This window comes from Rhea pennata, chromosome 5 (genome assembly GCF_028389875.1).
Source record: "Rhea pennata isolate bPtePen1 chromosome 5, bPtePen1.pri, whole genome shotgun sequence".
NCBI classification, from domain to species: domain Eukaryota; kingdom Metazoa; phylum Chordata; class Aves; order Rheiformes; family Rheidae; genus Rhea; species Rhea pennata.
In genome coordinates this window covers 24,978,578-25,122,756 of record NC_084667.1, presented here as the reverse complement: position 1 = coordinate 25,122,756, position 144,179 = coordinate 24,978,578, and the positions used below count along the sequence as shown (strand labels likewise).

General features: G+C 40.1%; 2 protein-coding genes across 3 annotated transcripts; both read left to right on the top strand.

Moving 5' to 3' along the window:
• Window positions 1-39,793: 39,793 nt before the first annotated feature.
• On the top strand, window positions 39,794-129,994 carry ANO1 (anoctamin 1). 2 transcript variants are annotated; one of them, XM_062577129.1, is made up of 25 exons: window positions 39,794-39,979; window positions 77,486-77,664; window positions 81,772-82,098; window positions 84,364-84,462; window positions 86,111-86,262; window positions 87,552-87,606; window positions 90,493-90,544; window positions 93,777-93,832; window positions 95,402-95,443; window positions 100,586-100,650; window positions 101,620-101,754; window positions 103,247-103,407; window positions 107,023-107,105; window positions 109,806-109,877; window positions 113,407-113,481; window positions 115,105-115,306; window positions 116,030-116,141; window positions 116,851-116,908; window positions 117,014-117,114; window positions 117,589-117,734; window positions 119,665-119,817; window positions 122,252-122,304; window positions 124,276-124,460; window positions 126,283-126,388; window positions 127,413-129,994. In XM_062577129.1, exons 1-25 carry the CDS (start codon window positions 39,922-39,924, stop codon window positions 127,671-127,673), a joined length of 2,988 nt encoding a protein of 995 aa, XP_062433113.1. In that variant the 5' UTR covers window positions 39,794-39,921; the 3' UTR covers window positions 127,674-129,994. The 2 variants fall into 2 exon arrangements, with proteins under 2 accessions (XP_062433113.1, XP_062433114.1); XM_062577130.1 differs by having other exon boundaries at window positions 39,837-39,877.
• An 11,718-nt stretch (window positions 129,995-141,712) lies between these two features.
• FADD (Fas associated via death domain) lies at window positions 141,713-143,263 on the top strand. Its single transcript, XM_062577338.1, has 2 exons — window positions 141,713-142,077; window positions 142,523-143,263. The coding sequence occupies exons 1-2, from the start codon at window positions 141,780-141,782 to the stop codon at window positions 142,807-142,809; spliced, it is 585 nt and encodes a 194-aa protein (XP_062433322.1). The 5' UTR covers window positions 141,713-141,779; the 3' UTR covers window positions 142,810-143,263.
• Window positions 143,264-144,179: the final 916 nt, after the last annotated feature.

The following is a 144,179-nucleotide window of genomic DNA, read 5'->3' as shown; positions in this document are numbered from 1 at the left end:
ATCTTGCTAGTGTTTAGCTTTTGCTATTACAGAGCAGAAAGTGTGTGAAGGACTCCTGGACTTGGGCATGAGAGTCTCTCCACAGCAGGAATGCGACATTGCTCGGTGAAGGAAGAAAGTGGCTGTGGAAAGACTGAATATTCAGAGGTGGGCAAATGTCTGAACAGAATGTGCAGCGTCCGAGTTTCCAAGGAAGTGACTGAAATTAATGACATTCTTCCTGATATTTTTAGAAATTTTATAACTCCTTACTCTTAAGGACCAAATGATGAGTATAGTGGAAATGATTGTAATGGGAGAAATGCCAACAATCAAAGTTGGCTGACACTAACATTGGTAGCATTGAAACAGTGATGATTGGTGCCACATTTTAAAGGATTTTAAATTTTTGGATGAATGTATCGAAAGTATGACACACTGAAATGAAAGCAAGTGATTTTATTTACTGGTTCCACTCAAATGACACAATTGTGTAAAATATCATTCTTGAAACCAACAAAAGGCCCATTTCTACTATACTCATGGAACTACAGTGTAAATGATACAAAAATCAGTACCAAAGATTAATTTGTACAGAGGATGTTTTGGATAAAAAAATTACAGTCAGGCCTTGTACAGAGTGGGGTTTGCAGTAAAGTGCCTCAATGTCATTGTCAGAGGGACAGGTCAAGAGACACATAAAAGGTTATGACACTACATACTACCCTGAGTTAGTGTTCAGGAAACATTAAAGAAAGATTAAAAAGAATCTGACGTTCGAATACAAACAAAATACACGTGAACTGATATTTTCCATGAAGCAAAGTCATAGCATTAGCAGAGGCTGCCAGGACTTGCCAATAGGTTGTGAATGCTGGTTGTATCTACAAACTCTTTAACAATAAAGACAAAACTTGCTTGCTGTGCTCTGGCTGTGGGAGTTGCATGCTGTTTCACACCCTGACTGTTGCTCACTGGAAAAGGGAGCAAGAATTTAACCATTCCGTGTTGTCTCATGGTTTGACCGTGACAAACTGTCCAGCTTAATGAAAGTCGTTCTTTGGAGATACTTACTCCAGGACTACAAGCAGTCCTTCATTGATTTTGACGTACTCAGCCACTTCAGCCACGCTGAAATCAGTGAAGAAAAGGAAAACGAGGCAACTGCCTGCAGCTGAGCAGAGTGCATTTCAGAGCCAGCTCCTGCAGCCCCTGACTGCCTCCCTTGCTACTGGCAGATGACTTGCTCCTTCCTGTGGTGCTCCTTTCCTGGTCTCCTGCTGCGGAGAGAGAGGCTTGCATCTTGGCTTAGGCAGTTCAGCGGACTGGATAGGTTTTCCTTGATGTTGAAACTGTCACGATGAAGCACCAGCAAGACTATATCTGAAGGTGGCTTCTTTTCCAATGAAATGATAGAAAACTTGCTATTTGAATGTGAGGTAGGTCATTTTAAAGTTCATTTCTTTTAGTTTCTGTGAGATTATTCAGGATTTATGAAGTAATAGGTAACAAAAATATGCAGCCTGGCCATAGCATCTGTTTCACATAGTTAAATAAGAGTTAGCCTTTTTTCAGGAATCCTTGCTTGCTCCAAATCAGCAAAAACTTTTTAAACATAAGCTATGCTCTGTTAAGAGAAGAGAGCAAAAATGAAGAAGGTGGAAGGAATCAGGTGATTTATTTGTAGAAGTCAAATTAATTCGTTAAGGGAGAGGTTGATTTCTACAAGTACTGAAAATGTGTAAAGGATGGTCATAAAAATGAAGGTAGAAAATTAAGACTAGCCTGGGAGATCAAACTTGGAGATTTTATGGCAGTAGTAAACACAGTAATTAGTAAACACTAATTTGCCAAGTAAGGTCATGAAAGAAAAGAGAGTTTAATTACTTGTGTAGAAGGCAAACCTTTTTTTTAATTGAGAGAGTGGATTTAAGGATTTAGTAGCACAGCAGGAATATGGAGAAGAGATAAACAAAAAAGGCTTGTTGGACTCTACAACCTTTTCCTGCTTGTTGTTTCTGTATGCTTTCTTAATATCTCCCCCCAATCTGTTGTTGCAAACAAAGCTGATGAAAGGCCATGGGAAGACAGTTGAATTGGGTAAGAGAACCGCAGCCAAATAAGCTCCCAGTGTAAACTTACTGAAACTTAGAGAAGTGAATAAATTATGTCAGGGAGGAGTCTGACCTTATTTTTCTTCTCCTTGGAGGTAGATAGCACCCTATCCAGATGAAGCGAGAAGCATATGAAAAACTGTCAGTCTGGTGGCTTTTACCCCGTTGTGGTGTTGCCTGAACAACACACAATAGTGAGATGAAGGTATCCTCCTTAGTGACGTTAAACTCCAGAGCTCCAGGCTGGAAGGACGCTTCCTCTTTGAAGCTACGGATTTGCCAGGGCCCCTCAGAAACCACAGCCCTGTGCAGCCCTGGGCTGTGCTGGGGGTGCCCAGCTCCTGGAAGCACTGTGGAAGCAGAGACTTTACACGCAGAGGAAGAGAGAGATGATAGCTAAGGCAGATGTGGGTGCAGGGGTGGGGTTTGTTTGTTTTCTTTTGTTTTACAGAAACTCTTGTATGTAGTGGTTGTAGGAAAGGGAAACTTGGAGGTTCTAGAGTCCATCTTCACTACCTAACTTGGCACTTGTTTGTTTTGGAGTACTGAAAGATCATTGCCTCACTTTTGGATCCTTAGCACTCATCTATTCTTAGTTTCCTCCTTCCACTATTTGAAGCTTTGAAAAGGCTATCAGTATTGTCCCAAAACTACAAATTCAATCTCTTTCAGTTATCAGTCACTTCACTATAATTTTTTGTGCCTGCTGCTCTGGAGTACAAGAATCTCTGAGCAAGCCTTGAACACTCAGCCATTTCCATGTAGCCCAAAGCTGATGTTTGACAATAACTTTTGCTCAAAGCTATTTCTTCTTCACAAAGTTTCTTTTCCTTACAAAGAAAACAGCCATATCTTCTGATTCCCCTACCACACATATTCCTCCTGCTCTCTTTTGGCCCAGGCCAGTGCCCATTTTCAGCTTCCTTTTCTCCTATTTCATTGTTTTCAGGGAGTCAACACAACTTTCAGTACTGGTTGCCTTGAGCCACACCTGAGTAGGAAGACTGGACTTGCATCTGCCTCTAGTTATGAGAAGTGGTTTCTCTGTGACCTCTTTTTTAACTTGTCCTATTCTTACTACAGCCTTCTACCTGACACATGAAAATGAAGCTGTAAAAAATGAAAGAATCATGCAAGATACCAATTTTCATGCTTTCCTTTTAATTTTACCCTCATGGATTGGAAAATCAGGGCTGTAGTCCTGGTGTTTTTTAGGCTGTTCTTTTTCTATATCAAAGTTGTCAGCATCAAGACTTAGCAGACAACACGTGAAATGCCCTCCTGTCCCCTCCAGCTTATTGGTGACATTCACCTTGCAACACTATCTTTTCCAAGACTACCTTCCTATTCACTTTCTCATTCATCCCTAATACTATGATAAGAAACATCATAATTTTTTGCTGTTTTCAGTTTTTGATTTGGATTCTTCTTCTGATTTCTCAGCTCTCACAAATCAATTTTAATTTTTAGGACTCCAACTCAAAGGACTAATAAATCTACTATTTCATGATTCTGGCTCTCATTTCTCATGAGCTTTCTTGCTATTTTTGCTCCATTTTAAAATTCCTATCAAACTCATTCCCATTCTTTTCTCCCTATTGTAAGCATGCCTTTCCTCTTGGTTTCTCTCTTCATTCCATGCTCACTTAAAAAAAAAAAAAAAAAAAAAAAAAGGAAAGAAAAGAAATCTGTTAAACACAATTCTAATGAAACTTTCGATGGTGTAATCCCACTCAAATACAAATCCCAGCCAGAGTCATCATGAGACTGGTCTGTAACTAGTTATCAAGCAAGTTATCTGCAGCAAGCCTGATCTGTGACCTGAAGAGCAGATCAGACTCGAGGAGTGGTACACTGGCCCTCCCACTTTGTGTAGCCACACAATCCTTTCTTTCTTTCTTTTTTCTTTTTTTTCTTTTTTTTTTTTTTTGAAAACCACTTTTAATAAAGTGAAAGCTATAGTATACTCTAAGCAAGCCTTGAAGACTCAGACATTTCCATGTAACCCTGTAGTCAGCAGCTTACTGAATTCACAGCCTTCTTAGCCAAGCGTGTTGAGAGAGGCTGCAGGCATTGCCCACACCTGCAGAAGCAGAGGCTGTTGGCAGTGATTTGTTTGCTTAGGGCTGATGAGTTGCTTGATTTGTATTACATATCTATTCTCAAGGAGCCTAGAAAGAAGTAATATTGGTGCTAAATTATTTTAGGAATTCACAGCTAATTGCATCCCCTTGCACTTCAAATCACTTGTAAATAAATGAATTGGCAAAGAAGCTGCTACAGCTGTGAGTTAGTTCATACTACTGTTTCTTGCTGCTTTCAAGACTGGTAAATGATTTGCAATGGAGTCTGTAATATCTTTTTGCAAGCTAGAAATCAGGAAGCATAATCCGATAACAGTGATAAGGCCTTAATCAAAGCCTGTTGAAGACTGCTGGAAGGCTAAAATGGATTTTGAATTAGTCACTAAATGTGGTAGTCCCTATGGCTGCCTTGCATTATAGTTTGCAGTACAGACTTCAGGAAGATTTAGTGGATCCAAGTTAGCTGCTTCCTGGAAACTAAATTTTTGGTATGTTTAAAGTACACTAGTTATTTTATTCAATGTAGCTAGATGTATTTGTAAATTTAATCTGAAAAGGAATAAATCTTGGATAATCTTCAAACCCAAAGATTGCCTAAATAAGGAAAGGATTGAAAAGAAAGGAAAACACCAGGAAAGTAATGGACTGAGAGCTTCCTGGAGACAAGAAGCAGGTATAGCCAAATGCTGGAGTCAAGGATTATTTAAAATTCCTTTGACCAGTGTACTACTTCGTGAGATGGATCAAATACTGTTTCTATTAGATGACAGAGGTTCATTTCCTTTCCTTAGATAAACACTTTAAGGTGCCAGACTCCTCTGTGAAATGATAAATGACTTCCTAGACGTCATCATAAAGGAAGTTGTTCCTTATAACTGTTCTAAATCTGTTACATATCAAATTTCCTGTGCATGGCTGCCACTCTGCAATGCTTTCTAGACTGTATTTCACAAATTCTCACTGTGTCTTATAACATCAAGACACCCATTTTCCAGCTCCATCTTTGGCACAGCTCTCGAAACACAGGAGGTCATGGATTGGATGTGTAAGTTAGTGTAACACATCCTGCCTACCTTGAATTACAAAACCACGCAATTTGGAAAAGTGATTTATGAATTTATAATTAGAGGTGGGACTGTTCTATTTCAGTTCAGCCTGGTGAAGCTGAGAACATCTGAAATCTGCTTGTTTCAGTGATAGGAAATTCAAGAAGAGGGTTATTGCCATCCTTGTTCTGGAAAAATTGGGTTGTGGTTTATATGTTGCGCTGGAATAACAGTAGAATCTGAGGTTGTGCTTGTACTTGTGTACTTTCAGATTGCCTTGTAAACTACTAAATATCATGCCAGGCTTTTGAGGTTTACACCCATTTCCTTTGCAACTAAATTGTTAAAACAAGGCTTTCTGTGCTTTTTATGGCACCTGGTGTTTGAGAAGTGTTCATTGCTAGAGCACTTGTTGCAGTCCAATTAGTCTGCACATTATCAAATTTATGTCCTCATTGACATAAGAGAAAGTTGCAGAGTCATAGAAAAGTAAAGAAATTTTTGCAAGATCACAAGCTTTTCCTGTGGTGATTCTATAAACAGAAAGCAGAAGGAGAGATGTCTAACTCTACGATTTTTCATCACTGGATCCTGCTGCTGCTTTATATTGAGATTTCAGGCCTGTTTCTCTGAAAATAACTATTTAAAATTACATTTCTTTTATGAATTCAGGGTGTTGAGGTACATGAGAGAATCTTGCTTCCTGTGAGTCCCTCTTTTTTCCTGTCCCAGAAGCTGTGTGTGCCTGACAATGTTCTCCAGTGTTCCTTGGGCTCAATTTCATGTGAGGCTTCAGGACTTTTAAATTTCTTTAATCAAAAAGTCCTTAAGAAGAATAAATTATTTGAAAAAAAAAACAGATCACATAGAAATGTTCATCTAGCAAATTATTCTGTTTTTCAAATGACACAAACTTTTAGAGTAGTTTTCTTGATCAAAGTGTTCACATGCATTTAATTCAAACCTCTGAGATAAGCATGTGGTAACCTGAGGCACAGGTGCAGTCGCATCCAAGTCAGAAACCATAATTACCTGATTTGTGTAAATGTTAGGAAAATGTTACAGAGGAGTGCAGTTGGGATGTAAGAAATGTGTGTAGGGGAAGGGTAAAGGAATGATTAAACCCACAACTTCTTGATATGTATTTGTGTCATTATTTTTGTTTTAGCTTTAAACTGCTTAGTACATGGTCATGCTGCTACTACATCTTTTTTTCATTTTTGTTCATCTTTGTTCATTAAGCAATCTTTCCTTCAAAGCGTATGTGACCTTATTCAATAAAAAGAAATGTAGCCGTTTTGCTAGTAAGTGGCATGAAGTTGGACGTTGTGCTGTGCGTTTGGACAGCTGAAAGCTCTAGCTGAGCGGGAGCTGTGCAGCCACAACTACCGCTTCCGAGACTCACGCAGGAGCGCCGTGCCCAACAACGTCGGTGTGGAGGCAGCAGCCTCTGCTCTGCCTCCATCCCAGTACGGAGGAAGCCATCTCCAGCACACACTCCCATATACTTTCCACCTTGAAGGTTCCTTTTTTTGTACACGTTACACTACAGGGGAAAAGAAAAACTTATGATTAGTGTTCTGAAGAGTCTTTATCAACCAGGGAACTTTTTTTGAGGGGTAAATTGCAAGGAAAACCCTATACAAATGTTGATCTACTTGTGAACTAGGCTATTTCTGTGACTTTGGTTTCCTTAGTAGAAGAATGAAAATGATTGCCACGGTTATGCCCAGTTCACATGTGAAAATGAATGGTCTCTAAAAAGATTTCTTTAGTTGGAATTCAATTCCCCTGGAAATATTATAAGCTATTAATGTAGAGAAATTATAAACCATTAATGTGCTATCACGGGCTCTGTTTGTGTGGGTTGCTTATGACACTGATTCAGCAAAGCTGTTCCATCAAATGCGAAACTTTATTAGAGGGAATAAAATATCCGTTGTTGAAAATTAGATGATTAGGTGGATGGCATTTTCTAGTGAGTTCGTGATTCATCTGTCACCCTGATGTCTCTAACTCTGAGTCTCCAGCATGCTGGCAGGACATTCCCAGTGCACCCCACTCTCTGCTGTATGCAGGGCTTAAAAGACACTGAGACTTGAGGGTCCCAAGTCCTGGAGTCAGGTAATTGTGTCACTCTAAGTCTTATCAGAGAATAATTCTTTTTTTTATTATTCCATTTCTTCTCCTGTGTCTCCAGTCGCTCTTTTGGTGTGTCCCCTGGAAGATCTGAATTTCCCCATCCCTGCAGCATTTATTGGCAAGGCTTCCTGGCTTCCACTGGTCCTGGCACCACAACCATCCTTAATGACAATTTGTTGTCCCTCCTTGTCACATTACTTGCAAAGCTTAACTACAGATTGGTGCCCAAGAGTTGGGATCGGGAGACAACGACTGATACTGGCTCTTATTTATTCCATTTTCTTATTGAATGGTCTCTATTTGAGTGTTGTGCTTTCCTTCATGCTGAGACAATAAGCCCCTTGAGCCAGTGGTCGCCTTCCTTTCCTCTGTGGTCCAATGGGCTGGTGACTCCAGGCTGTAGCTCTTGAGTCCTGTGGTTACAAAAATGATACCTGAGAATGTAAACAGCAGCAGTGGTCATGTCTCTAGCAGATTTTTCTTAAAAAAAGGGAGATATGTGTGCCCCTGTACCTCCTCAAAAGTAATGACAGGAAGGAGCTAGGAAAAATCTTAGTGCTTTTTGTGAGGATGATGAAGGGATCTGTGCTGTTGCTGTCCTTTTTCTCTGGTAGAGAACAACCTCCCAGCACCGCTCCTCATACAGGAAAATGAGATGAGTGCATGGGCTCATGCTGTAGTGTGCCCAGAGATACAAATTTATTTTTATGTGCATGCTAGAGTTCCCACTGAAGACTCTGATAATCAGGAATTGTAGTTCTGGTCTCTGAGTACTGAAAACACAGAAAAATGTAATCCTTTCCCCCAAGAAACTATCAGAAAAATCTATCCTTCGTGTGACCTCGCTTGTGAGACTGGATATATTCCAGCACAGGAGAGACCTTTGAATCTAAAATGTATATAAACAGAAGTACACAAACCCAGTTGTAATATAGATCTTAAAAACCATCAGGACATTGTCTTTACAAGAGCAGTTCAAGCGTGGGACAGTTTGCCACGGCTGCCCTGCCTAATATGGGAAGCGGCGAGCAAGAGCAACCCTTGGTAGGAGGCAGCACGACTCGCTGGAGCCGCGTGATGGAGAGCAGGGTGACTGCCACTTTGTGCATCCTATCTGACAGAGCTTGTTTGCAAATATATTTACTTTACAGCGGGAGATACGGTCTCTTACTTGTGATAGTGAAAGCTTCTCTAGCCGTAAGAAACACACTGCCACTGCCTCCACCCTGAGAGGCGTCAAGTAAGGTATTCTCAATGCCTTGAGTTGGATTAAATATAAACATCTTCTGACACATCTGCCACCGTGAGGGCTCCAATCTGTCTTATATCTGGAGTTCTTGTATGCCCCAAAAGAAAAGCTTCCTCAGCCTTAAGCAAGGCATTTGTGCGATATCAAATGGGAGGTTAAAAAAAAAACTTAAAATTGAAAATACTTCCTATGTTTTTAGCTGAGCTTATTAATTGATGTATCTCCTGGATTGTAAAATGCATCAAAGATTCCCCATTTGAAAAATGGTGTAGATTGTGGGTGAACACTAGCACTGAACAACCTTGTTATGTTTGAGGAAAACCCAGGAATTGCTAAAAGGACAGTCAAGAAAAGACCGGGAACATGACTACCACAACTGATGTAGTGATATAATAAGGCATATATAAAACTCTCTATTTGCAACCCATTACAGTTTTGATTTGTTGCCAAAATGAGATAAAGACATAACTAAGGAAATACAAAAGCAATTAATAGTTTAATTTATCTCCTTTATGATCATTTTTCTGAAAATAAAATCAAATAGTAATTTTAAAAATAAAATTGTATATTGATTTGAATATTACTGCATGGAGAGAAAGGAAAGGGAAAAACTTTTTTCATACATGTTAGTGTTATCAATTACATAATTCAAAATTGATTAAAATCATATAATTAAAAATGGTTACAAAATTTGAGACTAGGGACTTGAAAACAAGTATATTAAAGGAAAATGATTTATTTTACAATGGCATAGATGGATGACCCTTGGAATTCTAGCTTAATTTCTTGGCTACTCAGTTTCACCTTTTTCAACATGCACTTAGTTTTCCCAAAAGTAAATTTGATTTTTTTATTTATCTGGATGGGATTGTTCTATCCTTTGGTGGAGAATGTCCTTTTGCTAGAATATAGTTAGTGCTTTTATGCTTGTTAGTTAATGTCCTTGCAAACAGAGAAGAAATGATGGTATTCCTGGAAATAATTTTGTGAAATTCATTTTCTGCTACCTGAACTACTATCTACTACTATTTCTAATACATATTTATCTGTTATCTTTTGCTACTTATTACACTAGACACTAGACTCTCACAGTAGGTCCTGCTCCTGTTGCCTGATGTCTAGATCTGTTACTGGAATACAACTAATATCAGACTGTAAGGTTGGTAGACTGCCTGCCAGCAGTCTTGCTTTGCAGTACTCCTGAAGATATTTTCCAGGTGGTCTTTCAGTATGCACAGAATTTAGAAACATAGGTATTGGTAAATCAGATTATTCTTTGCTGCAAAATAAGTTCAAATGGTGTTTGAAGTCTTTGACCTAAGCCCGGAGAGTGGTTAACTGCAGTAAGGGGCAGGAGAGAAGGTCAGTTGTATTTCTGATGTCTGCTGAGGAATAGGAGAGCACTCAGGTTCAAGTTTAGCCCTGAATCAAGGCAGCTGGCCTTCAGGTCATGGGGTACTTGCTGAGGAACTGTACCCAGCGTGATGCCTCCAGGCCAAGGGATTTTAAGAGCACAGGGACCACGTGCTGCAACCCACGTGGAAGCTTAGTGCATGCTCATGTGAAGGAGCTCTACCTGGATATTTGTGTCATGTGTGAGGGAGATGCACTTCTCCCTCACACAAAGGCATTTCAAAGGAAAATTGAAGGTGGGGTTTTCAGAAATGTTCATAATTTCACTCAATGAAATCTTTATCTAAAATTTCCATATTTGCATTTCGAAAAATGGCATCAGACATTGTATATGTATGAGAGAAAATTAAATAGTATCTGGAAAAGGAAGATTGTCCTCTCTTCCTCTTCTGAAGACCTCCTTTGATTTACTACCTCCTGTAGTTCTGAATGTAAATAGTGTCACAGCAAATAAGTGTTTAGTGTCTGTGGAGTTTATTCTATTGGTCTATTTAGGCTCTTAACTCTGAGTTATAATGCATATAAATTAGTGGCCAGTGAGTGTTGTTTAATTATCTAGAAGCCTTGTCATTGACAAGGTGACCTGTGCTGGCTTTCTTGCCAGGAAGAGTTGAAGCTGTTATACTAAACTCTGGACAATTTGATGTAAATATTTACCCACCCAATAAAGAGGTGCTAAAACTAATTCAGCCTCAAGATGTTAACTCTTGAAGATCACACGGTTTCTCATAGGAAGCCAAGCTCATGTTACACAGGGAAACATCAGATCTCGCTATAGTAAATGAACAGTTGCTCTGACAAAGTGGTGATAAAGAGAAGTTTGGACTTGATCATAACCACGCCTGAGGAAAAATTATAAACACGCAGAGAGAGATCCTCCTTTCTTTCTGTGCTCCCATATGGTGCCCGTCACTGTGTGCTGTCTGCTGCGGTGCATTGTTTTCAGTTGGAAAGAGAAAGTCAATGCAAAGACGGATCTTAATGCAGTCATCTAGTGCTGTCTGAGATGCCCTCAAGCACCCTGGCCTCCACCTGGAGCTCCAGAAGAGGTCATGCAAGTTTTCTACACTGTGGATGTCTGTATAGACTAGGGTTTGTCAAATGGCAAAAGATACTTACGTGTTAGCAACTAAATCAAGCCCACAGCTTCAGTATGTCAGAACTATAATCTGTGCTCAAAGCCTGGTGCTTTTGTCACCGTTTCTGTCAAAATTGATGCAGTGCTTATCTGGTGATTTTTGTGTTAGTGTTTTTTCTGTATTTCTTCTGTGAGAGACAAACTGCTACAGTACTTCATCAGATAAGTGACTTGTTGCATCTTTTTCTACAAAAACCTGGATAAGGTTTGCTGCTCAGAACAGTATCAGCTTCAGTGGCTTCACATTGGTTTGGGCACTCTGACAGCAACCTTTTACACTGTTTTCACCGCTCGTGATCACTGAGGCAACTAAGCTGTCTCTCAGAGTAGTGTTGCCAACCATTGGGCAGCGAATTTTTGCATAGGAAAGGCTAACTTCATGGCCTTCGGACAGTAGGACATCTATTTCTTGGCTCCCACTCCTTCCTGACCCAGGAGTGACTAGGCTTTGCCCTCTGAAAGCTGCCCGGATCCAGTTCCTGCAGCTCTGCAGCATGCAGCAGCTGAGCACTTGCAAGCCCACGGGGGCTGCTGTTGGACAAGGCTCTTTGAACTTGCACACCATGCGCTTGACTCCCAGGGCCACCGGCTGTGATGTTCCAGACGACGCTGCTCCATTCAAGGCAGGAGCCCTACAAAGTTGGAGTCATCCTTATCCCTCAGGGGGAGGAAACAATTACTACATTTGGTTTCCATCTGCTCCTTGGCCCCTCTGGTCAGTGAACTCCGCAGAGATGTGGCTGTTGCATGTGGTCTTTCCAAAATTGTTTTCCCACAAACACAGTGTAAAGGATTCCTCCTTGTTCCGCATTGTCGCTCCCCCTGCTGCTTCCGAGGGCAGGCTGCACGCTGCTGACTCATGTTTATGAAAATCGTATTACAAATAAAAGGACTACAGAAAGATGGGAGCGGATGCCACCCATGCTCTGGCATAGCATCACAGGACCATAGGATAACTCAGGTTGGAAGAGACCTCAGGAGGTCACCGGTTCAAGCTTGTGCTCACAACGGGGTCAGCTGTGAGGTCAGACCACGTTGCTCAGGGCTTATCCTTTAGAGTCTTAAAATCCTCTCTGGGCAATATGTTCATCTTCACTTCCACTCGTTATCATCCATGTTTGACAGATTAAAGCCAGTGTGGCTACACCTGTCTGCTAAACTTACTCTGGTTTGTCCTGGAAGCTCTCATTTTTTAGTTATAAACTGATGAATAGAGAATTTTTCTTGGCCTCCAATAAGTTGCAAAACTTCTCTGTAAATTTGCTGCCTACTATGAGTCAAGATTTTAGTGAAAGAACATTTTTCTCTTCTTTTTTGGGGGAAAAATGTAGACAGAACTAAGCCAGATCTGCCGGTCTTAATCTGCTTCTGATCTTTTCCAAGAGGGTAAGTTTCTACTTCAGTTTCCAGTTTTATCCAAAATAGTGATCGTTGCAGAGACTTACAGCCAGAGTGTTTCTAGATTCTTGTCAGAAGCCAGTACCGATGTGAAAAAGAAATGCTCTCACAATGAATATACACATGCGTATTCACAACTGTGAGAATCTGTTGGCATATATTTAAAAGCACTAAGACAAGATGATTACCCCAGAACTGCTGTTTGCTGGTCACAGAGTGTATGGGTGTCTCCTCTAATGTCTAATAAATAAACAGTAATAAAGGAGCAAAGGATGAAGTTTTTTTTATTACAGTTAATATATGTTAGGAAAATATACTCGCGCTATTCTAGATCTATTTTTTTGCTGGTTCTGCAGTGGAAGTGAAAGTTAAGGATGAAGCATGTACTCAAAGGTAATTTGCTTTTAAGGATTAACTCTGTTCCTTCATTTTTCACAACATACTACCTACTTTTAAGTGACATCAAAATCATCAGCTGGCATCGCTAGAGACAAGTCAATTTATATCTCCTGAGAATCTGGCTCCACATGTCTCTGAGTGAAGCTCCCATTCTGCAGTGCCCTCCCCGATTTTCTTTGCTGTTATCTCCCTTGCTGTCTCTTGTCTGCTGCAGGAGAGAAACCAAAGGCTCCGACCACCCACAGTGCATGCTTAGCAGCCGTAAAACCTAGGTGCCAAGATCCAAAGTGTTTTTTCTCCAGTAGTGGCATCTCCTGCGGCTGGCGTTAGAAACAAGGTCTGACGGCAGCCAGGAAACTTCCTTTAAAATGCAGAAGGAAAATATCTTTTTAACATTTTCGTTGGTCTGAGTATTTCCCCAGGGGAGTTTGCTACTCTGTGTATGAAGAGAGGATCTTATCAGGGCAAGGGGGCATGTTCCCTGTTCAAGGCCCTAATGGCTGGGGTTGAGCGTTCTCAGCACTTTATGGGAAAACAGCCGTGGCCCACCTTGGCTTTTATGGGAGAAGAGGAATGTGAATCAAAAATTAAATTCACATAACTTTGTGGGTGGCCTTCCGTGCTATGCAGAGTATCTTTGTGTATGCTCATGTCTGCCATGACTTTGAGAAAAGAGCCTTTTACTTGTATGGCAACAAACCGTCACAAGTCCAAGTGTTTACGTTCCTAAGTACTATATCATATTTCCTGACTAAGTTAATGAAACAAGTTAGACAAAACTCCGCACAGAATCCTGTATTCAGAGAAAACTTTGCAAAATTCTTACAGATTCAGGTTATAGTAGCAGCTAAATATGCTATACTTTATTTTTTATTTGCTAGAAAACGTAAGCTGGCCTGCCTGCTCTTCACTTTTATATCGCAAAGAAGAGAGGACTAGTTTATAACATTCTTTACAACTACCTCCTTTGTTTTTTTCACTTGTTCAAAAGTTACGATTTTCAAGGTGATGTAATAGATCACTCAAATTCACTGGGACCTGACCCACATTTAAAGTTAAGAATATAATCGATTACAGAGTATTTCCTGACTTGGTCATTAAGCAAATGAATAATTCTGTTCGTTAACAGAGAAAGCTGTAAAAGACTAAATATAAAAATGTTTGCTATTCTGGATTCTTAATATGATGTTCTCCACGGAGGAGAGAGATAATCAGCTCTTGGGAGTACTCCAGTTATATTAGCAAAACGTGTGCCAGAGAGCTCACTCGGAGTGCAATGGTCCTGCACTTCTGCACTGATATCTTATTTCCCTGATCAGTTTGATGAAATACCCCCATCTGCATCCAAACTAAAGTGCTCCACGAAATACAGATCGATCTTGAATTCTAAACTGGTTTTGCATATCCATTTAATGTAACCAGTTTTGAGCTTGACTTTTTAAGTTACGTGTTCGCTTTTTGTGGCAAGGTGTTGTGGAAGACGCTTCAGCATGTAAATGAATGAATATTCAGGAAAAACGCACTTACCTTCCCCAGCCTCTTCAGTAGATGCTTCTGAGAAGGGCCCTAAGGAAGTTCTTCACCCGTACAGTTCCTTTGACTCTGACGGAGTAGGTCATACAAGTAATCAACCCCTGAGCGTAAAGGTAGTTCAGAAGCTGGCCTTTTGCTATCATACTTGTTCGGTTAATTATTTAAGAGTTTCAAGCTCATTCAGATTTTCTACTGTTAGCAAACTTTAAATCTGTATATAAATTAAGAATATACGATGTATAGTGTATATAGACTATGAATTAATAAGGGTTGTTCTTAAATTCTTAAACACTTTTTTGGATAAATTAGAATTTTGATATTTGCATATTAAAATAAGGACTTCAATCTTTAACAGTCAGCTTTATGCTTGCTTTTTGTTGGTTTTCAATTTTGTAGATATTCAAGACTTAATTTACTTAGTAAAAGTTAAACTCTGCCATGTTACTAGTTTTTTGCTAACCCTGCTAATCTTTCTCTAACAAATACAATATTGCTGAAAATGTATTGAAAATGTTAACCAATATATAAATGATAGTCACAGTCCTATCTAATATCTTAAAAATGTTCTTCCACAATCAGCACTGTATCTAACATAAAAAAGAATTGGTTTTCAAACTATGCATACTTTCAAGAGCTTACTCTTGGTATCCATTTTTAGAAATACAGAACAATTCCTCCAGCTTTCTAAATAGCTGAGACTTAATGTGCCATAAAAATATATTGTAAATATTTCTGTTGCTGTAATGGTGTCTCAGTTACCACAAAGAGTTGCTAGGATATTATCTTTGTCAGGAAGTTTGTTGTGCCTTAATGAAGAAAAACCAACAGTCATTTTGATACATTATGCAAATAATATCCTGTTTTCTCAACAGATTCCTTTGGAGCAATCAAAAAAAAAAAAAAAAAAAAAAAACCTCCCATCTCTGAGCATCTGAATTATTATACTCTGCTGTTAGTATCCTTGGAAGTAACACTCTCCTCTTTTGCAATGATTGCAATAGTAAATAAATTTCTAATTAATTAAATTTAGTGCTAGAGGTCATAGTGCAAACATATCTGTAGGGAGCATTTTCCATTTTAGAAACAGGAAAAATAGTTAAAATGTTATAAGTCATATTTATCATCAAGATAATATTTTGAAAGAGAATTGTTAAACTGCAATGTCTCTATTTTTTACCAGATGGTTATCAAGTATGATATATTTGATGAATATGAGGATATGTAGTAAGGTGCTGAAGTTAATAACTGTGACAGAAAAATGTTGCTGTAAAACTTCTGCTGATCTCTAGGTATATGACAGCTAAAAAGAATCCGTGATAGAATTTAATATTTTTAGAGTACTTACAATAAAAAGAGTAAATTCATTTGTCTTTATACACAACATTTCCTCCCATGTTGTGCTTTATATATCCAAGTTTTTTTACTGGATATCTTTAATTTAGACCACTGCGGAGGAGCTGTGAGGGCTCTCCCCGTCCTTGAGCCACAGCTCCTCTTGGCTTCAATAAAACCGGTAGCAGGTCATGAAGAAAGCACCCTTCCTGCAGGAGCCTTGAGACTTGATCCAATGGGGGGTGATGTTTGGGTCAAGCTGGGGAAAGGGCTACGTCAAAGCCAGGTTGTAGACGTGGCACCACACAGGTAGAAGAACCAAGCATAGTCCCCTACCACCTCCTCCCTCTAGGTCAACATATGAAAAACTGAGTATGAAGTATTTACTTGAAAGAATGCATAGGATAAACAGAGAGCTGTAATGTACCCAAATACATGCAAGCATATTCCTTGTCTATTCACATTGTGTCTGAACTAGTGTGGGGGGGGGGGGGTAGCAGGATGGGATAAACTATATGTATTGCTGTCTTTACAGAAGAGGAATCTAACATAGAAACTTTGTATTATAATGCAGATGTAGAAGTTCATGTTTTTAAAGAAGCTTGAATAATATAAAAGACAGTGTGTATTGTTATTGTAGCATAATTAATACAGTATAATACTTGAGTCAAGAATATACAGAACAATGATTTTCTAAACTTAAAACATTTTTAATAAAATCATTTAATTAGAAAAATTGTCATCCCTGTCATCTTCAGTGAACCAAGATTGGTGTGAATATAGGTGCATTTCAGCTGTGTACCATTTATCTGCTCCCAGCTATTACCATGTGCCAGCCTCCTGCTCTCTTTCCACAGTAACAGCTTTGTTTACCCAATAGCCCACCTTGTATCAGTAAAATTCTTGCTTACTTTAATGGGGTCAAGGTTTCATTAAATATTTGTATTTGGCATGGGGTCCTAGTTTTTGCCAAGATCAGTTCCCATTAAAATCGATGGCAGCTGAGCTGCCATCCCAGTGGCAGGAGAACTGGAGCAAACCCTTCTGCAGTGGAAGCTGTGCTGGTCCTTTTGGAAAACGGTCTGGTCAGGTGGAAGAGGAAATATTTACATTGTCATGTTAGAATAACTTCATTCTTATAGAAAGACTCTTCCATTTTAATGGCAGACTTAATTAAACAAGGTAAGACAGGATGTTAGGCTGGGTTTAGAAAGGTCTATCTAAAAACTCAAATTCAGACCTTTTAACTCAATGCCTTTTGAAATGGCTACTCAATGTGAAGAGTGAAAATGATAGTGTAGGGCTATTCATATGTGAGAAAAGGAAAGCAAAAATTTGCCCTTCTGCCAGCCCCCAGGCACCCAGCATTGCTGCTTGTGGAACTTCAGAAGTTACTGGGATTCTCAAAGCAGTAAATGAGCTGCTTATGTGAGGGAAAGGAGTTAGATATAGCAGGGCAAGCTTATCCCTGGTGTGACTCAGCTGAAATCTGTCTTACACCAAAGATGTCTGTAGCATCTGTTTATACCTTCTGCGTTAGTGCATTAGCCCTCTAACGTGTGCAAATTTACTTGGAGAGCAAAGAGTGTTACCAAATACTTTGTTTGTTTTGGTATAGTGTCTGCAGCTTAGTGAGGAGGACTGCAGCTCATCATCAGATTAAAAAAATTCCAAAACACAGCTATGTCAGTCTTTTAAAACTAAGTAGATGCACATTCTTACTTCCTTAGGGAAATGCATTTAAAAAGAGGTCACTTTGTAGTGGGAGGTGAAAAGTAATTTCTAAAGCACAGTAAATACATAAAAGAGGGGAAAAATATGACACCTAAACTTTTAACTTAATATTCCTATACAGAAGTTCTCTGAGATTTGCTGAATCTCAAGGTCTGCTTCTGAGCAATAGGATCAGCTATGGGGTAAATATTTTTGTATTTACGGGATGAGTTTTTTAAAAGACACAATGTCAGCATCTCCTTCCGGCTAAAGTGGCACACGTGTAACAGTGATGATGTGAACTTAAATTAAGACTGAACAACAAGGATCAAATACAAAAATCTATACTTGGGCAAAAGCCCTGCCAGCACTAATACTTTTCAAGTTCAGTAAGGATTTCAGGTTTGGGCTTTCGAAATTATTGACCTTGAATAGAAGCATGTTTTATCTGTAATTGATATAAAGTGAAAATCTGAGCTGTGTGAGGTTCTGGTATCAAAACATGAAAACAGATTCAGCTCATCTAGTTTTAGATTTTGTCACAAGCTAAAAAGGCAGACTTACCAAAAAGTTTGAGTCAGTGAACCTCACAAGTAATCTGAATTCTGTTTCAGACTTAACAGCTGATTCATCTCCCAGGCTTGGGAAACAGTGTGAATCATTGTAGTGTGTATAGTAGCTCTTCAACACTGGACAAGTTTGGTCTGAACCCGTAGACATAGTACTAATTAGACTAGCTCATAAAGAAATATCCATTGTGCTAGGTGCTGTACGTAGATATGTTCTGAGACATGTTCATGCACTCCAGAATCTAAAATCCAGGTAGGCAAAACAAAGAAAGGAAGAAAAGCTACTTTGTTTTACAGATAGGGAATGGAAGCATAGGGAAAGTACAAAAATTGCTTAAATTCATCTCATAACTGCAAAGGAACTAAGAAATGGGCTCAGTTTTACTGAGTTGTGGTCCAAAGCTCTTAGTTCCCCAGCTCTTTAATTTTATTTTTTTTTTTTTAGTTTTTCAATTTTATTAAAATATTGTAATAATAATATTCAAATATGATGAGGGTTTCTAATAAGGTACAATCTAGGCAGACCAAGAATGGAAAAGGAAATAGGCTCAGAGAGATGCCAAAGGTCACTCATTACGTGAATAACAGAAACTGGGTCCTTTGAGTACCATCCTTCTCTCCCTGTTCCCACAAATTTTGCTGTGCTTCTGGATCCTTTGAGACTCGAGATACAGAAACTCCCATGGACTAGCACTAAGAGACAAGCACAAGAATCTTGAGTGCTTTGTGAACCAAAAAAGTTGAGTTTCTTACACTTTCATTCAGATATGATCGTGTTTTAAAACTACTTCATAGAAATTCATTTTTTAAATTTAGATCTAATTATCCCATAGTGTTGTTTCCTGCACTGTGAAGGTTTTCAAAGCACAAACTACCTTATATTGATAAAACATAGGTTTTTAATGCCCTTGGTAAAAAGTCTCATAAGTCAGTCAAGTCAAGTACCTTGGACTGACTTAAAACATGCTCCTGGACTCTCAAGAGTAGCTCTTACATAGCAGCAGCTCTAAATGACATGCAATAACATCTTTGGCTTGAATGAACCTAGTGGTCCACCCCTGTGTGATGGAGTTTTCTATAGTGAGGCTGAAGCTTGCTTGCTCATCAGCCCAAGTTGCTGAAATGGTTTCCCACAGAGCTGGTGACTATCCTAAATGTCACAGTCTTCCAAGTAAAGCATGAGGAACGTGTCTTGGATGGTGATCTCTCTCTAACTTACATGCACAGCTGTGTGCCTCTGTACACATGCATGTGAACATATTCATGTATATGTTATGAAACTAAATGCCACTGTACTCCTTCCACTGGGAAGATGATGAAAGAACAAATGTGTGGCACTCAGACAGAGCAGGAATGAATGAATAGGGTTAAAAAAAAAAAAAAAAAAAAAAAAAAAGTAGAATAGAAGAGTTTCTGTGTGCTAGATAAGAGTCCAGGAGGGGTTGAATCCACCATCGCCACCAACTCTCACTCCCAGGCAGAAGCTCTCCAGAAGGAAAATGAGAAAGAAGAGACCTCAGAAAGAAATGTCAGCATAGTCATTTTCTCATAGGACTCTTCTTGGCAGCTGGAGACGGTGACTCTGTTATAGCATGTTAAAGTTTTGAAGGGGGATTCCTCTGGAACGGAAATGTCCTTAGAAGGACCATTTCCCTAACTATATTCAAGTCTGTGGGAAACTATTACCCTATGACGAGTTCTTCTAAACTAGATAGGATTTATATTTATTCTTAAATTATGGTTTATTTTTGGCAGCTCCCCCACTGTGACTTGACATCCCAGAAACAAGACCCTTTGGGTTCTCAGAAACCAGAAAACATTGCTAACAAAATTTATTCAGAATTGTCTTTGTCAGTTTACTCACTTAATTTTTTCTTTCCATTCAGCTATTCCTCTCTATACTAATTCTGGAACTGTTGGGATGTATATCAATATGTTAATAACTACCTTTTCAGAGATACATAATCCAAATCGAGAGAAGCAAGAAAAGGCACCCTCTATCTGCTTAATCTGGTTGTATTTCTATTTTATGAGGTTTAGATTTTGTAGACTGAGACTTAGAGTTATAGGCAGGTGCTGAGCAAATAGTTGTCTCAGAAAATATCCCCAAAGCTTTCCATTTGTCGGTGTAAATCTGAGTGTATGATATGAGTTTTGTGGTTCCTGAGTTTTGTGTTTAGAAGGTCTTATTCACTCCCCTAAATTCCAATTGTAATTTTTCACAGCTACTGGGACTGAAAGTTTTTTTCCTTTCTCTGCAAACCTTACAATCTTAATCTGGGATCTAAGAATAAGACTGGATTATTTCCTAATTACACATCCTCACAAGAAGAAATAGATTTGCCCATTTGCCACATTATGCCTTTAGAGACATTTCTTGAACTCATTAACCCCTGGAGCTCTATTAATATGAAGCATACTCATGTAATAAACCATTCTGCTGATTATGTGCAAGGTAAGAACAGATTCTGGTTCTATATTTTAGTGGTATTAGTTGGTCAGAATTGGCAGTAAAAATGAATGGTGAAAGCTGCTGCTATCAGATGATGAATGACTCCGAGCACAGGCAGAGAGAAGCTGATGCTTTTCCAGCCTTTCAGAGCAGGATAACAATTTAATGTGTTGCTCAGTACTTTCCCAATTAACTCTTCCAATTTTCACACAAGGGTAAGAATTTGGTGCCTTCTGATGTTACATTTCTCATTAGATTCTTTTGCTGCATACACTAACAGCTCTTTTCACAGAGTGGGTAAGGTTGGAAGGGACCTCTCGAGATCATCTACTCCAATCTCCCTGCTCAAGAAGGGTCACCTAGAGCATGTTAGACAGCGTTGCATCCAGGTGGGCCTTGAGGATCTCCACAGAAGGAGACTCCACAACCTCTCTGGGCAACCTGGTCCAGTGCTCCGTCACTCTCACAGGGAAGAAATTCCCCCTCACAGTCAGGCAGAACTTCCTGTGCTTCAATTTCTGCCCGTTGCCTCTTGTCCTGTCACATGGGACAACTGAAAAGAGTTTGTCCCCATCCCCTTGACACCCTCCCTTCAGGTACTTATACACATTGATAAGATCCCCCATCAGCCTTCTCTTCCGCAGGCTAGAGAGGCCCAGCTCTCGCAGCCGTTCCTCATAGGGCAGGTGCTCCAGCCCTCTGATCATCCTTGTAGCCCTACGCTGGACTCTCTCCAGTAGCTCCATGTCTCTCTTGTACTGGGGAGCCCAGAACTGGATGCAGTACTTGAGATGAGGCCTCAGCAGGGCTGAGTAGAGGGGCACGATCACCTCCCTCGACCTGCTGGCAATATTCTTCCTAATGCACCCCAGGATACCTCTGGCTTTCTTGGCCACAAGGGCACATTGCTGGCTCATGGTCAGCTTTTTGTCCACCAGCACTCCCAGGTCCTTCTCTGCAGAGCTGCTATCCAGCAGGTCAGCCCCCAGCTTGTACTGATGCATGCAGTTACTCCTCCCCAGGTGCAGGACCTTCCACTCGCCCTTATTGAACCTCAGGAGGTTCCTCTCTGCCCAACTCTCCAGCCTGTCCAGGTCTCTCTGAATGGCAGCACAGCTCTCAGGTGTATCAGCCACTCCTCCCAGCTTGGTATCATCAGCAAACTTGCTGAGGATGCACTTTGTCCCTTCATCAAGGTTATTGATGAGTAAGTTGAACAAGATGGGACCCAGTACTGAGCCCTGGGGGATGCCACCAGCCACAGGCCTCCAGCTGGACTCCACGCCACTGATGACGACCCTCTGAACTCTACCTTTCAGTCAGTTCTCAATCCACCTCACAGTCCATTCATCTAGCCCATGCTTCCTGAGGTTGCCTCTGAGGCTGTTATGGGAGGCAGTGTCAAAAGCCTTGCTGAAGTCAAGGTACACAACATCCATTGCTCTTCCCTCATCTACCCAGCCAGTCATGCCATCATAGAAGACTATCAGGCTGGTTAAGCATGATTTTCCCTTGGTGAATCCCTGCTGACTACTCCTGATCACCTCTTCCTCTGTATGCTTGGAGATGATGTCCAGAATGAGCTGTTCCATCACCTTTCCAGGGATGGAGCTGACTCGTCTGTAGTTGCCTGGGTCCTCCTTCTTACCCTTTTTGAAGACAGAAGTCGCACTGACTTTCTTTCAGTCCTCAGGCACCTCTCCAGTTCTCCACAACCTTTTAAAGATGATGCAGAGTGACCTAGCTCCCTCAGCACTCGTGAGTGCATCCCATCAGGGCACAGGGATTTGTGGATGTCAAGTTTGACGTCTTTCAAAAGTGAGTTGAAAAACTGACAACAGTTCAGGAGCCCTTTTAACTGATGAAGTGAAACCCTCTCCCAAGCAAGCGACCACACTGTGTTAGGCACCACTGTGCCTCTCCGAGGGCTAAGGAGCACCAGCAGTGAGCTCTTTGGCCAACTCCTCTGTGGAGTGGCAGGAAATGCTCCCATCACTACTCCATGGATGATGTGCTCCGATACCTGCTCTGGAACAAGCAAGCCAGAGGCTGCAACAGCTTTAGATAAGCAGTTTGGATTGAACCTTGTATGTAATGGGCACAAACAAATCCAGAAGAAAATGCTTCCACATTTCAGGTTTTTTTCCACTAAAATATTCCTGCTGTTACTAAAGTTATTTAGATTGACATCAGCTAGGTTAGCAAAGGCAGAATTAGCTCTTGTACTATATGTAGTCTCATCAAGTAATTGCATTTCAGTGACCATAATTTTCAGTAACAAAATGGAAAATCTGTCTTAAATGATGCCAAACCAAAAGCTTTAGTGCCTATGTTTAGCTCAGAATTTAGAGTTCAAATTTATTCTAATAACTAGGCAAGCTGGAGGTTTATGTTAGTACGGGCAGGTTGTTGCATGGCAGTAAGTAGGCAAGAAGAATTCAAGCAAATTAAAATCAGTGAACTCCCTTTCTTGTTGGAACTGAATTTGGAAAAACAATGTTGAAATTTAAAATTTTATAAAGGTAAAGAGTATTTCTATTTCACTTTTAGGTGTGCTGCTGTTTCTCTCAACCATCTTGATGGACTCGATAAGAACATGGGCACTTATGGAGCCAGGTAATGTCAAGTATTCACAATCCCTTGGCAGACTTGCGCCCATACCCAAAAAGGTAAAATACCCTTGAGTTTCGGGGGAAGAGAACCGGAGGCTTTCAGTCAGAGCACACCACAACGGCTATGCTCTATATGTTATTTGCAAGATCCCACATCTCCTGTGAGAACAGAGGGAGTAAAGCTCAGATGTGAGCGCTTTAGTGCAGGAGTCTGAAGAGGGTGAACTTTCTCCTTTGGTAGTGTGTTTGTATGGGTAGAGGCCCCAGTTTTGAATAAGATGATACCGCACTGCACTATAAAACTCCAGGGAACATTTTGCTGGTGGATTTTTACCACCAGCACCTCCAACACTTGTGGTTTGTATGAACCTTGGCTGGGCGATGGCTTATTGAATGAATTTTGTCTCCTCAAGCTTCTGCAATTGTTTCTTTCACTCCATTTTTACATTACAAATGCTATCTATATATAAAGTTATCCATACATGCGTGATTTAACAGCTTGAGAATCCAGACCTGCCACCCAGCACAGGGGCAAGCACTGACGTGTGTCTTGTGAGATCGGCTCCTTCCTCCTGTATAACTGCCATCAGGGCGCTGGGAAACTATGTGGTGATTCACGTCTGAACACTGTACAGCAGGGCAAAGCTCTTAAACGCTGCATATATGCTTAGCCATCGATTGCACCAGATAACTAACCTAGAAAATGAGATGCAGAGCAACGTGAAAACTCTTACACAGGCTAGATGTCCAGTCACTGAATGTTGTGTAATCAAAGATAAATAGAAATCTTGATTACAAAGCTAAAAAAACCTCAGAGATGGAATGCTTGTTGAGCATAATACTGTCTAGCTAATTCATCCTTTTTCAGCTGTAAAATTCATCTCCTCATTAACAAAGAAGGTCAAATACACTGAAGTTTATGAAATGTATGTTTGTATTTAAAACTGTTTTGCTGTTCGTTTTCAGATGACTTTGGAGACATGGCCTGTGTTATAATACCACTTCCATTAAACATTGGAAGCGCGACTTTTTACAAAAAAATTCACACAAACATTCTGCTCTTAATCCAAACATAGAGGTTATGAACTGAACCTTCAAACAGAAATTTTCAATATTTGGCTTCTCAGCTCAGTAGCACCGATATGCTATGCCAACTATCATGTACTGTAATTAATAATTGTTGTAAAAAAAAAAATCTTTAAGGCAGAATACCCACTGCATATAGCCTGTCTGCTTTTTTAACCAAATAAGGCAATAGGGCATTACACTGTTTATAATAGCAACATGAAATACGATGTTTCAAACTGTTAAAGAAAACACATTTAAACTTTTCCTGCCCATTTCCAAGTTTCTCTAACTTCTGAAAAACTGGCTGTGAGTCTCTGGCAGATTTATAGAAACCTCCATTTTTCACTTTTCAAAACACTTTAACAAAACTTCAGAGATGAACAACATATCACCCAAGTTCTGGCATTTATATAAGGATTGCACACACAGTTCAGAAAGAGTAAACATGCAAAAATCAATTCCAGGGACTGACAGAAAGCGGAACTAATTAAAGAGGCCTAAGCAACAGAGGTCATTTTGTAAGACAAACGTGCCAATGTTTGTCACATAAATAAGGCTGGTGCTATAGTGAATCTGGTGATATTTATAAATATACATTTCACCCCATAACATTTTGATAATTAGAAAATGAATGCTATAAAATGAGTGTAAATACTTAAGCCCTGCACTAGATGACTCCCAAACTACTGCTTTAGACTCTTACCAAACCTTAAACATTACACTGCCTGACATCACTGCAAAGCCCTTTAACGACCCAGCGTGTATTGCTGTCACCGTTGTAACTTTATTCACCTAGCTGGAGTCGCTTTTGATTACACCAGCACAAGATGGATTCAGACCATGTAGTTCTCATTAAACATTTTCATTCCTATACTTTCCTTACCCTGCAAATCTGGTGGCTGTTTAAGACAGGGGCCCTCGGCTCTCCTGGTTGTGATGCCAGCCTGACGCAGTGCTGATTGCCCCCATGTCTCGCTGGAGGGCTTCCTGGCATCAGACCCAGGACAAACCAGACGAGCGTGTTTTATCCATGCTGCTAGTTGGCATTATGTGTCGGAGCACAAAATTTAAGTCAGCGGGTTTCCACTTTCCAGAAGGGAGAATGAAGTGTGTTTGGGATGGAATGGTTATCTTCCTCAATCCATGCAAAAATCAGAAGAATTACAATCATTTTAAAAGTCTTTCACTCCTGAAGGTGATGTTGGTACAATCTATGATTCCAGATAGTTCTCCTTAGTTAAGTGCTTGCTGTTCAATACTAACAAAGTGATGCTCCACCAGAAACTGTCACTGGCGCCTTCTTTTTTTTTCTCACGTCCAGAGTTGTTCTTTTAAGGCAAAGAGTACAAGTATTTTACTGTTTCATTTTATTTCTAGCATGGTGTGCCACTGAACTGGAACCACTTGAAGAGGTGGCATCTGCTACATCTGCCACCAGAGAATGGACTTCTCCACACTGGTCCCAAACACGAAAGGTGGGAAAAGCTGGGGGGTGAGTGTATGTATATGTACAGGTATGTGAGCTTTCAAGGCTTTGTGCATTTCTCTGTTCAATTACATTATCTCTTCTAGAGACTTTTAATTGCTTCTGAGTTTTGCACTTATCATATGTATTCAGGAAATACTTTGATTAGTATTAAACTACCGCTCTAGAACTCATGAAGAGTGCAATAAAATTCTGCTCTGCAGATCAAAGTTCCTTTTGTAATCAGTACAAATTCAGCATGCAAAACACATGGGAAATCTGCAGCAGACCTGCACAACACAGATGATAAAGGACATTGTGGCTGGAGAGCTTCCCTTTTCAGTGCGAGTTTTCAGGTTTGGCAAGGTTAAGGCCATTGTAGGTACTGTGGCAGCATTGCCTTGTTATGACGGAGAGCCTCTTTCTATTCTTTCCATTGTCTCAGGTAGAAATTAAAATATAGCAGCAAGAAAGCCAGGTTGTACTCATCATTTGACTTTATTTCTACTTGGCTAGTTACTAATATAATTTCCTGTCTGCAGGGAAGTTCCGTGTTTTGGAAAGAATGCTGTATTTCAGGTTGATTGAAACAATATATGGCACAGCTGACATTTTAATTTATATTATAAATCAAGTGAATAAAATAAAGTTTAGAGAGTTTGTATTTTTGTCTCAAATTAAGTTTTATCAAACTTGACATCCTTAATGCTGGAAGTTTCAGTATTCACATCTTCTAACTTTTCTGTGCTGCTTTCATTTTGGGCTCTAGTTCCACAATGGATGGATGGTTATTTTGGGTGTCACAAGTAGCCTCCTGCTCTTCCCCCTTTTCAGAGTTGCCTCCTACTCTGGACCATCACCAGCATGTGCACTGCCATGTTGTGATTCAAGGAATGGATTCAGCTGAAAACAAAATGAAACAACATTTTTTTTTCTTTCAGTTGGTTCAGTTTCCTGACTAGTTTCTCAAAGGCTTGTGGAGCCATAATGTAGAGGGAAAGCCCAGCACAGAGAGACACGATGGCTTAAGCCAGCATTGCCTGAAAGCTATTCCTGTGGAACCGTAGTGGCTGTACACTCTCATTTTCGGCTACCTCGCTTCCTTAGGACAATGTGTCCCAATCCCTGGAGAGTCGATTCATATGTCAGAGGGAGATATATTAAGTGCCATGCATGGATGAGAAACAGATGTTTTATGTGAATGTTAAAAATTCCAGGACAGTTTTTGCGATGATAGAGATTGCTCTGGTGTCCTTGGCTAGTTTCCTTGGTGTTGTCACTACTATTGCATATTGTTTGGATACACTGCAGAGATGGATGCTTCAGTCATGTTTAATGTAAGGCATCTATCAGAGGCATCTCAGGAGTCTAGGGTACACATGTAAACTATCTGTAGATAAAAGAGAGAAAGAACATAAATGAAAGGAAAGCAGAAAGATTCAAATATTTTTAACTAAGAGAAAAGAGCAGGTAAATATAAAAACAACTGTAAGAATAATATGTAATGACCTAAGTGAAAAACAAGCAAAACATGCAAATGTGAGTGAATACCAATTCCTGAGGCCCTGAGCAAAAGCACCAGGTGATGTCTTGTACCTGCTGTAATCCTTTCCACTTATTCAGCTGGAAACCGAGGTGAATGAGCCCTTCCTGTAAATGAGCTGACTGCGGTACAGACCAGCAGCATAAGACACAGACAGTTTTGCTCGAAGGGCTTCTGCACTGGGCAGTTGAGCACAAGCGAAAAACAAGCTTTTGCAAGTACGGGAATTAACACTGTCACCAGCATTCACAAGGAAATGTCTGTATCATAAACACAATTGGAGACATGCGGCAAAATGGAAGCAAACACACTACTATTTTGGGAATTAAGTAAAAAGAAAGAGAGAAAGATTTGGCTTAGACAACAGTTGGACACTTCCAAACTGACCTGCTCCTCACCTTGTCTCCATCCTACCAACTATTTCAGGTTAAAAAAGTGAAGTAAAAGCCCCCGTCACACACCTACAAGCTTTGTTAAGCAAGAGACTTCCCTGATTTAAGGGGCTGATAAGTGCAGTTGGAGGCCACTGTTTTTAAGGTTGGAAAAGCAAGGCTTAGGTCTCAGGTTTGCAGGAGTGAATGCCTTTTATTCTGGCAACTGGGCCTGTTGTCAGTAACGTTTGAGGTGAACAACTCTAGATGAGAACTATGGCACAGACAAATTAGCTGACTCGTATTCGCAAATGAAAAGGAATTGGATCTCTCAACTCTCGCTCGTGTGTTTTATCCACAAAATCATTCTTAAGTAACAAGATACTTTTGATTATACGATGAATATAAAGAATACATTACATATTCTCTTTAACACAGGCATATTTACAAGACCAAAATAGTTTTCTCGATATGAAAAACAAATGATCTATTCTACCTACATGAAGGAAATCAAAGGCTAACAAGAAGCAATATTTTCACATCTCCAAGTTGGAGGTTATCTGGACAAAGAAACACAACACTTGTGATACCATCACAGCCAAGGTTATATCTGCATGCAAGTAATGTGGGGGGAACTCTAGCACCAAGCCCCTTTTCCCACAGCAGTGCTCCTGCCCTGATCTCCGTGACCTGCCCATCTGTCCCAAAGCCTTTTGTTCTGTGTTGCCATCCCCATCTCCGCTGTTGTGCAGATAGTCAGAAAGTACAGGTTATCCCATCTGCAAGTTTCACGAGTGGACATTCACCAGTAAGTCCTTCCTAAGCTTGACAGACAGATGAGCATGACAGTGAATAGACATTTCATAAGCTACGTGGAGGCCCAAACATGGTAAATTATTAGGAAAATCTTAACTGTGAAATCTGTGTCATTGTAAAATGATTTTCCCAAGCAGAATAATAGATGCTTGAAACTGTCATACTTGGATCATCACCATATGAATGGTATGATTGTCCAATGTATGGTATGACTACATTGCTAACCCATTTTAACTCTATACAGGAGGCAGGGCTATTGGCAGGGCTCAGCTGCCAATTAAAAGGAGCAAAGATAGTCTGCCACTTGCAAAAGCTGTATTTCCTCCTTGTAACTGTTAACTCCTGAACTGGGATTTCCATTTAAATGAGCCCTCAGTTAGGGGAGTCTGTCTGGAGACCTAAAGTTCACCTGCAAAGGATTAATTCCCTTGCAAACTAGTTCAAACAGTGTTTGTGTAGGCTTGAAAGAGGGAAAGGCCAGGCAGATAATTACCTTGAGAACTACAAGAACAGACAAAATCTGGGAGGAATGAGAGTGCGCCCAATAAGGCAGGAAATGCCCAAGGAGGAAACCCCCAGTGCCTGAAGTCAAAAAGAAAAACGTAAAAGTTAGAACCAAAAGCCATTCACTGAAGTCCCAAAGGTGACTTGTTTTCACTCATGACGCTACAATGTCGTATTTCTTTGAAAACGGCTATCTTTTATGAGCCACAGTGGGAATACAAAATGAATAGTGACCGAACTTTCGCATACATAACCTTAAAACCTGACAGGGATTCTTGCAGTGGGACTAGAAAAGCAAAGCAGAAGTTCAGCAGTTAAAAACCTGAGTATTCAGATCTTCCATTGCCCTTTTGTAGCGACAGATCTCAGAGCATCGTAGCCCTGCTCTCAGGACTGAAGTGCTGCATGAGCCTTGCTACTCACTCTCCACGTTGGGACGAGTTCCACTTGCTCGTATATGTACGTGAACTTATTTTAATAGATCAGATTGCACAAAATTAAGAACGTTTAGATCTTAATTTGTGTTTCGAGACCTCCCTTTCAGTCAACCTCATTAAGGAAATACAAAGAAATTGAAAAGACACTGCAAATTTGATTAATACAAACACCACAAACATTTTTATATTAAAAAATGCTAATGATCAAAAATGGTAATGGATTGACCTTTATATTTTTCGTGGGTTTCAGTGATTTTTCTTAGAAGCTCTCTTGCCTCTCTGCAACACAAAGGATTCCACCTTCTGAGAGAACCGGTGGTAATCACAAAGAATCCCAATTCTAGCTAGTAAAAGGAATGAGGTGGCATAATACAGCTATGCCAGAGATTTACTTTCCAAATCATATCAGATAAAGAAATGGTAAAGCATTATACTGTTTCATTCCTTTATTTTCCAAGTCTTTCTCATCTGAGAAGGCTACCAACATTTGTAACAGTTTCCTAACTCCCTGTAGCTGAATAGCTTATGTCCTGCTCCACTAGCTTTTTGGTGCCCCCTTGTGTTTAAAAGAACATAATAAATATCAATTGTGCCTGTAAATCTTTTAAGTCATGAGATGCATGAGGAAGAACTTAAATAGCTATGGCTGATCAAGACATGAAAATTAAGGCAAATAAAAAGTATTTCAAAAGCTTTTTTGAAGAAATAAAAACATTTTAGCTTCTAATTTTTCAAAAATGTTTCTAAATATTTTCAGATGTGACCAAAACCACTAATAAATTAAAGATGTTAATATCCTTACAGTACACAGATTTTAAGTGAAAAAGAACAAAAAAATCTGCGAAAAAGAATCTTGGGATTTATTCTCTTTATTCTATTCTGTTCGGGTTTATATTATCCTCCAACCTTACCATTCTATGATTCTCATGCATATAATCAATGAATTAATTTTTTTTTTAAAAAAAAATCCCCCAAATCCAGCAAACAGACCAAAACTAAATCAGAAACAAACATAAAATTTCCCAGGGCAATCCCTGTGCTTCAGCAACACTGTGCTCATGTCTGTACGCAGGTAACATACAGCCCCTTCTTCTGCAGCCCTCCTGTCTCAGTCTCTCTGCTTCTTCCACTATGCTGTTTATTATTGGAGAGTGACAGATATCTGAGGACTTGTTTTCAGGTACCGTTGTTTTGAGGTGTGTGGGTTGTCAGGTATGCATGTTTTCCACGTGAAAAAAAGGGGTTGTGGCAGAATCAGTCACTGCAAGCTCTATTGCTGTGTCACTAATTTCTGTTCAGACCTTGTGCTGTGCACATTGCTTAATTTCTATAGCTGTCAGTATCTTTAGCTTCAAAATATGTGCTGGTACCTTTCCATAGGAGCTCAACCTGCTGTTAAGACATTGCAAAAAAATTGAATACAAGTCTCTCATCTTTGTTTATCATTGAGAAATGTGATGTAATAGCTCATAGAGAAAAAGGTATGTCCGCAGCAATTGGTGACAAGATCTCCTCCATATTCTTGTGGACAAGGAAACAAGGACAAGGAAAAAAATGCTTTTCATTCCTAGCATGAACACAGATGGATTTGGATCAGCAGGCATGCTGCCAAGCACATATTTCATGGGAATCCTGGTTTATGACAGAAAATTGCATCCATCACGTCTGTTTTAAGTTGGGATCGTAGGACAAAGGATGTCAGTAATGGAGCAGCTGAAAGAGCCGCCAGACTGTGGCATCAAGTTATGAGATGAGCAGTGACCAGCCACAGGTTGGGTGGGTGGCAGCCATCCAAGCACAACACAAGAATCCAGAATCCAGCAAGTTTAAGAGCAGCCTTATGTTTTGAAAGGGAATGTGCAAAGGCTGATCTTGAAAAGCATATGAATCACCAGAAATCTGTGTGAACAGCTGTTTCCCACCACGATCCACATAAGCAACACATACAGAACTTCCTAAAACCCCTCAAGTTTAGTTTTTACCTGTGGTCAGCAGGAGGCTGCTGTGATTGAGTTCCTCTGGAAGGCAGCGTGCCTCCTCAAAGGAAAGTCCTTCCTCTGGCGCCTCTCGGATTGCAATCCTGGCAAAAGTAACAGTGAAACACCCTTCCTTCTTTTCCTGTGGGTAGATAACTGTTTGACAGTCTCCAGGGTGGCTTACATAAAGTTAAGTCCCAAGCGGTGCCATTAAGGGGATTTGCTAAGGCTAGACAGAGAAGGTGAGATGAAAGCTAAAGAAATGGCCTGCGTGTTACACCTACGCTGACGTGCGAGAAGTGCTACTCAGTCCAGGCACAGGGAGTAAAAGCTTTGTAAAGGAGTTCACAGAGGTTCCTTGTTCTCCCCTCTTGTCCAGCCCCCTCCTCTGATCCCTCAGCCAAGCCCAGTTTTGTGTCACCCCTTCCCGCTCTGCCTGACTTCTCACCCCGTCTAACCAGGGACACATGGGACCTGTTATCACCCTCCTGTTTTTAACTTGTCGCTATGCAAGTGACATACTTTGCTGGTGTATTAGTACGCCATGATGTATTACACGGGTTTGTTACTCCTAATTACGCAGCTGGGGAGAGCCAAGCTAGCTGTATTTGCAGATATATTGCTGCAAAATGTGTGCTGTGTTCACTCTGACCAGGAAACAATCACTGCCGTGTTATTTTATTTATATAAATTCAAAGCATAATGTAAAAATGTCCATATACTTTCTTGGATCCGTTTGATATTCAAAAATATGTGCATGAGCATGAACAAGCTAGTTACCTCTCCAGGATCAACTGAAATGAGTACTGACAACATAGACAACTATGCCTAATGACTAAGGCTAGCACTCACCAATTACAGGTGATTTTCTGTCCTGCTCTGTATCCTGCCCTGGATAAATGAGTGCATATTAAAACATTCTTTTCCAGTTCTTTTTTATACTTATTTCTCTCGGTACCTGTTCTGCAGAGACTCTCAGGCTGGAAGCTGGAAAAGCCAACACAACTGTTTCTTTAATCAGCTCATCATCCTCAAATATTCTCATGCAGGTCCTTGGATATTTATACTTTGGAAAATACTGCTGAATCCATCTGAACTTCCTATTGACTTACAGGCTGGAACCGGATCCTGGGTACTTCATTCCCTCCTCTCCAGGGAACCTTCACGGAGTCCTGACTGAATTCATGCTTTATGTATCTAAACCTCAAACTCTTTGGAGATAATTTATGAATATTGAAATAGATAATGCAATCAGTTAAAAGGAAAATAACTAGTAAACATCTGCTACCAGCAGTTGTAACTATTTTTAAGTATGGAATTTAAACCTATCATTCAGTGATAGTCACATGTGTAATTTCACTCTAATTTTTGATGTCCATAAAAGTGCCTTGTAATACTTGAATGTTAAATACCTGGGATATAATTGCTGTATGTAGACCAGTGAGACTTGTGCTATTGTTACCTAAATTCCCCCTCAAAACATTCCCCCCAGCCATACGGTAATACCTAACACTGCCCAAGTGTTAGTGCAGCAGCTTCTCTGCTGTTACGCAAGGATCTGGTACTGTCATCACTTCAGTTGTTCACTTGTTCCCGCAAGCCCTGACTTACTTCTCCTTGTGAACTGCTGCTACTGTGAAATTATGGTCTTAAATCATCAGCCACCACTGCACAAAATAATACACCTGTGAGAGGATGCCAGCAGCCTGGGCAGCGTTGATAAAGTCCCCCACATCTCCCTGGCCGTGGTCAAGCTCCCACGTGGCAGCACCTGGGAGGGACGGGGCTGCCCAATGGCCGCTATCCTGGGGGGGAGAGAGCCTACCAGCATGGTGGGGCAGGAAAAAGGCTTTTTGCCTCTTCATCTGTCCATTCATTAGAAGCATTGCAGTGGAAATCAGTGCAGGACTCTCTGGGTGTAATCTCTGTTTTTCGTGCTGAGTAAGTGCCAAATTTAGTGGGGTGAGAAAAGTCCTGGGTAGTCATGTGAGGGGCTGGAAGCATCAGCATGTCCTTCTGGAGGTGCCATCAAATTTCTGAGTGTTTCTCTAGTGGCCAACAAATCTCTAGTGCCAGTTAAACTTCTGGCTGTTTCAGTGGAATATCAATTGATAAGCAGTGAGGGTATGTGAGTATTTAGGTCCTGGAATGTAAATGTGCAAAAACTGTTGATGTTCATAGCAAAACTCTCATTAGTGTTAATGAAGTATTGAAAAGTTCCTCTCTTGGTGGCCTTTCAGTCTGCACAGGCTGCCACAATGCTGTTCCTGATGCCTCGCTGCCCTGTAGATGTCGGGAATAGCACATGGGCTACAGCCTTCCTGTGCCCAAGCCACTTAAAGGATATGAGCTTGAATCACTATTAGTGCTTCTTTGTAAGAAAGAAGCCTTCTTTGCTGTTTCCTGTATGAATGGTGCAATAATTTCAGGTTAAAAAGTGAAGTCATAGTGGAACACCTCTACTAAAGGTGTGCCTAGGGAGGCGCTGGCTTCTGTAACTGTAAAGAACGACACACCAAGTCACAGACAAATCCCTTTCTTCCCTGTATCATTCAAACGATAGTGGAGCTATAAAAGTCACTTCTAGTAAGTATTTTTGTTTTAACTTCATTGCTTAAGACCTAAGATACAGAGGCAGGCCACAGCAAGCTGCAGCTGCAGCTTGCAGGCATACGTGCTGGGGACTGATCTGGGCTTTAGAGTGTACACCACAAAGTTATATCAAGGAATATTTAGATATATCAAGGTATATCTAAATTCTTATTATTTTTTCAACCTTAGTAACCTGAAGCTTTGGTTAAAGAAGATAGTAGTCAATAGCTGCTGCTAAGTTTTAGCCAAATAGATTGAAGGGAAGGGAACATACATTTTCACATCTACTGCACACAGCCATGGACTGATGGACATGCACGAAAGGAAGGACTGAGATTTAGAGGTTAGGACTGAGTTAGACTGGACTCAAAGATGGAGAGCGAAAGCAGCTGGAGAGGGCTCTGTGTCACTTCTCCATGGCTCTGCCAGTGCAGCTGGGCGAGCACCACGGCTGTCATAGTTTCCTTGAACCAGGAGCAAGGGAAGCACAGGAGACTAACCGTGACTCGGATGAGTCTGAGTCAGAACTTCTCTCTTGCCATTCCCGTGAAAGCTTACAGCATCTTCTAATTTAATTCCAAAGTCCCTGCCGGGCTCTTGGGTGGTGTTATTTTCAACGGTAAACTGCAGAAAGGAAGAAGTGGGAGGTTCCCCTAACTTCTGTAAGATGACGCATGGAAACTCTTCACTAGCACTAGTGGGAAAACCCTGTGCATATCCACAATGGCTAATAGTAGCTAGTAAAAGCATTCCACGGGGAAATTAAGAAAGGGAGTCGTTTTCACATAGGTGGAAGCAGAGTGTTTTGTTGTCTTACTCTTTTTGCTCTCATGCAGAGCTGTGTCTTTCATTACTCTTACGTGTCTGAAGTCGTGAAAATTAGGCATCCTACTTCTTTAATTTAGGGAACATGTGGTGACCCGCAGCTTGCTTCTGTTGTTGTCACAGGTGAAGATCTGCAAAGTCGAGGATTTTTTTTTCAGTATGGACATTGTTTGATTCAGTCTTTAAACTGCATTCAGCTCTGAGTGTGTGTTTGGCATACTGGACATTACTGCTTACAAACTTTCATATTTTCCTCATGTAACTTTAGAACATTTTGAAGCATAAAGAAATTAGCAGGGAGAGTTCACAGAAGCAATATTAAATATAAGCATGCAAGGCATTTGCAAGGTTGGGGTATTGAGAAAATAATAAAATTACATTTTTAGCAGTATTCACGTACTAATTTCAACACAGAACTATGCTTAAATTAAATGAGGTCTCATAGTAAATAAAATATTTCATGCTCTAGGTACATCAGCACTTTATAAATGCTGAGTATTACATAGCCAGAAGACTTGCCATACTCTGTCAGTCCAGGTCTGAGGTCCATCCAGCGCAGGATCCAGTCTCTGTCAGTGGTAAGTAGCAAGGAAAGGAGACGAGAAACAGAACATCCTTCCCCACAAATGCCTTTCTAACAGCCAGAGGCTTAAGAGCTTACTGAGCTGAAAATTATATCCAGACTACTCTGTACCATACACACCACTGGACCTACTTTTCATAAATGTTTCGTATCTCTCTTAAAAAAAATCCTATGCCTCTGATTCCAGTGGTGTTGCATGAAAATGTAATGATGCTGTGTATCCACAGTTTTATTATATTTGAGAATATATAATAATTATATAATAATATAATATATTCAGCACAGTGCACGGAAAATATACGACTTCTTGGTTGTCTTAATACTGCCACCTGCTAATTTCTCTGAGTATGCCTTAGTCTTCACTTTGTGACTAAATGCCTCCTGTTCTCTCTCTTCCGCAGTGGGTGTGATTTTACGGACCTCCTGTATCTGACCTTCTGCCTCATATATAACGTATCCACTAATTTCGTGTGCGCGCGTGCGTGCGCGGCTGGGAGCGCCTTGCTTCCCGTGCCAAGCGAGGGGAGGCAGGGGACCGCAGCGGGCCGCGCCGCGGCCAGGCCTTGCTTCACCCTCATGTGACGGCGTCCCAGGAGCGCGCGGCGGCTGCCAGGGATGTGAGCTCTTATCTCCGCGCGCCCCTGGCCGCCGGCCCGGCGAACGGGACCGTTCCCCCGGTTCCCCCGCCCGCGGCCGCGGCGCGAGAGCCCGCGCTCGGAAGAGCAGCCCCGGGGCGGCCGGCCGGCTGGGACGCCCTGGCGCTCGCCGCAGCGCGAGCTGGTCTGCTGCCCGTCGCGGGCGAGGAGCGCGCCGCGTTATTATTGTTACGGCGGTACGCGGTACATTTTGCAGGAGCAAACTGTAAATATTTCCAGCAAATGCACTTACTATAGGTGCGGAGGCCAAGTAGCACTGTCTCCTTCCTAATTGTTAAGAAAGTATTTTTGTTTTATTGCACAGACGGGTAGGTTCTCCGTCCCTTCACAATCCTTCTGGGCAAGTATGTGCTGAGATGGCACCCTGGGTTTATCACACGCTAAGGAAGAGCTCTGTAGTTGGTGTCTCTGTTTCCTATCAGCGCAGCAGCCTATTTTAGCCCACAGGGCTCTTGAAAAGACAAATCGCGCTTCCTTGGCTTGGGTGCTCAGTCGCAGCGTGACCGGCCCTGCCGCTCAGCGCCATGGCTTCAGGCACAGAGGTGGTCCAAGGCTTTGACACTCGTTGAGCTCTGAAGCCCATGAGCTGCCCAGGAGCAGCCCAGTTAGTCTCCACGGGCAAAGGCAAAACTGCGTGGAAGCAGCATAGCGATGGAGGCAGGGCAGGCTCCGTTTCAGTCGTGCTTTTCCCTGTTACCTCTCCAGCCATTTCCAGCAGTGGGCTTAGCCACAGCAGTAAAGGGATCTGCTAGATCTCATCTAAAGGAATGGGAAGGAAATTTGCCCTGCCTGCTAGTATTGCTGGGTGCAGCTCAGCTTCCACAGTGCACGTGGAGAAGATTTCCATCTCCACCTAAACCCATACCATACCAGCCCATGTATGTGAATTTTCAGGACACTTTAAAAATACATGATTGCTCATTAACACTCAAACAGCTGGAGTGAGATGGTTCTGCCAAGTCCACAGCTTTCTCCCATTTGGTTCGTTGGGCTTTTTTCAGCATGTGGCTGGAATATAAACTTTTTTTTTTTTTTTTTTTTTTTTTTTTTAATCTTGCTGCTTAGACTAACACTCCTAACTCCTTTCTCACAAGATGCTGTCATTCGTCAGCCAGCTAGCCTGTGGCTAGGCTTTTTGTAGAGAGTTACTGTTGATAAAGGGACGCAAAAGGGAATACCTTTGACAAAGGGATGTGGCAAGAGCCTGCTGCGGCTGCCCGTGCGTGTGTGTCCAGGTAAGGCTGCTCATCTCTGTCCTCCCAGATTCTTCCTGACTGAGGCAAAAGCAGGCAACTGCAGCGTCGAATGGCATCTGACTGTACATTGATGAATGTGACACCAAGTACCCTTCAATTTTGTTAAGTGGGTACTTTCACACTGGTTTCATCCCAACATCGACTGTTTCATTAGAGAGGCTTCTGATTAAAATGGGAGGCTGGACCGTGGCATGTCAGATTTCCTTGCATGGTCAGACCAAAAGGACCCTAAAAGTGAGGGAGATTTGGGGCTTGTCAGCTGGATTCTGGTGGCACGTGAGTAGTTGTGGCTTGCTCACATGGGTGCACCTCAGTATGAGATAGGGTGTTGGAGCTTGGTATCATTTCCAGACTTCTTTGTGTTTCACAGTTGTAAAACAAACATGTATGTTGGTCGTGTGCCTGTGTTTGGTACTGTAGCAAATCACCATCCAAAATAAATTAATTTTAGGCAAAGGAAAAAGAGAATGCTCTGAAGTACTTCTGATCTAGAGTTAAGCACGCCTGGTAAGTGAGGGTTTGGCACATTGCAGCTCTGGAACACAGTCTACTAGCTTGCTCTTCTGCTAATAATAAACTAAATGTGCATTTTAAAAATAGTTTAAATCCATACTTTCTCAGAAAAACACAAAAGGTAAAAAGGAGTAAAAAGATATTAAGTCTAGCCTAAAAGCATCCTGAATCAGTTTCAAAGCCTCTAGTGGTTACGTTCCACGAAGAAAAAGTCCATAAGCATAAATTCCCTTGTTTATGTATTTGTCTGTCTGTGTTTTCTATCTATCATGTCAAATCTTCAACTTGCCCAGGAAATATTCTTTTACTGTTTTCAAAATACGGTCCCACAAAAGCATCAAAACCATAACCTGTTATGTTTCTGCTAACGAAGCAGATTTCAGAGTGGAGTTAGGACCACCGTCTACCTGGGAGCGGCCGTGCCCGCTCGCCCCAGGTGCAGGGCTGGTGCCACGTACCACGGTGCTCGTCCCCCGCGGCACCGGCTGCATCCCCCGGGCCTGGCTGGCACCCTGCTCTGTGAGCAGCGCGCGAGGAGGCTGCTTTGCCCCACAGGCAGGGCATGGTCCAGGTTTCGGTTTGCTAAAACATGGTTGTGGTTTGGCACAGCTTCTTCCCAGTCTGCAGGCGCGTAAGGAGCTGTCTGCCCCCCTTGGCAGCGGGGGTGGTGCAAGGGAGTGAGGGATGCAAGGCCTGTGGGCTCTGCCGTGCAGCGTGGTGCAAGGAGCTCAGCCTGGGACAGCGATTACACTGTGCCTATGTGCTACCTGTCAAAAGTTAGGACACTTGCTTCTGCTTCTGGTGGATGTATTTCCTTTCGACAGAGCCCTGAAGTCCCATCCTATCCTAATCTCCATCTTTGGTTATATTTATGAGGGTTCAGTTTTTGCTGGAGATCATAAACAGAAAAAGAGGTCAGAGAGGGGTGAAGTTTCTGCTGCCTCTTTCCGCAAAGCGCTTTTTTGCACCACAGCCCAGGATCCAGAGAGGACCGAGGAAGGCACCCGGGGCAGAGAGATAAGCCCAGAACCCTGCTCTCCCACTTCTGTGCGAATACTGCAGCCAGCTGCTGGCCGAGTGAGTGGCAGTGATTCCCCATCGCACCCCCCCTCCAAAACGCAGTGGTATTTTGTGCGGGCCCATGCTTGCCGATGCGTACAGGGATATTTGGCGGATCCCTTCCGGAGCGGATTGTGGGGAGCGGCACCTCCGAAGCATCCCGGCGGAGCCAGCCACCCCGAGCAGGTGCAGCCCTGCAGAAATCCGGCTCGAGGGACGGGACCCCTCGCGTGCCGCCCCGCCGTGCCGGGGTGGGCAGAGGCACGTCCGCCTGGCGCGCGGGGCGGGCAGGGCCCCGAGCTGCGGAGAACGGTCCTGCCGCTACCTAGCCAGCGCGCTGGGCGGCGGGGGACGCTGTCACAGTCAGCCCCGAGTTACGGCTTCTCTTTGGTGGAGGACCAAGAGGTGCTTAAAATATACGTGTATATATGGGTGCGTGTGTGTGCGTTTATACATATAAAACAGAAAGATGTGGGAGGATTTCTCGTGCACAGACGTAAGGAACGGGGCCAAGGAGAGGGTGAGGCCGGTTCCACCTCGCCGAGCCGGGGCACCGGGCGGCCGCGGGGAGGCGGCGCCCTGGCGGGCCCCTCGGGGCCGCGGGCGCGCACCCGGGCCGCGGGCGCGCAGGGCGCGCTGACCTTCGGCGGGCGGGCGCGCTCGCCGCCGCGCAGCTGCCGCCGTCGCTCCGGCCCCGGCAAGGTCAGCGCCGCCGCCGGTGCGCTCCGGGAGCCGGCGGGCCGCGGGCGCGCAGGGTCGCGCGGGGCGGGGCGGGGTGTGCGCGGGGCCGCGCGGGCGCGTCACGCGGAGGGCCGGCTCCCCGCGGCCGCGCTCCCGGCGGGCCGGCCCGGCCCCGGCGCCGTTATTTAAAGTCGGGCCGAGCCCGCCCCGCCGCTGGCCGGGGGGCGGCGCGTCGCGGCGGGGCGCTGCGCTGCGCTGCGCGGAGCCGCGCGGGCCGGCTGCCCCTTGAAGGAGAGCGCCCCGCGAACAGCCAGAAAAAGAAAGAAAAGGAGGAGGAGGAGGGAGCGCCGCAAGTTCAGGTTTGGTACCAAGTTGGAGCTGGGCTGGCGGGCGCGGATAGGAGATGGATAAGGATGAGATCCACCTGCGCAGGCTGCCGCCCGCAGCGCCCTGGGGACCGCGTAAGTCTTCCGCGGCGGGGAGGGCGCGGGGCGGCGGGGCGGCGCCCGCGGCTCCTCCGCAGGCTGCGAGCGGGCTCTGCGGGCGGCCGGGGCGCTCGCTCCGTCCCCCCGGGTGCCGCGGCGAGGAACTTATTACTAGCGTTTTGTCTACGACTTTTAAAAATCCGGGAGGAATCGGCTCAAAGTGCCGGTGAAATAAAATAGCTGTCTTGCTTTCCACCCCGCTCGAGCAGTGTTAAGTCATCCTTGCCTAAATAAATATAGCAATTAAAAGCTTGTCTAACTCAGGGAGCCAGACTAATGATGAAAAATTGCTACAATACAAAGTATATGAGATAAATGCTCGGTTTGGTGATTGCTGTTAATTCATGCTGTGTTGTGGAAGCCTAGCAAGAAAAGGATTTACAAAATGAAATAGGTCTGTATCAGACTGTCAGTAATGTTTTTACGGAACTGGCTAAATCAGGTATCTTCATATCATTAACTAATGTGTGCAGCAAGATAAATTATATATATTGGAAAGGGAAAAGACATTCCTTGGCCGAGAAGTTACAGACTGTATAGAGCCAAAGAGCAGATCATTTAACTGGTAGGGGGTGGGAATTTCCTTGGCTTCCCTCTAGAAATAAATCACAGCTCAGCGTTTGTGTGTGTGTGCATGCATGTGCACCCGTGTATGTGTTTATACAGAACCTTCATGTACACACACTGTGTATGTAAATTCATGTACACACATGCTGTATATAAAACCCTCACATGCCCACATTAGAAAACAAATTTTAAAAACACTATTTACTGAACACATTTTTCTACTAGTTTAGAGGCTGTAAAACTAGGAACTTAGATGCTAACCAGGAACATACCGTAACACACTTGATTATCCAGCTGAATTGTATACAAATGAAGTAAATTTAGCATGGCACCATTTATAAATTCCATGCTTTACAATCAAAATTCCAAATCTAACTGTTTGCAGCTAAAAATAGCTCGGGGAGCCCTTTTCTTTACTCCTTATTTTTGGATTCCCATGCAAACCGTTATCCTAGAGCCTGCTCATTAAATGGCCAAATATTTCATTGGAGTTCAGCCCATTTTTAAAAGAAATATTCTGTGTTCAGAGAATCATAGACTAGCCCAAGTGCTCAGAGTCAAAAGAGAGCTAATTCTTTAATGTCTGACAGAAGAGAGCTGGGCATTGTATCTAAGTAACGGGAGTACAAGATTTCTGCATGTCATTCCATGTATACTTATTTATTGAAAAAAATGAGTTTTTCAAAACTCAGTATAGGAGTTTTGAAATGGAAAGTGAGTAAAGCATGGGAAGCTGAAGCGTTACCACAGTACATCATTAACAGCTATATCAATAAGAGGACTAAATGATAAAATGGCACTAGAAAGCTCTACCGTTACTCATGGAGCAGGTGGTTATTTATCATGAGGTAATCACAGTGATAGTTTGGGAGTACCCTGTGAAATCGTTTCAGTGGCTCTTTATCTTTGAGAAAGTTTACATTATATTTTACAGTGACATTCTCCATTTAATTTGCTGAATTGCCCATTAGCGGTATGAACACTGTGTACCAGCTTCATTAATAAATGCAAGGAGCAGCTTTGTTCTCAGAAGCACATCTTTGCATTTCTGTTGCTAACCTTTACAAAAAACCTGTTTGTAGAAGCTGTTCATACAAAGAAGGTCCTGTCTAATTACATAACAGATCCACATATTGCAGTACAATATAATAGTTCTATCCAGTTCTTTGGCAACTCCTACTTTTATTGCTGGAGAGGCATGTGGGAACCCATTTTTGATGTTTCATGTGGCCCTTATTCAAGTAAAATTCCTGCAGACATCTAAGGAAAGAACTTACTTGGATCGAGGAGTTAGGGAAAAAATAGGGACAGGTAGAGGACAAGAGAAGACAGGAAAGCAAAGACAGGAGCCTGCACTTGTGACTTGGGTAAATACTGTGAGTTACCTAAATCCAAAATACTATTTTGCATTTCAAGCAAGGAGCCGATCAAAGAGACTGCCATTAGTTTTTCTGGTCTCCACTGGTGGCATGAAAGGACAGGCGTTCGCGACTACATCCATGCCCTAAAGACCACTGAGGGCTGCCAGATGGTCTTATGCTGACTCCTTCCTCATGTCTTGAAGTAACGTGTGTATGCAATGAGGACGTGTCAAGAAGCAGAATTGAGAGGGCTCCAGGGAAAGGTAGTGGCATTTAGCTTCTGAAAGCTAAATGTGTTATCTGTGCTATGGTACTTCAGAGAGAGGATTAGAGGTGCTGGGACAAGTGCTCGGGATTAAGCATGTGATTAGGAGTCATATCTTCACCTCTTATATTTCAGCAATCAAGAATTGCCCAGGTGAGAACCCTGTTGAAATTGAGAGTGCTGTCAGAATCCTATCCTAAAAAATGAAATCCGTTTTCCCCTCTTTGGAAGAGGTTGTTTGGCCCTGGGCTGTGACTTCCAGCACAGCTCCACAGGTTGCTCAGATGTATTGCACTGCTTCCCACGGTAGCACTGTAGCTATTTCCATTAACAAGGAAAATGATGAAGCATATTAAGCTAATAATTAATCAGAGATGACAAAGGACTAATAACTGTATTGATTTAATTAGGACTTCTTTTCCAGTTCTGTAACTTGCAGTCATGCACCTCATTAAGTTAATATTTTAATTTGTAGTAATGATTTATTAATTTCTAATTAATAAATCCCACCCATGCGGATGGGTGCGTGTGCAGCCAAAGCTCATCTACTTGTGCTAGACTGCAGGCTTGTGCCTTGGTACGTTGAGTAACTGCAGGAAGTGTGCCTCGTCCCGTACGAGACTGATGGCAAACCTGGCGGTTTGGAAGTCTGAGAGAGCTCTTATAGAGCATATACGTAGGGGAAACTGTGGCATGGCAGAGCCGAATGAGGTAAATGTGCTGGGTGAGATGCATGTATGCATGGCTACATGCTCTGGCTGTACAGTTATGACAGTGAAATATGGAAGAAAAGTGGCGTGCCAGAACAGAAGGCGGGAGAGTATCCCTGGGAAGTAGCAGTATTTATTGGCATCAAGAGGGGGGAAAAGTCCCTTTTGACTGTAATTGTACCCTTTGGATTCTGGCAGTTTTGAGAAAAGGAAATGCTTGGGGACATGCTGTGGTTGGAAAATGAGACTTTCTTTAAATTAGAATCACTTTGGGAAGGGAGAAGAAAGGAAGGAACACAACAAATTTCTGGACTTCAGTGTGTGAAAGGCTTAGGAGTGCTGAATTTCCTCACCTCCCCTTCATTTTGGTGGGGGTATTTAGCACTCACTGAGGCATGCTTAGCATCTTACGCACGCAGTGGGGCCCTCAGCAAACCACTCTTCCTGGTGCACCCATCACCAGAACATAGTCCAGTTGGCGAGGGAAGAGAGAGGCGCTTCACTACCAAAAGGATTTCTCTCTCTGTGGTTAGAGTGCGGTGCTGGTTATGTGCCTGTATTGTATTGTACAGACAAGGTAGGTGGTTCCTTAAGAAGAACTTCCAGTTTGCCTTAGCTTCAAGCTGAGCTCAGTAGCTTGGTCTGTTTTATTGCTTTGCTTGTAAATCTCTGCACAGCACTGTTGCAAGGCTGAATGCTCCGTGCTCACTTGCTCCTCCACAGGGCAGTCTGCACAGTGGTGGGGTGTCTGCAAGCCCAAAGCATGGAGCATGTTTCAGAGGAGAGCCTCTCCAAAGGACTAGGCATCATCCTTCAGCAAGATGATGGGGAGTCTGAAATATTAAGCTATCAAACTTTCTTTTGACATAGAGCTATTCAGTCACTTTATAGGTAAACCATTAGACTGATAAGCTCTGTAAGCAAAAGCCAGCACTTCTTATTTTTTTGTAATCATTCTTGGGGATTCTGGAAAACTACTTTGCATACATTGTATTTTATTATATGGGCCAAATTACCTATAGTATCCTGGAATTGTTCAGCATAGCTTTGGAGATCACAAAAGCAGTTTAGCTAGGGACGGAGTGGTGGAAAGGGAATATTCACCTTCCTGGTCTCACCCATGTTTGCCATAAAACTTCAGATTACAGTAGGACCTGCAGGTAGAGCAGGTCATAGGTAGAACAAAACCCCAAGAGTAGTTTCACAGATGACAATTTTTCAGGAGTTATCAGCCTACATGTCTTATTGGGATACTATCATATTACTTTCAGTAGCACTAAGTCAGTTTGTAGCAGCTGGTAGACCTAAGTGATATAATGCTGTAATGCATTATACAGTAACAATGTGCAATTTTTTTTTTCCTGGACTTTGAAGAGAGAAAAAATAGTGGTGTCTCAGTTGTCACTGCAAGGTAATTTATCGTAAATAGAAGCTTTTTGGAAATAACCTCAGTAGCTGACTCGCTTGCAATTCTCTGAATGTGCAGGAAGTAAAGCTCCGCGTGCTGAGCTGCATTAGTCACTACTGATACTTCATATGCTGGCCAACATACCGTCAAGGGAAATATGTTTTTATTTGTTTGCTTTAGCCTTTGGTTTTCATTCCTCATCTCTCTCTTTCTGCAAGTAGTACTGCATCCTGGTGGGAGGGCCAGTCCCACTCTTCACACTCAAACCTCCTTGTGTCCCTTTACCTTTATCCTTGGGCAGCTAATCTGTGTCCCAGCATATGTTCTTGCTTTTCACTTGTTCCCTTTCCTTCTGCTGTGCTGTATGTTGTGCCCTTTCAGCTTGCTGTGTTGTCTCTGGGTCCTATCCCCAGAGCAGCCCTGCCCGCACTTTGCTGGTGCTGCTAGCCCATGTGCTGGTGTTCTCACCTTCTTCCAACTCCCACATGTTCATATCTCTTAACCGTCCACTGGCAGTCTGTCCTTCCTGCCATTATGAAAACTATTTCCAAACTGGTGTTGATAAAAAGGCAGTGGTAGTAGATGCCTTCTCATTTCTCCATAGTACCTTTGCCTGGTTACCTTACCTGCTTGCCTTACTTGTTCTTGGCAACTCTGTATCTATCCTAGAATCTGGTTATATGCTCTTATTCCTATCAGTGAAAGATTAATAATGTATATTAATAATCACTGAAACTATTAGACCAAGTACAGATTATTTATTGAGTAGGATCTGTCCTTTCAGACTGCAACTCCATGAAATAGATCTTTTTTTTTTTTAAAAAAAAGGGCCTTAATATGGATGCCCGTGACTTTTTGCACACAAGTGTAATTGCTCCAAGGGAGTTTTAAAATACAAGATCTGTTATGAAAAGGTGAAGTGGTTTACAAGCATTAATGGCTTTCTTTACATCTTACAAATTATTTAACTTGTATCATAACATCAGTGATTACAAGTTGGGTGTTCTTGTCTCCCAGTCCTGCTGTCTATCTTCTTCTATCTGCAAGCTGAGTGGGATGAAACTTGATGACTATACACTAGAAAGAGGAAAAACTTTGTTTTCTAAACACATTGCAAGTATTTGTTGCCTCTTTTACATCTTCATTGACGTCAGTTGATGTCCTGCTTGCAGAACAAACTTGGAATAGGCAATAGGAATCTGTGTGTTGATAAGTAAGGTTCACTAAGTTAAATGCTGTCCAGAGAAAAAAAATCAAACATGTTTTGCAGTACTCAGTCAATTAAAAAAGTGAAAAGAATGGCAATTTAATTATGTTTCCAGTGCAGGCTAAGGGTACATTTTTGAAAAGTAAGTAGGGAAAGTGAACAGATGCCAACTTCAGCAGTAGAGGTAAAAGTAGCAAACATCAGATCTTTTGCATTTGTTTTAAAAATCTTCTTTTCAACATCAGTCTTTCTTCTTTGCTGCTGTGGGAGTTCTGTTATTGGTCTTAAGAAGAGCTGAGGAGGAAGTTGCAGGGCTAAGCATCACTCAAGTTTTAATTTTCTCTTTAGTAATTTTTGAAATAAGGAAAATGGCAGAAACTTGTCCAGTGCAATGCTAACAATCAAAGAAAAACCTACTCAGTATTTATGTCTGATCAGTTGTACCAAGGCATCTTGGCTGACAATATACTGCAAGAGACGTCAATGAATGCGCATTGTGATTCTTCCCGCATTTTGACCCGCAGAGATTCAAAATATGGTGTGACTTTATGCTTGTGGTATGAGTGCCCAGAAGAGGTCTACTGCAGGCTGAAAAAGATGGAAGCTTTTATGCAAATATCACTAAATTTATGCAGTGTGTCGCAGCACTATTGTCTGGAAAAGGATTTGTACTGATTTATGCATGCTATTTTGGCAACGCAGCAATAGGAGGAAGAAGAAGAGTTGTGTGGGTGTACTGCATTTACTACTGTGTTTCTGGAAGTTGAGCATCCAGATCCGTTTTAAAACATGTATTTGTTTTCGTTTAGCGTTGGCGTGTTGTGCTTTTATGGAGGAGCTGACGTAGACCTGGGGCCCACGGCCCCTGTGTTTAACTTGGTCGGGACGCTGTCGCTGGAAGGTGTGCGTGTAGCGATTGGGGATGTGTGCGAGGGAGGTGTCGCCTGCGGAGCTGCTGCGAGGATAAGGCTAAGCAGACCCGGTCAAAGGAGCCGTAGCATGTGCAGCCAGCAGGCTCCTTGCAGAGGCTTGCTAGTGGAAACTACTACATTACTGTCCATATCCTGTGTTCCCTGGCACGGACCCTGAGACTGGGCTGAAGAAGGAAAACGGTTCTCTGTGTGTAGTCTGAATGCTGGTATGTGGTCAGCAAACCTCATCCAGATGCTTGTATCTTGATGCATATTTTTGAATGTTCTTTTTTTGATGAATGGCAAGAACAGGTTTCTAAAAATAAATTAATGGTTTTCCCTTTTTTTATTTCCTGTGACTTAACAGACTTTATTTATCCATATAGCTACTAGTCATCATCATTCTTCAGCTCACACAAGTATAAACAGAAATGAGCCTGAGTCACAAAGTAAGGATGTGGAGCCAGGCTTTTTCCAGGTTTTCAGCCAGGTGTAGAAGTTAGTCTGGAGCTTGCAGTCTGCTAAGATAAGTCTGTATCTTAGCTTCTGGTTCCAGGTTCCCATGCATTAAATAGGCAGAATATAAGTAAAATGCTCTCTGCTATCCTTTTCTACCTCTTCTTCCACAATGTTGCAAAGAAATGTATCTGGGGAAGCCATTCAAGAAAATCTGAATGGATTTTTATGGTTAGTTTATCACTAAAATAATAAAACTCCGGTGAGATTCCAATTAATTTTTCCCCTAGCACTAGTCTGGGCCAACATCCAAAACAACAATTACTTTCATTTAATCAGCTTGAGCCACCTGTTTTAACAAATATAGTCTCCTAGGGCATACAGTCAAATCATCGTGCTGCTGATAGTGTCTCCCAAAGAAATCATAAAAGTGAACCAAACAGATCTGAAAAAAATTTGGGGGCCTTTTTAGGTCAGAGAAATGATGTCCTGTCTGTGGTGACTGCCAGCTAAAATACAGGGCTGTTCTATACTACAAGAACATAACATGCTATCACTTTGTTTATTCGTGAGAAATGTACGTCTGACCAAAAACATGCTGAGTGTTGTTTCACTTCCCAGGCTGTAGCTTGGGAGTACCTTTTTGTTGCTAAGCAACACATCTGTATGTTATAATGTATGTTAAATAGGAAAGCAAACTATTAGGGCATACTGTACGATGCATGAAGTTGTGTTTATATGAAGCTCTGTGTATACAGGTATGGCTAATAGGACTGACTTTGTGTCCTGAGGGAGTAGAGGACTTTCTAACAAACATAATACAGAGAGAATGTCAAAATCCACCTTTTTTAAAAAAAAAAAAAAAAAATCAGAATGCCTGATTATATGAAGGACATGAATTGAATAATTCTTAATTTTCCCTTCAAGTAATTAAATACATTCAGTTCAGCTCTGCTAAAAGTTTGTGCAGTATACTGGGACATATCTTTTGACCTTGTATCTAGTGGAAGATAACATAAAGTCCCCCCTCCCCTTTACTATCCATGTGCCTTTTTTGAGCTTGCCAAGACACAACATTTTTCAGTTTCATGTGAACTGTGCATTTGTTTTGCTTACTGTTGGTAGTATTTCTTTCAATGCCCTGTTACTTCTTTAAAAAGAAAGTATACTTTCTTGGGAAGGAGAAATCCTTCTCTTGTTTTTCTTCTCATTAGTAACCACATTTGTTTAGCTTTATCCACAGCTATCCTTAAAATTGCAGTTGGATTGTTTGATGGAAGTAGATGTTTCTGAGTGCTGCCATGTAGGATATTGTAAAAGTCTTCTCTGCTTCACTCTTATCTCTTGAGTTAATTAAAAAGAATCAGTCTCAAAAACAACAGTCTTCTCCCTGAAGCCATGCTTGCAGCTCTCCTTGTGTTAAATGAAAGCCACAGTTAAATGTAAGTACATGAGGACAATATTTAGTCCAGAATATGTTGTATGAGTTTCTGGGGTATGGATGCCAGAATTGCACTAGCAGTATTTATAGGCTCCTTGAATTTGTCGGTGAACAGTCTGCTGGGGTTTAATATAGATCTTGATGGGACGTAGATTTGAAGTGTTATTTCACCTTTATGTTTGCTGTCAGTTATCCATTCAGCAGATAGCTAGCAAAGACTGGCTAAAACACATAAGAAAATGGCTTTGAGTACGCTATGAGGACGTACTTCCACTAACCAGGACAAGGACTTCATGTTATGAATTTGTATTTAAAGTTCAGTCACTTTACGGAGACTTAAGAAGCTAGCTGAGTCCCCTCAAAGAGTAGCAGATCCCATTTAGGAGCAGCAGCACTTGAGGACGTGCAGCAGCTTCTCCTTTAACTCATGTGCTAGGGAGCCAGGTTGAGATGCAAAAGCTGAACGCAGAAATTACCTCCTAACCAAAAAGTGCAAGGTATTTCTTTATCAACTTAACTGAAAAACTTTAAATTTTACTGAGCCTTCAGGTTATATGGGAGAGCCCATCAACCCCCTTTTCATCATACTTGCATGCTGTTGCAGAGCTTGTATTATATGATGAGAAAATTTAGTTTAAAATCTCCTGTCGAATTTACAGGTTTGACGGGTAACAGAAAACAAGACTTGTCATTTGAGTTCAGTTCAAAATGGATTCAGCTGGGAGTAGATAATACTTGTGCAAATGCAATAATGCACATTGTGTAGGTGAGAGGGGAAGAAATAGAGCAGCATGTGTCTGCCCCAGATTAAACAAAATAAAATTGCTGCAGATGCTCCTTACTTAAGAATTGCATTGAAGACTATCACGCCGTATCTATTCATTTTGCTATTTACTTTTAAGAGGACTGCCGAGTATTCATCAAATTGTAAAATTTAGCCTAAATGAAGTGTTTCTTTTTTTTCTTTTTTTTTTTTTTTTTTTTTTTTTTTTTTTTAATTGCAGCCTATAGTTTTTATTCTAGAATGAACCTGGTCTCTCAAACAGGCTAATAACAACAGATCATCAACTGGAAGAGAAGTTGTGCATTGTCACTACCGTTCTTACATTGCTATAGTACCATGTCATTTGTATGTTGTAACAAAGTATTTTAATTAATCTTACCAGTTTCATTCCATTTGACAATATAACTGAATAGTTAGATAATAAGACCGACCACATACTAATTACAACTAGAAAAGCAGGAAGATGTTTTGGTTTAGACTTTGAACATTTTGTTGTTGTACCAGAGGCAGAGAAACTAATTCTAAGCCTTTTAAAGCTAATTGTTTCTAAATGGCAGATGAATGAATTCACTTTTAAACTTTCTCCTTTTACCATGTTGCTAACAAACTTGCAGTTAAAAGAGCCAGACTCTTGTTTCCAAAACATAAGATCTTTGTTGTCTTTATAGAAAAGTTAATGAAAGTTTCCCTTCCTTCTCTCTTCTCTCTTTCTTCAGTATATTTTTCTTAAAATAGATCATCGGAGCTGTATCCTGCAATTTACTGTGCACTGTGGCCCTAGTCCAATAAAACATTTATGTGCAAATAGTCCTAATGACTGGTTTTGGTGGAAAAACAAGGGGGCAGTGGAGTGAGAGACCCTGCTCTATGCCCCAACAGCTTGCGTGTGCCGCTGTGTTTGAGGGACTCGGGCACTGTGCGTACTGCTCTGCAGAGGGCTTTCCCCACCAAGCACGGGCAGTAATTCACAATATCGTCCTGAGCCTTTATTCATGCATCTGTTCAAGGGGTTTTGAGAACTGTTCAGTTTGAGTAAGATGTGGAGGATCTTCCTTAAAGGTCCAGTGCTGTAAGGCACAGAGCACATTGTGTTTCAGATGGTTTTCAGTAAACTCTGTTCTGAAATTCAGGGGAGTTGATGCCATTCATCTTAATTTTGGAAGTGAAGCACGTGGCTGATGGTAGTTGAGGGGTTCAGTGTCTCACTAGATATTGTTCTAAATCTTTGGAGTAAAATCCAGTGAAAGCAGTTCCTGTGGGTATGAGCCTGCAGTTGACTTCAGTCCTGCAATTTCTCTGTGTCCACTGTCTTGAGCACGTGCCTCTGTCAGGAGCAGGAAATTCCCATAGAGCCTTGGTGTCAGGAAGCTTTCATGTTTTGCAAGTGGAAAATAAAATCAGGGCCCTCACTTAACATATTTCAATCTCTACAAGTCACCCAAATGTTAAAAAACATTTAAATCTTATGGACTGTGTGAAGGATGAATATGTGCTGTCATTTAATAATAAAGTAGGAAAATAATGATTTTTCATAGCCAAATTATTGCACTCTATATGTCTCCCCTCTGGAGTTTGGATATTGCTATTAGACCAAAACATGGAGCTATTATTTTCAGCCTTTACCAAGTCTGATACCATTACTCTTTTTGTTTCTTTGCACAATGTCTTTTTTGCAACTACTTTCTTTTCTACTCTTTTATTTTTAGGATTCTGAAGGGCATTACAGATGGCATTACAGAAACAGAGACAGAACTGGGCCAGGGTAGGGAAAGTACCCAAGATACCCACAGAGAAGAAATCCAATCTCCTTTGGAACCTGAAGGAGTTCTGGAGCAGCCTTGTTATTTTTATATATTTATTTCCCTGTTTGGCTATTCTGTCTGCTTTTCCCACGTTATCATCAAAGTGGCCCCAGAAGGGACAGTTGTGAAACAGAAACTATCTGTGAATAGAGGAACAAAAGTGGAGCATTTGGTAAGCTAGAAATGCCTTGGCTTTCGTGAAAACAAAAAATTTTAATTGCCATAAGTATTTGCAAATGTTGCCGCTCTCTCCTAAAACTGTTTTGATGGGGGGTGGGCAGAAATATGAAAAGGCAGAAAGAGCTGCCAGTGACAGCCATTCCTGATGGGAATTTAGGTGGAGCCAGTGCACTGGTGGTGGTTTCTACCTCTTCCTACTTTGTGCCCTTGCCGGAATGCAGACAAGTTTGTAGCGGTGAAGCCAAAGGAAAAAATAGTTTCTGCCCCTGGTTCACATGAACTGCTTTGAACTGGAACAGATGTGGATGTACAGAACTGTCTGCTTACAGCAACTGTTCCATTTATAACCACAGATTTTCTATTCAGGTCTCTTTATCACTTCAACTTATTTTGTGCTTCCATATCCTTTTCCACAATAAAATATTCTTAACTAAATGAGTTTTCAGTTTGCATCCAAAAGTAATATTCCTTGCATGAACTTACAGTGCCAGCATTAGTGTTCAGTGACCTTTTTCTAATAATGATGGCTGTGGATGCAAGGTCTAATTTGGGCTGGTAGTATTTTTGAGATGGGGTTCAGAATAGTGGCTTAGTACTGAATTTGGGGTACAATTTAGCATCTGATGTAGTGGTGATAAAAATCTCACAAAAGGTAGCTTGTAATGTCTTGCTTCAAAGTAGCGTTTCTATTAAATTTCTGACTTGTTGGGCTTTACATGAATTTGATGTACAAAGTTTGTTTGTATACAACCTAGACCAAATTTGCTCCAATGAGTACAGATAAGAGATTCAAATTCAACCATGAAAATTCAGGCAATGATATTGGTTGTTTTGTATTTTTCATGAACTCCTACAAATTCATTCACTGTTTGCTTTGATTAAATGCTCAGTAATTAATTCTCAAAATCTTCTGTTAAGGAAGAAGGTGAGCACTGTAGTTCCCACTGCTGGAGACATGGGGATGTGTCCTGAGATGAAGAAAAATGCCACAGATGAAACCAGCAGTGATGTTTGGTCAGAACTAATCTTCAGCTCTGCGCTCCCTTCAGCAGACCATGTGGCCTTTATTACAAAATTAGGAATTCATTTTTTTAGAATTACTTCAGTTTCTCTGTTCTCTAATTTTCTATGGAAACAGGCAGTTGTTTGTATGTTGGAGACTGTACTTGTCAAGCTCTTTGTTTTAGTTCGTTGCTTTCGGCCTTGACACGGAAAACAAGAATCTTGTCAAAGCTGTGGTGGCAGATAGGATTTTAATCCAAACCATATTAAAAGTCAAAACCCTCCCTGACCGTGAGGACTCCGGGGGTTCAGGCGTGCTCAGCACTACCTATATGAGTGCCAGAGAGATTTCTTAGTAATCTGAAGATGCTTTCCTGTTTTCTGTTTGAGTCTGTACCTTAAAAGTGGATTACGTGGTTCTGTGAAGCAACGTTTTGGTAGTGTTTGGGTACTCTGAAGGGCAGTCCAGGCAGGCAGGGTGTCCTGGTACCCCCAGCTATGGCTTTGGCACTGTGTTGGGTAAGAAATGCCTTGCTCTTGTCTGGTTACCTTGACTCACTCAAGCTGCAGTAAGGTAAATGAAAATAAAGGCAGGTATTTGCAGTATCTAAAAGAGACAAACACTTAGAAATGCTTCTAAATAACAGATAGATGAAGAAACAAAAGAAAAATGTGTGCTTAATCTGTTTGCACTAAGGTAAAATTGGTAAGATCTTTCTCTTCATGTGTCGTGTTGGTTAGGTGTAGGCAGTTTTCTAAGACGCAGCCTGCACTTGTTTAGACTCACTTCAGCTCTGGTGCAACTGCCCCTGGGGTGCACCTTTCAGTGTGACTTGTTCCTCTCGCTATTTCTCCCTTCCCATTACCTTTATGCTTTTATGTCGGTTTATACATGAATAAGCATACATGATAATGAACATCAAAATTGGAAGCTGCATAGGAGTCGGACTGGCTTTTGGACAGAGACCGAGTGCTAATTGACCCTTGTGGAGCTGGTGGCTGCCCTGGGAATCCTTCTGCTATGGACTCGGTAAACAGCCTTTTCCTGGGATTCAGGGTGGGATTCAGTGACATCGAGGCTGTCAAGTGAAGTGAGAATTTTGCTTGCAGTAGAAGTGCCATGATGAAGGCCTTTATAAGTGTGTCCTTATGTAAGCAGAACATGAATCCTGCTTAGTGATATTCTGATATAGCACAGGAGTGTGGGATCAAGTGATGGGTTGGCTTGTTGCAAAGAAATGGAGAAAGGATCGTGCTGATTTTGCATGCTACCATTTTGTCTGTAGAGGAGAAAGCTAGGCCATTTATTGTGGTCCTATCTGTCCGTTAGCTGTAGCTCACTTTATTTGCTTGCTTTAATTTTCATTTAAAGTTCCTTTTAAGAAAAAAAGATGCAAATATTCAACTGCAAATAATTTTAAAAATTTCTTTAAATGTTTGCAGTTATGTTGCATACTGTAATGGTACAGAAAACCCATCCCACATTGCCTCAAGCAGAGCTTCCCTCCTGGAGGCTGGTCGTGTCCTGGCACTTCCCTTTGCTGCTCCCGGGGGCACATGCCCAATCCACAACCACATCAAAGCTGTGCCAAAGCTCAGTTTTCAAACAACCTCCAAAGCTGTCCAAGTCTGGATTTTAAGTTTTGATATGATATGGTATACAGGGACCCTAACTGCAACACTCAATGAAGTCTGAAGAGCAGACACTGAGCCCCCAGAGTGCTGTGTGGACTGAGGCAACATCTCACTTATCCATTCATCTAACTTGTCCACATGAGCTGTTTTACCCCCTCCTTAGTCAAAGCACTTTGTAATTTGTCTATTTTTAATACTGACCAGTACTAAGTTTTTCATGTCAAGAACGTGCAGTGAAGGAAAATCCATTTGCAATTATTTGATAGATCAGTTCCACTTTTGTTTGCATTTGCCAGTTCTAGTGACTCTGTGTTTAAGAACAAATAATTATGTGGAGTCTGGTTTTGGTCGTGGACCTTCCTGTTTTATGTGAGGAAGAGACAAAGATCTGTAGCATCAGAAGAGTAAAATTAGGTGGGAGGAAAAAGTGTTCTTTTTTTTTTTTTTTTTTTTTTTCCCCAACAAATAAATCAACTGCTTCCACCATACAAGAATATATAACAGTGTAACAAGCATGAGCATTAAGGATAAGCAGATGTATCAACAGAGGGAAATCTCTGACTAGTTTTAGGTATGTCACTTGAACATGGGATGTATCTTTGCAGACAGTCTGTCACTTTTATTCCCTAATAACTTTTGACAAGAGACAGATAATACTGCAGTGTTTATTTTAAGGTAGATTGTTTAATTTTGTGCCTTTGTCTGTTCTCTTTTTCTTTTTTTCTTTTTTTTTCCTGGATACTTTTCTTTTTCATACAACCTCTCCTCCCCCCTCCCCCCAGCTATTTGTTGGGTTTGGGGTAAGTAGCGGGTTATATTTGGGAAGGAAGCAATGAATGCAGATAGCAGCTGGATTATATCTGAAGCATCGGTTCCTTGGCTTTCGGGGAAGTGCCCTCAGCTCTTTCCCCTCCCTCCCCTTTCCTTCTGTCTGGCTGTAGGTCACTTTTTGGCTAGGTGCGCACCTGAGAGCAGTGGTTAAATCTCCCTTGACGGAGCTGTGCTGGTCAGCCGTGGTGCTCTCGTGTCTGCCAGCCTTGCGCAGCTCCCGAGCTGGGTCCGAGCTGCGCCCTGGGTCGGGCGGCGAGGTACGTCAGCTGTCCAAACGGCACGCGTGTCCCCGAGGAGGTGGAAAGATGGGGGCCTCCGGAAGAGGACACGTGGGGTGGTTCCCTGGTTTGATGTCTGCTGAGCATCTGGAGCACCGGCAGCGCTTCCGCATCTCCGTTCTCGCAGACCGCGTGCGTCCCGCCGCCGAGCACCCCGGCGAGGGGCCACGCACCCTCTGTCCCTGCTGCTCCCACGCTTGGGGTGCTGGCGGGAGCTGTGAGTCCAAGTCGGCGCTCGGCAGCCACACGGACCCGCGCCTGGGCTAAGCGGGGCTGGGAGCAGCACGGGAAGGCGGGAGCCCTCTCGGGAGCAGCCCGGGAATGTCGGACCCATCTGGAGAGGCTGCACATGGGGGGAAGGGGGTTTCAAAGCTCTCTGAAGGGAACAAAGTTTTGGTGATGCTTTCTCTCTTCTAGGTTCCCGCCTTCCACGGACAGATTTATTATCAGTCTGTGGCACAATAGTTGGAAAAGGCTTTAGAAAAATTATTCCACAGGTTCAGAAGGGTGCCGAAACCTGCTGCGGGAAACTGGCAGCCTCTGTGAGGCCAGGAGCTCATCAAAACCCACATCCTGTTTGCAGAAGTGCCCGACAGCCTCAGTGCGAAAAGCTGCAAGGAGTGTAATCCCAAACAGACTCGGGATAGTTTGACCCCAAAGAGTTTTCTTCGAGGTTGAAAGATCAGAGTTTTGGGTTGTTTGTATGTTTCAAGTGTTGTTTGAAACGCTGTTCTTTTAAAAACACTTCAAATCCCTTTTCAAATCTGGTAATCTCTTGGCACTGGTTATGTCTTGTAGTGAGAGTTCACCAAAGTTTGCATGAGCAAGTGTTTTACTTCACATATTCTGTATTTTACTGACATTTTACAGCAGCAGGAGTTTGCAGCATAGGTCAAGGAACTCAGTGTTTGTTAAGAAACAGGGAAAGATCCATGCTGTCTCACTAAATTTATGAAGTAAAGTGCTGAATCTGGACCATAGGAGTTATGAACTGTAGCATTTCTAAGCCCTCACATCAGTTAAGTGTTTTTTCTGTATATTGTTTGGGGTTTTAGAGGGGGAAATCTTAAAGCAGCTCAAGCTTTTGGCTAATCAAGACAACTTTGACTTCCTCTATGCATCAGACCTCCTAGCATTTTTGAGGAGATTCTCCTCTGTTCATACAGTTCTCTCACTTAAAAATAGTTGAATGGATGTTTAAGTCTGGTAAATGCAGCCTGCACCTTTTCTTGAACTTGGTAGCATTATTTCTTTCAACCTTAACTTACATAATATTCTTACAGCTTAAACTGACCATCCTGCTATTCCTTATTAGATGCATTTAGAACTTAAACACAATGAAAATGTCCAGATCAAAATTAAATGAATGTTGTGTAATAGGCATATAGGCGAGAGAAAAACTGCAGAAAGTTTATCTGCTAAGAGACTTCAAACGAACCAGAAAAAAAACAGTGCAGAGAGGCGTTCTAGCTTGTGCAGGGCCTCTCACCAAAATGGAAACACAGATGTCTTTTCTGATGATACTAACATTTCACTTTTGTCTCTTTAGCCTATTTCTCAACTGACAATCTCATTTTTATTATCTCCTCTAGTCCATTTACTCCTCCCAAAAGGTGGAAGGCACTACATGAATGTCTAAAATCTATTACTATACTAAATTTAACACTCTTGCTATACCTACACTAAACTAGTAAAGATAAGCTTTTAATTTATACTCTTTATAGTGCTTTACTAGGGAATAATTTCTGGATAGTTAGCTTTCATTTTTCTGTGAGAGGAGAAAGAAAAATAGAAATCTCTCTGGACTAAGCGAAACTGATAGTTACCTAAGTATGTGTTATGGTTCAGAAAGTTCAGTAAGAAGCTATCACCGTGACAAAGCCGAAAAGGGAACCAGAAAAAAATAACAACATTCCACCCCCTTTCTCAAAGTTATAAATATAGGAGGCAGTTTAATATGTTTTTCAAACTCTGATGTGTGCAGGACTTGCTGTCTGAGCATCTGCAGCATAAGGAATTATGTGTTAAGGAGGGAAAGATCCGTGTTGTTTTGCTAGATGTATTCATTAAAATGATGAATTTGGACCATAAATGTTATAAATTGTAGGATTTATAAACTCTTGTATTAGAGCATTCAACTCACTGGAGTTGTGCTACAATAAGCAGGTAATTGATTAAAACAAACAAACAAAAAAAAGGTTCCCCTTCTGCTGGAAAATTGTTGATTCCTGACTGGTTTTGAAATGAGACTTCCCTTGTTTGCACCCAGTGTCACATGGTATGTGAACATGCTCCATCAGCTGGGATGTGGAGATGAATATTTTGGAAAAGGCTTTAGAAAACTATTTTTCCACCTCTATTTTCCTTGGTACCAGCTGCTGTTGCACCCTGAAAAGGAAAATGCAAGTTGATTCCTTTGCCTCTTAAGGAAAGGGCATGTTAAGCTAATGTTTATGATGGTATGTGTTCAAATTTCATACACTATTTGTTTGGGTGGATTCAGAAACATTAAATTTGGAGATAGGCACCAAAGCTTCAGCGAGGTCAAGGAATGGGTGCTAGCCGTCCTTTCGTCTGTAGGAGGGGGCTCACGGCGTGGCTTAGGTGCTCTGAGGACTGCTGTTGATCGCTCTGATACAAATGCACCTTTTCTCTGTGAAGAAAAGCTGGAGTGGGGGACCCATCTCAATGTGCAAGTCAAAGCAGCAGTGGGTGCGCAATGCTTACTCCATGTAATTAAACACTTGGGCAGTGCCAGTGGGCAGCAGCTGCTTTTCAAATATCATGATGGAAATGTGCAGGGACATTTTGGTGGCAGCCAGCCCGGACATACTTGCAACTGAGAGTGCCCTGTCTCCCCTTTGATGCCCCACTCGGTGGCCTCGTTTCAAATGTCCTTAAGGTTGGCTGTGTTAAAGACAGCCAGCGGCTAATTTGCTTAACTATTAAAAGCTGTAGTTTGTCAAGCATGCATATAACTTAAGGCACATGAGTAGTCCCATTCAAAAGACTGGAAGTGCTCACGTGTTGCACTCATGCTCGGAGCTATTACAGACTCGCCTAGTTGCTGTTCAGCAATGTAATTAAATCTGCTCTTGATGGGCAAGCAAGATGGGCTCTTGTCCATGTTCTGAAGTGTTTAAATTTAATGGCAAGTTTCATAAACAGTCCAATAGGGGCTGGCGCAGGTTGTTCCAGCAGCGTAGCCCTGATAGTATGTGCAGCTTTGTAGTATCTGGTTAAAGTTTTTTTTTTTTTTTTTTTTTTTTTTTTTTTTTTTTTTTTCCCCAGATGTACTCTAGGTCTTTCTGTTAATTCTCTGTAGAACTCAGGGATGTGTTGTTCCAGTCGTGCTCTGTGTGTGCCCAGCTGGGACTTCTGCAGAGATTTTGATCTAAGTATACAAGAGCTGTAGGTGGAAAGGTGGGGAGGAACCAAGGCTTAATACCAAGTTCATTTTTAAGACCAGCTTCTGAATTTGCGTGGTATATCAAAGATGCTCTTGCACTTTGTGACACCTGAAGTTATCAAAGTTGCACTAATGTGTCTCTCTTGATAGTGAGAAACTCCTCAGTGGCCTGGTTGCACAGAACAGAAGTGAAATGTGTAACGTTAACATCACATTTTGTGTAGATAGAGGGAATGATGGCTACTTTGGAGGGGTTTTTCTTTCCTTTTTTCCCCTTTTTTCCTCACTGTGTTGATTTTAAGTTTATTGTTTAGCTCAGTTGCTGTCGTAGAAAAACTTAAGGTATGTTTTTTATTTGTATTTTGAGTGCCTTTCAGGTGAAGGGTGTCATAGAAAAAATATTTTACTTCTAGATGGGAACGCAAGAATTTGTGTATTTAGAAAAGCCTGCTGGACTCGATCTCTGTTCTTTTCCTGTGTGTTCTGCAACACTAATTCTCCTGGGAACACCTTTGCAGCTTGGTCCCACAAGTTGGTCAGTAACAGGCCAGACCTAACAGAGGCTGTTTACAGAAGATTGCTTAAGCTAGAAGTTAGCCAATTTGTCTTGTTGATGCTACACACATTTGTGTTCTTCTTGATCAGCATTGCCATGCTTTGTCCTAATTTTACTTATTCATTCTCAGCTTTGTTATGAAGAAGGCCTTCCAGCAGGCTCCTGCCAGAGCAGGAACTAGAGGTCTGGTCTGGGTTCTACGCATGACTCAAATTTCACGGAGTCAACATACACCTCTGTCAATTCAAGTTGCAAACTGAATTATTAAAAATTACTTCAGTGAAATTTTGTGTTTTGATTTCATGAAGGAGAAATGATTTTAAATGCAGTTTGAACGCAGGGAGTTCTAACTGAAGAGATCTTTTTTATATCCATAAGTGTTTGTGTTCTGCTCTGCCATGTATTTATTTTAAAATCTAGTTGTACATCAACACATTCTCAATCTGAAATGTAGATCTCAGACTTAGATGCTTTAAATGTTTGAACTGAATCCAGTTTTTAAGCACCACAGTTATCTAAGAAGTACATCAAAGTTTCCTTCTCAGTATTCATTTCTCATTATTATCTATTCTGGAGTGCTGATTGTTTTTCAATATAGTTAGAGTATGTGTCATCGTAAGTTCTCTTTCTGATCTTTTCTCAGATGTGCTCTAGTGTTTACAGAGAAAAATCTCATCCTACAGCTATGAAGTTAAGTTTTACTGTGTCAGAAAAACTTTTGCACTGATTCCATGATTTTAGATATCAGATCTATGTAATGTCAGGCGTCTCAGAAGTACCAGTTTGATTTTCCTTGGGTATGGACACATTCTTTGGGTATGGATACATACATTGCATTTATTGCATTTCTATCAAATTAGTGAAAGCACACACACAGTTTATGGTAGCTATATTCTGTTATGCCAGGTTTAGGTTGGCTGTGGCAGGACAGCTGATAAAAGATCTGCAGTAAAGCCTGTTGATACCGAATTACATGAGCAGAGATTTCTTGAGACTTAAACCAATAAAGAGACTACACTTCCATTTTGTGATTATGAAGTTTTGGATCTGGTACTAACCAGCCTTAAATCTTATGCTGTTAAACCACAGACTTACTGTTACTCATCTTCCTGGAAAAGGATGTGCTCCCATGGCCTGTGGAGAGAACCAAACAAGCACAAAGTACTACATTTGCCTAGGAATAATTAGCTGAAAAATTGCAGGTTGGGGAAAACTTACTAAATTCCTCAGAAAAGACTCTAGACATAAATCAGAACATAAATCCACAATATCCTATATTGTGGGGGGAAAAAGTGATGTATGCAAGAGATGACAAAATAGTTCTGCTCAGGTCTGGAGTACTATATCCAGTTTCGGACACCTTTCTGCAAGAAAAGTGTGGGTCAAGCAGCTTAAGGCCCCAGAGGAGAGCAATAAAAATGAAAAGAAATCCACAAAAGTATGTTTTAGAAGAAAATAGTGGAAGAATGGCATTTGTCCAACGGGGTCTGAAGAAGGGAAGATTAAAGAGAACTGTTAACTTTGGAATATGCAAATGATACTGCAAAAAGAACTGTTTCCTGTGCTTAGTCCAGCAGGTTAAAAAGCCGTATATTTAGATGAGCAAGGAAGACCTAGATTGAGCATCAGGAAAAAATCTTTCAGGTTGGCTGAATTTGAATTTAGTGCCTAAATTGCCAGAAGATGTTAAGGACAAATGAGTCGGATCTCTTAAGACTATCTTGGGTATAAAGATGTTAAGTCATACGGCCATCCTGTATACTGGGACTTGTTTCTGTTGACATGTTTTTAGACTGACGGATAAATGGGCCTCTGTTACAGCGAGACTTTGTTCTGTTCTTTCTTTAAACTGTAATATGCTACAAACTTCCAGATAGTTTTCTAGGTAGAATTGTAATATGTAGGAGAATACTCACTATCTACTTTCTATTCTCTTGTGCCATATGTTAATGTAGAGATCTGTTAGGAAATTAGAGGGAAAAGTCCATTTTACAGGAGTGAAAAAGAAGCAGTGGGAAACCCTCTGTGTGCGCGTGGCCTGAATGCCAGCAGCTTTCAGGAACTCTTGGGTCATCATGTCCAAATCTTTGCTATTTTGGGCAACCACATGCATAGAATCCCATTCATAAATTTCTCAAGTACCATTTTAAAAATAGTTTATATTTGTTTCCTTGCGTTCATTGCTCTGATTCAAACATTGCGCTTCTGATTCAGAGCCTTATCTCTAATGACCATCTTTGAGTGTTTAAATATTAATGTAGTCATATGCATTTTCTGTACTTCATTGCCCTTTGACTTCATGATCACCAGAGTTGGGGGGAAGGAGAGTGATGAGGGGAAATCCATCCATGAAGGTTGGAGTAATTTAGAGCACTTTTTCTCGCTCAATACTGTCAGGTTCTTTTATTGTTTTGTAAAACGACAAGCTTCTCCCTCAAGCACCACCCCAGTCATTCTATATCTATTTAAATTTGAGTTCATATCTTCTGAGTAGGGGTGGTAAGAACTGTAGTCAATATTGCTGGGAACACTGCGTTGCTGTTTTGTCTTTACAAGAAATACCCTGTGTTGTTGTTTGCCTTTTTCTGAGCTATGTCCCAAAGAGGGATGGATGTACTATGATCTGCAAACATGCAAAAAGCAGAAGTCCTACGGTGTCCTACAGGGATTGGTAGAACAACTGTGCAATACTGCTGAAGAACAGTACAGGTTTGAGTTGAAACTACATCTCACTGTATTGAGAGCCCTGATCAACTTGTAAGGGAATTACAGTCACAGGAAAGATATTTTTGTTGGTGTTCTTTGAAACAGAGAAGTTCTTTGCTTTTGGGCATAGGCTGGACAGACAGTAGTCATGCCGTTTGGTTGCAAGGTGTCAGGCATGGGTTGTTCTGACACTGCTTGAGTATGTGCTGTTCTACTTGGAGAGCTCCTCTGCTGCCACTAGTGGCAAGATGTTCTCAACATAAAGCATCTCCCAGGAACAAGGCGCATGTGACTGTGGGAGCCGAGGAGTGCAGTGGTGGCACTTGGTAATACCAGCGTGAGGAGGCTCAAGCAATCCAGCAAATTGAAGTTAGGCCTGTAGTAAAACCAGTTCCTGCTTGATTTGCAAGGGGAAACAATCTGAACCTCTTCTTCCTTAACTGTTGGGTGAGAGAGGAGCTGATGTACCAAAGTTTTATAACGTCATCAGGCAGAAGTATAAAGACTCAGAATATTCCCAGCTAATAAACCTCACCAGTTTCAGTGAAGGGAATCACACAGTCCATGTGGATAGTAATTTCAGTTTCTGAGAGCAGATATTCATGGCGGGAGTTTAAGCAAAAGATCAGAATTAGAAAACTGCAGAAACGTTTTGTGAGGTGTGGCTTGGCTTAGCTAACATGCTATGTGGCTATATTTCACCCACTCCAAAAACTGAGCAATTCACTGTCATTGAAACCTGAACAGAAAAAGCCTCATCTTTGGCACCTGTGAAGCAAGGAGAAGGCAGACTTGTCAGTGAATGATAAAATGAAAATGTGTCTTCACACAAGCCAGAAGAGAGGGAATCCGGCACAAGGACTGTTAATGCAGCGATCCCTGCGCCTAGTGAGACATAGTCCTGGGCAGCCTGGCAAGGGGGTGGTGGTGGTGAGGCAGATTGGCAGGCAGCAGCGCAGGGCTTGGAGAACGGAGCTCGTGGTGGTGGAGGGGAAATTGGGGCAGTTTAAGATATTTCTGCCCCTCATTCCACATGGCAGAAGAGCAGATTCAGCTGTGCTTCAGACACCTTGGTGCAGACACTTGGCATCCCTGCTTGAACGGACAGTAAAGCTTGCATCCGTGAGGACTATGAATAAGTAGTTGGATGCTGCTGCTGTATCTAGTTTTGTCACATTGCACCGTTCCTGATGAAGCAACAGTCTCTGTTTAAAAGAGCAGGTTTTTAAAAGGTCATCGTTGGATGGAAATTTTTATCTGCAGAACTGAATCAATATTTGGCAATTTGTAAATTTTAACTATTTGATGTGCCCTGGTGATACAGGTGGATTAATTGAAGATAAGTGAATGTCTGCACAGAAAGATCATCTACTTCCCTCCTCTTTTTTCTAAGGCATGCTTTCACTTTGGGTGTGCTACTACATTTCCATGTTTAAACAGATTGTTTATTGAAATATGTATGTGATACACCATCTAGACCTCTGGGAATCGCATCATAAATTGCCCAAATAAATAGCATAAGGCGAGAAGCCAAACAGGATATGAGTGCTAAAATGTCTTGAAATTAACAATGTATCTCTGTATCTGTCAAACTAGCAAATAATTGTTTTACTGTCAAAAATAGCATTTCAGATGTGGATTCTTCTGTTTGCTGATTTTGGTGTTCAGCTTGTTGTATCTTGTTTAAAAGGTTGTGGGCTGAGTCTCTTCTAAGAGCCTGATTAGCAAGCAAAAAGATTAGTGGAGAAACCACTTGATATTTTCTTGTCCAAAGTTTCTGGTAGGGCACTGCAGGAATTGTTACACAGAGAGGGAGGTGCCATGAGGCTGTCCTTTTTTTTTTTTTTTTTCTTTTTTTTTTTTTTTTAATTCTCCTTTCTGTTGGAACATAATGTTCAGTGGTAACAGCATCAGTCTGTGGATACATTCTTCTGTGATAGCTGGCACCCTACAGCTTTGGGGCTGATCAGGTCATGTCTAAGTTTATACTTGCTTCAATTTTCATTACTTTTAGAGCATCCAGTCTTCTACAAAATACAATCTTACTATGTATTTTTAGCCTTTGCTATTCTAGGACATGAATAAAGCAGATTTCTTGTGTGTTTTCTAAAGTTCCCTTGGAGTATGTTGTCAGACTACTTTGTCTGGAGTTGAGTTTTAGTTTACTTACCTTCCTGTCTTTGGTCACTAGAGGTTTCAAAGACAACAACCAGCCCTGCAGGTAGGCAATGAATAAAAAATATAAACTGATTTCAGTTATAAATACTTTCTGAAAGAATCTAATTAGAGACAAATATTACCAGAAATCTCAATTCTGTATGAATAAAAATCAGCCTCACCTTAAAATTAGGTAAAGAAAATAAAACAGTTGGGCATTTATTGTAATGTTGAATTATTTCTTCATTTAATTATGCATAACTATTGACAAAGATACAGTCAGTATCCAACATTTTGGGGGTGCTAACATCCATGCATATACAGTGTTGGTGTGCAGGGTTTGTGGATCCCATCCTCTCTTCCTTGCTGCCTCAGGAGCTGCTTGGAAACTTTCTTGGCAAGGATTGTTGACTTGCATTTCTCTAACCAAAACCCCTCCAATTTGCCCCAGTAAATGGTCTCTTAGAAGTTATAATGCCAGGGAAGCCAATTGTGCATGTGTTCTGCCCCAAATGCTGCTGCTCTGTGATGGCTCGTGTGGGCAAGAAACAGGTGGGCATCATTTGGAAATTGTCATCTTGTATTTAGAGTGCCATCTGGCCATCTGTAATGCCAAGGAGGCAAAGCAGGGTGGTGGTGGCAGTCGTGCCTGTCCTGGTGGGCGAGGTGCAGATCCGCATGGCTGCGGGCTGCCACCTGCGCCCGGCCGTGCTGCGAGAAGGGATGAAGGTGCCCACGTGGCGCTGCCGTGGGAACGTGGTCGGGCTCGCGGTGCGTGACCACGTCCGTATGCCTTGACAAGGCAGCTAGCATAAAGACGGCTTGATCTTAAGTTGAGCAGAAGAGTTGATGGTGTAAAAATAATTTACACTTAACACTGGCATTTTTTTCAACCGCTGTGACTAGTTCAAATATTTTAAATATTGTATGTCTCCCAAATTAATGCATTGCGCAATAGCTGATCTAGCGTTATGACACCTGTTCACTGTAAGCACTGTTGCTCTATCACATCACTTCACAGAGTATCTCCAATACGTAGGCAGTCGTAATAAAAAATAGCAACAGCTATGGGTTCCAGAAATCCAGAAGGTTAGTAAAACAAACAGTTCAAGGACATCACTAGCAAACTATCTCCATTAGACTTGAAATCAGTCAGAATTGCACCACCACCATTTATATTTATCTAGTTGCCCTGTAATCCTTTAAATGCTGGTATTGACATAATTATTGTGGCTAGGGAGACCGACTATTTTTTTTTTTCTTAAGCAACACCAAATTTATTGCAGCTTTAAAAAGCCATCGCGTCATGGTACTTTCTGGAGAGCGTGAGTAATTTTTAATCTAAAAAGTGAGTATTCATGGGAACAGAAACCTAGCTAGCAAAAATGCATCATGCTTTTTGTAAACCAGTTAAAGTTATCAACCAACTTAGTGTGCATTATAGAGTGATAAAGTTTGCAGATTGTGGTTCATAATATATTTTTGAAATGTTTATGGAATAACAGATATGCTAAAGGACAATATCCAAATAAATTACTCTTCTAAATATTTTGGTAAAATAAAAAACTTTCTTTCATATGGAATATTGTTTTTCTAAATGTTTCTATGCTTGAAGATAAGCAGTATATTAAAGTTTAATTCCATTTAATTCCATTGTTTAGTTTTTTTCACTGAACTGATAAACATTTCCCAGATAAATGAACACAACACTTTCCTTAATAAAATTTAAAAATGAAAAAAGAAGACAGCAAGTGAATTGTTTTTCTATTAACCAAAACAGGAAAAAAAACGAATAAAAGTTTGCCTTAAGCTTATAAACTTAATCACACATTGGAAGAAAATGAATTCCTCTTTTAAATGGTAGAATGAAACTTTGGCCTTCTCCAAAAACAAGGCTACAACATCTTTAATATCTTTGTCAGGAAATATGAAAACAAGTTATGTTTTCTCTCTTTCTCTATTGGCATTTTTGTCACCCAGTGTATTTTCAGAGGGATCATCACAGCGCTCATTGCTGTGATATGGTTTGGTCTGCTTCATGAGTACAACTCAGTGAAGATTTGTGATTGTTAGAATACCTTTTGACCGTTATTAATTTTGTAAGTGACTGCTTGCTCTCTGATGCAGAGCAGTAGGTTTTCTGTACACTGTAAATCTTGTTTAAACATTTTGCGTTAGAGATGTAGAAATTAAATAAAGGAAAGCTGGAGCTTGGGGGAGCCTTACATTGTACCACCCAGGAGCTACTGATACTATCTGTCTGCTGGAGATAAAAACTGTTCCATAACAGAACAGTTACAATTTGGGAATTAACAAAATCTGTGTCTACAAAAGAGATACTGTTTGAAATTGAAGGCATCATTTCTAGTTTGTGTTTTGGTGGGTCTTGTGTTAATGGTGACCACAGTTGGCTATTTTCTCAAGGAAAGACTATTTGCTTATATACAGAGAGATATATATTCCCATATATGAGAATATATAGCTCATATATAGTGCTCTATATACAGAATATTGAGCATATGTCATATGAAGACTAATGTCTACCTGCTGATACCTGTAGTTGTTGGTCTCTCTCTATGGATAATTTCTTAGGGAATAATAGGCAAGATAAAAGAAGCTCTTTCTACTGCTATTTATCTTGCACTTTTTTGAGGCAAAAAACTGGACAACAGTTGCCCTTTGTTGGTTCTGGTTTCACTAGTGTTCGTATAAAGCGTGTAAAATGATTGTCTTACTGACTACAACAATTATCTTTTTTTGAAGGATGTTGCTTAGCTCCAGCCCAAAGATGTCCTTGTTTCTACGCTGATAGAACATAATGATCTTCCTAAATATGATGTCTGTCCGGTGTTCTGACTGTGTGAACTCTCAGGGTTTTCTGTTGGGGGCAGGTGGGAATGCTAAGTGTCTGTATGCTGGCTGTGGACAAAACTGCCTTACTGCAGAAATATGCTTCTTTAAGAGTCATACATTTGGTATGGACTCTGATCTCCTTTTGGGAGAGTACTGCTGCAGAGCAAACAAATCAGGGCAAGTTGGGCATGGAGCCCGAGATGTGAGATTTTGGCACAGTTACCTTTGGCCACCGGCAGCACTCACAGTCTGCTCCATCTCCTGCTGGCTATACCGCTTACAATTTTCCCTGGAACTTCATGGCAGTCTGCTCTCCCCTACTTTTTTTTTTTTGGTGTGGATTGAGTACCATCCCTTTGAATAATCTAGGCTTTTTAATAGGTTTATCTCCTGTTACAAAACCTAACAGGACCTAACTTAGATTGGGTCTTGGCCGCTCATTTGCGCTAAGGATGTAATACAAAGATTGCCAAAGGCTGGTGAAGGAGGAGACCTGGTGAGTGTGGGCTTGTCTGCTGTCACTCTCAGCTATCCTGGAGAAGCTATGAAGAACATACCTGTCTGCTCGAATATGTCAAGCGTGCCTTTCACTGAGGGTCTCCAAACACATTACAAATCTGCTGGCCCACTCCTTGCCCTTGCAGTGCCGAGGGGAAGCTGGCTATGCCAGCAGATTCATTTTCTGCTCCAAGAATTTTGCTGCTCAAGACAGGACGGCCAAGCAGCAGTATGTGGTTTTCCTATAGTGTGTGTTGCTGTGTCCTCTGTGACTAGACAAGCTCACTGTCAGCGCAGGGCACTTTCCTGGACCACCTTTTCTTTGTGGCAGTCAGATATCTCAGCACCATCTTAAAAGCAATGAAGAGATGGCCTGGTTGCACAGTCATGTCTCTTAGGTCCTCTGCCTCTGGTGAGCCTAAGCTTAGTCTGGTAAGACTGGAGAATGCAGAGAATGGTCTCAGACAGACGAGACTTAATAGGGAATAACTTCCCCCTACTTCCTGTTCTATGTCCGCTTCTTCAGTGAGCAATAGTTAGAGTTCAATCACCAGGGAAACTTAAAAGGTTATTATCATATAGTGATGCTGCTCTGCATCTAAGTTAAAACTGCAGGCCTATAGAGAAAACTTAAACAACTTGGGCAACATAACATAACTACAACTCTTCCCCTTTATAGAAGCGACTTTCAAGCCCTGCTTAGCATAGGATCTTCATTTTATTTTCAGTGGAAAGGTACACCAAATAGCACAGATTTACAGACTGCACCAGGACGTGGGTTGAAAACCACATATCACCATCTCCCTATGACATCAGCTCCACCAGTTCTGCACACCCAAAAACCATATATGATGTGGAGCACTGCCAGACAAATCCCAACCACGCCCAGGCTCACAAAGGCAGAGGAGCAGGAGTTTGCTCCTGCACATAGTGACCAGAGTCAAAAGTCTGTTCAAGTTTTTTTTTTTTTTTTTTTTTTTTTTTTTTTTTTTAAGAAAGAGAAAAGAAAAAAAAAAAAAACTCCCAAAACATTGGGATTCATGATGAGCTCCAAGAAATTGTAGCATCTCAAGGGTGTCTTGTACAGTAATGATTAGCATAAAATTGTCATTTCCTTTATTGGTAGGAGTCTTGAAACTGAAGTCTAGGCAGTCTGAATGCCCTAGTGATTTTGATGTATGGAAGTTTAAGCAGGAGTGAAAATATTACAAGATTAGAACTTCAAGCTGGAAACCTCTTGGATCAGTAATAGTTTTAGTGGTCAGTAAATGCTATGATTTCAGTCCTAGGTTGCCATCCATGACTAATATTTTAACAGTAAAATATTAAAGAATTATTCTCCATGTGTATCAAAGTAACTAGGAGCAGAATTTGGCATTTTTCCTATTTTGCTGTAAAGTACAATCAAGTTATGGAAATAAAAGAATAATTTATGAAACTATAATTACAGTTTGCAAAGAACAATCTGCCATGGATTTTAACACAGCTTTAATGCTACTTTGTGTGGAATGGAAAAAGTAGCAAATCTGAAATATTTTCCCAATGTCTGGTGATAGAAGAATGCTTGACTTTTATGTTCTACACAGTTACCATAATTATCTGAAAACAGATGTGCCTAATAAACCATGAAATAGTTGTTGGTAATTGGAAAAAATCAAAAGTATTTTGTCTTAGGTGCATGTGTGGGAGTGTGAGTTTTTTTTTGGGGGGGGGGGAAATGTGTGATTTTTCTGGGTCTAGATAAACTGGTAGTATGATGGTAGTATGAGCACTATTACTTCCATTAGAACTTATATTTGTATATTGTTTTTATGTCATTCTACCCAAAATGTGAATTAATTATCATTGAATTTTTTAGGCGAAGCAGCTCTTTGTTTTCAGATTTCATGTTTCACAAGCTGTTGCATAGTATTACCGACGTGTTCAAATCTAGGGCTTAATATTGTAAATAGCGTAAGTTAATCTTTAAAAATAAAATAGAAGGGCAGAAATAAAAATTATATCATAGCTGTGCGTCCTTCTAGCCACCTTTTAACATGTTGCGGATGGTTATAGATCAGTAAGTCTAAAGCTGTGGACAGCCTTCCAGGAAAGCTCTAGTCCCACCCCAGGGACCTCACTATTGATAAGGCAGAACCGGGAAGCGGAAGCAAGTACACTGAGGTTTCAAATAATCTTGCCAGGAGCTGGATTTTCTCCACCTATGTGAGAGGACTTGGTTTTTCAGGCTCCCAAATGCTGGACACAGTCTCTGAATGGGCTCTGCCATTCAGTGTAATCTGAAGTGCTAACAAAGCTGTCAGCTTCAGCTATATTAAGATTGTCCTCTGTTAAAAGTGTTTCTGTTCTGTAAAGAAAACAGTCCTTGGAACCCCGTTTTATTTCACCATCCACTACTTATTTTTAATGGATTGGATCGTAACTTGCTTTCTGTTCACTTCATTAAGGTAATACTCTGTACAGGTCTAGGCTACAGCCAAGTTTTAAAATAAATGCAAAAGCAAGGAACTGGGCAAGCTTCATAATGTCCTGTGCAGCATGTTGCTGCGAAAGATCAAAGGGCCTGGGACCCACAGCTGCAGGCAGGCGACAGAAGATGTCAGCGTCGCTGGAAGCGTTGAGCACGTCTAGGAACACGTCGTCTTATACAGCAATCCTGAGCCTTCCAGATCAGTTAGTGCAGCCTCCTGCACCTACCAAAGATATGCAACTGGAGGGCACGTCTGGCTGTTAGCAAACGGGGATGCCAGGGAAAATTTAAATCAAATGATCTGAATGTGGATCTAATCACTACTTCACTTCTGGACTTCCATGTCCTGAACTTTGTTCTGCAAGAAGAGTGCTCTGAGGCAAGCACTGTAATTCCTGATCAGGCTGCTGGTCTTGGGCCAGTAAACAGGTGTCAGGGTCCCAAAAAAAGATCTCCGTGTTTGCCAGCAGCGGGTATCCTCGCTGGCATTCTCCCTGCGGAATTTAGTGGGTCAGGAGGAATGACCCATAGGTCAGAGGAGGCGCACTGGTGTGGCGGGATGCTGAGGTTTCCTTGGCATTTCCCTTGCCTTGTTTTTCTGAGGGCAAAACAGGGATTTCAGGCTCCAAATCTGACATCCTAAGTGTTTTTATGTTTAAGGGAAAACAAGGACGGGGAGGAAGTGATAGGTGAATCACTTGTGAGAAAGTTTTAGAAGGTCTGTCTTTTTTTTCCCTTCTGCCTTTAGCTCAAGAGTTAACCTATTACTTTGAATTTAGAAGAGGTATAGAAAGTAAAGAAATTGTAAGAATGTGCTAACGGAGGTTTTTGCTGCTAGGGGGCAATATATATTAAGTAAAAACACACTGAAGAGATTTCTCTCACTATCTAGCGAAGTTAAAAGAAAATTTTTAACTGATATTTTGCTACAGTAGTGTTCTTTCTGCAGGAACAGCATAGTTGCAAACAAAATATACAAACTTTACATACATATTTACATACAAAAATATGCATGCACGTGTGTATGTACATATGTGTATGTGTGTTACAGGCTACCAGCAACTTTCTTAGTATGTTCACTCCCCATCACAGTAGGATCCTAGTCAGTTCTGGGGCCTATGCCCAGCACTTTCCACAATAATTAATATGAAATAAATCTTAACTTTTAGGATTCTATAAAATAAATTCTAGTACTTCAGAAGCTTTTGTGAAGTACAGGTGCTATGACTTCTTTAAAATGATTAGCTCATATAACTGGGAACATCTCTTACAGTGTATGATTCTCAACTTGCCTAAGTTCTATCACATTTCATATAAAGCAAAAGGATAACTTTATTTGGAGATATAAGTCTTCATTCACACGATCATGTTAATGTCCTCCTTTTTCCCCACTGAGAACAACTAGGACATTTAACTCAGATGTCTTTATGACTTTTTTGTTCCAGCCAGTTTCTTAAAACATAAACCTTAAAAAGAAAACAAACGGAGATAAGAGAAACCAGCTTGAACTAAATTATTTGTTTCAGACTGAGGAGTGAAATAGCTGTTGGTTTCCTTTCTGTATACTCGTGCTGACTTTGTGGTGCTCATTTTAGTGCTGGTGCAGGATGTTTCTGTAAAACTGTGTTGTTTGAATGCAATTTTCCATTTATTTTAATGAAAAACCCATTGCCTGAGAATATTCAGTAGTTATAAGTAATTATGACTGTAATATTAACAAGCTTCAGTCTGAGGCTAGGGGTGGAAAAAAAATACCCAATCATAGAGCAGATTTTCAGTGCTTGTTCACACAGTCACTTTCAGACCACCAAAGTCAAATGAAGAAGCATTACCTAAATAAGTAATGGTCACAGCACCGTGTGCCAGCTTTCTCTGGTAAAAAAGCTATTGTTAATTAGTGTTAATTACTGCAAGGGGAGTTTGCCTGAGAATATTTTACAGCTGCATATGAAAACTGAACAAACACACGCCTGGCAAACATCTGTTTCTATATACTTTTATATAGGTATACACTGTATGTATGTATGTGTGTGTATATATATATAGGTATACATACACACAGGATATATATATATATAAAAGGCAATTTTTGTTTTGCATGTTATTCAGAGTGAGAAACATATTGGAGACTCAGGAAGAGAATTAACTGGAGCAAAGACACAAGACATGCCCTCCCACTTAGTGCTATAACACAGTTGTTTCTTCTGATCTTCTTTGTCAGTTTTTGCCCTCAGGCTCTCACCTTTGAAGTTCATATAAGTTTATCTATTTCAGCTGAATATAGAGCTTACTTAGTTTTGTTTGGTTTTTGTTTGTTTTTATAGCAACTGATGATTTCTTCTTATTATTATTATTTGTTTATTTTATGTTAGTGAGTCTATCATCCCTAAGGGAAGTCTGAGAGAACTGATAATTGCCTGTATGGTGTTTTTTACAACAATGCACACCCTACATTTGCTGTTAAGCTTGGCTGTGTGGCAGATTTGGGGGATGATTAGGACATCACATTTTCTTTTCTTCCCATCTTTACCTACTGAAAGGAATTAAAAAAGGAATCAAAAAAGAAAAGAAAGAAAGGATAGAGTACAAAACCTCAGTTTTGTTCCATGAGTATACTCACATGAGTAATGCAACTTCTCTTCATACGTGCCGCTCTCTACTTACTGTTAGTAACTCTTCTGAGAACAAGTAATTGCTGGGTTTCCAGAGAATCATAAATTTACTTCAGGTTAGTGACTAAGGGCTTTTCATGGGGCTGGGATTACTGAAGCATTCTGCTGCTTTTTGTTGTGTGGTTTTTTGTTACTTGGTTTTTTCCAAGTATGTTGGGACTTGTCACAGTTTAATAAAGTTATTGGGTAGCACCTCTAGAGAGTAAGGTCAGAGTAAGAAAGTGGATTATGCTTAATGGCTGGTGAAGGACATTGGCAAGTGCCTTCCCAAGCGAAAGAATCAGAAGAGGACTTTGCCCAAATAATGCATCTCACTGCCAGGCATGAGCTGGCTCTAAGGTTGCTGCCTGGGTGCTGGGAGCAGTACAGGGCTCACTGCGACTGATGTGTCTTGCAGAGAAATCGTTTGGAACTGGCCTAGGTATCTCTAATGTGTCTGCAGTTTGCAAGGGTGTTACGGCTCCTGGGCACCTCTGTGCTTGCACACATGCAAAACTGTGCTCAGCATGGTAACCGATGGCTCAGTCTCATCCATCATCGCATCCTGAGATCTGTGGGAAAAGAAAGTGGACAGGCAGCTTCAGAGCTGCTACAAAGATCTGTATTTCTGCCTCATCTTTTTCTTGATCTCTCAAGTTACCTCTCTCCTACCAAGAAAGGGACTGCTATCAACATATGCATGTGGTCTGTTACCCTGTGGAGTTGTTCCTAAACGTGAGGGCTGCCTAAGAGCTTGTCCTTCTCTACTAGCTGTGAAAAATACAGGGTTGTTAATAGGTTTTGGAATTAGCTGGCAATGCTTGACATAGGGAAGGTGGAAGATAATCATGTATGACATTAACCAATACTTTCTTGAGCCTAGTTCACCAATAGTATTGGAGTTTGTGTGTTTCAAGAAAGGCAAGGAATACTTTAAAGTATTCATTGTATTTTGCATGCTTTGTAGGTTTTTTGAGATGCATACCAAACATTAGGGATTAACAAAGCAATAAATAATAAAATGTAGCAGAAGGATTGGATGGGTCTGAGTCTACCTTCCATGAGTATTAGGAACTTCTGCTGTCTTAAAATCGGCAGGTTTTCAGAACATCATCAATTACGAATATAAAGGGGAAACAGCTAGTTGGTTATATGGGCTTGTCAAGATATGCTGAATACTACTTTGTCCTAGTGTTTTCTTGTAAGCAAACAGAGAAGAGTAGGTTAGCTGAAGGATTTTGTGGCTAGAAGGCAGCAAAGCTAGCAGTTTTCACAATATTCCTCCTGTTTCAGCTCCCATCAAAGAAATCAGCTCAAATAGCTGATGTAGCTCAAATAAGATGTTAAGATGTTCTTTGTTCTCTTCGTATTGTGTCTACTAACTTTGCATAAATAATTCTGAATATGAATTGTTTTGAGATTAAATTATTTTTTGTTTAATATGATTAACACAAAATGCAGTTTTACATTTTTAAAGTCTTTTAAGCATTCTATTCCATACCAAAGAAAGATGTTGTGCTCTGTGACAGAATGACTTTACTTTCTCTGCCAAATCAGCATATGTGAACCAGTTATAATCTCTTTATGTTTGTAATTACCAAAGTGGTTTGGATTGCTGTACTTCATATTAAATCCTGACATCATCTTTAAGTAGAGAAATTACTTCAAAATTGTTGTAATTAAGATTGTATCAATAAAGCTCTCACATTTCACATCTTTTCCAGCAGTCGTAATAAGCCAGAGTTTTATGATTCGTTGCCTACCTTATGTATTTGTTCTTCCAGATATTGCCAGGATACTGATGTGTAAACAGAGATGTAAATATATGCTTGTAGATGGGTGATTGTTTGAGCTTGCACAATAGCGCTGAATCATTTGAACAGGTCTCCTTGCTCTGTACTGTAGACTTAACAAATGCTGTTCAGAAGTGCAACTCCAGAGCACACGGAGCTCTTCGGGATTTATTTAAGCATGTTTTTCTGTACAGAAACATTTTCTATCCCAACTGTAAAGTCTAAACTAGCACTTTTCAGTTCACAGGCCCATGATGAGGTATTAAAAAGTATCAAATTCGTTAAGTCAGTAATCGGTGCTTGTCTTCTAGTACCCTTTGTAATCCAGTAAAGTAAGTAAGGTTTTATTTGATGCGTGTGTGAGAGGAAGGGTGGGGGGAGAGGATTTTTATAGCACTTAAGCTATTGTTAATAGAAAGTTGTTTCAGGTGTTCTTCCAAATCCAAACTTATGTTGTTTTATGTAAGAAGTTCCAAACGTTGCTGTATGAATATATGAATGCTTTACAGTTAGAGAATAAAAGTGTGAATACTCCAGGATTCTGCAGCCGATTATACATGTATCGGTTTCCATGTGTTCAGGGAGTGTGTTTATGCATGTGTGTATTGGGAGAACCACAGCGTCTATTCATACGGAATTGGTAGAAACATGCTAATTGTTCCTAAGCTGATCTTCCCATTCAACAGCTGAGTTTTGGTTGCATCACTACTTTTCCACGGAAAAAGATTCTTTAACTGTTAGAAGTTGTTATCAGAGTTTGAGGATCCTGCCCCCCAAGATCACAAGTGCAGCATCATTTATGAAATAACTATCTGAGAATTTTAGCAGAAGCCATTGATCTGCGGAGATGTGGGCGTTACACGCTGTGTGCATGTAATGTGCAAGGATCATTACAGGCCTGGTTTTATGTGAAGGTGATGGTGTGAATTGGACAGGAGATGGATGGGGAGATTAAAATTCCATGCCTGGTACAGGAGTGATTTGCTAAGTTTATAAAACTACATGGGAAATTCATCTGAGCTAAAGGCATCAGATTTTCGAGCACTGACACTCCAAGGGAGCCTAGAAATCATGCCTCAAACTTCTGAGGAAGAGTGTAGAGTATGTCAGAATTAGCTTGGGGCAGCAGATTTCCTAAATACAGGAATTAAAGTGAAACATCCACAAAGTCGTGGTGCTTCCTAATTCCGAAGAAGCACAGTAATAATCTGAAATCTCCAATAAACTCAAGAAATGTGCCAAGGCGTTGGCCACATCTTCCTCCTCTCCTGGTGCAGGCTGTTGTCTATGCTAACTGCTGTGTGTGCCACCAAGAATCTGGGCTGCAGATTCATGCAACGCTCTCTGAGCCAAGCCTCCACCTTTAAAGCTGTGTTGGATTGCTCAGGACCACGTCCAGTTGTATTCTGACCATCTCTGAGGATGGAGACTTGCTGCTTCTCTGGGCTCTTTTTCCATCATATAACCACCCTCACTGTTTAAATATTATCTTCTTTATTTTTTATGTCCAGTCATCATTTCTCCTGTTGCAACTTGTCCATTGCCTCCTATTGTTTTGATGTGCACCTATGAGGAGAATCAGGCTCTGTCTTCTCTCTAACTGTTCGTTAGATAGTGGAAGTCAGGAGCCAGATCCTGTCATTTGCCTTCTCTTCTTTGGGCTGCGTAAGCCCACTTCGCTCAGCCTCTCCTTATGCATCGTGTGCTCCAGCCCCCTAACCATCTCGTGGCCCTTCCCTGGACTTGCTTGGGTTTGTCAATGTCCTTCTTCTGTTGGGGTGCCAACAACTGGACACAGCACTCCAGTTGTGGTCTGACAAGCACCAAGTAGAGGGGAAGATTGCTTCCCTGGACCTACTGACTTTGCTGTTTACTAATGCAGCCCAGCATGCAGTTGTTCTTCAACACTCAGCACTTCATCACTCGCTTTCAAGGGTGTCCTGGGGGACCCTCAAGTCCCTTTCTGCAAAGCTGTTTTCTCTCTGGTCAGTACTCATAGACTGTTGTGTAAGAGTCCATGTACTGTTGCACAGGATTAGGCCATCGCCAGTGCAGACGCTGGGTTTGTTGAGCTTCATTAGGCTGCCCTCAGCCTGTTTCTCCAGCCTGTGGAGATCCCTCTGAGTGGCAGCCTTGCCGTACAGCATATCAACCATTCCTCTCGATTTCATGTCATCTTCAAACTTGCTCAGGAATGAGGTTTTCCCTGCTTTCCCTCTCCATGTCATCCTGAACTTCAGCTAAATCCGGAAGGGTGGTTTAGTGAACAGGAGTAACATTCGCCTAGGCTAAGACACAGCTGATAACTATGCTTACCTCAGCATAAGCTTAGCAGCTTCTCTAGCTAGAAATGAAGTATTTTCCTAATGGGCAAGCTCTGTCCAAGGCCCAGGTACATTACATGTAATTTGTTCAATTTCTCCTGATCATCTGCTCCAAAGACAATATTGAACTAGCTGGAGCAACAGACTGTTCTCGTCTAGCTGCTATTAGAGTCTGTGTGTTTTTTGTTGTTGTTGGGGTTTTTTTTCGGGGGGGGGGTTAGTATCCATTCAAGGCTAAATTCTGAAATCCTTGCTTTATCTTCACTCTTCAGACAAAATTCTGTTCTGGTTGTATTCTGAGTGGTTTAAAACAGGCTTTATTCTGCAGCATTTTACGTCAGTGCCAAAATGAACCAACTGTTAGAAAACTTTGCCTCATATTGAGTCCATAAATGTGTATGTGCAAACAATAGTTTGTATTTCATCAGCCATCCAACTGCTCAGTTTGTAGTGAAATTCTTACGTGAAATCCTTTAACATATTTATATACTTATTGAACTGGAAGTGCAAACAGTAAGAGTGTCTGGCAGGTCAAGAAGGAGGAAAATAACCTGATTTTCAAAAGGCTACTTAAACAAGCAGTAGAATCACATACAGTGGTTCAGTACATTATGTGCAATACATAGCTCGGTTGGTTAGAGCGAGATGCTGCTAATGCCAAAGTTGCAGGTTCAGTTCTGGTATGGGCCATGCTGAGGGTTGGACTAGATGATCTCCAGAGGTCCCTTCCAACCTTACCATTCTATGATTCTATGATATGCACTTGAAGAGAAACACAATATTTAGTTTTTCAGCATGAACAAGTGAAGCTGCTTATTGAAGGAGCAAATGCCTGCTATAAAATGAGAAAGCATCATGCTACCCCTATTCACCTGCTAATTCTCTGACTATTTTTCTATTTTCCAGTCTTTTACTAAGAAATATATTAAAATTTTTGAGTGAAGGTGGCCATTAATTAAATAAATTCTGAGGCTGTATGTTGCAGAAAAGCTGCTAAGTAAGCGTGCATCCAGAGGAGACCTAGGTAGCGGTTAAAAGGGTGGTGGGCTCAGCTTGGTTGCAGGAGGGAAAGCAGGGAAGGGTGGCGCGAGCGAGAGGTGGGAGCGCTGCGTGAAGGCTCATTGGCAGACGAAGGCAGGAACAGGATATGTTTCAGCTTGGGTGCCTCTGGGAGGAGCAAGTGTTGGGATTAAAGTATCCTGATGAAGCTGCACCTTTTCTTTGCAGACGCAGACAGTGAGTTTCATGGGGTGGAATTTCTGCCAGAAGATCTCAGTGAGGCCCCAAACAAGACGGGAATGAGGGTGAACGAAAAATATTCCTGTCTACCCGCCGAGGAGAAGGGGATCCACATTATCAACATCCGAGCTATTGAGGATATCGGATATGTTCAGCATGAAAGTACAGTGAGTAAAAGATTTGCCACATGTATAATAGCTGACGTACCTTATTTCTATTTGCTTCCACTCCCAGGACTCTCTGAAATCCTCTCCCTCCCTTTTTCAGAGGTAATGAGCAAGACTATCACCCGCCACCATACATGCTCATTTAGTGGGTTTTGTTGCTTCACATATGGGCTGAAGAAGGGAAGCAAGGACTTCTGTTTAACCTATAGCTTAAAGTGGGATTGATTAGTCTCAGATTAAGCAGTCTGGCACTAAGACTGTGGTAGCCTTTAAGTCTATTTGTCCATACAAAGTAGAGCCCACATGTCTAAAATTTCGTGCAAAAGATATTGTTAACATAGGTAACATTAAGTAAATAGTCTGTAGCATACAATAGAGTTTTTTTTTTTTCCCCCAAAGAGATTTTCACTGGTATTAATTGTGCCCTGGTTAAACACCTAAACAGGAATTGTAAGAGAAGTCAGTGTGAACATGAGCGTGATTAGGAGTTGGTTACATCATAAGCATATAAGCAGGAATTTATTCAGGTGAAACAACTGAGATGGAGTGGGCTATATAACAGCTCTTGCTGATGAAATATGTAGCAGAAAGGCAAGACTTTGCTCATCATGGAAACTAATGCTTAATTAGGATTGAGCGGGGAGGAATAATGCTGTCAGAACATAAATACTGTTCTTCCTATTTTAAAACTAAAATGTCCTTTCTGTGTCTTTCATTTGCAATCAGAGAGACAGGGGCCTTACATGGTCTAAATCAATGCATCGCTATATATTTCAGTGCAACAGCACTGTAAGAAAGGATGTGGCTGGTGAGTACCTTTCAGCATTAATACCACATCCTCAAAAAAAAAAAAAAAAAAAAAAAAAAAAAAAAAACTCACCATTATTCATTTAAAACAGGACTGATAGCCTGATTTGGACTCTTCATCTGTACTTCTCTAGCTGTGGGATGTAGCTATTCTCATATATTAATAGACTTACTGAGACTATGTCTTTGGTATCCACAGTTCCCTAAATTGTCTCTCCTGAGTACTCAGAGAATCCCTTTGAGGGTCAGCTTTTCAACAGGAAAGTTCAAAGAACTGCAAAGACCCTCATTCAGACTCTGGAGTGTAACCTACCCCCTTCCTGGTGATAGTGGCTCAAAGAAACCAAGCAACTAAAAACTTTCAATGCTGCTTTTTTCAGCCTCCAAAAGAGTGCTCCAGGACAAGAAAAGTTGTGGCCAGAATGTACCGATCTCTCCTGATCTCCCTGAACAATTGTAAACATCTGGCAAACTTACTGCTGTAATCTTCAAGAGCCATCTTCAATCCTGTCTGCTTCTGTGATTTATTACTCTCCAGAATAGACTTACTAACTGGTGCTGACTGTCCCTCCTGAAGGCAGGCCAGTGAGGATAGGAAGTGCTTGGGGTCTGACTTGTTTACCTGTTTTATCTTCCTGCCTTTACCAGAACATCTATCAGTTGAGCCTAGTTTTTCAGAAATTGATGTTTAATTAATAAGATCAACATGTCTTTTTAAATAAATGGAGTTAGTTATCTTAAAAATCCCTGTGTTCCCATATCTTGTTTACAGCTACTATTCATTTTGAAGAAGCTTTATAGCCTGAAAATCCAGTTAAGTTTCTGTTTCCTAATATTTTGTTTCTATAAAAAATTGTGCAGCTGAGTTGCCTGCCACAGGAAGGCTGTAAACCTGCTTTAAAAATATTTCTGAATTCACAGGTTCTTGCTGTTCAATATGAAGCAGAGTAATAAATATTAATATCATCTTTTATTGTAGTAATGCATAAGAATTAACTTGGAAGGTCTGGATGCAATAGAAACACAAAAAGTCTGTGCCTTGTATGCATGTTTGTCTGCCTTGAATGTGGTGTTTTCATGGATAAATAAGATAGATGTGGAACACAGGAAAGAGGTGATGGTGTAAAGACTGAACGCTGTGGTGGCAGCAAATGCTGTCATTTGTCCCATGATTTTATTATGTATCTATATACTTGAAATAAAGTTAAATGGAAAAGAGAGCCAAGATCCTGAAGAAAAAAGAGCAAGGGATACTGAAGGCAAGTACAGGATAAAGGTGAGATCCGGGGGCCAACAGGGACCGAGGAGGTGGGACCTAGAGTCCCGCTGGCACCAGGCAGATGTGTCAGATCAGGCTTCAGGAGCAACAGATGCTCAGGTGTCCCTGCCATGGCAGCCGCTGCTCTTGAGCTGCCTGCTAACCTGCATCTTGGACTGGTTGCCCCCCGTCACGCCTGGGACCATTTTGCACAGCAGAGCAATCCTTGTGCTGCTGCAGCTTCTCCCCTCAGCTGGAGTCAGGCAATGGAATAGCATTTACTGTGCTTTCCAGAGCAAAGGTGTCATCCCTCCAATGAGTAAATGGCACCTGCCCTTGAACTGTGATATCCTTACGCTCTCACCTGATTGCGTTGGTCTCGTTTCTTCTTTAGTGTCCATCACCTCTCTTTTCAAACTGAGAAAGATAGGATTTGTTGCTTGAAGAAAAACCCAGTGGAATTTGTTGTCTGAAGTGAATGTAACCCGAGTGAAAATCGCTGGAAGCTCAACCATATATATTCAGCAAAATAGCAGAATAGACTGTCCTGTAAAGGTGTTGATTTACAGTTGTGGTGGTTGGGACATGTCCTCCTCATAACAGCATTAGAGAAGGCTGTCAGGTTTTTGTAACATTAGGTTGATATTGCAGCACTGCAAGTGGGACCTGCCCACTGGCACCGAGACTCGTGTGGACTGAAGCGTATGGGACGCGCTTTTGAGGAATCGGGTGGAGAGGGCACAGCAGCTGTTACTTTGGAAAAATATGACTTCTCATTTATCAGAGATCACCTTTTCGTATTATTTTTATAAGCTCTGGTGCTGTTTTGACTAAGCTTCAGGCGTGTTGGGTCTGATATGCTGCACGGTAAGATCATAGGTTGCTCTTTTCATCTGGATTTTAAAAATTTGACAGTGACAGCTGTTTGTAAATAACCTGCGTTCACAGCTGTAGTTTCAAAATGAGCAGAAGGTTTATGCATCCCAAATTGATTTTGACCAGTATGATTTACAACTGGTAGCTAATTGCTATTATTTGGAGCCAGAGTCCTTTTAGGCCTTAAGCGTGTATAGAGGCTTAAAATTCTTCTGTGAAATTAAAAGCCAGATAATGTCTGTGATCTCTGAGAGGTCACTGCTGCGATAAGTATTTAGTGTAAAAACAAATGCAAGTTAGTAGTCAATTTGCACTCTAAAAATGGTCAGTACATCTTCAAGCATAGAATTAAGGATTATGAATGAAAAGTGTTATTGAAGGCAGGAACCAGTATTTGTTGGTATTTTTGTATGTTTTTACAGTTGTCTTGTGTAGATTTCAGATAAATGCTTGAAAGTGGAGTTGTGTTTTAAGCCTTAGGTTTCTTGCAAGACTGCAGAGCAAACTTGCACAGCAAAAATCAAGACTGGAATAAAGCCTTTGCCATCATCAGATTGCAAAGAGATTGGGTTTTATAAGAGGGGAGTAAAGTGATGAACTCAGTAAGCAATGAATTCCCTTCCCTGACTACAGCCCATTTGTGTTTTTGGCTGTGCTTCATGACCAGCTGGCTCCCTTCAGTCTGCATCTAAGATGATCTCTTTCTCAGATGATATGAACTTGCAGCTATAGATAAGAGAAGTGAGAAATGCTTGCACATGATATTAATCTATTTGTCAGAATTGAAACACAGATGTTAGGAGTCGAAAAGGACAGATGATCTTGGTGGTGATTAACTCACAAAGGAGAAAACCAAATCCACCAAGTAGCTGACTTATGAGCCAGTGTGCTGGTAATTAGATTAAATCCCAGTCATTCTATCTATTTATTTCTAGCCAATAAAATCCCAGGTGACTAATCAGCAAAATAGCAGGTGTTAACTTGCAAAATTGTTTTGAGCCCATGGAGGCTGCTCCTGTATGTTTGCTGTTTGCAGATGGGTCATTGTGTGTTCATGGAAAGAAAGGGTACTTAATAGAAATGCATGGTTTGTTTGATGTCCATCAACACATGCACTAATTGCTCTTCTCCCCTCTCTTTCTGTCCATGCATTCCCTGGCTTCTAGTTGTTAAATTCCCTATCCAGAAATCCAGATGCAGACTGCAAATATGGACTCTACTTTAGAGATGGCAAGAGAAAAGTGGATTACATCCTAGTTTATCATTACAAGAAGTCCTCGGCAGGGAAGACGCTCGCCAGGCGAATTCATCACAATGATTCAAGTGCCCGAAGCACCAAGCAGGATCAGCCGCTTCCTGGGAAGGGAGTGCACCTGGAGATGGTGGAAAATGAGCCTCACGTGGACTACCATGAGGATGACAAGAGGTTTCGCCGGGAGGAGTACGAAGGAAACCTCATGGAGGCTGGTCTGGAACTGGAACGAGATGAGGATGTAATGAGCCATTTCCAATGGTTAAAGATAGGGGAGATAACTGATGGCCAAATCCTGGGAGATGCTGAGCAGGTCCTGTGAACCTGACTCTAACAGAAGTTGCATGGGCTCAACACTGCCGGGATTTGCTTTCAGTCTTGCAGTGTTGTCCTTGCCCACTGATGAAATTCGCTTCACAGGAATAGGCCCAGTGTTGGTAATGCCCCAGAGAGGTGAGGTTTTTCCTGGCAATCTGCTTGACTGTGGCAGGTTGTGGCATATCCATTATTGCAACACAGGTTGTTGACATGTTACTGTATCTAGAAGTGAGACTTAAATTGCTCTAAAAGCTAATCTAAGTTTGGTTAGTTTGCAGTATGCTGTGGTTTGAGTCCACCAGTAATTCTAGTTCTGCTAAAAAAAATAAAAATAAATAAAAATAAAATTGATAAAGACACTGAAACTTTTATACTTCAGTATAGCCTTCCAAAGAATGAAACCTGTTCGGGACGTTTTAGTAAATGCTTTAGTTCAAGTGCGTGTGTCTGTGTTACAATTTTTCCCTCCGTTCTTAGACACCAGCAATACAGAATATAACTCCTTTCACCTGAACCCCCAAAACAAAGTATTCTATTAAAAGATCATTAGACTGTAAAAAAAAAAAAAGATGTGTGTGAAGTACTGCCAGTGTGCGATTAGTAGAAATAGCCACAGCAGTATTAATTTCAAAAGAAGCTATTACACTGAACTGATCCAACTGATATGCCTGGAATTATTGTGAGAGAGGGTAAGCATTTTTGTTAGTTTTATTAAACAGGATCTACAAGTTGAGGTTAAACATCTAGATTTGTGATCAGAGTATTAAAAAAAAAAAAAAAAGCGTATCTGTTACCTGTGATTCACAAATTACAGATAAAGCCAATGGTACATTGTAAAAGACTTGTACTTCTTGTCCCCAGGTGTAAATAAGAACTGCTTTCTGTCAAATTGGAAATTGTTGCGGTAGATTATGACATGACACGGGATTTCCAGAGATCTAAAAATATTTACAAGATGGGACGTCCCCACTTGTGACAAGTAATAAGACTTCAAATGATGCAAAAGGCTCCTGAGTTCATGCCAGGACACCATAAACACCTGTCCTAGGGAACACTGTCCTTTCAGTACAAGATATCAAAACAGTTCAGAAATGTATGGAGTTCAAAGTCTGGGGATTTGCATCAGCTTCCAAGTCCAGCATATCAGCATAGGGAAAAAGCCTACGATCAGTTGAGCTTGGAAGGCATGCCCTGAAATTGCATTGGAGGCCTTAGTCATTGCGAAAAGAGCAACTGTTTCTTAAACAGATGATGTTTACTAAGTCACTTAAACTCACTTTGGTGAAGTAAATTCAAAAATGTTTTGAATTGTTGCCATGTTTGAGTGCTGACATCTATTTATGGCCTCTGAGCAATGGATTTCTAGAAAGAAGGTGCAGAATATTGGTGTCTGAAAACCAGTTATTAAAACTGCCTGAATTTGTAGGACAGCATAATTAGAAAGTTCCATTAAAGCTTCTTACTCTTCTGTTTGCTGAATGTTTGCTTGCTAGTTTGATATCATTTGTCCAGTGTCTTTGAAATGGTTAGTCGCACAAGACTGGCAAACAAGTACAGGTGTATTGGAGAGCACCGGAAGCAAAACCCCAGACTCATGCTTCTGGAGAAGAGCTCAGATAAGGCATAGGAACCAAGCATACTATTATAATTATTATTTTAAAATTCTTCCTACTAATTTTCCCATTTAAAATGCATAGTGTTTTAACATAGATATTCCCATCTGCATAGGAAGCGCCTTTTCTTTTTTACTGCAGTTAGGATCCTTTGAGATATGGGCAATTTAGGCAGTAGGGACTTTCTCAACTCCATTAATTACAAAGCACTCAAGAAATCATGGCACTTGGCTGTAAGCCTGTGATTCAGATTTAACTGGCTAAGTCTATATTTGTGTCCATAGACATTAGTCTGTTTCCCAAACAGTTTTTATTGTCTCTGTTTAATCTTGTGATAATTGTCTTGGAAGACGATGGTATTTGTGATGGGAGCATTTTGTAGCGACTCAGCAAAGTGAGGTGTCCAGTGATTGTCCTGTTGCTAGAAATTGTAGTTGTTTCAAACAAATGAGATTGATAGCGTTGTCTGCCATAGACCCTTTGTTCATTACATATGGATGTAACACAATGGGGAGAAAAATATTTAGTTTTCTCTTAGTAGTAGCATTGTCACCTTTTCTCTTCCTTTTTTTAAGACTAAAATCCTTGGGGTTGGATTTGTAAAAATACATGCACCGTGGAATGTGTTGTGTCGAGAGGCAGAATTTCTTAAGCTCAAGATGCCCACAAAAAAGGTGAGTGCTAGTTTTTAATTTTTTTTTTCTCCTTTCCTCCCCTCTGGAAAGCACAGTTCAAATGTACACTTATCTTTGTACACCTAACAAATGCAGACTTCTCTTCCCACAAGCATTTTTAAAATAGTTAACTGATCTTCACAGACGATCTGGCAAGAAGGTCAGTATTCCTCTTGTATTTAATGAGAAAATGAGGTGGAGTCACTAAATTAGCTCAGCAGAAAAAATAACTAGAGGGAGGAATAGATTTGGGGAACTCTTGGCTCTTGCAGTGTCTGTATATGATAAAATGATCTTGTACGGTCCTTCATGAGTTTTATTGTGTGCATTTTGGTGAATATTTTTCTCAACCATAAGGCTGGACCTCTGAAAGTGAATGCAAGAGTAATACTCTGTGTGCACTGGGTTTAGGGAACTGTTGATGTACATCATTAGTCATGTTTGCAGGAGTTAGGACTGTGCTACCACAAAATAAATTACCTTTCAGAATATTTGAAATATCATTAAAGAAACTGCAGTATATTTTCATCAGCGGCTAAATTCTCAGTCATCTGTGATAGATAGCTACCTGTCCAGTGAGCATAGCTTAGAGATGGATTAATATTTAATGACATACTAAGTGCATGTCCCAGACTGCAGAGAAGTCTGTAATGGAACAAGAGACAGTCTCAAAGCCCATGTCACTTATTACAAAACTAAAACTATGCTTTTGGTTTGGATTTTATATTAATGTGCATTATTACATCACTTATCACCAATTCTGATCAGAAGCCTAATTAAAGTAAATCAAAAAGGCCTGTTGTTCTCATGTAGTTAAAGCTGCTTTGCCACAGAAGAGAAGTTAGGGTGGAAATTTTGTCCATTTGCCAAAGAGGCCACTGGTCCTTTGGGCACAGCCCTGGAGAAGCACGATGTGAGCCTAGTGGTGTGCCCACGAGCCAGCGCAGGCCTAAAGCCTTTCATCGAGTTATTTCCCCGCAGTGGGAGTCCTGCTGCAGGCTGCAGGTAGATTTTTGTCACTCAGACTGTGAGGCTCAAAATCTTCTGCAACCTGCTGTCACAGTTCCCATGTCTTTGGTACTTGCCTTAGCCCTGCAGAACTGCAGTAGACTTGGTGTCTTCTGAAGGATATGCAAGATATTATCGTTCCTTTGGGGAACCATAATACGAGTCATTAATTTTTACCTTTAAGAGGTAAAACTCCTGAAACCTATGCAGTATTCACCGGAGAGCCCCCGATACACCAGAGAGGCGTATCGTACCAAGACCACTTCTCTTGGTCTGCGTGGGGTGTTTCTGTAAGTCCTTCCTCCCTTTGTCCCAGAAAATACTAAATGCTAGAGGAGCCGGTGTCTCAGGAGCACATGCAGTTTGCCTCTGTGCAGCACCCCGGGCTAATTAGTTGGAAGCGAGCAAAGGCTGTGCCTTGGCTCCGAGAGAATAAATAGACTTCTTGTGTTTGCCTCAGTTTGACTTTTTCAATCCATCTTTGTGTTTCTGAATGTCTTCAAAAAGGTAAGCTACACTTCTCATTACTTTGTTGTATTTATTTAATTGATGTTTTATTCCTTACAGCTCAGTCTCTCTTATGGATAACTTGCAAGCACTAAAGTTTTACTGTTTTTTCTGTTTGTTTTTACACACTCAGATGTATGAGATCAACCAGACCCACGGTCTTCTGAAAAAGATTAATTCTGTAATTCAAAAAATAACAGAACCCATCCAACCAAAAGTAGCAGAACACAAACCACAGACAGTGAAACGCCTCTCCTACCCGTTCTCCAGAGAGAAACAGCACTTGTAAGTGAAAGCTTTGTGTAAATATTCATGTCAACAGGTCCTAGCCTTTCTGATATCAACTGAGGCATGAATAGGTGAAATAAAAATGAAAGCCAACACTTTGTTAATGATTACTATAAAGAACATTTCTTCCATTTTGCAATAATTTTTTTTAGTTCACTGGTGAAGAATGAGGCTTTGAAATCTGTGTGCCTTTTAGTCACCATTACGGTCTGGTATATATTACATACCTATATAAGGATACAGAAATACTTCTAGGCTGCAGGACAGAATTAATAACATGATGTGGTTTATTGTGGTTGTCTTTAATGTAAAATAAATTTAGCAGTAAAACTTGTAGGCAGAGGTACAGGTTGATAGATTGAAGAAGTATCTCATTCATCTTGTGCGAGCACTCGCTCCAACGTACACCACAAGCCAGGCCTTCTCTTTGTATGTGGTATGAAGTCAGAGATAGCTTTGTCATCGACTTCAATGCTCAGATCAATAGAATAGCTGTAAATGTGGGTGTAAGACAGAATCTGAAGGCGAGGCCCGACCAAAGTTTTGCCTGCCTTGGATTGCTTTGCTGCTGCTCTTCTTTGGATAGCATCCCAGAGGAGAAGCTTTGAAGACCGTGTTTATGTATGTGCCAGCTGGAACAAATAACAGTCCTAAGGCAGGATTTCTTCACTGTACGTATGTTCTTTTTTTTAAAAATAATAATAATAATAAAGGGACACAGAACACTAATGGAGTTGTGTATTAGATACATGTTAGAGGGGCCAGTCAATGCATGTGACATTTCACATATTCTTAGACTGGCAGGAAATGAATCTGCATGTTTCTTGCATATGACATGTTCCTACAGAAAACTAGCCTGATGACTCAGAGAAAGCCCAAATGATATTTATTAGCTTAGGCTAGGACATGCCTTACAGCGCTGGCTGCTTTTGGTGTGGCCCCCTGTGTATTTGCTGAGTGAGGGAGGATGGACCAGCTTCACGGGGCTGAAGTGCAGCCTGGGTGATGAGGTTATGAGAAATTGTAGGCCAGCAGTGGCAGGAGTTCAGCTTAAATGAGCATCAACAGCCTATTTTTTACAGAAAATACTGAATATATGAAACTAGTGAACCAGATAAGTGACTTCTTTAAAATATGAGTGTTGGGATGGACTTTCTTTTTCGTGAGGTTTCTACAAGGTATTCTTCAATGGTAACAGTGAGGGAAAATATTGAAGAGGTCAACAAGAGCAGGAAATTGCTGGCATTTTTTTTAACCTAATGAGCTTCCTTCTAATCTTTCAACAGATTTGATTTGTCTGACAGAGATTCCTTCTTTGACAGCAAAACTAGAAGCACTATAGTAAGTACTGTATATAAATAATTTATGGGAGTTGGTTCTTAATCATGGTGTTAAAAGCCCCTTTGCCAGCTTTAGTACATGCCCATTACAAGTTTGTCTGTCTTTACTAAATGCCAGGAATTGTCTATGACATCAATTATTTAAATGCCAAGAAAGCATTTCCAGCTCTGGCTTATATGACGAATGGTGTTTGATACAAACAAGTTGCCACCTTTTGTAAAATAATTTGGATCCTCTTTCTACTTCAGAGGTAACCTGGGACATAGTTTTCTAATAGAAATATCACTAGAAATTAATAGATTTAGATTCTACTGCTGTTTCTGCCAGTAGCTAACTGGAAAAGCAACTGTAGACCTCTGTGTCTTGGTTAGTCTTTTGCAACTATACGTTGCTGTTTTTATAAGGTGTTCCAAAACCTCCCAACAAAAAGTTCAATGAAACAGCCAGGTATTAATAGAGACTAATATTTATAATTTTAAAGCCAGTTTGAGTTAGAGAATGTTGTTAGTATATTTGCGATTTGTGTTAACATCAAAATTTACATTAAGCAAACACAAGGTCGGAAAACTGCAGCTTGTTCTGATTAACTATTTATATATCTGTTAGGTTGTATTACATTAGCTAGTATGATGCACACATGCCTGGTACTGAGACTTGGCGGAGCCATTCCTGCATTTGAGCGCTTTCTTATGACTTACAGCACACAAAATAGAATGGGAGATAAGGGTGAGTCCCTGCTATAGTCTCTGAGGGAGTAATTGTAAGAAAGCTCATGTGACATCCAGGGGAGTTGGAAGGGGTTATGCCGAGGGCTGCAACGCTATTACAAAGTGAAATAGGGGCCCTTTGCCCCGTTCCTCTGCTGCTGATCGGTGCAGAGGAAGGTGACCGTGAGCGTGCTATTGTCTTATGATTTAACTTTATTTTCTCAGATGCTAAGTGGTTTTGGAAAGACCAAGACCAAAGACTTATATCACATTATGGCTGGCTCTTATTGCTTCAGTGGTAAGGGCTGTAAGATTTCTGGCTTTTTCCTTCTCTGAAGCTCCAGCGTGCAGGCCACCGTGGGGCAGTTCCCCTGTAGTCTGAAGTGCAGCGTTTGGCTTGAATGCAGACTGTCATTGGTAGGTGAATTTGACCAAGGCAGACAGATTCAGCAGCACAGAAATGGAAGGAAGACAACAAACATTGAATTGATTCATTTGCAATAAAACATTTCATTTGAGATTGAAAAAGTAGCTTTTATTTGTAGACTTTCTCTTACACACCTAGAAATATAGTGTAAAAAACTTGAAGGAGTATGTACTGATAAGAAACTTAAGGGAGAAAGTGGAGAGCTAAAATGCACAAGAACAGGCTGGCTGAGAAAGGCAGCAAAACAAAACGGCACCAAAGGACAAAAAGATGAGCCTCCTAGACTAACCGGTGGCAGAAACCGGTTAACTAACATGGGGCAGAAACATTGGAGCTAGAAGCAGAGAGCAGGAGGGAGATGAGGGAGTTTTTATTTTATTTTTATTTTTGACCACTGAAGGAACACTGACACCTAACAATAATAGCTAGTTTGTTGCTTTATTGGCAATCCCTGTAGGTCACCTAGTACTAAAAGGCACATGGAGTGTTTCTCAGTAAAACTTTATTCTGCATGCATTTTTCTTTCTATTCCTGCTTCTTAAAGTTTTCTCCTGCCTTTCTGATACGTATTTTTAAACCACAATGCAAATATTGACCGTTCTGCCTACTGCAAAACCAACAGGAATCTAGTCACTCCCTGTGAGTCTGTTGAATAGAAGCTAAGCCAAAGACCTTTTACTTATTAAGAGGGGGAAAAAAAATACATTATATAACTGAAGATACCTCTGTGACAGCCTTTTAACTCGCTCAAGGTAAAAGATAACAGGAGGCAAGCCGTGAGGGGTAGGAACCGTGGGGATTGCCCGGCAGGCTCTGGCCGCCTCGCCTGCGCCGCCGGCCCGGCCTGAGCTGCCTCCCGGCTGGAAAGGCGAGGGGCGTCTCTCCTCCGTTCCTTGCCGCCTGGCCCAAAGTGGCGGATGTTCTGGATGAGCCAGGCCGAGTGAGCGCACGGGTTAATGAGCCTGCCAAGCTCAGCGAGCCTCCGGACAGAGGAGGCAAAGGGCAGGCTGTGCTTCTGCTCACGCTGAATACCTCCGGTTTCCTTCGGCTCCCGCCGCGGCCCCGGGCTGGCGCGGGCGGCGTTGCCTGAGAGCCCGTCTCTTCAGCAGAGCAGCGCGGGGTGAAAGTTTAACCACTCAGGCGGTGTGATAAAATGTGCAAAGGTTATTTGACAATAAACAAAATAAATCGTAAGATAAACACATCTGTGTTGCCACCAAGATCATGCAAACTAAGAGATTTTAAGGTCAGCTTGTTTTATTTAGTCCAGTTTCTGCTGCATACTCAGAGATGTGCATAAACATTATGGGCCCCGACCACTGGCAGAGAGATGTGTTTAGCTCTGTTGAAGTTAGCGGAGCGAAGCCAACTTGCCCCATCAGAGGCAAGCCCAGTACACCGCTTACGGCCGAGCGCCGGATCCTGCTGGGAACGGGATTCTGGGCTCTGATCGGTGTCTTCTCGAACAGGAGTGAAATAGCATTTCTGTTAATTGAGTGGGCAAACGTAACCCTGTTTCTATCAGCCAAATGACAACCAGATATCTTGGTAACTGTCTATTTAGTTAATACTGTACAAGAGAGAAAGGTTTATGCATAGAAATCTTTAAACTCTGCTATCCTGAATGCCATGACTTTTAATAAAGAGTGATGACTTCATTAACATCTTGGTTTGGCTGTACATAGATACTGCCAGTGAAAAGCAGTATCTTTCTGAAGTAACCCTTTCATTTCTCTTGTTTTGTTTGTGTAGGTTTATGAAATATTGAAAAGAACGACATGTACCAAAGCAAAATATAGCATGGGTAAGGAACTTCATTTAGGTTTAAGACGGATATCGTTTCAGGTATTGAAAATAATTACAAGTTGTAATTGGTTGTGGAGTTTAGGATTTTCCTGTGCTCTCTGATTTGATGTGTATGAATATAATTGTTTTATTTAGAAATTTAATCTAATTAATGTGGCTAATTGGAATTTCTTTCAAATGTGAATACAGATTCAACTCTAAAGCAAATGCTAACTGATCATAGGCCCTGCAGATGTTAAGTAGGTGCTTTACAGCAGGACTGGATGATAATATAAAACACTACGATATGCCTTAGGAAGCCAATAATGTACTTTACATTGGTTTGGTTTTACACTCACTGATTTCCGTGGATGGATGAGAGCATCACCATGGGTTTCAGTATTTGCAATGAAAGCATATAGGTGGGTCCAGTCCCTTCAGTAGTGTCCTAAAATTTTAATCACAAGATGTTTTTTTCCATCATCCTTGAGTGAAGGAGTCTTAATAGGTGACTATCTGAAACACCATTATATGTGGAACTGTGACTAACCCAGTAGAAGAGCCAGGGACTGAGGTGTCACGGAAATTTGATTGGTCTCAAAACAACAGTTTGAAGGTCAGTGGATGTGAAGTTTGTACTGCTGTGACCCAGGGTTGCAGGATTTCAGCCTTAGGGCTTGAGTTCTAACAACTAAGTTCATAATAAGGGCAAACAGGAATTTACAGTTCAATCTACAGTTGATTTTAAAACATGTTATGAGTTATAGGTATATATTTGGTTGTGCCACAGAAGTTAACAGATAGTTAATAGGAGTACAAATTAAATAAGATGGAAGGCTGAATTTCCTCGTGTCCACTCTTAATGACAGACAACCAATAGGAACCAATGTGGACGAGAAAAATGCATGAATGTGAGAGAAAATATTTGATAACTTGGGATCTGTTAAAGTGTGTATTTGCCTACAAACAGTTAAATAAAACAATGAAAACTTGAATTACAGGTAGTTCTGTTCAATATTGACCCATAAGCTGCTTAGAAATCCATCAAATAACAGAAGAATAATTACGCCAGAAATGATTTCCATGCTTTGACTTTTCTGTTGAAGTAACAACGTACAATGTACAATTGTTGAGCCCTTATATACACTAAATTTACTTGGTGTTCAGCCAGTATTAACAGAAGTGCTGTTTCCTGTAGCATGGGAAATCCAAATTCATTTGTGACTTTCAGGACCCTGTTTTGAGTTTGATGCTGGATCATTTTCATTGCAAATTACATATTTGCAGCCTTGAAAAGGGAAAGTCATAGAGCTCAATTTGAATTCCTGCCTTGGAGTTGGTTACTTACTTTTTTTTTTTTTTTTTTTTTTTTTTTTTTTTTTTTTTTGGTCCAGAAATGGGAAACGGGTCTGCTGAATAGGGCAAAGACTAAAGGAAGGTAAAGTGTTAGGATTCCTGGATCATTCTTCTTCCAGACTGGCAAGGTCACACAGTATACTTAATAAAAATGTCATTAGGCCAGAATGTCCATGGGTATAGTCAGCATAACTCAATCGGGTCCTTTGTGTTCCAGCGATGGAACGCTGGGTTACAACCCAGCAAAGATTGTTTCAAACAGATTTGAGCAAACACAGATAATGCTGCAGCACTTCTGTACAGCAGGAAAAGAGCAGCTGCACCATGAACACTACAGTCTTTGTTACTTAGTTTGCAAATTTGTGAAAATGCGAATATGTCTTAATCTTTTAAGACTGATATGTAGAAGGATATTATGTAGCTCTTTGGTAGCACAGCCCTAGAAAAATAATTTATCTGCTCAGCAGTTGGTTCTGTCAGGTGTGTGGAAACACTTGCAGATAACTCCTAGTACTACTGTATAATCTTAAGTAGGACTTTCAGAAATAATGATACTGCAAGATTCAGAGCATTGCTGGAGCAATTCCATCAGCAGGGACTTAGTATCTTGAAAATATTAGCATATTTGAAAAATCTCCCCTACAGGAATAGCCAAAATGTCTTCTGAACCTACAGTGACCTGTTTCCTGGTTCATACTCACTGTTCTTTCAAATCTAGTCCCACCCTGTTGTTAGTAATAAGCTGGTAAGCAACATGAAGCCCACCATAGCACATTGCTTTTGTTTTCTTTAAATGCTCCACAGTGCCAGTGGCCAGATTTTTTTTTTTTTAATTGTTGTTAGTCAGGTTAGCTTTGCTCAAGTAAAACTACTTGACTTTGCACTAACCAGCCTGAAATAGTCCAGATTCAGTACCCAAGGCTGGCAGGCAGAATCACCAAAGATATCTTCATAGATAACGCAGAACCTCGAGATGCGGGTGATGCTCCGTAATTGGCAATAGCTGCATTAGTGCCGGTGGCTCTGACAGAACATTATTAGAAAAGTTGCGTGCCACAGCTCCAAGGTCTAGGTCCAGTGCAGCAACCTGAGGGGTTTCTGCAGCAGACTGAGATTTCTAAGTGCCCCTCATGCGTTATGCTCTCCCAGCTGGACACACGACTTCTCCTGGTCCACCTTTGCTTCCCTTACTCTACTGTGAAGGATAAGGAGTGATACCAGACCTGAGGAGGCAGAACTCCACAGAGTCCCAATGCCACATACCTTTTGTAGATGAAGCATTTACTGCTTTCAGGCTCATGCATGTAACTAATAAACGGATGTGTAAACAGGGAAAGGAGAGGGAAGAAAGAAGGAAACTACACTTTTAAATAAAAGACGAAAATGTGGTAAATATGGTAAGTATTACACCAAGGTCTTTGCAAAGGCTTTCCCTACAATTTCTCTAACCAATCTGAAATCTTAATTCAAAACTTTGTGTGTATGATGAGTTTGTATGTGTGTTCCCTTATGCCATCAATTCCAGCCATATTCTTCTTATGATCGAGCCTTCTGCTACACACTTTCAAATCTGCAGGCTTGCCCTTAAATCAAACTGACTTTTCAGAAAATGTAATTTATTATAATGACTAATTCCAAGTCATTGTCTTCTAATTCTTGATTCTCAAATATATATGACTTCCTCTTGCTCTCTGCAGTTTTCCATTTCATAAAATGAGTCATGTTTAATAACGTATATGATTAAAAATGAAACTACATGGAGAGGAATGAGATGGCAGAAAAATCGTTATCTGACCAAATGACTGTTATTTTGAGGGAAATCGTAAAGAAGGAGGATAAAGTGAGACTATCTGACCTCAAAATTGTGAGCAACTCATATGTCTTTATTTTTAAAGGGATCACCAGCCTGCTTGCCAATGGAGTTTACAGTGCTGCATATCCTTTGCATGATGTAAGTGATCTTGGAGTATATTTTACAAGTCTACTAGCTGACACCAAGAAATCCTTAATGTGTTTGCATACTAATGGCATCATCCCAAACATTAGTGTTTAGGAGCCTAATTTTTTGCTTGCTTTTATGATGACTGCAATAACTTCTGCTCGTTATTTCCATCACTATGCATGCTTTAAAGAATTTAACACCTATGCTCTACCCTTGATGATCGTAAGTGACGTTTTACCAAAATATTGGAAGAGTTGCTTTAGTGGCTTAGCAAATGAAATGCTTGTGTTAGTTTTTGACCTTCCCAAGGTCTCTGGCATCATTGCTATGATACATTTATTTCTGTGGCACTTCTGGCATTTCAGTGGTTAGTTTCCTGATCTGAATCTTCCTGGCATTCTCTTGCAAATAGGGAGATATCAATGACTGTGCATCTGTGTGATTGGTTGCCACTGGGGAAAAAAATCTGAGCTAGAATTCAGAGTGACATTTTTATGAGACTAGATATTATTCTAGACCTTGTTAGTGTTGAAATCTCCTCCTGATCAGTTGAGTAAGATGTCAAAATCTGTTAAACTGTAATGTTCTTTGAGACTGAGAGGATTAGAGACAAGTAGGGAATTTTGGCCTTCATACCTGAGTTTGGGATCCCCATCCTGTCTTAGTAGAGTGGTAGGTGGACAGCAGTTGGGTGCTGATGAAGTTTTATTCCCAATTTCAAGGTGTGACAGGGACTGGAAAACATGCACTTTCAGCTAGACCCTTACAGGGTCTTAACAGGTATCAAGGGGATGTCACATTAATGCTGCCCTTAATGTAGTGGTTGGGAAAGTGTATAAAGAATACTGAGCCTGATGCAGATTTTACAGATGTTTCTCCAGTATGTGGAAGTACAGAAGTGCAGAAACAAAGTGTGTCTTTTTAGTTTTCTGCTCTTCTCATTTTCACTGATTTTATGCTGGAACTTTTACACTAGCTATAAGACTAACTGAGATCAGAACAGGCTCTTTGCCTGCCTGATGTTTATTGTGAATGTCAAGCACTCTTTCCTAAACTACAATTTAATTTGAAAATCCAGACCACTTAAATAAACTCCTCTGCATGTGCTTGTCTAACATCTTTAGAGAGCTACTGATGTATGTAACTTATTTATTATCTTAGTTTACTCCTTAATTTAATTTAAAAATAGCTCCAAATTAAAACCTCAAATCTAATCAGCCCTGAATATTTGGAGAGTCTGGATATGGATCAGCTCCCTGCTGGGCTTTTCTCTTTAAAGTGGACTAAGCTGAACCCCAAACACCATAGAAATACCACATCCTTTCCCTTGACATTTTTAGGCCACCTTTATCACTTATTCATTCCTTTTCCCCCATGACAGACATTACTCCTCTTTCTTAATGTGCTTGATGACAGAAGACAAAGTGTTCTATGACAAATGAACTCCTAAAATACAGCATTATTTTACAGATTGCTTTTCTGTTTTTGATGCATTAAGTGAGTGGGATACATGGATATGCAAGATGCGTAGCAGCTTGGTGTGACTCGCTGGATGACTCAAATTTTCTTTTTTTAAAGGGTGACTATGAAGGTGAAAACGTGGAACCTAATGACAGAAAAGTAAGTTGATCTGAGGGACTTCTGCATGTTCACAAATGTCTCAGCCTGAAGTCACCTGTTAGAATCTGGAAATCTGCCAAGATTTCACAGAAAAAAACACGGAAAAGCACCAAATGCCATGCAGTAGAAGTACTTAAGTACCTTTCTGTGTTTAAATCTGCCCCAGTGTAGAAAGCACTATTGATATGCATAAATTACCAAGCTGATAATAGTACATTTCTCTCTGTGTTGGTAGAATATTGATAGCATTTGCGTACAACTCCTCCTGAAGTTTGGGTAGTGTTATTTCAGGCCAGATTTGATAAGAATATACTCAGCTGTGGTCTGATATCCATATGGGATGTAAATCCTGCTTCACTCCATGGAGAGCTGTGATTTAAGCACTCCAACTGCTGCTGAAATAACGAGTTGCTAATTTGGAGTGTGAGAATCAGAATCAGGCTGGTGGAGGAGCAAGGAGAGAATGGAAAACATAAAAAATTATTGGGAGGAATAAATGTTGTCATGATTCTAATAAGTAGTTATTCTCCTGTATCTCAGCTAAGTTCTGGTATGAGCTGTTCAACCAGAGCCTTCCCAATGGATGTGTACTGATGCATATATATTGCTTTTCATATAAGTCTGTGGTATAAATTGTATGGTTTATGGGTTGATTTTATTGTCCACATACTGAAATGCATGTGTTTACTGTAGTAAAGCTAGTAGAAGTTATTGTAAGGAAATGCTGTTCATCAGAAAACATCAGTTTGGCTACATTTTGCAGAAAGATTGATTTCTTAAAGTCAGAGTGGAAGTAATACATGCTTCTAATCACACTTTTCTAAAGAAGATATGCATTTTTTCCTGGTTAGCAGACAAGACCTGAAGCAGAGAGGTTAAGATCAGTTCTGTCAGGAGAAGTTACTAAATTTGGGTGCTCTATGTGCTGGGGTCTCAGACTTGAAACACGCCAACTTTGCCTTTCAGACTTGCTTCATGATTACATCTGCAAGGAAAGTCCATGGAAAAGTGCGGACTCAGGTCATATGAAAAGCAGATCTAAAGCCCTCCAAGTTGGCTATATAAAAATAGGCACCCAGAATTAAAGGCCTGTTGGGTCTTAAGATGCAAGTGGCTCGCCAAAAGCCAGCTACTGTTGTCAGTGACAAAGCTAAGCTCCAGGTTCCTGATTTTTCAGGTCTAGGAACAACATTTTTCGTTCTTTTTTTCATTATTCCTTTTCCCTCTCTCTGTTGATTTACATTAAAAGTACCACATACGTGTCATTTTATTATTAAGCAACACATTGCTCAAGCAAAAATGGGATGGAAGTCCATGTTTTCTCAAAGCATCTGAATTATCATCTTTGTTACTAACTTTTAAAACCTCACAAATTCACTTATTTCACAAGTTCACTGTGTGTTCTCAAATGTTTACCTTGGCTTCTGGCTTCTAGTTCCTTCAAATAATCTTTTGGCATGTCTCTTCTGGCTTCTTGAAGTTTTTGTTAATCTAATCAAGTGCTAGGCTAGGCTGTGCCTTTTTTATAACAAAATTAAAGATTTGAGGCATAGAAATGAAGTAAATATTTAGGGCTAGTGTACTGATCTCCTATAATCATGTCTTTGAAGCTGTGCTTTGAATATCAGGCCGATAAATGTCAGGATAAATGAAATAATTCATTTGTATTTTAACTACAGACTTCTATGTTATCTTTACGTTTGAAGTGCCATACAAAATTGAAAAATGTCACGGATGCAAAATCTCCTTAGTTTGGGATTTTCCTGCTATACTTGACAAGCTTAGGTCACAGAAAAAGGATCTAATTTTCAACACAAACCTAGACTGCAGAAAGGAAGCAAATAATAAAAGAATAATCTGAGTTACTGCACGTGACTGTTGAGGTGCCCCAAAGCATTAATTGTTCCCCAAACATAGACAGTTGATCTTGAGCTGTAGGAAACATGTCTGAAGGAAATCTCAATATATTTCTAAAGACTAAAAAAAAATTTCAATATTGAAGTTTTAAAGGCCTGCTTTTCAAGCTGCTGTTTCTGCTCTTACTGTTAAGAAACTAATAAAGATTAATTAATCTGGGTTGCAGAGAGGAAAATGCATAGATCACTATTTTTGATATCATATTCTTACAATAGGAAAAATGCAATTGTATTTTTTGAATGGTATAAACCATTTGCTTGAGAAATACAGCACAACAGTCCAGCTTGGAAAGTTTGTATTAACGATTTGGCAAGAGAATTGCAAAACTGCTTTAAGAACAGTTTGCTGTATGACTTTTTTATGATAAAACACCAGAAGTAGGAATGCATATGGGCAGAAATTGGAATGTCAGTATGCCTTTCTTTTTCTTTTTTTGGATCTCACTGGAGAAATGTAGGAGGCTGATGTATGTCAAGTTTCTCCTTATCACAATAAATAGCCTACTGACTTTGAGCAATATCCTCCTGTTTGATCTGTCCTTCTGTGTCCAGGATGAATAATGCTGGTTTCCCTGGTCGTAGCAGTGGTTAGTGGACAGAGTCATGTTTGGCTCCGTGGTTGTGGCTCCGTGTCGCAGTTTCCTCCACAGCAGGCCTGGCTGTGCATCCTGCACCCATCCCTAGGTGTTACCTTCCTCTCTGTTGTGCCAAAGCAGTGCTTGGTATAGCTCTGAAATTTTCTGTTATCTGGATTGAAATTGTTTGGTTTTTTTAGTTTTTTGGAGTTGTATTTTTGTTTGTTTGTTTGTTTTTAACTTGGCTCCTTCACAAAGTCAGCAGAGCACAAAGCTACAGAGCCATTTTCACGGTGGCGGGATGGTCTCTAAGGTGGCTGCATGGAGCAGGTGTGATGACTGCAATGAGTAGCGCTGGAACCACTTAAATTAAGTTTGTCTTTTATGGAGCTGCAGCCCACAGCACAAAAATTTAGGAATGACCCACTTCTTGATTTTGTAAATAGGCTAGTATTCGTATATCTGCCTTAACACTCCATGCTTTAATGCTTTACTTACTGTTTTTTGTTAACGGCTTAGAGATAGCTCTAGATTTAAGGAGCAGTGTCAGGAGAAGGTGATGTGCCCGAGATCATGCCTGTGGAGTACACAGAGCAATCAGGTTTTCCCTTGGTTTCTCCATGACTCAGATGAGGTTGTTTGCTGATGGCTCCTTGTGCCAGTCAGCAAATCATGATCTGCTGAGCCCACCGATAGTCCTCACTCACCTTTTGACGAGGTAAAATGAGAGAGCATCAGTATCCACTTGCTCTCACACATTTAGGTCCAGGATTAGATAGTCCAAGCATGAAAGTAAGAGATTCTTACATCTGGGTAAGACATTCCCAACTGAGCTGCTCTACCTACACAGGAGTAGGTAGTCCATCCAAAACTTACTGCTTTTCTAGTTATTGCATTCATTTCCCTCTCCAAATCTGGATTTTATTTATTTTTTTTTTCAGGGAAGTCTGAGTGGGGTTTTGAACAGTACCTTGGTGTTTCAAATCCCATGAAGGGTGACTAGCCTCGCTTTTGAAATTCTGCCATCTGGCATATTTAGTTTTGGAAGCTCCATTGCTTCACTCTTATTTATACAAAATTCCCATGATCTTTCATGGGAATTGTGGATTTTAAAAAAAGCAGCATGTTAAAGTACAGCAATAGTAAATGTACAGTAGATGTAGTAAAGCATTATCGCCAGTAGAAAAACAGATTTTTAAACATTGTTAGAGTAAGAGATGACTGAGACTCAAAAGTGTGGTACAGTTTACCCATTTGTAATTCAAGCAGTAAGTATTGACTCTGCACTGTTGTACTATAGTAGTTTAAAAAGTGATGATCCAGGAGTAGTTTCTGGGCGTGCAGTTTCTTAATCTTATTAATCTGTTTGCACTTACATGATAAATATTGAAGGATTTATCCATTGTAATGGAGTGTAATGTTAAAGATTAAATGTGATTGTTGCTGGAAGTAAACCTTCCCTTTGCTGACAGCATTTAGAATAGGTACATTGTGACTGAATATGATTAAAGTTACAGATAATCTAAAAAAAAAGAAAAAGAAAAGACCAGCTGACAGCAAAGCTTAAGACTTTTACCTGCTTTAGAACTTCAGAGTATTTCCTGTCTAACTTCTTCTAATTCTCCATGCTCTATCTTCTTTTTTTTGCCAAGTATTCTATGAAAAGAAATATCTCAGTAATAATAAGTTTATGCTTTTACATTTAAGAGTGCAGTAGAAGATAAAGAGATAATGTTGCCAGATGAATTCATGAAAACAGAAGTGACCACCAAAGCATGTCCTTTAATTATTAGTATTCTGTCCAGGAACATCCTGTAGCCTAGTTCGTGTCACTGGGTCAAAGCAGGAAAAGAAGCAAAAAAAGAAGAGCTGCATTCACAAGTAGATCCAAAGCTTCTGTTCTCCCCTGTTCCATAGAAGCTGTTATGGTAATGGGAGAGTATGCCTGGTGGTCAGGGAGCACCATCTATTTTATGCAATATTTTTTGTACATACGTACTACATACATGTATTTCTTGTTCGTTCTGTTGACCTGAAGTTAAAAAAAAAAATTATATATTTTACAGAGTAAAGGACAAGTTGAAGGTCTCAAAAGAATGTGTTTTTGTGAGGGATTCAGTTTTATAAATGGCTAATGGGGATCATTGTTTAACTTGGCCCATATCCTAACCAAAAGGATAAGCGGAAATTGTCATGTTCATCTGAACAGCTCTTAAATGCAGCCTTCAAGGCACTTCTGCACATTTTCTCTTGATGGATGCTGAATATTAGGATAGTGAAAACAAACCAGTTTATGCTAGTTTGCTCTGTCTGACAACTTAAAGCACATTGATCCTTCACATCTGTTCTGCTAAATACCTGCTACAAATCATAAAATCAGGACTACCTTCCCCATCTCTCCACCGTAGTTTTCCATCAGCCCTGTTGTTGAAGAGCCTTTTAATGCAGTAGAACTCATCACTGTATTATAGCATGCCAGATCATCAAATTTGATTTTAATACAGACTGCATATATTGGCAGATTGAGTTATGTGTTGAAACCACAAAGTGGTGAGACTAGATCACAGTGTGAGCTCTGCAGTTTGCTTTAAGAAGAGGGGAAACTAGTTGTTTGAAGTGCTTTAGCTTTAGCCTTTCTTTCTGTTTTGCAGCTCCTGTGTGAGGAGTGGGCAAGCTATGGAGTCTTTTATAAATATCAGCCCATTGACCTGGTGAGGTGAGAACTGCTACTGTACTGATGTGTTGTTTCCACAAGGAAGTTTTAAAGTTATGTAAATTGATTATTATACATGCTGATGTACCTGCACGTGACTCTGTCTTTGGGACAGCCCAGTGGGACTTTTGAGAATGGAAAGTTCCTTGTTTTTTGTTTTTGTTTGTTTTAAAGAGAAAATCAAAAATTTTCCATGGATTTAGAAACAAGCTGCCATGTCCCACGTAGTGTACAGGCTAGTAGGGGATGGGGTAGGAACAGGCGATCACTGCCTGTGGTGACTCTCCATCTGGAACAAGTACTGGCCTCCCAGCAGAGGAGTCACCAGGGAAGGGAGGATGCATCTCCACTGGCCTATGGCACACAGTGCGGAGCTCTGCCAAGCAGCGTGGCCCAACAGGACCTGGCGGAGATGTTAATTTGGGTTCCAGGGAGACTACAGCACAGTCTCCCCATGAGAAAGAAGTCCCATTTCTCTGTTCTAGTTATCTGCCTGCTTGTCCCACACATCTAAAATCACAGCTTAGCATAACTCAGGAGAGTGCTCAAAAGAGTGCAGGATTTCAGTATTCTCAAAGAATTCTGTTTGCTCACGGTGAGAGCTGAGACACTCTGAGTAAATATGTTAAAGAAAATGAGATGCCTTTTTTTTTTTTAAAAAAGGATTAGCTCTCACAGAAGATCCAAAGATTCTAATTTACACAGCAGAAAAGCAGAAAAAAATGTCAAGTTGTAATGACTGGCTTTCTTGGTGCCTGTATCACTAGGTTAACTCCAAGCATCATGAGAAAGAGAGACCTCTAAGGGGAAAAAAATTCCCACAGGTCATCAGACCTTACTTTCTCCATGCTTAATCCATCTGTGATTCATAATTTTAGCCATGTTATATTTTAAGAAATAGGAAACATTCTCTTTCTCTCTCTCTCCTTTTTTTTTTTTTTTTTTTTTTTTTTTTCTTCTTATTTCTTTCAGAAAATACTTCGGAGAGAAGATTGGACTGTATTTTGCCTGGCTGGGAGTTTATACACAAATGCTTATTCCAGCTTCGATTGTAGGGATTATCGTTTTTCTTTACGGCTGTGCAACTGTGGATGAGAATATACCAAGGTAGAATAACAACAACAAAATGCTTCTGTAGGCTAATTTAGGCCAATTACAGGTTATGGGAGAAAATGATTTTGGGGGTATGTGCATTGGCATTGTGCGTTATGCAGAGCTTAAGCTTTCAGTGTGAGCTAATCAAAGGATTTTAACAACATATTTTTCTTCTATTCTTTGAGGCAACTGGAAACTCAAAATATTACCTATTGGAATAAATGTGTTGTCAGTGATGTCTAGGGTGAGCACAACTCAAGCTGTGGATGCCAACTTCTAGGGCTAGCCCTGTGCCATCCACAGAGTGACAAGACTGCCTTAATCTATGTTTGCTGGCTGTGGCTTCCAGGGGCCTGTCCGCCAGTGGGCAACTGCCAGAGTACGGTGTGCTCTGACCATTTTCTGTCCTCGCGCCCTGCATGCTTCATCTCTTGGAAGCTGCACATAAAATGAGGACAACTCCACACAGATGGGCTGTCTTGCAGTCCCACTGATTTTGCTTTCCAGTAAGTGGTGGAGCCCTAAAAAGGGCTGAGAATGGGTCTCAGAACCAAACCGCATCCTTAATATTACTCCTAGTGTTTCAGTAATGAACTAAAGAAAAATAACCCTTGGCTGGTTGCTCTTTGTGCTCTTTCTTGTAACTTATATCATTAGCAGTGCTTTGTAACATTAATTTACATAATAGTAAGAGTTGATGCTTCCCCCCTTAAAATGGTGAGGAGCATACTGTGTGACATAAAGATAGATCAAGAGTATACATATATAAAATAGGCAACTGTGGTCAGATTAACAAAATCTTGATGTCCTACTGTTTTCAATTCTTTAGTAAGTTTGTATTATAGTATTTTTAATATCCTGTGCTTTTGCATTGTTAGTCCTGCATCCATCATCAGCTGTAGATGAAAATTATATAGTTTGAACAACAACCATAAAAAATGAGTAGGAAAGCAGATTAACAGATGTTAGAAACTAGATGCTTTCGTTTATTAAGATTGCTTTATTCCACTTCGAGGAAGTCAAGGGGAGTGTCACTATTGCAGCTGCGTGGATGGAGTACAGAAAGGTTGAACTCCAGAGTCTTGATACTCCACACTTCCTTTGTACCTTATAATTAGTATTAGTTCTGTAATTAGTATTTTGAAACTTTTTTTTTTTTTTACTATAAGATCCTATAATAAGAAGTATACAGCCTTATGCATCTCCTAATAATACCTCTAAATACACTGTTACTCACTGGGATACAAGCTGGGGATGGAGCAAGAAATCAGTCTTGCTTGAGGAGTCTGACTGCTGTGGTGATGTGGGTTACAAAGCGGCCTGTGCACTGAGGATACGATGTGCAAAGCATTGTCAAAGTAGTATTTCAGGGTCCTACAGACCAGATACACTTTCAAAAATGGATACCGTGCAGAGGAGAACAGTCTGTTGGAAAAGATTGTCAAAGCATGGAAGATGAGCTATGCTGACTTTGCTTTCTGTGTATCTTGTTGCTTCATTGCAGTATGGAAATGTGCGACCAGAGAAACAATATCACCATGTGTCCCCTATGTGACAGAACGTGCAGTTACTGGAAAATGAGCTCTGCTTGTGCAACTGCTCGTGCAAGTCATTTGTTTGATAACCCTGCGACTGTCTTCTTTTCTGTCTTCATGGCTCTCTGGGGTAAGAAAATAAATGACTTGATGTTAAGTTTTTAATTATTTAAAGTACAACAGGAAAAAACAAAAGAGATAAAGCAGTATATTTATACTCAGACAGTTAATTACATAAAGAACTATTCTTTTCCTTCTCATGAAACTGTCACCTCAAAATTTATTTTCTGAACTGGAGGCTAAAAATTCAAAAAGTTGCTCAAGATGAATATCAAATGAAATTGTTAAGCATCTGTCATAAAACTGCTGTGTGGTATGTCAAATTTTCATTAACAGGATTGCATACTTTGCCAACGAAATCTATTTGCAGAGCCAGCTTCCACTTTAGAACATTACAGAAGAAATGTATTAATGTACTTTGGGGTGGAGGGGAGGACTCAGCAGGGAAGTATAATGGCCTTTAACATCTCAGGACAAACCACGATTGATTCTTGAGTGAGCTCGAAGATACAATTAAGGTTATCAGGAAGCAGACTTCATACGTGCAGGCTGTGAACATAGAACTGCAGCATTATAGACATTATTCTGGTGCCGACTGCCCCTGTATTTTGAGCAAATCGTTTAACCTTTCCGTTTCTTTTCTCAAGTGTAAAACTTTAAAAATATATTAACCCTCTTCCCCACAAAATCTTTGTGTGTTCAGGGAGGGCTATGGAGGGCTCAAGGATGGTTATCACCGGCTGCATAAGGGTCAGGCGTCACTGCTGTTGTCCTGGTGTCATTCCTTACTGCAGGCAGGAGACAGGCTCTGTCAGGAAGCCATCAAGCAGCAGATGCCCTTTGAGGGGGACGCGGTGCTCGGAGACTGCCAGGGCTCCTCCCCTTGGCACTGGTATCAGAGCAGCACAAGGTTTTTGCCCCTCCTGTAAACCGTGATCAAAGAACTTGTTTTAGGTTATATTTAATCCTAAAAACATAGTTTGAGTTTTCATTTGTTCTGACTGAACTAAACCAGCTTTGCAGCAGTCTTAAAAATCATTGCTGTCTTAAAGATCATCCTGCCATGTTACATATATGGAGAAATGTGATATACCTCAAAGCAGGATGCCATGTCAGAGACTTTAAATAGTCTGATTCGCTCATGCAGCGAATCAAATATCAATTTCTCTCTCCTTCATTTACTGTTACTGTGAACCCCACATGGATCTCAAAACAGAGTGTTCTCTTCTCCAAAGAAGAGAGAGTTTGGTTCCCTTTCCTTAGCAGAGAGTTATGGGCCCTGCTTCCATTTTTGACATTTTGGGGCAAAGGAAGGCAGATTGGGAGAAGCCAGTTTTTAGGCACTGTGCAGAATAAGGGTTGATATCTGAGACAGTTTTGCAATGAGAATCACATCAGCTTTAAGTGCAATTCTTATGGGTATGTTCTCTTTCTATCTGTAATAGAATGAAAAGAAATTCTTTTTTGGGGAAGCAAAATGCCTCAGATTCTTCTGAGTCAACATAAAATTTTATTTTGGTGTATCTAAAGTAACTGCATCTAAAATAATGGTGTTTTCAAAAAGAGGTCAATTATAGTTGTGAAAAATCAAGACTTTTTCCAAAAAAATCTCCGATGTTCTGAATTCAAGTTATTGCAAACTTCATTTCCAAAGGATTTGGTAGAACAAATTTTTAAATTAATTTAGCACTTCTAACCTGCTAGGGTGACACAGGAAGTCTTTAACATAAGATGGAAATTACTCAAAGTTCAAGGGTATCATTGTGAGCAACCATTTGGCCAGGCTTTCTTTTTATGATGCAAGTATTTTGACATTCTGGAGAACTACACTCATGTGAGAGTTAAAACAGCTTTAGCACTGAATTAGGCCTCTGTCACAAGTTCACTGCTAAACATAGACTGTAGCACAAAATGCTGTTCTCCAAAAGAGCAGGCTGTCTAGGGAGAGCCTCTTCCGGCCTCCTGGGCCCAACCGTGGATCTTACCTTCTATTGAGTAGTACTGACTTCTCCTCAGGAGTAGACCTGAAGCTTTGGTATGAAGAGATATTAAAAAATCTCAGAATCCAGATGAGGAGATAATCTAGACAATAACCTTTTGGTATTTTTCAGCTCCATTTCTGTTTATAGGCCCAGATGAAATATGAAAATACAGGTATACTTGGCAAAGAGGTGGTGCCTTGCTACTCCATTATACCTGGCACATTAACTCACTGCTCTTCAAATGAGCTAACAGCTGGCTGTGTTTCAGATGTAATATTTTCATTTTACATTTTTGTAAGTCAATGCCATAAAATGATTTCTAGTAGCAGTAAGAAACAATATACCTTTCATTTTTCATACTTCTCACTGACATGGAAACTGTAGACCACAGTGCAGGAACTCCCAGGGGTGAGGAAAGGGGAGGGAATTCCAGGATCATGACACAGACTCTTTTAAGATATGATTAGGATGATACTGATTTACGGGAAGTATATAGCTTGTACAGGGGTTCGGTTATTGGTTTTGCACGTAAGAGTTTCACTTGAAAAACTAATGAATGCTATGACCATCACGTGGTTCCAGTCATCGTAGTGTCCTTTCCTCTCTATTCAACCTTGTTACCCTCTCCCTGCCTCTGGCTTTTCTGAATATGATCGCAAATGTTTCTGAGCACATCTGTTTATACTCACTGCAGAGAACTCCCCTGGGGACCCCATTTCTCGGTAGACTTGCCTCTTTCATAATCGCTTATTTATTATAGCGTACTGGTGTATTCCCAGCATCTAAATATGTCCTCTGAGAACTTCCTCAGTCTCAGAGGCAGAGACACTGATACAGGCGGGGAGTATTTGTTGTGACTCAAGAATTGCTTTAGTGGTGTTTCTTTTCGGTGAGTCTTCTTCAACGAAAAAGAAAAGGTCGATGTTCATAATTTCAAAAAATAAAAAAAAAAATTAAAGGTTTCCTCTTTAATCATCTGCCCGCCTTCAGCTTTTACACTGCCATGAGTGTGTGAGTTTGGGTGTCATTATCAGAGCTAACCAGACCCTTGTAAGCACTGGATGGATGTAATTATAACAACATACAATGCTTTGTATTACTACCTTTTAGGGAATAACTATACCACTAAAAGCACACATACAGAAATATAACTGCTTTAACGTGTATAAGGCTTTAAATGAGCTATATTTTGTATCACTAAGAGGCAGTTTTGTTCAGATTTATGGACAGATTTACATAGAAATCAAGACCAACTGTATCATTAGTCATCTGCGCAAATTTAAGTTTGGGTGTCTGACTTTTAGACCCCTTAAAAATTGTATGAATCTTTCCACATGAAGGCATGGATATAATAAACGCCCATTCTTTTAGCTTACATTAAAAAAAAAAAAAAAAAAAAAAAAAAAAAAGATTGGCTCCTAGAACTGATGATCAATATTTCCCAGACGGATCTTACTACTGAATAAAAGACTAATAGAAATGGAGTAAAGTTAAACTGGCCCTGTGTACTATACAGTATCGTATCTGCTGAGACCTTCTGGAGATCAGAACCTGCAGATTTACACCAACCTAATGAAAATGAGTTTGGCCAGTATGCCTATTCATAGCAGTTACAAATTTAAGACAAATTCTAACCCAGGCTGATACAATTTCAGACTTTTTATAAAATGTCTAAATAATTATTTTAAAAACTCTTATTCCAGCTGCTACGTTTATGGAACACTGGAAGAGAAAACAGATGCGTCTCAACTACAGATGGGACCTGACTGGCTTTGAAGAGGAGGAGGTTTGTCACTTAAGTTCTGACTTTTTGACTTCCATCATTGTATTATAAATAGTTTTTTACTTTGAGCTGCTAGACATTGCTTCATGGAATACTACTCCTGCAGTATTCCATCATGTAAAAAAAAAAAAAAAGGAAAATCCTGTACATGAACTCTTTGAGGTTTTTATAGGAAGAGTATGACTAGTACACGTTGTTGCCATAGAAACATAATTGTATAGCCACAAAATCCTTTTTTTTTTTCTTTTTTTTTTTTTTTTTTTTTTTTTTTTAATATGTAGTCAGGTCACACCTAGGAGTGCAGGCATGGAATATACAGCTCATGCATTACTCCCTGGCTGCTGTCAGGGTGCTAACAACCACGGACCTCATTTAGCTCGCACTGCTGTAAATCAGTACTGAACGCATTGAAGTTGATAAAGTTACGGCATTGTAAAAGAGCACTGAAAAAATCCCATTAACTTTAATGATGCCGGATCAAGCCCTGACTTGGCAAATACCTAAGAAAATATTGCCAGACATGTGGGTTTGGGGCACTGGGAGGGACACAAATGTGGAGGTGGTAGTTTTTTGCGTATGCCAAAAAAAAAAAAAAAAAGTCCACGACAGATTTATATTAAATGTGCTAAGTGGTGTGAAAGGAGAAGTGGCCAGATCTGTACAAAAAGAAAATAAAAAAGGATATTACGAATCAGTGAAGTTCTAGAAAGAAAGGAGAGAAAACAGTCAGTTGAGAATCTGTTTTACAGTCAACTTTTGATTTTGTCATTTTACAACAATGGATCATAGCGGAGCAACAGCCGTGCAGTCGTGCCTTTGACTTTAATGCATTTCAGAACGGACTGCAGCATGCAATAGAGGTCTTCTCTGTTGTCCCATCATATTCAGAAAACTATGACAATCCCACCACAAAGTCTGAGCAAGAACTTACACTTTGTGTAAAAGCTCACTACTTTGCTACTTATCTGCATGGATTTTTTACTATTGTTGTGAAAACAAATACGACTGTACCTGTCATATCTTTAGATGTTCTGAATAGGTGCACAACACATTGTTCAATTTGCTGAAACAAATTCTTTGTGGGCCCTTGGCTATACAGTGTGCCATGCAGCTTGGTGAGCCTAGTACAGTTATTGCTCCCCTCCCTGCCAGAAATTTTTGTGCTAGAATTACCTCCTCTTAACATTTATTTCTCCTCCATAATATATTGAGGCACACTATGGAAGCAGCCTCTCTGCCATGCACTTTGCTAGATTATATCTACTTTACTGGGAGAGAGTATGGGGATTTACTTCCTGGATACTATACTACTCTTTTATTTTTGGTAACTTGTTGTTAGCATACATGAAAGTGGAAAGGATTAACTGTATCTTTCCGATGACTATCTCCTTTATGTCTGAGTTCAAGAGCTCTGCACCACTACAATGTTGTGTGACCAAAAGCAGCAGCTGTTAATACAGTATATTTTGTTCTTTGCTTTGTACAGTCAACTCTAGATAACATGATCTTGAGTTCAGCAGAAAATTTAACCACCTCCTATTTCTGATTTTGGTGATTAAGTTGAAACTATGTGCTATAGGAAATAAGGGTTTCAAATGATATACTGAAATACAAAGTAGATCATCTTCTGGACTTTTTTCTTTAAGGACACTTAGTTCATATAATGTTTACAATGATGTTAGTAAACATCATTTAAAAGCATGAGTAGACCGAATTGCTTTGGTAATGTCTAGCCGTCTGCTGTACCTATCATTTAGTTTCATGTGATTTTTAAAATATAAATGCAATATAACCTGCTACAGTTCAATAATCAAATTTTTGTGTTTTGTTTTTTCTTTTTTCTTTTCTTTTTTTTTTTTTTTTTTTTTTGTGGATTTTTTTTCTGGTTTCCTGCAGGAGGCAGTCAAGGTTTGGAAAACTTTTTTTTAATTGCTTCTACCTTTTTTATTATATGTCTGCTGATGAAAGACATCTTTTGATCTTAGCCTTTTCTTTTTCCAGCATCAGATTTTCTTTAGAACTCCATTGATTCTTTTTTCCTTTCCATCCTTCCCCTCTCCACTTGTTTAGACCTTTTTCAAGTCTCTTCTGTTCTCCATCCAATGCATAATTTTGAGTATTTTCTGAATCTTTTAGCTTTCTCTTTGTATTTCTGAATGTTTCCTTCATCCTCTCCTCTAAAGTATATGGGCAATCTGTGAGTGCTGTCAAAGATAAGACTAGGACATCTGAACTTGGTCCATCTGAAGACCAACTGTCAATTGTGTGAGTTCCCACAGCTGCATGTTTTGCATATTTACAGCAGATAAATTTCCTTCATGAGCTGAGGATCACAGAAATTACAATCAACAACATGTAAAATCTGATTTTTATCAAAAAGAAAAGTCATTGAAATCTAAGCATATCACATGCTTTGAACCATGCTCTCTGCAGGTTGCGCTGTATACTCTTATGTATTACATTCAGTCTACATAGGGTTATGTGCAGGTGTCTGATAGGGATTGCAGAGTGGTGGTTTCTGCTGTAGAATTTAGAATGGTACTGTATTTTTACATATTCTTTAATTTACACTCAACTATCAATTGACAGAATTCAATTAGAAAACTTGGGAATTATCAGGAAATCAACCTGCCATTCATTCATACATAGCTGATAGAGAAAACAAATAATTTTGCTTTTTCTTAAGTATAACTTACTTCACAGGATCATCCAAGAGCAGAATATGAAGCTAAAGTTTTAGAAAAATCACTGAGAAGAGAATACAAACACAAAGAGGTATGGTAAAAATATTCATATTTTGACCTTTTAAAAAGCTGTGAAAAAGCCCAATTGTAGCAGGCACTGTTTCAAGACCAGGAGAAAAGAAAAAAGCAGGAAAAAATAGAGACACTCTATATTGTGTTTAAATTACAAGTATTTTCAATCCTAGCCTCTATGTAATACATTGTAAATTTTAGTACACAGCACCTGATTATGTCTGGAAATGTCTTCAATAATAGTATACAGCAGTGTATTTTAAGGAAGTTAATCCATCCTCATTGAACGCGAGTTCCTGTTAGGCTAATGAATAAAGTTGGAGCGAACTGGTAGAGAACACCTTATCCTGTGCTATTATAAGTAACTAAAGTTTCTCAGGAGAGGTTCTTCTGTCTTGCTACACGCATCCTCATGACATCTTCATTTTAATCTTGGAGCTAAAATATGAGGTTCTGTACATATTCTATATGTACAGAACATATTCTAGTTGAAGAATTTTGGATAGTTTTTCCATCCTAAAAAGGCAGCCTCTCATGGCCTTCTCATCTTTGCAGTAGATCTTGCTTTTGTGTTCTGGAAATGGGAACAGTGTCTTGACTGATGTATGTTTCCAACTTTTGAAATTGCTCTAAAACACGAATATTCTGCTACTGAATTCGAATGTATTTTTTATTTTTTTTCTTACGTCTTGAGGTCTTACTGTTTTAGTAAATTATCTTTTTGATAGAGTATTAATTAGGAGTATTCACACCAATTTTCTTGCCAAATTCTAGCTTTGGTAATAATGTTCCACCTCTTAAAAATAGCTTCCCTTTTGTTTCACTGAGTAAGGTATCCCTCACTACTTCATTTAATTTGTTCTTTTCTCTTGCCTTGAAAAAGGTGCTGCCTGTCGTACTGATGGGCAGTGCAATTCCTCTGAGGAGCTTCTATACTCTTCCGCTGGAGGCTGTAATTCCATATTGCTCTTTGTCAGCAGCAGACCACTTTGAAAAAGCCCCCAGTCTCCCCCAAATGCTTGTTTCAAGGCTACTTCCCCCTTACTTGCAAGAATTCAACTGTTTGTGTGACCGCATTTTTTAAGCAGAGAAGTAAATGCTCTTGCTTAAACAAAATCTGTCAAAAAGGTGTTGGCAGAAATTCCTCTTTTGAATCTGTTGCTGGTGGAATAGTAGCACGGAACCGTGGCTGAAACTGAGGGGTTAGACGGTGGAAAGCCCTATGAGAATATAACTGTGGTAACCATGTTAACATGGAGCATGCTGTAATAGACAATATGCATAATGTGGATTGGCATTGAATTAAATGTGTCTGATTTTGTCATGTGCTTATACTTAAGGAATGATATGCCCTTAAAGGATGCTACAAAGCTGATATTGATATATTCGAGTTTATTTATAGAACACAATGCACACACAATACGCAAGCCTTTTAGTGTAGTGCGGAATACCTTACTTGCAGCATTGCTTTGAAGTCCCTTGCAGAAGAAAAAGAATTTGGATTGCTGCCCATTTACGTGCTAGATAAACAATGTTGAATACAGATTCTTTGTATTTAACTAAATATCTGTAACTTGCTTTTCTTTTTGGTGTATTAGAAGTTCAGACCTTGAATGTAGAATACTGTAGGATAACGGGACAATTAATGAATCATGACCTCAAAATATCAGAGTATGAAAGCTGAGCAATTATGACAGGACTTTTTTTTTCTTTTTTTAAACAGACTATTTATAACTTTTTGGGCTCTGTTCAATTTGGATGTTGCTAATTTGGGAAACGTGAGAAAATGAGTCTTTATGAAAGACTCAGTAATTATCTTTCATTGGATCTGGAGTGTTAAAGTTCTAATTCAGCAGTGATAAGATAACTGGGAGATCTACTTAAGGAAAAACTATCCAAAGCCAACCTAGAATTTCCTCATATTTTTTTCTTCAAAAGTCACATAAAGTAAGTTATTTTTGAAGACAAAATTTACAGAGATACTTTACACATCATAAAGAAAAAAGAAGGTTGCAATCCTAAATGCAAAGAAGAAAATCCTTTGCCAGGTCAACTTGAGCTCTGAACCTTGAGCAAAGTGTTTGGGGCAAGGAGAGCAGTTTGTTGTTGCTGTGGGGTTTTCTTTATATATGTTTTTTTTTAATTAATCTAAAGCTGAAACATGAAGCATTGAGCAAACTAACAGAGCATTTGCTTGTTGCTAAACTGCTGTGTACACTGACTCAGTAGAGAGCCTAGAGATTAATTTAGCAGTGCTTTGTAACATTGTGTTGCACGATCCTTTTCTGTTTCCTTTAATTGCCATCAGAAGCATCGATATTTTCCAGAAGAGACAGCAAACAAATGGAGACAAACAGTCAAAACAATCATGGCTGGGGTGAAATTGGTACTTTTTATTCAAACTTGTGAAGAAATTAAAATTATGAGTAATTATGGAAGACTCAAATCAATTGTTTTTATCAAAAAAAAAAAAAAAAAAAAAAAAAAAAAAAAACTTCGGCTGTTGAACTTTTGTGTAATCTTTGCCTTTAGTTCTGTTGTCGTTCCTCTGCCCCTGCCCCTTCTTCAGTACTTCTTTAGTCACTGTTTCTGCATGTTGGGAATGGCACTGCTTGGCTCATCTTAGCTTCACTATATTGGATAGATGTTGTGCTTTGCAATGGAGCATGGGCCATGTGTTTGAAGTGTTGCTTGCTCTTTGAGAATAACATGTATATGCTAAGAACAGAATTTAGGGTAATATTTTCAAATTTTAAAGTAATATTTTTATGTTCATTATAATGTGTGCATTGCCTTCTGTAATGTTACTTTGTTGTTTACTTTTTGGTGTTTAGAAACAATTCCTGACTTCAAAGTTTATGAAGGAATCCAGATCAGCAATATTATTCTAAATGAGATGTTCATAGCCAAATAGAGAGTGGGAGAAGCAATGGGTGATTGACGGCACTTAGGATATTCAGCAATGAGTTATTTTATGTACCTGTGTTGACTCCTACCGAGACATTCTGCTGAACGCAGCATGGATAGTCAGGTGCTCAGATTACTGCTATTGAAGCAATGTGAAGTCCATCGCACAGCAAAACAAAATCTTCCCTGCCCAACGGGTGTTGATCCTGCAAGTCTCCAGCAGCATAGTTAATCTATATTTCAGTGGCATCAGTTCTGTAAATGCAGACTTTAGATATTATTTGGGGATGAAGAAGAGAGGGAGGTGAATTTTTCCAGGGAAAGCAAAAGAAAATATTTAACAGTAGAAGAGATCTTACATCACAGATGATAGAGTATTTGCACATTTCCTTCAAAAGGTATTTAGAAAAATTTGTTTGATTTTTTGCACTGTGCAGCTGCTTGACCAATTTGAACTTAGATATCAAGTAAACAGTTTCTTGTTTGGAATTGTAACTGTAAACACTGTGTCTGCATCTTCTAACTGGTTGTGTATTTGTGGTCCTTCTTCTCCATGTTTTTGTCAAATGCACAAATAGAAAATATTTTTTTTTGCTGCTCTGTCTCTATTTAATTTCATCATTTTTTTTTTCAAATTTTAGACCGACAAAGAAAAATTGACATGGAAGGATCGTTTTCCAGCCTATCTCACCAATTTTGTTGGCATCATCTTCATGGTAAGAACATCTGAAATGTACATTACCGAGTCATTGCTTGGAACAGAATTGATACAAATGTTAGTGAAAGCATGACAGGCCATCAGATTGATTGTCTGCAGTGACTTTTTCCACTGAAAAAAATCCAAACACTTTACTGTTTTGTAACTGGCAAACTTTTAAAGAGATTGAATCCTAAATTGCCTCTGCTATCAGTGAAGAAATAACTGTATTTGAAAGTGGCAAGTGAGAAATGAGAGCGATGGATAATACCACCACCACTGATGGAACAAAACTTTAGAAGTACATAGGGCTAGAGAGTGGCATAATGTTTATTCTGAAGTTTTTTGAAAACATGATATAGCAAATTGCAATCTGGATTGCAAGGATTTTTACTAAATCAGTCGAGTTTGAGGCTGTACAATACAATGGGAGAATTGAAAACAGGGAATTTAATTCAAGAAAAAGGAAAAATAATGATTAGAACAACGTTTATCCATTTGCTTACAAAGCCTTTAAGCCATTTCCCTTTAAAACAAATTTTGAAGGAAATAATAATTAAAATTGTGCAACTGAGTAGCAGATGGATAAAAAGTTTTAAGCCCTTTCCAAAGGTAGAATATGCCAAACTAACTTTTGTTTGTTTGTTTTGGTAAAATGTCTGTTTTCAGAAAATGGAGATGCGGTAAATCCAGTCTCTGTGGATTTGTGCGATGTGGAAGTGATTAGTTGAAGGAGGAGGAACTGGAATTAATATTGTTATTGTACACTGAGAAATAGCCTGGCTAAATGAGATACTAAATGAAATCTTTTTGAAGGGAAATGCTGTGGCAAAAGCAGGTGTCTTTAGCAGGCTTCCCTCAAGAAGGGATGCAAAAGGGCCGTGCAGGTGATGAGGTTAGGATGATCTGGGTGACAAACTCCTCGCTTCATCTGGAAGCTATGTGCGACTTAGCAGATGACGGGAACACCCTTGTCGCATCACCTTGCAAAGCCCAGGTCTGCGGTATTTTCTGCATCTCCTGTAATTTCACTGGGAGCTGAAGAATTGCTGCCTTTTAAGTATCATGTTATTAATGTATTCTCTATTTAAGCAATGAAAAGTGAGTAAGACTCTTTCCCACATACCTTTTTACTCTCAGCTCCATGTGTCTGGTATTTGGTGTTCTTTACATTGTGCTGAAGCATTAGATTTAACTTCAATTCGGGACAGACTAGAGAATCTTCATAGGGAATTGGAAGGCATTTATGCAGACTTAAACTGAAACACTCCTCTGCATCAGCCTTGCTTTTCCTTTTTTATAAGGCAAATACTATGTATACATGCTATTGCTATTAGAACTGAAAGGGAGTACACTAACATTTTAATATAAACAAGTATTTTACATTTGGGTGCCTCTTAAAAAGCCTTTTGCATGTGAAGGTATCATAATTATATCATTTTTTTTCATGTGATGGTCTCATTAGTAGCAAGAGAGGATCTGATTGTTCCACAGCTCACTAAAGCAACTGGAAGCCTTTATATAGAATTTGGTAGACTTGGGATGTGACCAGAGATCCTGTTGTTAAGATTATTGCTAAGTCCAATGCAAAGGAATTATAGTTAATTTTTTTAATAAGAAACTATGCTATTCTTAATTGCAGGTTGGGCTGACATTTGCTATCGTATTTGGAGTCATAATATACAGAATCTCAACTGCAGCAGCTCTAGCAATCAGTTCAACTCCATCTGGCCGGTCAAGTGTTAGGGTCACTGTCACTGCCACCGCTGTCATTATCAATTTGGTTGTCATCATCATCCTGGATGAAGTATACGGCTGCATAGCAAGGTGGCTAACTCAAATCGGTGGGTTCAAATCCTCCAGTCATGTCTGTTAATGCAATTATGAGAGGACAAAAAATGACCTGCTGTTATGACTAACTTCAAACTGGTAGCAAACCCAAGAAATTCAATTGTAAGGCTAAAATTCTTGCTAGTTATTTAGCAATATCAAGGTGCACGTAGTGTCAGCTTTATTTTTAGTGTTTCTTTCAGCTGTGGTACTGATCTCTAACCCAGTTATGGGTGACATGGATGCAGCAGAAATTCCTGTACCTAATCTTGAATTTGAACTGGACTCTTCTATATCACACAATTACTAGTTTCATATTTTTACTATTATTTATTTGGCATAAGACCAGTCAAGAAATGAAAAACAGTGAATGCAAAAAATACTGTAGAAAAAATATTCTGAATGATTTGCAAAAACATCAGAAGGTCCAGAAAAAGGTCCAGAAAACTTTTCAGATAAGTATTTGTCCATTCTGCAAACAAATATTATTGTGGAGGTCAACCAGATGTGAAATGAAATTGGAATTATTGTTGTAATGCAGCTGAACAGTAGGATCTGTAGCAGATTTACCACTGACCTCAGTGAGGCCATATTGGTTTAACCATTCCGAAGATATATATACACCCCTGTATTTAAAGGGTGGCTGACAGTTTCCGAAGTCCATATTTATAAGATTTTGAAATGCTCCAGATAGGATATTCTCTTAAAGTTTCTTATTTATGTCATATGGTTTCCAGAGGTTCCAAAAACTGACAAGAATTTTGAAGAGCGTCTGATTTTTAAGGCTTTCCTTCTGAAATTCGTCAATGCCTATACACCCATTTTCTATGTTGCTTTCTTCAAAGGCCGGTGAGTATTGGAAGACGTCGTTTAGGATTTCAGCTTGTGTTTTGTGAGGCAGCTGTAGCTGAGCCTGAGAAAAGGGCTGTATAATAAAATAACTGTGGTTTAAAAAATCCTCAGTATTGGATTAAAAACTACAGCCTTACGGGATAAAGCAATGATCTTTGTGATTCTGCTGTTCCAAATTTGTTAAAGCCATTTTGCCAACTTAACTTTCTACGTTCAGATATAATGCCCCAGGTATTGTCTATTTATCGCTCTCTAACTTTACATCTAGCAAGCAGTATCTCTCCTCTTGCAACCAGCATGAAAATACAAAGCTAAAATGAACTCCGTATCACATGTTCTGGCTAATGCAGCAGATAAGAGGTTGGGTGCCCACATGTAGTCCAAACACGTTAAGATGCACCTTAGCGGATTTTTGCAAAGATGCCCCTGTGATACTAGGGGGCACGTAAACAACTCAGTAAAAACTGTAAGTCAAGTTAGCACTTGACCCCCAAAAATGAACCAATCAAAGAAAGAAACAAACAAACAAAAAAAACCCCAGGAAAATGCCAAAACGGGAAATACCTAATTACTTTCCTTGCTTTTTCAGAACTAACCATTAACTTGCCCCACACAAAGGTATAACATTTCACAGTCGACTTCAGGAATCAATTAAGAAAAATACATATTATATATGAGGTTTATAATTCTAACCATTGTGTTCTAGATTTGTTGGACGTCCAGGAGACTATGTGTACATTTTTCACTCTTTCCGCATGGAAGAGGTAATTACATTTTACCCTGTCTGTGATCTCATCACCTGGGAACAGCATCTCGCACTGTTAGAGCGATGCAGATGTTCTGATTTGCGTTTCCTCTGTCCGCTTTAGTGCGCTCCTGGTGGCTGCCTAATGGAGTTGTGTATCCAGCTCAGTATTATCATGTTGGGCAAACAGCTGATTCAGAACAATTTATTCGAGATTGGCATCCCGTAAGTTGCAAGGTTTTTTATGTGTGTATGCATGACTTTTTACCGTGTCTATAATACAGTGTGTATTATCTGCCTGTTGATATGAAGTTGTTTTGTAGGCTTCATAAAAGATCTTTACAGGCTCTGCCTGTTCTATATAGTAAATATTTTTGTTCTACAGCACTGTCTGCCAATGTTGTAACATCAAACAATGCTGACATCTTTGAAAAGTGTTAGGAGATATCTTGATTTCCTCCTGGTTAGCAGTAGGTATAATACTGAATGTGAGATTTAGCTATGACAAAGTTTGAGTATCTGTATATGCTCATCTGTGATGTTTCCTTTTCGTATATTGTAACTCTTGTATAGTTTTTATTAAAATATACATAGTTTGTTGTGTCTGTTAATATAAAATAACTGTCAATCTTCATCCACCTGAGAATTGGGCACTGCAACCAGAATAGCTGGCTAATTGAATCGTTCCATTTCTTCCAGAAAAATGAAGAAATTTATAAGATACATGAAATTAAAGCGTCGACGTTCTTTAGACCATGAAGAGCACATGAAAAAAAAGCAGCGTTATGAAGTGGACTATAACCTGGAGCCTTTCGCTGGACTTACCCCTGAATACATGGAAATGAGTGAGTGAGGTGGAAAGGAGGCATTTTAAGCCATAATTAATCTGATTAATTGGGATACATAGATGAGGTTTTTCAACTGCAGATTTGGTGGAGAGTGGATAAGATGCATGTTAGCTTAATTATTAAAGTGTATACTCTGGGACTGTAGCACATTTCAGCCAACCATTAGCTGCTACAGGGATGAACTGTGCTATTTTGTGTTCATGGTACCTTACAATAGCACTATACATTAGATATTTTCTATCAAGCTATATGACATATTACTGCCAAGTTTTACATGCAAATAATTAATAGTATAAAATTGAGATTTTGAGGCATATTTTGTCTTCAATTGCACCTAGGTTGGAAATAGCTTATTAAATTTAATTCAGATATTACAGTTTCCACTGTGTATTTTCACTCCAGACTGACTGTTTTCTGAAATCTGGACTTAATGTTCTCGAAGAGATTTGTGCCTGTTGACCAGGTGGTACTTGACAGATTGCATAAATATTTCTCAATTAAATCGTTATGTTGATCAATTAATATGGAACTTAAGCAGTCAGCTTAAATTAGCTCTGCTAATTTAAAACTCTAAACTCTAAAGCTGCATTTCTTCTTCTGCTTCCACTGAAAGGCTGAAAAGAACTGCAGTATATAATGCTGTTTGCAACAGTATCAGAAGTTCCTGAAGGCTCAGTCAAATGGGCGATCTTATTTAGTATTTTCAGGAATGGCTAGGCAAAACAATTAGAAAAGGATAATGAAATATGTTAATACCAAAAATTGGCATGTATAGTAAAAACAGGGGCAGGTTAGAATATTAGATGACCTTGAGTTTCAGAGCAGTCAAAACAGAGTGGAAATTTAATAGTACAAAATATGAGGTCATGTTATCAATTCTTAAGAATAAGAATATATGCAATTAGTTACATCAGCAGTTGGAAGTAATGAAGAGAACGATTGGGCTATAACAGTAACAGGATAAGCATGTTATGAACATGATGTGTTCATGAAACAAAAGCCAATGTGATCCCAAGATGTAGCCAGCAGGTTATTTCCAGTAAGGACAAAGAATCAGTAACGTCATTTATGAAGCAGGGGTAAGACCAAGCTAAGCTGAAGCCCTCTGTAGAGTTCTTTTCACCCACGCTTGGAAGGGATGAGTGCAAACTGGAACAGGTGCAAGAAAAGCTGCTGAGATGATCAGAGAAAGAGGTTGTTATGAGAGCACCATAAAGATCTTGGCTTCTTTCAGAATGCAGAATGACAGCTCAAGGGAGCCAGAGATCACTTTCTTTAAATACACATAGCAGGTTAACATTAGGAAGAGTGAAGATCTGTGTAAACTAATGAACAAGGTTAATAGGACAACAAATAGATGTTATCATGAATAGATTTGGGCTGGCATGAAGAGGGCTTTTGAACTTCAGAAGAAAAAGCATCCAGGGGGATTAGTGAGGGCTCAAAGCCCACCTCATGGAGCATGTTGAGTTCACATGGGAGCTAATACAGTCCCTGGAGGCAGCAGATGACAGGACTCAATAACCCAGAAGAGCTGCTGTAATACCATGTTCTTCATATCACTCCTCGGTCAAGAATTGTTGGGGACAGATTTTAGCCTAGCACCACTTCCCCAGCTCCTGCCCTTCCCTGTTCATGGCACAGAGCAGGTAGTGCCAGTTTTGCCGATGGTGGGGAATGGTATTTGATGCTTCCCCACGTTTCTGGTTACTTTGCCTTCCTGAACCAGCCCTGGCTTTTGGAAGAAGTGTCTGCATGGAGTACCAGTCACTCCAACTGTTTCTAGGGGAAGACACAGTAACCCAGGCAGTATGTTTTAGTCTCCCAATAAGTGGTGTCTTGTTAGGGGGAATGGTACTGACATGATGCTGCGTGCGTTTGACAAATACCGACCATATCCATTGAAATTGGTTTTTTTTCTTTTCAGTCATTCAGTTTGGATTTGTAACCTTGTTCGTTGCATCCTTCCCACTGGCTCCGTTGTTTGCTTTGCTGAACAACATCATTGAAATCCGTCTAGATGCAAAAAAATTTGTTACCGAGCTGAGGAGACCAGTAGCAGTCAGAGCAAAGGATATAGGTAAGTGCGCCTTGCTGTTATAACTCCCTGTTTGCTTATTCCTAGATTGATGGCAGGATGTTATTATGCTGAGTTAGTTTCATTAACAGGAAGATATTTACAGGACAATTCAAAACCTTAGACTATGGCTTAACTGTGAACTCTCATAATTTATCAAGCCTTTGCTTTTAAAATAGAAAGAGCAGTGCTTTAAATTTAGATTAATATTTTATTAAGTAAACAATATCACTTTTCAAATCAAAATGATCAATACAACAGTGAAATATGCTGCAAGGCTCTGCACATCAACAGTTCTTCCTGGCAATGCAAGTGTCTTGCAGAAGCAAAAATTTCTGCATTTAATTATTCTGGATGGAGCTGGAGAAATACACTTGGGAAGGAGAGGAGCCCAGAATGTCTGTGGATAAATGTATCCCTTCCTACTCAGCATGAATGTCAAAACTTGGGAGCTTGAAAGCTGCAGCAATTCTAACTGGAGTGAGGCTCCACAGTTGTACAATGATGGCAAAGCAGTCTGCCTTTTATCGCCGAGGGACTAAGAATGAGGCATATATGCAGTGATGGAGCTGCTTCTCCTAGCTGTTGCTTAACTGGGATATTCAAAAAAGCTCATTAAAATAATTATTCATATTACAAAGGAAGTCAGCAGGAGCCGAAGAAGTTTGCTATGAATTACTAAATTTGGTGTTATTTCTGGTATTGTGAACAGCAAGCAGAGCATTTCTGAGTGCTTGTTCTAGGATTATCCTAGAACTGAAGAACACATTTATGTTGTTGTGTTATTGTCTTCACCTTGACATTGCTTTTGCTGTGCTCATTAGAAGCTGGGGACAAGTTTTTTTGCCTTTTTTTTTTCTTTTCCTCAGAGGGTATTAATTGCAGTTTATTGCAATCCAGGCCCAATCAGAGAATTCCTAAAGTCAGAAATCATGAGATGACTGTAGGCAAACCAGATGAGATTTTAGGTAGGCACCGGCAGAGTTGGTAAAGGGAGGTTGTACCTAGTAAAGGCTGTATGTAATCACTGCCTGTGAGTGGAGGTCTAGCTTGGCTGCTGCTGATACTGCAATGTATTTTTCTGACATTAAATTCTGTACTCTGTGCAGGCTAACTTATGTATGCCGTGCCAGAAGACCAAAACTGTAGAAAGTGTATGTCAGTCATCAAGCAAAGGATTCTGTCACGCTATAAGAATCTTCTGGAGATGTAACATTGTATAAAGCCTCTTAGATCTTTCTTCCTCCTTAGCTCCAGAATAGCAGATTGGCTCATCAGGGCTGTAACCAAACATACCTGATAGCAGCCCTTGATTTTTTTCTATCACTCATACTTTGCAGAACTCAAAGGTCAGAGATTTACCCTTTCAAGTAGTACAGAATCAGGCCATACATTAGTTTACATATATTACTTGCAAATGTACATGGCAGTTAGGAAAGAAACTATATTTAGCCCTTAACAGATACGCTTTCTGCCTTTCCCACTAACTACCAGTTGTCGCTACTGATTCTGACAGTGAACAAAGATATGCTTTGGTTTTAAAGAAATGATGGAAAAGGACAATCAAGCTTTCTCTTACTAAGTATATAGTACTGAGTCTTGTATGTCCATCCTTCAAGATGAGTTTCACCAAGGGCCAGAGGAGTCAAGATCCAGGCTGCTGGGGCTTTTTTAGTGAAAAAAAAAAAGGTGTGGTTACATACTTCAGAGTCATCAGCACAGACTGAATCTAGCACTTGAAACACTTCAACTAAGGGGAAATTTTCAAGCTGTGGTGATGAAGAAGGGCAGAGCTGTGTACCTGGGTGACCTTTGGGCATCAGCCTCATGCTGCCTTCGCAGGGGTTGACCCTGAGCCTGTCTGTAGTTGTGTTGCATATTGTATGCACAGAGCCTGTGCTGAGAAGACGACCTGCTAGAGTTGCCAGATGCAAATGCAAAATCCCATCAGAGTGACTCTACTGAAGCTTTGCTTTCTCAAAATTGTTTCTCCTCATTATTTATCTTATACCCTCAGATTTGGATAGCTCTCCAAAACTAATAGATCAATATATTCTGTACTGCATCTGTGGGGAGTCCAGTTCCCCATCTGTAACTCTTTTTGCTCAAGTAGGAGAAATCATCTGAGCAAGTTTTAATGAAGTTTCATGATCTTTTTCTTTTCTACCTATGCTGGCATTTCTTTTTCTCACATTGGCCTTCCACTTCCTTAAAGGAGCTGTTAGCTCAAAACTTCTAAAAATTAGGTGCCTGAACACAGCTTTAGAAAACAGAGTTGGCTTCCTTTGCTTGCAGGTCTTTAAGTTGTTCTTTTTTTGTTTAAAATATACCTATAGTTTGGCACAGTCATAAGCATTCCTAACATTGTTAACTGAAAATGTCATTTATCTAATTCTAATGACTGCAGCAGTATTTACATGTTTGTCTCCTTCCTCAGGAATCTGGTATAATATCCTCAGAGGTATAGGAAAACTTGCTGTCATAATAAATGTAAGTAACTGCATGAATAAAACTTCTCTTTCAGTAGTCTGGCTCTTCCATTCTCTTCCATTGGTTTTATTTCAGCTTAAATCTCTTAAATTGAGTGAAATCATGTGATACAGAAGTTTTCTCAAAAATTAGTGAATCAGATCCAGTGTAAAATAAGTAGCTGCTGCAGCTTCTCTAGGATGTTTTCATAATATGGTCTTACTCTTCAAACAAGTAAAACCATAGCCATCTGCTTAAATACTACTTCTTTCTATTTTACTATTATGCACTATTACCACTAAGACTACTTAATTTCAGTGGCAAAACCTATTGCCACAGGAACTTTTAGGGTCAGATAGTCAAGTGGATATGAATTAGTTTGGCTGTCCCTCCATTGAAAATCTGGCCTTGAAGTGTTATAGTCTACTATCTATCACTCAGCTCTGGAAATCAAAGAAACTATTATTGTTTATTTCAGCAGTGAGTACTCCAGTCCTTAGAAAATTGCACACCTTAATATCAATTTTCATTGAATCATCTTGATTCCTCAGAAAACCTGTATTTTGTGGCCATTTGTGAACAGATGATCTCTCACTTGCTTCTGTTATATTTATGTAGTTACCTCATACTCGGTATGAATAGACACCCACCTCAGTCATCTTCAAGAATGACAAGTAGAAAACATAATGGAGCGCAATAGAGGCCATGCAGGGCTTATGGCCGTGGGTCCATAGGCTCCCTCATTTTCTCAAAAGTCTGTTCTGAAACTGCTGGTTCCTGTCAAATCCCTGGTGGTTGGACATGTGTCATTGCCATGCCTTTCTCCAGGTGGGAGATAAGGAGAAGAGACCCAACCTGGAAGCAGTCGAGGCTGCTGAGGCTTTGCAGCCCATGGGGCTCCTGCAGCGTAGAGGAGCTGCCACTTCACTCAGTTTCCCCCAGCCCCAGGAGGGAACTCTCAGTCAGAGCAAATCCAGCTTCCTGAAACCAACAGAGTCCCCCCTCCCCCTCCATGTTGGCGTCCAGGGGCTGGATCAAATCCTTTTTGCAGAGAGGGAAAATCCCTTCGCTTTGCCAACAAGTGTCTGCTGTTCTACAGCCAAACTATTGTATATTTTGGTATGCCACCTTAATTTGTCTTTACTGTTTCTCCTCTTTTCCTTTAGAAATAATTTCTTTATTTTCTGTTTTCTTCCATATAGTCTCTTTTTGTCATTATCTGGTGTTATTTTTCCCTCTTTGATCTATCTACTGTCCCTCTTTATCATAAATAAAGTAAAACATTTTGTACTGTTTGTTTCACATGTACATGAGATTTATGCCAGTAAGAAATGTTTCATAATAATAATAAATTAGAAGGGCCAAAGTTATGAAGAACTCGGCTAAATTTGCTGTCCTATATTTTGTGGATAATATTTTTATAAAACTTTTTAAATAACCAAATAACAGGAATTTTTTTGTGACCATAAAAAAAGGTTCAGTCTGCCCATCCTTTAATCTTGATAGAGTTAAAAAAATGCATAAAATAAATTCTCATTGCATTGCAAAAGCCCATTAAAAGAGTCAATTTGCCGTATGTTGTTCACAGAACAAAAAAATACATCTAAATGAATCAATTGGAGCTTATACAATCCATCAGAGACATGTAATTAGAAACAGCACTGTTTTGCCTTCCTCTGATGCTGGGGGGCATGACAGCTTCATTCTCCAGAAGAGTTCAAGTTGTTTTCCACATAAAAATCTTAGTCAACATGGAACCGCTCCATTTAATATTCTTCAGCTCAAAAGGATAAGCAGTTAAGTATCACCTTGTTGCAGCAGTTAGTCCATATTTAGGGCTCTGTGGGCTGCAGTTTCCTTTTTTTTAAATGAAGCAGCCCCCTATACAGCAGTCTCTAACTCAAGTGACTTCTTTGGGCAAGACATGCTTGAATGTATTATTAACTAAACACTGTCTAAATACTGCGCTCATTTTTTACTCTTATGGCTTAGGCATTTGTGATCTCATTCACATCTGACTTCATTCCACGCCTCGTGTACCTGTATATGTACAGTGAGAATGGCACCATGCATGGCTTCGTGAACCATACACTATCCTCTTTTAATGTCAGCGATTTTCAAGCAGGAACAGCTCCAAACGACCCTATGGATCTTGGCTACGAGGTCCAGATATGCAGGTATTCTTTTGAGTGATAACTAATTTTAAATATTTCCTCAGCTGAGAATATGACTTTTTTTTTTTTTTTTTCATTCCTGGGGTAAATCTAGGTCCCCTGTTTGTATTTTCAGTACCTGCTAAGCAGGTTGGTAGCCTTTTATATCAGATAGAGCCATTGCCTTGAAGTCTTGGCTTGCAGGTGAAGCAATCGCAATTCTTGAATATTAAGTACTGCTTATTTGCAGAAAGATAGGTTAGCGTTGTTGTGTTCAGCGTTTGTCAAGGAATTTGCAAAGATTTTGACTGTAGATTGTGTATCCACTTTCTGTGGAAAAGGATATAAATAATGACAAACAGCGTAATGATTCTTTAAGGAAATAAAATGACATTACTGTGATGTCACATGGTTGTATCATACGCTGCTGACATGCTGACTGTGACTTCACAGTACACCTCTCATTTTTGACCAATTTTCTAATAGTTCCTGATGATATTAGTAATAGTTTTATCTGCACTGGAACTTAAGGCCCACTTAAACTGTTATTGTACAGGAAACTTGCATGTGTATAACAAGTCTTACATGTTATTTTCATTGTTAAAGGAAAGTTGTTGTTGCATATTTCAGCTTATCAAGCAATCTAGGTCAGTGCTGAAATCCATGCTTTGCCTAGGCTTCCTTAGATATGCATCATCTTCAAAACAAATGTTTTAAAGCTTATAATTGGGGACCAAAGCCAAAAGTAACAGTGAAAGCACTTCGAACAATGAGGCTCTAGGGGAAAATGGGGGTGAAATGAAGAGGGGAACAAAGAAGGCAGAAACATTCCAAGGGAGAAAAATAAAAAAGATAACTTTGGTATAAATGTACTGGAAAATAAAAGACACTGATTGGGGAAACATACCTATAAAATTGTATTATTTTTAAATTTATGCTTTCTATAAATCAGAATAGAGCAAGTTAACCTGATAAAATGATTGCTAAACGGAAAAATCACTCTTATTCTGAGATGAAAGAAAAATCCAACAAGAATTGCATAAATCTTAGCTTTTTCTCAGTTTTCTTTTTTGTGATTTCCTTCTGGTGATCTCTGGGGACATGAGAAATTAGTTTGGCAGAAATGTTTTTAGCACAAAACTTAAAGAAGGGAAGTCTTAATGTCATGGCCCAATATACAAATCTAGTTTTATCTACTTTGTTCTACTAGCCTCTTTCTTCTTCCCTTTCCATCACTTATCTCATGTTTGAGTGATTTTTTAAATCATATTTAAAAATACAGAGGCATAATTCTTTCAAAATATTGACAGGATGCTGTGGTTTAAATTTACTTTATTTTTCTTGGTCCCATTTCTAACAAGTTAATTAGCTCATAGATTTTTCCAAAGCCATAGCTAAGGCAAAATTTTCCTGTTTTCTCTATACAGCAGAATTTGACTGCAGTCTTTTGCTGATCTTGAAAATATAAAACTCCACATAATAAAATACACTTGATAGATCTGAGACCTGGTATTTTGAGACCCAGTATTTTCATCTTCAAATTTAGTCTGAAACACTTTCTTACCAATTTTAAAGGGGAATAAATCATCTGAACTTTGCAGTTTATCCCCTCAGAGTTTATATTATTTGTATAATTAGAGGGTATTAAGATAGAATTTTGATTAAAACTGGAAGGCTAGGGGAGGCTGTCAGCTTTGTCTTGTATGTGTGAGGATTGTACAATTATGCTGTAATAGCAAATTTACTTTTAGACAGTTTGATTCACTGTTTGACTATTAAGTATTAAATGCTCAGTATGCTAAAATTTCTAAATGACATCACTGGTTTACTGAGTCTTGTTTTGCAGATACAAAGATTATCGAGAACCCCCTTGGTCTGAAAACAAGTATGACATTTCAAAGGATTTCTGGGCTGTCTTAGCAGCAAGATTAGCATTTGTGATAGTTTTCCAGGTATGTTATACAGCAGGCACTTTCTATATGAATAGTTATCGCTTTCTGTATAAGAAAGGGAAAAAAAAAAGTGTTATCGTCTTTCTTCAGCTAAATAAGGCAGGCTACCTTTGGAAGTAATTTTTTAGGGCAAACTAAATATCTCCTTTCACAGCTGTTTCATGTAATAGCAAAGGATTTTCCCCATCCTATTCACTCTTTCTCCCTACCACCACCCCCAAATGGGTAATCCTTAATGGGTAATTTCATCCACAGGGACTGCCTGCATTGCTTTGATGCAGAGCAATGTAATGACCCTACTGAGCAGCAAAGCACAAAGCTGATACTAATTAGGTCCCACCAATTTCTCCAGTAGGACATCAGCATATTTCCTAAAGAAGTGTGTGTCCCCCCCCCCCCCAATCATTTCTAGATCTGGCCAAGGTATGAAATTTCTGAGGTTTCTAAAAGAGATTTTTATCTCAAATTTGAACAAATTGGCAAAGTCTTGTCATTTTTCACTAAATAGCATTGTTCAATCACAACAGTTATGTTGGTTATTGTAATGTAGGTGTTTTAAGAGTCTGCCTTATTTAAACAACTTGTTTCCTTTTTTTGACAAACTATGTATCTTTCTGTGAAAGGCTTCACTTTCCTTGAATCAAGATATTAAATCAAAAACATTTCAGTGAAAGGTTTTTTGCTACCTTTCAGCATTCTACCTCTTGTTATTTGCTTCTGCCTTGCTGATGTAAAACTCATAAGTCATTTATCAATTACAGTATTTCCTTCTGATTTCTAAATGGCTTTGACAGTATTTGTACTTAAACTAGAAAGATCTGTGACTGCCATTTTTCTATCCCTTCTAGTATCGACAGGAAGCTGAGGTAAATTTGGCTCAGGATCAGACTTGTGACATACAGTTGAGCCCAACTCAAATGTTGTCCTTCATTCTTCCTTCTAAAGTACACTGAAATTGGCCCATTCCCTCATAGTCATCTTTTCATTTGACCTTGCTGACATTTTCTCACAATTTCATTTTCAGAACTTGGTCATGTTTATGAGTGACTTTGTTGACTGGATTATCCCAGACATTCCCAAGGACATTAGTCAGCAGATTCATAAAGAGAAAGTTCTCATGGTGGAGGTCTTCATGCGAGAAGAGCAAGGAAAGCTGCAAATGCTAGAAACCTGGAAAGATAAGGAGACAAAAAAAGGTGAAAACTGTAACAGTCACAGCCCCAAACTCTCCAGGAGCCACAGCGGGAGCTTGTCCTCCTGCCATTCGTATCCTGTTGATGTATAGAAGAGGAGGGAGTTGAGCATATCGGGGCATTCCACTGATGAACAAGCCATCACAGAAAGGGCAGGACTTGATTAATAATGGACGACCTGGTGCATGTTTAAGGATGTGCTGCCGTTCTGTGCCCATCTTTGTGAGAAATGCTCTCCTTACAAATATGGAGGACCACGTTCTATTTCTGATCTCTTTTTTTTTTTTTTTTTTCCTTTTGCACAAGCAGTAATGCAGGGAATTTTTATATTTCAAGGTTAGATAACACTATTGATGTTGGTGTGCATTAATACATGCAAGTACTTAGTACATCTTGATAGGGATGTTCTCTGAGAATTTGACCTTAGCCTATTAAGTAAATAAAGATAAATTTTAAGTAATAATACTATTAATATTTAAAATATTTTTGGAACCACAGGCCTGAGAGTCTGTGGGCAACTCTACAAAGTATCTGAAAAACTGTTTTAGAGTGTGCTCCCTTTCTCAAGAAGAGAGAAATGATATAAAGCTTACTGGGCTAATTCACTTTTAAAGATAGGATTTAGATCTGCTGGCAGACTTCTGTGTTTGAACCTGTAGGTCAACCTGTAGGCAAACAAAGCTGCCATTGAGTCAGCTGAAGTATAGAGAGAAACAAACGTGTGGGGCACTTGTGGCCACCTGCTGTATACTCAAGACCTCCACTGGGGCACTGTCCTGTTCAGAAACTTCAGAAGATTGCATCAAAATTGGATGCCTTTATCTTCATCCCATGGAAAGCTGCTTGCTCATTGGCAAAGCTGTTTTTACTAATGTGGATGAAGCTACCTCAGTGCCCCAGCCTGCACCATGTGTTTGAGCAATCCCCTTAAGATTCCCCACTTACAGCAACGCAGCAGCAGCAGCACAATTTCTGAGACCCTTCCCAGCAGGTGGATTATCACTAGTGCATTTTGTTAAATGCCCTGAATTAATGAGCACATGTAGAGCTACAGTGTCCCACACTGCCCTGCCTAGTACTTGGACACTGTTGTTCCTGAGGAGTTACACATTTTCCCATTGTATTAGCACATCCCTTCCTTCGACAGGTTTTTCTCTGTAGCCCTCTGTTCTCTGCAGGAGAGGGAGTCTGTACCCGTTTTTCATGGCCAGTTGCCCCTGCAGACTTTGTACTATTGGATGGCATATCCCAGAAGCTATGCCAAAAGGGGTAAATCCAAACCACATACCAAATATTGTCTTCAGTGGAAGTTTTTCCTGCACTGGGCCTACAGGACCAGACCTTCAGTTACAAGGCTTTTATTTTGTCTTAAAATACCCTAGCTTTTGTACAAGAAACTTCCTTAAAGTGTAAGTCTAATGTCCTTACTTATGAAGCCTATCTAATTCTCATCAGTGCAACTCTTTTTATGTATCATACATTTTAGTTTTGCTTTGTCAATGATAAACTGCACTTCCAAATAATATTGGTGCAATTAATCTCATTTCTTTTATTGCTGTCTTGTCCATGGCACTTACATAACAAATATAAAACTGAAGAATAAAATAAAAACTAAAGATATTCTTTAAAGTGTAACTACTGTATGGTTTGTTACAAAACCAAACATCAAGACTGTTTTCAAGAAAAGTTAGTTTCTCTTTTTCCATTTCTTTTTCTTTGCCAAACTAATTTAAAGATTAATGCTAGAACTTTAAAAGATGCCAGATTTAGCTTTTGCTATATTTATTTGTTTTAAAGTATGTGATAAACTTGATAATTTTCTATGGTCTGTCCAAAGAAGGTACCAGAAAAGAAATTATGTGGAAGAAAGAATGATATTAACCAAATACTCTTAAAGCTAATTTAAAATATTGATCCAACCAAAGATTTTTATTAATAAAGGGCTTATATTTTGCTATCTCTTGTTTCTGTTGTATTTTGACTTGCAGGAATGTCACTATTTTAAAAATTTATAACTTATGATAGCTTACTATTATGGGGCCAAATCCTGCTCAGTTTATTCACATGATAAGCATTATGCCTGGCAGTAAGTTTTTACAAGATCAGGCCCGTTGACTGCAATAGAACTGTGAATGTGAATAAATTAAGCAGAATTTTGCCCACAAATCCTGTTGGAAAAATATTCTTCCTTTCATTCCTTCATAGCCTAAACGTTCTACAAGAAAGTCAAATACGAACTACCTATTCTGAAGACAAATGTTAAGGAACTTCCTCTAAAGGAATTTCTTCTGTAAATATTTACCTAAAAGTGTTCCCAGTTTAATACTGACATTCCTGTAAATAGTAAAACTATATCCTGAACACACATGTATCAGAATTTTTCTTTATTTGCTGAAATCATGAAATAGTAACAGTTGCTTATATTTTCTTTTGTACAGTAAATTGTTTGAAATGGAATTTTGTATATAAAAACTGTATTACTACTTAGATAACGATAAGACTCTTTCATGGAATCATTTTTTAAGAAAAGTAAATATATACTAAATCTCTTCAGTTGTTTTTTTTTTCTTTGCAAATTTGCTTGAGATATACTTGAGTATGCAAGTTTCTCTTGTGAGACGGGTTCAATTCCCAGCGATCCTTGTGCGCCAAGTATGCAAACGCAAGTGCTAAATCTGAGTTATAAACCAAATCATGTCACAGTTTGCATAAACTGATTCTTTGATACCCTTCACAGTGTTCCTTATCTACTCAGGTAGTAGAGGCCAGAACTGAGAGATTTCTTTTGTAAATATTGGCTAACTCATTTGTAGACATCTTCCTGGCAGGTTAGAGTACAAATCCTGCACTCTGGCTGCTTTGGACACCTATTTTGGGATGAGATGAATCCCACCTTAGATGTGGTTGTCTCTGTCCATAGAGGGAGGTTTGGCTGCCAGCACAGACATAGACACCAAATCCTGTCCTGGGAGCTTTAATTTGCTTTTGTCTTTTGTCGTAGGTATTCAGCAGAATGTAATGTGTAAGGGTTTTCACCAAGTTATTTGAAATGGGCTCCTAACAAGGAAGAATGTTATTTGATTCAGTCAAATTGAAAAAAAATATATATTTGTTACTAGAGGAAAAATGTTGAATGGTTAAACTAAAGTAATAAAACTCAGTGGTTCCTCCAAGTATGTCTCGCTGAACCCAGCTCTGAAGTGCAACAGTGCAGGAGGCAGAAAGGCTCCACTGCATAGTTAACAGTTTTACTGGTGTTGTGCAACTGAACAAACAAAGCTGGGCTCCGAACCTGCCTGGCAAATTTATTTTTTGTCATCTTCCCACTTTTAACTGTTCTGTGAGAAGGCAAGGAGGGATGTTTCATACCATTTCTTCCTCACTAGCTAGAAAATAGTAATATTTCTAACTCTAATCAGATTTAACTAGAAGGCAGGAATTCTGTGTGAGGATAATGAATATGAAAACCTGTTCCTAGACTACACTCAGACTACACTTTCAGCTGTTTACTTTTACGGGATAGGTACAAGATATCCTGCAAAAGACTTCACTTAGAGCATGAGTAATAGCACTGAAGTCAGTTTTGTATTATGCTTGTTTTGTGATTTGTTTGTTATCCAAATAAAGGTAAGGCCTTAGTTTTATAGAAAAGATGTGTCATCTTAAGTCAAACACAGTGTTGCCCATGTCAAACACAAAGTTCTGTTCCACAACACTTCATCGTTTTGAATAACTTTTGTAGAAGCAGATGTATTGCTGCCCATTTGGTAACTGGGTTGGTTTTGTCACTTCTTAAAGACGAAATAGGTAGGAGTTCATTAGCTATAAGTTAGTCTTCCATAAAGAGATTTGCACTGCTATTGTGGAAACTTATTGAAAGGGGGTTTTTTTTGTTGTGTTTTTTTTTTTTTTTTTTTTTTTTTTGTATTATTGATGCAAATAGAAACAGGTTTTGCTCTTTTACCAATAGCAAATTTAAAGAAATATTATGCTAATAAAGATTCAATGGAAGACAAGAAATGTACAGTGGAAGTTAGAGAAGCAGAAATCTGGAAGTGCCCAGGAAGTAACTGAAGAGACCTGGATGTGACTTGCAGCTACCATGTGCTGCAGCTCTTTTGTCCAGTGTTTGAAGAAAGATAACAGTTTCTATATTTATCTTGTCAGCTGAATTCTGTATGGATTTGACAGTGTTCAACCTGTTCTTGGCATGCTTCTGGCAAAAAATTATAAATATAAAACCTCATTCCCTCTGCCCTTTGATTAATAATAATAATAAAAAAGTCTATTTGACAGGAAAATTAGTGTACTAGTTAGTAAAAGAGCAGATAAAGACAGAATAGTAGGATAGATTATAGTTGGAAGTGGCTACATGTTTAAACTACTGCTAAAATACACTACTTGCTTTACACTATCCAAAGTTGTGGAAAAGACACACTTTCAACTGGTACTTTTGAGGAGGAAATCACATACACCCTATTGTGTTGACAGGACTAGTCTGAATCTTCTGGATTTCCATGTCATTGTGTTTCTAAGATACTGTATTACAAATATTTTGCAGTCTTAAATAGCTTAAGGGTGAATAAGTCTCAAGTCAAAGCAAAGATACGTTTCTATTTTTAACCCCTCAGTGCTCTCCGGTGCTGAGCTGTTAATGATCTTTTTGGCCCTTGTGATCTCCAATAACCAAAAAAAAAAATTTACTTTCCATCTTGTTACCCCTGAACTGTCCGGAAGTTTTGAAGATCATTTGAGTGCATTTTAATTTTCCTATGGAGTTTTCAAAGTAAACAACTCTTTCCTTTTGCCACTGAAGAAGCACTATGTCTTAAAACTTAACTCTGGTTCAATTATTTTCCCATTTGAGTACTATTTATTCCATGACCAAACACAATATGCCATTTTTAGTACAGCAGAGAAAAAGCAAAGCGTTTTCTTGTTTTATTTTTTCTTTTAAAGCTGAACAGGCCTTTCTGAGAAAAAAACTATTAAAGTGGTCTTTCTTTATTTTTAAATTTAAGCTCTTCCTTAATTTTTAATACCATGAATGTAGCCTCATTCAAAGCCACCCAAAGCCAAAGAAAATATTTTCTTCGATTCTCTTTAGTCCACTTTACATGAGAATCTAAGCATTGCTATTTAATGATTGGTTCCACTCATAATAAAAATTGTTAGTACTTACCGTATGGTACTTTCATAACTTTCAGAATGTGAGCTAAAGCCAAAATATATTGATTCAGATGAGTTGGGCAAACAGTAAAGAGATCTGCATGCTATTGTGTTAGCTACCATGAAGAGAAGGTCTCAGAAAAATCAAAGGCACTGCACAGTCATGTTAACATAGCTAGTTAAACAAGTCTGATGGTTTTGAGGTCATAGCCTTCATTCTGCTTTGTACCACAGCATGTGTATGAGAAAATTCAAGCCAAAATGGGGAATGCATTCGTGAAGTTTCATGAGAAAAAGAATCAAAATATAACATAAAGCATTTTGAAAGTGCGTGTGCTCAACAAACTTCAAAGCTTAACAGAGTCCATTTTTCAGAGCAGTAGTTAAGCTTCTGTAGCTGAGTAATCTTCCTTAGTGTGGAAGTAAAGGCTAAATGATAAAAAGTGGCTGTCTCCTCTACCTGAAATAAGAGAGATGCATGCAGGGCAAAAGGCTTTTGACTGAGGTTCTCAGAACCCACGTTAGCTAGCAGATCAGCCCAGAAGTCATTTTTCTGATCTCTGAATTGCTTCACAATGTGAGGCTATGTTGTAGACAGGTTAGCCTGCAGACAGATAGCCTTTACTAATCATTTTCTAACTGTTTGCAATCTCATCCTGCCAAGCAACACAATACTGTTGATCTAATTATCAGATGCAGGCTGGATGGCAGTGGGGAATAGAACAAAAACAAGAAAAGAAAGGGGAGATGTCTCAGGCAGCAGGGAAGCCTTGGTGACTAGACATTGTCCACTGACTGACAGAATTGCAAATAATACCACAGATCTTGGCAATCAAAATTAAGTATGTGTAGTGAAAGCAACACTCTTCCCTGTGAACATGCCACCCACCTTTTCCTCTCAAAAGGTGTCTTCATTTCACTGATCCAGAAAGACACAATTACTCAAATAGTATAATCTATCCTCATTTTAGTCACAGAATTAGTCTAAATTCTGGTGTACCAATTTTGAGTCTTTAATTTTCACTCTAACCTACTTTATTCTCAGAGACATGATCTCTAAGCCCTTGTAGGCACCAGTAAGTCTTTTTGTTTAGACTAATACAATTATTTTCTCTTTCATACGTTCCTCCAGGAACATGCTTATTTTTAACATTGATCAGAGGAATTTATAAACTCTCACCCTGTTTCCAGCATTGAAGCCAGGACCCAGTTATTACAGCCCTTTCCATTTGTAGTAGCTAAGTCTCCATAGTTTAAGCCCTCAAAGAGAGTATGCAAGTAAGTGACTAATCTGCCTCTGTTGACTGCTTTGAAGGAGCAAAGGAGCACCATGTCATCGCAGCACCGTTCTCACAGGAGGCAAGTCCCAGCTATCCTCACAAGAGCCTGTGAGCCTGTGGTCTAAGCATCCCACATTTCTTAACGTATTAAACTTCAATCACCAGTATAGTCAGTAGATAAAGAAATATAATAACTCACAGGTAATTAACCAGCAAGTGGGCAAGTAATAAATCTCAGACGACTTAGACTGCTCCAGGTTTACTAATAGGAAACCCTAAGCTCAGTGGAGAAACTAAATTTTCAGACCTGTCTGCAGCTTAACAACCCGAGGCCAAAGTTTCATTCAAAGTGGAAGATTCCTAAAGAATAGGTCTTTTTTTTCCCTTTTTTAATGGGGACACCCATCTTTTTTATAGAATAGAAGATATACCCAGCAAGTTGGAGAACCAACGTCTAGGCCATATTTAGCTTGATAGGAATCAAGGCCACATCTCTGTAGAGAGGCTTTCCCTCAGTCAAACTACAGAGCAGGCTTAAACTGCTGCTCTCCCTCCTCTGCTAACCCCCTGTGCCATGAAGAGCAGAAGAGCAGCAGGTCAGAAGGAGACCATGCATGTACGGAAAGAGCTCCATAACTTGTGGCTTCCAGACTCACTCCTAGAATTATATATGCATTTTACTCTGCACAGGCATTCCTAGGAATCAGAGCGGGCTGAGAGCAAGCACAGGAACAGTGAAGGTTGTGAGAGTAAATTAATGTGAATTTCAGCTGCATCATCTTCCTGACTCCAAAGAACAAAAGAAGTAAAATGGCAGTTGGTTCTGAAATTCTCCTGAATCTCATGACTTCTAAGGGTTTTAATTCTGAAACCAAACTTCTCCCCATTTTTACAATGTTTGTCTTTCAGCTCTAAGTGAAGAGAGCTGTAGAGCTAGGCTGATAGCCACCTCTGTGTCTCCTTGTGAATAAGAAATGACAATCACTTCCAGCTTCAGGTATTTGGCAAAGGGCTAATGAAGGCTCCTTTTGCTTTAAAAATGTCTCACTCAAAGATCAGTGAAAAAAATATCATAGCTATATGTGTATTGCAGAGGCTGAGAGAATGAGCATGGATATGATCTTACGTTCCAAGCCACTTAATTGGAATTGTGTTTCTGAATTAGAGCTTCTCAGGAAAAAATGAATGCAGTAAGCCATTTCTTTTGAGGGTAGGCAGACACATCTGTAGTGTGTGTAGTTGTTCCTTGCTTTTCACTGAAGTGTACGCTCTGTAGCAAAATATATAAATGCTGCATTTTGTATTTGATTGATCCATTGTTCTCTCAGTATATCACTCCTTCCCAGTCTTTTCATCTCTGGCAACAAAGTTTCCATTATGTTTGCATATGCAAATGAATTCCAAATTGTGGCTTAAGACTAATCTGGATCGAGATTTGAATAAAGCACTGGGGACTAGCTCAAATTAAATTGTTTATAGAGCAGAAAATAATACTTTCCTCTGCCCACCAAGGATCAAGGGAGGAGCATGATGAAAGCAGATTTGCTTATTTATTATTTTTAAATTCCTGTGAGTAACTAACCTAGTCATATCCTGTGTCACTTAATGGTTGTCTAAAACAATTCATGTTTTAAAAGGAAATGACTTATCCAGATAATAACTGTACTGTGCTTGAGCAGACAGGGCACTCCCTCTCTAATATCAGATTTGAAAAAAGTTTACACCTTCGAGTTTCAATGAAAGTGGGATAATGACACAGATGGTAAACACTGTGGTGATATATTCTTGACGGGGGAAAAAAATCAACTCATCTTTCCTCTAATTAGTAGTTCATTTGTAGTTCTGCTGCCAATAAATAATCACAGGTGTCTGACTTAACTCTTGGTTTCAAGAAATACACCCCCTTCCTGGTTTGTTGCTGTCTGTAGTCAATGTAGTGAGCTCATGACACGTGAGTTTACTCAAAAAATTAAGCAAGTGTGGCCAGGCTCATTCTTTTATTTTTATTTAAAAAAAAATTAATAACTCTGGGAGATACTTGGAGGCCGAAATGTCTTCTGTTATGTAAATGGACTATTCTGCAAGATGGCTGCAGAAACCTGTTAGGGAAAAATTTTTTAAATTTCCACAGTAAAACTGCAAAATAGCAATGAGCAGTCCCAAAAGAGAGTCTGATAATGCAAAAGAGATAAGAGAAGGAATATTCATGGACAAAAATTCTTGCCACTACATTTTCAAGTGTAGCTGCAATGTAGTTGACGTAGATGCAATGTAGATGAAGTTCAAGTGTATGGGGCTATTTGCATGCTTTTATAAGAAGTATTTCCCAGTGTTGCATACTGAGTGTGAAATTGATCTGTTTAGTGCAAAATAATTAATTGTAAGAGATGTTAACCTTTTTCATAGCTGCTCAGAATGTTGTATTTTCCAATGCAAAAAAGGAGACAAAATAAGGTCCTCTACTATTCATGAAAATAAATATTATGTGGTAAGTATTTACCTTCTCTTATTTTTGTTGGGCTTAGGAACTGGAAATACAATAGCTCAAGAAAACAGAACAAATGCATGCACTCTGCAGGAATTAACATAGGCTTTGGTGTCTGGCCGTTAAAACTACTGGGTTGTATCCCTGGAGGAACAGCAACTTCCAGATTGTATCCTAACTCCCTTTGCTTCATTCTCAGCCAGTCTCAGTGCACATCTCTGCTGTGCAACGGAGCACGATTTCAAGTATATGTATGAGTCCATGGCTCTGACAGAGTGTTGGCCTCACAACTCATTTAGGTACAGTGCCTCCCCACCACACTAATTGAGATGTTTTGCCTTTAGACTCACATTAAGATGACTACATGGCACTACAGAAGACATGCATGAGGACACACCTTGGCACAGAGTAACACCAGCTTTGGTGTCACTGTATCATATTCTGCTATAGGTTTATCTTCATGAGGGAAGTGCCCAGAATTCACATAGCTAGTCTAACCTAACCTCCGGAGATAGACACCAAATGTCATTGTTCAGGTTAGCTTCATCTAGTTCCAGCAGGGACTGAATAGAATAGGAAGTGCCCTGAAAGTGATCAAATGATAATTAGCTACTATTTGGGGAGGTTCTTTTATTCATTCCCAAACTTATTTCACAATAACATTCCTATATAGACAACCCATGCTTTTTCTGTTCTTCCACTTTTCTAAGTGCAAAGTTGTTGTTATATAGCTTAAGTAACGAATACAACTGAAAGGAATGAGATGTGCTAGTCTAATATATACACATAGTTTTACTGACATGTGAAGTGTTTGTCTGGATGTCCTAATGCTTACATGGTATGATGAAAATTCCCTACAAAAATAGGTAAAAAGTCAAGTCAGAGGTTTTTAGCTGGACAAAATAAACAAAAGTCTACAATTTACCCTTCCCCTAAAGTTAAACTAACTTCTCCTGCCAACAATAACACAACAGAATTATTTCAACAGAATTATATCAACACTTCTTCTGTTTCAATATTAAGTTCAAGCATCTGTTAACAACTTAGTGCTTGTTGTTGTTGTTACTTGGCCAGATCCTTTATCTGTATACAACCTATTCATGCTGGAGTTCACTTTCTTTTCAATACTTATTTGCTTTTCCCACAGTCCGCTTCTAATTTTCTCTCTTTCAATCCACAACAATTTGACATTTCTTAAAGTCCCTTTTGTTATGGACAGTTTTCTCCTGGGATCCTAAGTCACTTCACAAATAGTTTCTTTACTACAGGGCACTTTTTTCTACCTTAGTCACTGTAGCAGAAGAAAGAGGTAATATCTACCAAAAGAAACACAGACAGATCAGTTCATTCACAATAAAAAAAAAATGCAGAAACTATATTTTATTTGCCAAATAAATACATTTTATGATTTTGCGAACACTTGAAGAGGTATTGAAAAAGTATATGAATAAATTTTATGGAACTCAACTTATTCATCATAGGATTAAAAATGAACAAACAAAACTATCTTCACTACTATCTCTGATTTCAAGCAGGCTGGTCAGTGTACTGAAGTGGTTACACTGCAACCAGCACCTGAAATAGCTAGTTTAAAAACTGGTTCTGGCATGTGAACACTACCCTACAAGTACATCCCATGTTAGAGGACAGGGACTGGCTGAAAAGAGAAGATGAGCTATTAGTAGAGAAAGCTATCTGTCATATCAAAAGTTACTTGACAGTAAGAGAGAAAACATGGTCATCAAAGCTGGATTTAGCACTTCATATATTTGTTAATGAGCACTATTAGCAAATTAGATTACATCAGCTGGATTACTGCTCCATAGAAACCATCACACATTTTCACAACTCCATAGCAGATTAGAACTTTATTTTAAGAAGAGCCAGCCAGAAATCTAAGTTGCCTTGGCTGGAAAATACAAAGCATCTTCCAAAGTTTCAAGGCAAACAGATCTCAGCCACCTGTGGTTCTGTTCAGCAACATTCGTTTTATTAAAACTTTATTATTATTCAGGTCATATAGAGTAATATACTACATTTTAAAACAGCTGTTTAATAAGTCATGAACCCTCCCTCCCAAACAACCTTTCAGCTATCCCCTATTTATTCACACAATGTAATGGCGCATAGACCCAGAGAAGACAGCCACATGCGTGCTTTGCTGCTTTGTTGCTATATTTTCTAAATGCGTGCTTGTTGCCTGCGTGTCCTGGTGACAAACACCTTACTGAAGTCAAGGCAGAAATGAATCAGTCGGTTCTCTTTACCCTACTCCTTCAGTGGAGATCATGAAGTCAAAAAGCTCAATCCAGACCACTCCAAAGCTTTGAGCTCCCTCTGCTGTATTTTGGATGGAATCGTCTCGCCCCAAGAACCTGTAAATTATTTGGTTAATAACAAGTTCATTCTTAGCACTTCATTTCTGGGAAACTTCCTCTGAAATCTGAGCTGGTCTAATATATCATTCCTATTAAGTTTTATTCTGATGTGGAGCAGCTACGATCTGTTGATCCTGGCAGACACTTTCTTCACTAAACCCCTGTGAACTGCCTTCAGAGGAAATAACTGGAGGAAAGCAAGTTGCTTTGGTATTTTGATCAGTGAATGTGTCAAAGTAGAGTTAATAGGTCAGATACAGACATAATAAAAGGGATTACTAAATCACTATGTCAGACATTAGAAGCAAGTTTAAAAGCATTTAAGTGATGATTTAGATCTTAATTAAATGGTGATTTATATCTTAGTTTCATACTTGTTACTAATTTAGACTCTCTTTGAATTACACTGATGTATGGAATTGCTATCATACCAGTGCTGAATTTGGCCACTAAGTTTATAAGGACCTATTAAAACCTAAGTTTATGTTGGTTTCAGCTGTATGTCAAGGGAGCCAGAACAAAGGTACGAACTATGCTGATTCTAGGCTCCTTTCATGTAGACTTGTCTCTGAATTTGGCCCACTGACATTACAGGCACAAGCTATGCACTATGCACACACCACTGTGTGGCCTCATCTTGCTTTGCGAAATTAAAATGAGATGTTAATTAACCAGATTGTGTACTTCCTGTATTTTTACTGTGGCTTATATTTGCATTCTAAATTAATCCACATACAGCAAATACATTTCTCTTTGGCATCATACTCTCCTCGTTTACCAATGTTCTTTCCTTCTTCTGATTAAAGGATCTTTAAGACTAAAGAAAGAAATTACTTTCAACTCTTAACACAGGTGCAGCTCATCCCAGCTCTGATGCTCAGTGTCATTTCCTCTGTCTACTTTTACAACTTCTCCGTGTGATTCTGCACTAAGTTAATTCCCTCCAATTTGCTGCTTTTAGAGACTCCACAGAATCTCTCATTTAAACAGGTTTCATATTTCTTCTGAAAGACTGGGAGTAATATGCACTTTAGATGTTGTCTAAGATCTGTACGATTAGATGACCTGTTACCTTTCCTGTGTGAGGAAAAAGAGAGGAGGATGATTGAAGCCCCATTATTCATTACGAATTTGGGGTTTAGTTGGTTAAAATCAAAGAAAGCATTGCTAATGCTATAGCAGAGGAAATGATTTTAAAGGAATGCTTCTTTGGAGGACACAAGGTTGTCCAGTGCTCATATAACCTGGGAGGACTATAGGGAAAACTAATCTTGTATTTAGTGTGAAATGCACACATCCCGTTATCATTGTGGCCACTGTTCTGGATGTACAGATTGTGTGTAGCTAGCCCCAGATGTTGGCTTTCTTGATCACGCACAACACCGGGTTTGTATAACGGACTGAAACAGGACACCGAAAATCTAGCAATTCTATCTAAGGAGGGCTCGTGCTTGTGGGAGTTTTATAAATGTTTTGGGAGTAGGAGTTGTTCTCCAAGTTGGAATGCGAGACTAGAGAAGGAGGAGATGTGGAAAATGATAACACTTAAGTCTGTGTATCTAAGACTGTAATCTCTTTATGGCAAGGACCATAGTTCTATTTGTGTGTTGCAGCAACAATAAATTAAAGGATATACTGGAAAGAATTTAGTAATGGGGGTAGCTCGAGGTATCAACATGCCAGTATTCACTGAAGGAACAAGGAAAGCCCTGGACTACCTACACATCTTGTGAAACAAACCAGTATGGCTGTTTTGAATTTTAGAGATCTACAAAACAATGGCACAAACTTGAACTTTCATAATTAAGAAAAGTTCACAACCTTTCACCTTGTATAAAAATTGTCTTTAAAGTACAGAGACTGGAAGTTTGTACCATCTCTTCTTTTTAAGTTCAAGTTCAGGAGTTATTTCAAAAGATTAATTTTTGTGAGCAACTAACGGCACGCTGTATGCCCCATGTTTCTAGGGAAAGGCTTGCATTTCTGGAGAAAAGAGAGGTAGTGCAGGCTGGGCAAGAGGGCTTTGCTGGGCTGCCACATGGGACACCAGGGCAGCACGAGCAGCTCTTTTGAGAGAGATCTGCCTCCCTCCTGCCACAGCTCCCACAGCTAGAGAGAGCCCTTGTTGAAGCTGGCTCCAGCCATAGCGTTTGTATTCAGTATAACCAGTCAGTTAATCTTTGTGACCTTTCAAACACTCCATGTTCCTCATTACTTTCAAATTATGCAGTAGGTGGCATTTCCATGCTGCTGCACAGGGAACCCTCTGCCCCCGACAGTGTGGCAGGGCCACCACCAGCCCTCTTTGGCCGCCCAAACGTTCCTGTGGGCCTCAGGGGTCGCTTTGGACAGGGCCCGTTTAAACGGACAAAGGTAGCACACACGTTATTATTCTGTTAAGCTGTGTAAAGAATCAGGGAAGCAGGAGCCCCTCCCTGCAAAAACGAGGCTTCGCCGCCCAACTTCGCCGTCGCGGAGGGGCTTCGGGGCGGGGGTGCCCCGAGGTGACGGCGCTGCCGCCGCTCCCAGGCGCCCAGCCGCCTCGCCCCACAGCTCCGCGCGCGCCCGGCCGCCTGCGCGCGCCCGGGCCGCCCAACGGCCCGCCCAACGGCCCGCCCAACGGCCCTCGCCCAACGGCCCGCCGCGCCTGGGGAAGGGGAAAGCGGCCGCCACGTGACTTCCGGGCTGGCGGCGTGTTCCGCCATCGCGGCCGGGCCGGGGCTCCGCCGCTCCGGCCGCCTGGGGAGGCGGCACGTTGGAGCAGGAGGGAGCTGTTTCTCTGGGGTTGGCGAGGCGGGGGGAGAGGGGGTCTGCAGGCCGCCCGGCGCGGCTGCCGGCGCCGCCGAGCCCGCGGGTGGGGCGTCGTGAGCGGTCGCCGCCGACGCTATGGATCCGTTTCTGACTCTGCTGCACTCGTTTTCCTCGAGCCTGTCCGAGAGCGAGCTCTCCGACCTGAAATTCCTGTGCCAGAACAAGATCGGCAAGAGGAAGCTGGAGTCCGTGCGGAGCGGCAGGGAGCTCTTCAGCTTGCTCCTCGAGCAGCGGGACATCGCCGCCGACGACGTCGGCTTCCTGGAGACCTTGCTGCGGGCCGTCAAGCGGGAGGACCTGATGGTGCGGCTGGAGCAGTTCGTGGAGGGAGGGGAAGGCAACGCTGCCGATCAGCCAGACGTCAATGAAAAGCGTAGGTGGACAACCCCCACCCCCCCAAAAAAAAAGTTTGTACCCGCTCCCTAGCCCTGGATGTGCTCGGGACAGCCGTGGGGCACGGCTCCCCTCCAGGGCCTGCCGTGAGGACGCTGTTAACGGTGCTTCCCTGCTTGTTCTCGCAAAAGGCTACGTCATACCCTGGAAGCGTACCCTGAGGGCAACACCGGTTGCAAACAGCTTTCCAGGATGGAAATTTCTTCCCTTTTATACCTAGTGGTCACTTGGAAAATCCTATGATGTGCTTGCTAATATACTGTTCTTAATACATCCAGCAGTTTCTCAAGCATGATGGGATCTTTGGTATGTGCACAGACTTAACAATTGTAGCAAAATGCTAAATAAAAAACAATTTCCAATATTTCTGATGTCAGTAAATCCGTCGTTCAATTGGTATAAGGATTTTTGTTCTGCTTTTTCAGGTCTGCAGAAAGCAGCCATTGAAGTCATATGTGAAAATGTTGGGAGAGACTGGAAAATGCTGATGCGAAGTCTTGGCTTTTCTGAAGTGCGAATGGACAGAATTGTGTCAGCCTATCCATTTAACTTGCATGAACAATTGATTCAGTCGCTTCGAGAATGGCAGAAGTGGAAGGGAAAAGATGCAAAGGTTGCTGACCTAATAAAAGCTCTTCGGAGTTGTAGTATGAATCTGGTGGCTGACAGAGTCGAACAGAAACTCCTGCAAATGAAGACTGAAACCAAGTGAAATCCATATAAAAACATTTTTTGTGTCACACTGATATGAATGAAAAAAGTAGAAGTGCCTTCTATTCTTCTGAGCCACAATCAACATCATTAGTTCTAGTACCTATTCTGCCATTAATCTATAAGCCTTAAAATTACGAGGTTGATTTGTTGTCAGAAGACTAACATAAAATTCAGGTAATGCTTTGTAGTTTGGTGCTTTGATTGTAGGCATTTAAAGAGAACTTAACTTTTAGAGTGCCTGAGCTTCATTTTATAGAAATCCTTACACTTTTCTTCTACCTGCTCTCTGAATTTAGGATTTACTTTACTGCTGGCACTTTCCAGATTTGTTTCCTGGATCTTCATCCATGGGATCCTTTCTGATGATTCCAAATTTAATTGAAGTCCTTATTTATATTTTTTTAGTGGCATATTAGTATGAAAGGGGCACAGTAGTATGAAGGGGGGGGAAATAGAGCTCTTGTGTACTGGGATTGTGAGGGGTGGGGTTTTTTTTTTTTTTTTTTTTTTTTGTTCGGAGTTGCGTAAGATAATGTCTTCTGTAAGTTTTTGAATGCCTTCGTGCTCCATAAAAGGACACTAAACAGCTTGTGACCCCAGGCCCTAAAACTGTGGTGCAAGAGGGCTAGTAACTAGTGTTGTGGTGGTTATTTCTCAGCAGTGTGTGTGCCTGGTATGAGAATAGAACTAGTTGATAACAACAGTCTCTATCAAGTGCCTTTATCACTCTAAAGGGAATGTTCTGAAACTACCAAAGAAATTATATGCATCTCTCAGATAGTTACAGCAGCTTCTTTTCACTGCCTAGAATGTTTTAAGATTTTTTTCCAGGAAAATCCTTGCATAACCCATACTAGAGTCTTCCCATGTTTACTGGAAGCTGCACCTCTCCTCATAAGAAAGCTACTGTTATCTGTGCTCTTGGTAACAAAGATACAAGCTCTAACAAAAAGCTGGAGAACAAACTGGTTTCTTTTCTAGTGTGGGATGTAAAAGTTTAGTGAACACAAATAAGCAGTATGAACTCTTCTAAGTAGTGATGTCCTGTGAGAATTCATTCTTTTGCCACACGTGATTCTCTTCAAAGTTGAATCTGGTAGTCACCAGCACTTCCAAGTTCTCTGCAATTCTTTCATTCCTCTTCCTTTATATATCTTGAAAGTGGTTATAAGCGGCTCATAGATGAAGGATTTATGAACAAGACCTGATTCAATTTTTAGCTTTAATTTGGGTCAGAGTTCAAAATTCGCCTTCACAGCTAATCTAGGCCTGGGAAAACTGTGCATAGTCCAAGACATGCTGGGATGTAGAGGCCCCCCGGGATGGAGATTATCACCTATGCTAGAGGGAAAAGTCCTCTGAAATCTT

Coding starts and splice junctions, on each gene's coding strand:
- ANO1 (XM_062577129.1), top strand. CDS start 39,922: ATGGATAAGGATGAGATCCACCTGCGCAGGCTGCCGCCCGCAGCGCCC. Junction 82,099..84,363: donor AACTGGAACGAGATGAGGAT/GTAATGAGCCAT, acceptor CCTTTTTTTAAG/ACTAAAATCCTTGGGGTTGG. Junction 107,106..109,805: donor CTGGCTTTGAAGAGGAGGAG/GTTTGTCACTTA, acceptor CTTACTTCACAG/GATCATCCAAGAGCAGAATA.
- FADD (XM_062577338.1), top strand. CDS start 141,780: ATGGATCCGTTTCTGACTCTGCTGCACTCGTTTTCCTCGAGCCTGTCC. Junction 142,078..142,522: donor GCCAGACGTCAATGAAAAGC/GTAGGTGGACAA, acceptor CTGCTTTTTCAG/GTCTGCAGAAAGCAGCCATT.